Consider the following 144,179-nt stretch of genomic DNA (forward strand, 5'->3'; position numbering starts at 1 on the left):
CACCGGGACCAACCTGATATGACGCAGCATCACATGACCCCACGTTATATCGCGGGAACCGGACTAGGACGTAAATATACATCCTGCATCATTAAGGAGTTAAGGGGTTAAAATATCTGTTCACAAAACTACAATGAATTAATCAGAGCCAGCAATTTAATCATCATCATTGGTTATGTTAATGAAAAGGATTATAGAAAAATATCAAACATGGCCACCTCTCCAAATGTAGAGAGACTATGGCAATGGGAATTTGAATTTGCCATAGTGGACCTGTGGTCCATTCCCAGATAATGACATTGCATTAACATTATGGCTTTGGATGTCGTGATCACCTACCTTTTTAACCCCTTAAGGACCCAGCCAATTTTCACTGTATGACCCGGCCATTTTTGAACAGCTGACCACTTTCACTTTAAGCATTAATAACTCATGGATGTATTTACTTTCATTCTGATTCCATGAAAATTTTTTCGTGACATATTCTACTTTATGTTAGTGCTAAAATTTTGTCTATACGTGCATCGTTTCTTGGTGAAAAATTCCAAAATTTGATGAAAAAATTGAAAATTTTGCATTTTTTTACTTTGAAGCTCTCTGCTTATAAGGAAAATGAACATTCCAAATAAATTATATATTAATTCACATATACAATATGTCTACTTTATGTTTCCATCATAAAGTTGACATGTTTTTACTTTTGGAAGACATCAGAAGCCTTCAAAGTATAGCAATAATTTTCCAAATCTTCACAAAATTTTCAAAATCAAAATTTTTCAGGGACCAGTTCTGTTTTGAAGTGTATTTGAAGGGCATTCTTATTAGAAATACCCCATAAATGACCCCATTATAAAAACTGCACCCCTCAAAGTATTCAAAATGACATTCAAAAGGTTTGTTAACCCTTTAAGTGTAGCAGCAAATTGATGGAGAAAATTCAAAATCAAATCTTCATTTTTTACACTGGCATGTTCTTGTAGACCCAGTTTTTGAATTTTTACAAGGGGTAAAAGGAAAGAAATCTTCATAAAATGTGTAACCCAATTTCTCTCGAGTAAGGAAATACCTCATATGTGTATATCAAGTGTTCGGCTGGTGCACTAGAGGGCTCAGAAGGGAAGTAGCGACAGTGGGATTTTGGAGAGTGAGTTTTTCTGAAATGGTTTTTGTGGGGCATGTCACGTTTAGGAAGCCCCTATGGTGCCAGAAGAGCAAAAAAAACACATGGCATATTTTTTTGGGAAACTACACCCTTCAAGGCACGTAACAAGGGGTCCATTGAGCCTTAACACTCCACAGGTGTTTCACGACTTTTCGTTAAAGTTGGATTTGTAAAAAAAAATTTTCACTAAAATGCTTTCCCCCTAGTTTCCCCCCAAATTTTAAATATTTACAAGGGATAATAGGACAAAATGCCCACCAAAATTTGTAACCCCATCTCTTCTGAGTTCGGAAATAACCCATGTGTGGACATCAAGTGCTCTGCTGGTGCACTACTATGCTCAGAAGAGAAGGAGTCACATTTGGCTTTTGAAAAGCGAATTTTGCTGAAATGATTTTTGGAGGGCATGTCATATTTAGGAAGCCCCTATGCTGCCAGAACAGCAAAAAAAACCTACATGGCATACTATTTTGGAAACTGCACCCCTCAAGGAATGCAACAAGGGGTACAGTGAGCCTTAACACCTCACAGGTGTTTGATGACTTTTTGTTAAAGTCGAATGTGTAAATGAAAAAAAAAAATCACTAAAATGCGGGTTTTAACCCAAATTTTACATTTTTACAAGGGGTAATAGGAGAAAATGACCCCCAAAATTTGTAACCCCATTTCTTCTGAGTATGGAAATACCCAATGTGTGGATGTCAAGTGCTTTGCTGGCGCACTACAATGCTCAGAAGAGGAGGAGCTCCATTGAGCTTTTGGACACAGAATTTGGTTGGAATAGAAGTCATGTGCGCTTACAAAGCCCCCCGTGGTGCCAGAACAGTGGAACCCCCCACATGTGACCTCATTTTGGAAACTACACCCCTCACAAAATGTAATAAGGGGTGGAGTGAGCATTTACAGCCCATTGGCATTTACATTTTTCATTTTCACGGACCACTGTTCCAAAAATCTGTCAGACACCTGTGGAGCATAAATGCTCACTGTACCCCTTATAACATTATGTGAGGGGTGTGGTTTCCAAAATGGGGTCACATGTGGGGGGTGCATTGTTCTGGCATTATGGGGGCCTTGAGGGGGGCAGTGTAAGGGGGTGTATATGTAGTGTTTTACCCTTTATTATGTGTTAGTGTAGTGTAATGTAGTGTTTTTAGTAGAACAATGTCCAGCACAAAGCACGATGCAAGATGGAATTTATTGTAGATACACACAGTAAACAGCAACACGGATCATGGAGTAGAGTGACGCGTTTCAGCAACCTTAGTCGCCTTAGTCATACAAAGGTATACTCGGATCAATCTGGCTCTTATAGTGGGTAGCACCGCCCCCCCCCCCCACCAGGTGAAAACACCTGAGTGGGACGGGGCGGCGCACAGCCACACAAAAAGGCCAGACCGACGTCTGCGTTCACACTAGACAAAAAAGAACACTAAACAATATATATGTAGCTCACAAATAAAATTAACTGTGAAATATCATAGATAGAGAAGAATATACATAATCAAAATTTCTAGGGATAAAGACTGACCGACATGTATAAAAAACATAGTAATAAATCAGTAACCTAAAAATACATGGTAGTATATATTGTCAGTCACACCCTATGTGTGCTCAAGTTTATCAATGTTGGACACAGTATAGAACCAATACCATCATCATTTTTAAGATGTCAGGCCAAGTCACTTCAAGTATGGCAAATAATGTTAATATGTTAAAGGAAAGGAAGGACTTGGTACAAATAAACTAGTAAGAATACTTAAAAATTATGTTATAGAGATTAAGAACTAATCCCCTGGATATACCCCACATCCGAAAACAATAACTGAATAAATGCAAAAAATAATCATAAGCTAATATAAATTATAATATAAATGCTAACCATCTGTATAAGCGGATGTGGGACAATCCATGGGAAGATATCTAGGTTCTATAGAAAAACGTAATGGAGGAAAAGGTGAGGGCCACGCATCCAAAATCTATAAAACCACATATAGTTGGATATGATACGTTTATAATATAAAAAATAAAGAACATATATTGTGGTAGATATAGACCTAAGGAAAATATCAACTGATGGGACAGGAGGACTATAAACTATAGAGAACTGAATTGTAAGATTTAATATATGGAAGGGAGTATATGAGATAGCTGTATTATATATTAAGCTATGACGTCCCTATACATATGGGTTCAATGAGGGGATAGGAACAAGGGCAAGACATCAAATAAAAAGTTCAAAAAATGAGACGAACTGTCGGAACGTATACTTCGTTATATACAAATCTAATAATACAGCATGGTGTCTTGCCTCTTGTTCAAACCCCTAGGAGACCTAGTATCAAGTTTTAAAATCCAAAACACCTCACGGTCAAGTAACTTTTTTCTATGGTCTCCGCCGCGCAAAGGCATGGTAACTTTTTCTATGCCCTGAACATATAAGCTGCGAGTTGACCCAGAATGTTTCTCTGCACAATGTCGACTCACCATAGAAACGTGCCGGGAGTTAAAATGGGGGATGTCCGACAGGTGCCTCCGAATTCTCACCTTCAGGGCACCCGTCGTGCACCCCACATATTGGATGTTGCACTCCCGGCACGTGATAAGATAAACGACATGGTGTGTATTACAGTTGACAAATTGTGTCATGTTGAATTGCTCACCATTGGATGCTGACACAAAGCTCGTGCTGTAGTGTTTTTAGGGTACGTTCGCACTGGCAGAGGATTACAGTGAGCTTCCCACTAGAAATTTCCACAGCGGTGAAAAATTTGCCGTAGCTCATACTTGACACAGAAAACTTACTGTAAATACGCCCGTGTGAATGTACCCTGTACATTCACATGGGGGGGCAAACCTCCAGCTGTTTCAAAACTACAACTCCCAGCATGTACTGACAGACCATGCATGCTGGGAGTTGTAGTTTTGCAACAGCTGGAGGCACACTGGTTATGTTACCTAACTCAGTATTTTCCAACCAGGGTGCCTCCAGCTGTTGCAAAACTACAACTCCCAGCATGTACTGATGCTGGGACATGTAGTTATGCAATAGCTGTAGCTACACAACTACAACTCCCAGCATGCTGAGACAGCTGTTTGGGCATGCTGAGATTTGCAGTTTTGCAACATCTGGAGGGCTACAGTTAGAGACCACTGCACTGTGATCTCCAAACTGTAGACCTCCAGATGTTGCAAAACTTCAAATCCCAGCATGCACAGACAGCGAACTGCTGTGTGGGTATGCTAGGAGTTGTAGTTTTGCAAGATCTAGAGTGCTACAGTATAGAGATCACTGTGCAGTGGTCTCTAAACCGTAGACCTCCAACTGTTGCAAAATACCCCATATGTGGCTCTAAACTGTTTCCTTGAAATACGACAGGGCTCCGAAGTGAGAGAGCGCCATGCGCATTTGAGGACTAAATTAGGGATTGCATAGGGGTGGACATAGGGGTATTCTATGCCAGTGATTCCCAAACAGGGTGTCTCCAGCTGTTGCTAAACTCCCAGCATGCCTGGACAGTCAGTGGCTGTCCGGAAATGCTGGGAGTTGTTGTTTTGCAACTGCTGGAGGCTCCATTTTGGAAACACTGCTTTTCAATGCGTTTTTCATTTTTATTGGGGGGGGGACAGTGTAAGGGGGTGTATATGTAGTGTTCTACCCTTTATTGTGTGTTAGTGTAGTGTTTTTAGGGTATGTTCGCACTGGCAGAGGATTACAGTGAGCTTCCCACTAGAAATTTGCACTGCGGCGAAAAATTTGCCGTAGCTCATACTTGACACAGGAAACTTACTGTAAACCCGCCCGTGTGAATGTACCCTGTACATTCACATGGGGGAGGGCAAACCTTGTCATGTTCTCCTTGTCTTTTTGGCTATCGGAATAAACATCCAGTTCCTTCATATTCGCGCTGGACATTTTGCTTTTACAAACCTCCAGCTGTTTCAAAACTACAACTCCCAGCATGTACTGACAGACCATGCATGCTGGGAGTTGTAGTTTTGCAACAGCTGGAGGCACACTGGTTGGAAAACCCTTCAGTTAGGTTCTGTTACCTAACTCAGTATTTTCCAACCAGTGTGCCTCCAGCTGTTGCAAAACTACAACTCCCAGCATGTAATGATGCTGGGACATGTAGTTATGCAACAGCTGGAGCTACACAACTACAACTCCCAGCATGCCGAGACAGCAGTTTGGGCATGCTGAGATTTGCAGTTTTGCAACATCTGGAGGGCTACAGTTAGAGACCACTGCACTGTGATCTCCAAACTGTGGACCTCCAGATGTTGCAAAACTTCAAATCCTAGCATTACATAGTTACATAGTTACATAGTTACATAGTTAGTATGGTTGAAAAAAGACATACGTCCATCAAGTCCAACCAGGGGATTGAAGGGAAGGATGTAAGGGGATAAGGGAAAGGGATGTAGTTTTATAATTCTGCATAAGCTTTAATGTTATTTTGTTCCAGGAATGTATCTAACCCTGTTTTAAAGCTGTTAATTGTTCCTACTGTGACCAGTTCCTGAGGTAGACCGTTCCATAAATTCACAGTCCTCACGGTAAAGAAGGCGTGCCGCCCCTTTAGACTAAACCTTTTCTTCTCCAGACGGAGGGAGTGCCCCCTCGTCCTTTGGGGGGGGGTTTAACCTGGAACAGTTTTTCTCCATATTTTTTGTATGGGCCATTAATATACTTATATACGTTTATCATATCCCCCCTTAAACGTCTCTTCTCAAGACTAAACAATTGTAACTCCTTTAATCGCTCCTCATAGCTAAGATGTTCCATGCCCCATATTAGTTTAGTCGCGCGTCTCTGCACCCTTTCCAACTCTGCAGTGTCCCTTTTATGAACAGGCGACCAAAACTGAACAGCATATTCCAGGTGAGGCCGTACCAATGCTTTATAAAGGGGGAGTATTATGTCCCTGTCCCTTGAGTCCATGCCTCTTTTGATACATGACAATATCCTGCTGGCTTTGGAAGCAGCAGCCTGACATTGCATGCTATTTTGTAGTCTGTGATCTACAAGTACACCCAGATCCTTCTCTACCAGTGACTCTGCCAGTTTAATCCCCCCTAAGACATACGACGCATGCAGGTTATTAGTACCCAGATGCATAACTTTACATTTATCCACATTGAACCTCAATTGCCAAGTGGATGCCCAGACACTTAGTCTATCCAAGTCATCTTGTAACTTATGCACATCCTCTATAGACTGTACCGTGCTACAAAGCTTGGTGTCATCTGCAAAGATAGAAACAGAGCTGTTAATACCATCCTCTATATCATTGATAAATAAATTAAACAGCAGCGGGCCCAGTACTGAACCTTGGGGTACACCACTAATAACCGGGGACCAATCAGAGTACGAATCATTTACCACCACTCTCTGGGTACGATCCATGAGCCAGTGTTCAATCCAGTTACAAACTAAAGTTTCCAAGCCCAAGGACCTTGTCACGATGCCGGCTGGCAGGTAGTGGATCCTCTGTGCCAGAGAGGGATTGGCGTGGACCGTGCTAGTGGACCGGTTCTAAGCCACTACTGGTTTTCACCAGAGCCCGCCGCAAAGCGGGATGGTCTTGCTGCGGCGGTAGTGACCAGGTCGTATCCACTAGCAACGGCTCACCTCTCTGGCTGCTGAAGATAGGCGCGGTACAAGGGAGTAGGCAAAAGCAAGGTCGGACGTAGCAGAAGGTCGGGGCAGGCAGCAAGGATCGTAGTCAGGGGCAACGGCAGAAGGTCTGGAAACACAGGCAAGGAACACACAGGGAACGCTTTCACTGGCACTAAGGCAACAAGATCCGGCAAGGGAGTGCAGGGGAAGTGCACAGGTGAACACACTAATTGGGACCACTGCGCCAATCAGCGGCGCAGTGGCCCTTTAAATCGCAGAGACCCGGCGCGCGCGCGCCCTAGGGAGCGGGGCCGCGCGCGCCGGGACAGAACAGACGGAGAGCGAGTCAGGTAGGGGAGCCGGGGTGCGCATCGCGAGCGGGCGCTACCCGCATCGCGAATCGCATCCCGGCTGGCAGCGGAATCGCAGCGCCCCGGGTCAGAGGACGTGACCGGAGCGCTGCCGCGGGGAGAGTGAAGCGAGCGCTCCGGGGAGGAGCGGGGACCCGGAGCGCTCGGCGTAACAGTACCCCCCCCCTTGGGTCTCCCCCTCTTCTTAGAGCCTGAGAACCTGAGGAGCAGACTTTTGTCTAGGATGTTGTCCTCAGGTTCCCAGGATCTCTCTTCAGGACCACAACCCTCCCAGTCCACTAAAAAAAAATTTTTCCCTCTGACCTTTTTGGCAGCTAAAATTTCTTTGACCGAGAAGATGTCCGAGGAGCCGGAAACAGGAGTGGGAGGAACAGATTTGGGAGAAAAACGGTTGAGGATGAGTGGTTTGAGAAGAGAGACGTGAAAGGCATTAGGGATACGAAGAGAGGGAGGAAGAAGAAGTTTATAAGAGACAGGATTAATTTGACACAAAATTTTGAAAGGACCAAGATAGCGTGGTCCCAACTTGTAGCTAGGGACACGGAAGCGGACATATTTAGCGGAGAGCCATACCTTGTCTCCAGGGGAAAAAACGGGGGGAGCTCTTCTTTTCTTATCCGCGAACCTCTTCATGCGTGATGAAGCCTGTAAGAGAGAATTTTGGGTCTCTCTCCATATGATGGAAAGGTCACGAGAAATTTCATCCACAGCGGGCAGACCAGAGGGCAAGGGAGTAGGGAGGGGGGGAAGAGGGTGACGGCCGTACACCACGAAAAATGGGGATTTGGAGGAAGACTCAGAGACCCTGAAGTTATACGAGAATTCGGCCCATGGGAGGAGATCTGCCCAGTCATCCTGGCGGGAGGAAACAAAATGTCGCAAATAATCACCCAAGATCTGGTTAATCCTTTCTACTTGTCCATTGGACTGGGGATGATATGCAGAAGAAAAATTTAATTTAATCTTGAGTTGTTTACAGAGAGCCCTCCAGAATTTAGACACGAATTGGACGCCTCTATCCGAGACAATCTGCGTAGGCAACCCGTGAAGACGAAAAATGTGTACAAAAAATTGTTTAGCCAACTGAGGCGCAGAAGGAAGACCAGGAAGAGGGATGAAATGTGCCATTTTGGAGAATCGATCAACGACCACCCAAATAACAGTGTTGCCACGGGAAGGGGGTAAATCAGTAATAAAATCCATACCAATCAGAGACCAAGGCTGTTCGGGGACAGGCAGAGGATGAAGAAAACCAGCGGGCTTCTGGCGAGGAGTCTTATCCCGGGCACAGATAGTGCAGGCTCGCACAAAGTCCACAACATCCGTCTCCAGAGTCGGCCACCAATAGAAGCGGGAGATGAGTTGCACAGATTTCTTGATACCCGCATGACCTGCGAGATGGGAGGAGTGACCCCATTTGAGGATTCCGAGGCGTTGGCGAGGAGAAACAAAGGTCTTTCCTGGAGGAGTCTGCCTGATGGAGGCAGGAGAAGTGGAGATCAGGCAGTCAGGTGGAATGATGTGTTGCGGAGAGAGTTCAACTTCTGAGGCATCCGAGGAACGAGAGAGAGCATCGGCCCTAATGTTCTTATCGGCAGGACGAAAGTGAATCTCAAAATTAAATCGGGCAAAGAACAGAGACCACCGGGCCTGGCGAGGATTCAGCCGTTGGGCAGACTGGAGGTAGGAGAGGTTCTTGTGGTCGGTGTAGATAATAACAGGAGAACTTGATCCCTCCAGCAGATGCCTCCATTCCTCAAGTGCTAATTTAATGGCTAGAAGCTCTCGATCCCCGATGGAGTAGTTCCTCTCCGCTGGAGAGAAGGTCCTAGAGAAAAAACCACAAGTGACAGCATGCCCGGAAGAATTTTTTTGTAGAAGAACAGCTCCAGCTCCCACTGAGGAGGCATCAACCTCCAATAGGAAGGGTTTGGAAGGGTCAGGTCTGGAGAGGACGGGAGCCGAAGAAAAGGCAGACTTGAGTCGTTTAAAGGCGTCTTCTGCTTGAGGAGGCCAGGACTTGGGATCAGCATTTTTTTTGGTTAAAGCCACGATAGGAGCCACAATGGTAGAAAAATGTGGAATAAATTGCCTGTAATAATTGGCGAACCCCAAAAAGCGTTGGATAGCACGGAGTCCGGAGGGGCGTGGCCAATCTAAGACGGCAGAGAGTTTGTCTGGATCCATCTGTAGTCCCTGGCCAGAGACCAAATATCCTAGAAAAGGAAGAGATTGGCATTCAAACAGACATTTCTCAATTTTGGCATAGAGTTGGTTGTCACGAAGTCTCTGAAGAACCATACGGACATGCTGGCGGTGTTCTTCTAGATTGGCAGAAAAAATTAGGATATCGTCCAGATATACAACAACACAGGAGTATAACAGATCCCGAAAAATTTCATTGACAAAGTCTTGGAAGACGGCAGGGGCGTTGCACAGTCCAAAGGGCATGACCAGATACTCAAAGTGTCCATCTCTGGTGTTAAATGCCGTTTTCCACTCGTCCCCCTCTCTGATGCGGATGAGGTTATAGGCGCCTCTTAAGTCCAATTTAGTGAAGATGTGGGCACCTTGGAGGCGATCAAAGAGTTCAGAGATGAGGGGTAAGGGGTAGCGGTTCTTAACCGTGATTTTATTAAGACCGCGGTAGTCAATGCAAGGACGTAGGGAGCCATCTTTTTTTGACACAAAGAAAAATCCGGCTCCGGCAGGAGAGGAGGATTTACGGATAAAGCCCTTTTTTAGATTCTCCTGGACGTATTCGGACATGGCAAGAGTCTCTGGGGCAGAGAGAGGATAAATTCTGCCCCGGGGTGGAGTAGTGCCCGGGAGGAGGTCGATAGGGCAATCTCTCAGGAAGTGTTCGGTACTAGCACAGTACAGGCAGAGGTTCTCCATACGGCGTCGTGTCCTCTCTTGAGGTGTCAGGCGAGACCGGTCGACCTGCATAGCCTCCACGGCGGGAGGCACAGGAACAGATTGCAGGGGACCAGAGGAGAGAGGAGCCGAGGAGAAGAAACGCCTCGTGCGAACAGAGTCCATATCTTGGCGGAGTTCCTGACGCCTTTCGGAAAAACGCATGTCAATGCGAGTGGCTAGGTGAATAAGTTCATGTAGATTAGCAGGAATTTCTCGTGCGGCCAGAACATCTTTAATGTTGCTGGATAGGCCTTTTTTTAAGGTCGCGCAGAGGGCCTCATTATTCCAGGACAATTCTGAAGCAAGAGTACGGAATTGGACGGCATACTCGCCAACGGAAGAATTACCCTGGACCAGGTTCAACAGGGCAGTCTCAGCAGAAGAGGCTCGGGCAGGTTCCTCAAAGACACTTCGGATTTCCGAGAAGAAGGAGTGTACAGAGGCAGTGACGGGGTCATTGCGGTCCCAGAGCGGTGTGGCCCATGACAGGGCTTTTCCGGACAGAAGGCTGACTACGAAAGCCACCTTAGACCTTTCAGTGGGAAACAGGTCCGACATCATCTCCAGATGCAGGGAACATTGGGAAAGAAAGCCACGGCAAAACTTAGAGTCCCCATCAAATTTATCCGGCAAGGATAAGCGTATCCCAGGAGCGGCCACTCGCTGCGGAGGAGGTGCAGGAGCTGGCGGAGGAGATGACTGCTGAAGCTGTGGTAGTAACTGTTGTAGCATAACGGTCAGTTGAGACAGCTGTTGGCCTTGTTGCGCTATCTGTTGTGACTGCTGGGCGACCACCGTGGTGAGGTCAGCGACAACTGGCAGAGGAACTTCAGCGGGATCCATGGCCGGATCTACTGTCACGATGCCGGCTGGCAGGTAGTGGATCCTCTGTGCCAGAGAGGGATTGGCGTGGACCGTGCTAGTGGACCGGTTCTAAGCCACTACTGGTTTTCACCAGAGCCCGCCGCAAAGCAGGATGGTCTTGCTGCGGCGGTAGTGACCAGGTCGTATCCACTAGCAACGGCTCACCTCTCTGGCTGCTGAAGATAGGCGCGGTACAAGGGAGTAGGCAAAAGCAAGGTCGGACGTAGCAGAAGGTCGGGGCAGGCAGCAAGGATCGTAGTCAGGGGCAACGGCAGAAGGTCTGGAAACACAGGCAAGGAACACACAAGGAACGCTTTCACTGGCACTAAGGCAACAAGATCCGGCAAGGGAGTGCAGGGGAAGTGCACAGGTGAACACACTAATTGGGACCACTGCGCCAATCAGCGGCGCAGTGGCCCTTTAAATCGCAGAGACCCGGCGCGCGCGCGCCCTAGGGAGCGGGGCCGCGCGCGCCGGGACAGAACAGACGGAGAGCGAGTCAGGTAGGGGAGCCGGGGTGCGCATCGCGAGCGGGCGCTACCCGCATCGCGAATCGCATCCCGGCTGGCAGCGGAATCGCAGCGCCCCGGGTCAGAGGACGTGACCGGAGCGCTGCCGCGGGGAGAGTGAAGCGAGCGCTCCGGGGAGGAGCGGGGACCCGGAGCGCTCGGCGTAACAGACCTTAACTTACCTGTCAGATGTCTGTGAGGGACAGTATCAAACGCTTTGGCAAAATCCAGAAACACTATATCCACAGCCATTCCTCTGTCAAGGCTTCTACTCACCTCTTCATAAAAGCAAATTAGATTGGTTTGACAACTTCTATCCTTAGTAAACCCATGCTGGCTATCACTTATAATACTATTATCCCCTATGTATTCCTGTATGTAATCCCTTATAAGTCCTTCAAACAATTTACCCACAATGCACGTTAGACTTACCGGTCTATAATTGCCTGGCGAAGACCTAGAGCCCTTCTTGAAGATTGGTACCACATTAGCCTTGCGCCAGTCCCTTGGCACAATACCAGACACCAGAGAATCTCTAAATATCATGAACAAGGGTACAGATATTACTGAACTTACCTCTCTAAGAACTCTTGGGTGTAGTCCATCCGGCCCTGGAGATTTGCTTACATTTACTTTACTTAACTTACCTTGTACCATCTCTACATTAAGCCAGTTCAATACATTATATGATGTGTTACCAGCACTGACCTGGCCAATGTCAGCTCCTTCTTCCATAGTATATACAGAACTAAAGAACCCATTCAGTAGCTCCGCCTTCTCTTGATCGCCCGTGACAACCTCCCCATTATCATTATTAAGGGGTCCTACATGCTCTGTCCTTGGTTTTTTTGTATTTATATATCTAAAAAAATATTTAGAATTAGTTTTGCTTTCTTCGGCCACCTGTCTCTCATTTTGAATTTTTGCTGTTTTTATTAAATTTTTACAGATTTTATTAAGCTCCTTGTACTGTTTAAATGTTATAGCTGACCCATCAGATTTGTATTTTTTGAAGGCTATTTTTTTGTTGTTTATTGCTCTTTTAACCTCATTTGTCAGCCATGTAGGATTTAGTTTTAATCGTTTATATTTGTTCCCCTTTGGTCTATATTTAGCTGTATAGTTATTTAGAGTTGATTTAAAGATGTCCCATTTACCTTCTGTATCAGTATTTGAGAACACCTCCCCCCAGTCTATGTCCTGTAGTGCAGCCCTCAACCCAGGGAAGTTTGCCTTTTTAAAGTTATATGTTTTTGCTTTCCCCGTCTGTCTTTGTTTTCTACATTTTAAGTCAAAAGTAACTATATTGTGGTCGCTATTACCAAGGTTTTCCCTCACAGTTACATTACCAACCAGCTCTGCGTTGTTGGAAATGATCAGATCCAACAAGGCATCACTTCTTGTTGGGTCCTCCACAAACTGGCCCATAAAATTATCCTGCAATAAATTTAGGAATTTTCTCCCCTTTGTAGTTTTAACCAACCCCCGGCCCCAATCTATATCTGGATAGTTAAAATCTCCCATTATTACCACTGTACCTGCCCGGGCGGCCCTCTCTATTTGTTTATACAGCCGACCTTCTATCTCTTCAGTGATATTAGGGGGTCTGTAGATTACACCAAATATTATTTTTTCAGTATTTCCCTCCTTTTGTAATTCTACCCACAGTGATTCCACCTCCTCAGAATCATCACACACTATGGCATCGTTCACATTGACTTTCATACCACTTCTTACATACAGACAGACTCCACCACCTTTTCTGTTCATTCTATCCTTGCGAAACAATGTAAACCCCTGCAGATTAACGGCCCAGTCATGCGAGGAGTCCAGCCATGTCTCAGTGACCCCAACTATATCAATATGTTCCTCCAGTATCAAGGCCTCAAGCTCCCCCATTTTATTTGCTAGGCTTCTGGCATTTGTGAACATACACTTTACATTTCCATTAAGTTTTACACATATAGTCTCACTAATGGGATTTTCAGAGTTATTGGGGTTAATGTCATTTTTTGAGTTATAAGGGCTAATTGTACTATTTAAGTTATTGGGGCTAATGGGATTTTTTGTGTTATTGGGTCTAACGTTATTATTTAAGTTATTGGGGCTAATGGGATTTTTTGCGTTATTGCATCTAACGTTGTTATTTAAGTTATTGGGGCTAACGGTATTTTTTGAGTTAATGGGGCTTATTGTAGTTATTGAGTTATTGGGGCTAATGGAATTTTTTGAATTATTGGGATTACAATTTTTCGGGCTACATTTATTTTTACAGCTGGTTTGTAACGCATGAATCTCCTTATCCACTGCTCTTAACCTCCCCCCACAGGACTCCTCTCCACCCGCCATTATGTCCTGACCCCTCTCTAACCTATCCATCCCACTGTCTGCTTTCTTTGCTTTATTATCCTCCCCCCACTCACCTAGTTTAAATACTCAGCCACCCCTTCCAGGATTCTCTCTCCCAGCACAGCAGACCCCCTTCCATTCAGGTGCAAATTATCCGTAGAATAGAGTTTGTACCCCAATGAAAAGTCAGCCCAGTGCTCTAAAAACCCAAACCCTTCCCCCTCACACCACGACTTAAGCCATGCATTTAACTCCCTAAGCTCCCGCTGTCTTTCCTGCGATGCGCATGGCACAGGAAGTATTCCAGAGAACACAACCTTAGAGGTCCTTAACAGACAGCAAACTGCTGTGTGGGCATGCTAGGAGTTGAAGCTTTGCAAGATCTAGAGTGCTACTGTATAAAGATAACTGTGCAGTGGTCTCTAAACTGTAGACCTCCAGTTGTTGCAAAACTGCAAATCCCAGCATGCCTAAACAGCTGTCTGGGCATGCTGGGAGTTGTAGTTTTGCAACATCTGGAGGGCTACAGTGTAGAGACCACTGTATAATGGTCTCAAACTGTAGCCCTCCAGATGTTGTTAGGCAACTTACCGGCTTCTGTCGGATTCAGGGAGCTGTCTTCTTCTGCCGCACGACATGCGGCCCACGCCGATCACCGCAGCCGATCGCGTCCCGCAGCCTCCACCGACGGGTAAGTGGATCTTCCGATCCCCTTCGGTTCCCCATTCTGCCCCATCTATTGTGGGTGGACAGGACGGGGAAAATGAAAGTTAACCCCCCCCCCCGTATGAATTCACTTGTGATTTGCGCCGATCGCAGGCATCCCCCCTGGGCATTTGCGCGGGGTGCCTGCTGATCGATATCAGCAGTCAACCCGGTCCGGTCCCCGACCGAAATTCCCACGGGCGTACAGGTTCGCCCTGGGTCCTTAAGACCCAGGTACAGAAGGCGTATGCATACGCCCTAGGTCCTGTACGGGTTAAAGTTTCTTAATACACCTTTCTGTTCCCAAGATATTTGGGTTTATAGTTTGTCTGACTGTTCAGTGAATCAGTCAGATGGTCAGAACTTCACTTTAATAATGGGTGTGAATATCAGGGGATGGGTGGGATAATACAGTCTGGGGATGTGTATTAGGCATACATGCCCCTCAATGAACAACATTCACACAGGTAAGTAGACATTAATAGGAAAATTGTAGCCAGATGTCACTGTGCACAGGGTGCTTTTTTGCCCCATCATCCTCCTGTACTGTACTCTCCACAGGCCTGGTGCAAGGATTTTAGCCACCCTAGGCGAAAGCTAATTTTGCCACTTCTTGATCACGGCTATTTGCTCTGCCCTTAACACGCCCCACCTTACTACTGGGGTGACACACTGTAACAAACCTCCTCATGTAATCACCTTACTGCTGGGGTGGCGAGGTTTAGCTAGATGGGCAGGTGCTCCCATCAAGAGTGCACTCTAGGCGGCTGCCTATTTTGCCTATAGGCAGAGCTGGCCCTGACTCTCCAATTCCATATTCTCTGTGACTTCCTGTGTTTTTCAATTTTTGTTGTTCGTTTTTAATAAAAAAGTAATCTGCGTTTTTCCGACCTCATTGAGCATGTTTAACCCCTTCCCGCTATAGGACGTATGCATACGTCCAAGCATCCGACACATTCGCGCAATTGGATGTATGCATACCTCCTAGCGATCTCCGGCACTGCCGCGGGCAAAAAATAAGCCCTTAGTCAATGGCTTTGGATGAAAAATAAAAAAAAGTTACGGCTGTTGGAAAATGAATGGCAGAAAAATAATTTTGCTCAGAAAAGGAAAAAGAACATAGAAAGCTATATAAAATGGGTATCGCCATAATTGTACTGACCCACAGAATAAATATAACATCACTTTTACCGCATAGTGTTCACCATAAAAAAAAACACCAGAAATGTTCCAGTTTTTTACAATATTTAGAAATTTTTCACAAAAAATGCTGCATGTGTCAACAAAAATGCACCACTTATATAAAGTACAATATTTCACAAAAAAAACTCAGAATCGCTCTGCTCAGAAAAGGTGTTCTAAAGTTATTACCATTTAAAGAGATGCATGTCAAATAAAAAAAAAAAGAGCCTGTTCATTGAGGTAAAAAATGGGTCCGTCCTTAAAGGGGTACTCCGCCCCTAGACATCTTCTCCCCTATCCAAAGGATAGGGGATAAGATGTCAGATTGCCGCGGTCTCGCTGCAGGGGAGCCCTGGGATCCCTGCTGCGGAACCGCGCTCTCATTACAGCACAGAGCGAGTTCGCTCTGCACGTAATGACGGGCATTACAGGGGCCGGAGCATCGTTACGTCACGGCCCCGCCCCTCGTGACATCACGGCCCGCCCCTTTCAATACAAGTCTATGGGAGGGGGCGCGGCAGTCGTCACGTCCCCTCCCATAGACTTGCATTGAGGGGACGGGCCGTGATGTCACAAGGGGCGGAGCCATGATGTCACGCTTCTCCGTCCCCCGTATCGCCCATCATTACGCACAGAGCGAACTCGCTCTGTGCTGTAATGAGAGCTTGTTGCGGCAGCGGGGATCCCAGGGCTCCCCAGCAGTGGGACCACGGCAATCTGACATCTTATCCCCTATCCCCTACCCCTTTAAGGGGTTAAACCTTCCAGAGTCTGACATATCCAGGATGCGGACGGACCAGGACTGTTTTGTCATGTCCCTCTAACATGCATATGTTCTTCAGCCCAGTGTAATCGTTGTCAGTTTTTCCGTATTTGTAGCCAACTCACTTTGTGTTTGTTCGAGCTCCACAGCTGTGTTCAAGGACTTGAGCTTTTCATTAATCTTAGCTACTTCCTTTTTGATAGGATCAATAGCCAGCTGTAAGTGCTGAACTGTGAGTAGCATCAGATCCAAAGAATGTCTGTTGTTCATGGCATTTCACGTCGATGATAAACCACATCATCAGGTAATAAACTAGGAGTCAATTTACAGCAAATGCCCCTAAGGATTTGTTGCATTTACAGGTATTTTGTTAATGTAGAAGCATGTCAAAATGTATACATTTCTTTTCTAGATTAACCCCTTAAGGACCACGGACGTATGAGTACGTCCCTGTGCCCTGGGTCTTAAGGACCAGGGACGCACTCATACGTCCCAGCGATTTTCGCATCCCGCCGCGCACCGGGCGGGATGCAAAACCGGACGCCTGCTGAAATAATTCAGCAGGCATCCCAGGCAAACGCCGAGGGGGGTCCCGGGACCCCTACATGTCAACGATCGCCGCAAATCGCAAGTGAATTCACACTTGCGATTCCGGGTCGTTACAGGTCTATGGTGACCCGGTGACCCGGAATATAAGTGGAATCACGGGTGACTAAGACACCTACAATCCCCCTGAAGAGATAGGAGTGAGGTGGCAGGGGTGCCACCCCTCCTATCCCTGCTATTGGTGGTCTAGACGCGACCACCAATAGCAGATCGGGGGCGGGGGGGGGGGGTTAACTTTCGTTTTCCCCATTCTGCCCACTCAAAATAGGCAGGGCAGAACGGGGAAATGACAGAGGAACAGTGCCGGAGTCCACTTACCGATCTGCAGAGGCTGCGGGCGACGATCGGCGTCGGAGATTGGCGGGCGGCGATGTCGTGCAGCAAGCTCCCTGGATCCGACGGAAGCCGGTAAGTTGCCTAGCAACATCTGGAGGGCTGCAGTCCGAGACCACTATATAGTGGTCTCTATATTGTAGCACTCCAGATGTTGCAAAACTACAACTCCCAGCATGTCCAGACAGCTGTTTGGGCATGCTGGGAGTTGTAGTTTTGCAACAGCTGGAGGGCTACAGTTTGAGACCACTATATGGTAGTCTCTGAACTATAGCCCTCCAGATCTTGCAAAACTACAACTCCTAGCATGCCCACACAACTGTTTGCTGTCTGGGCATGCTGATATTTGTAGTTTTGCAGCATCTGGAGGGCCACAGTTTGCAGTAATCTCTATACTGTAGCTCTCCAGATGTTGCAAAACTGCAAATCCCAGCATGCTGGGAGTTGTAGTTGCGATCCCTCCAGCTGTTGCATAACTACATCTCCCAGCGTGCCCTTCGGTGATCATGGGAGTTGTAGTTTTGCAACAACTGGAGGCACACTGGTTGGAAAATATTGAGTTAGATAACAGAACCTAACTGAAGGTTTTCAAACCAGTGTGCCTCCAGCTGTTGCAAAAGTACAACTCCCAGCATGCACGGTCTGTCAGTACATGCTAGGAGTTGTAGTTTTGAAACAGCTGGAGGTTTGCCCCCCCATGTGAACGTACAGGGTACATTCACACGGGCAGGCTTACAGTAAGTTTTCTGCTTCAAGTATGAGCTGAAGCAAATTTTTTGCCGCAGCGCAAACGCCTAGCAGGGAACTCACTGTAAACCTCCGCCAGTGTGAATGTATCCTAAAAACGCTACACTACACTACACTAACACATAATAAAGGGTAAAACACAATATACACACCCCTTACTCTGCCCCCCCCCCCCAATAAAAATCAAAAACGTATTGTACGGCAGTGTTTCCAAAACAGAGCCTCCAGCTGTTGCAAAACAACAACTCCCAGCATTTCTGGACAGCCACTGACTGTCCAGGCATGCTGGGAGTTTAGCAACAGCTGGAGGCACCCTGTTTGGGAATCACTGGCGTAGAATACCCCTATGTCCACCCCTATGCAATCCCTAATTTAGTCCTCAAATGCGCATGGCGCTCTCTCACTTCGGAGCCTTGTCGTATTTCAAGGAAACAGTTTAGGGCCACATATAGGGTATCTCCGTACTCGGGAGAAATTACACTGCAAATTTTAGGGGGCTTTTTCTCCTTTTACCCCTTATGAAAAGGAAAAGTTGGGGTCTACACCAGCCTGTTAGTGTAAAAAAGAAAAATGTTTACACTAACATGCTGGTGTTGCCCTTTACTTTTTATTTGCACAAGAGGTAAAAGGAAAAAAAGACCCCCATATGTGGGCTTAAAATGCTCTGCGGATGCACAACAAGGCTCAGAAGTGAGAGCGCACCATGTACATTTGAAGCCTAAATTGGTGATTTGCACAGGGGTGGCTAATTTTACAGCGGTTCATACATAAACGCAAAGAAATAAATACCGACATGTAAACCCATTTTGGAAACTACACCTCTCACGGAATGTAACAAGGGGTATAGTGAGCATTAACACCTCACCGGTGTTTGACACATTTTCGTTAAAGTTGGATGGAAAAATGAAAAAAATTATTTTTTTTCACTAAAATGCTGATGTTACCCTAAATTTTTCATTTTCACAAGGGAAAATAGGAAAAAAGCCCCACAAAATTTGTAACCCCATTTCATCTGAGTAAGAAAATACCCCAAATGTGGATGTAAAGTGCTCGGCGGGCGAACTACAATGCTCAGAACAGAAGGAGCGCCATTGGGATTTTGAAGAGAAAATGTGTCAGGAATTGAAGGCCACGTGTGTTTACAAAGCCCCCATAGTGCCAGAACAATGGACCCCCCAACATGTGACCCCAATTTGGAAACTACACCCCTCACGTAATGTAATAAGGGGTGCAGTGAGCATTTACGCCCCACAGGTGCCTGACAGATTTTTGGAACAGTGGTCCGTGAAAATGAAAAATTTAATTTTTCATTTGCTCAGCCCACTGTTCCAAAGATCTGCCAAATGCCAGTGGTGTGTAAATGCTCACTGCACCCCTTATTAAATTCTGTGAGGGGTGTAGTTTCCAAAATGGGGTCACATGTGGGGGGGTCCACTGTTCTGGCACCACGGGGGGCTTTGTAAACGCACCTGGGCCCTGACTACCATTCCAAACAAATTCACTCTTCAAAAGCTCAATGGCGCTCCTCCTCTTCTGAGTATTGTAGTTCGACCGCATGGCACTGGACGTTCACACATGGGGTATTTTCATACTCAGAAGAAATGGGGTTACACATTTTGGGGGTATCTTCTGCTATAAACCCTTGCAAAAACGTGAAATTTGGGGGGAAACACATATTTTAGTGAATTTATTTTTTTTTTTACAAATGCAAAAGTTGTGAAACCCCTGCGGGGTATTAAGGCTCACTTTATTCCTTGTTTCGTTCCTCAAGGGGTCTAGTTTCCAAATTGGTATGCCATGTGTTTTTTTTTTGCTGTTCTGGCACCATAGAGGCTTCCTAAATGCGACATGACCCCCCCCCCCCGACCAAAATTTGCTCTCAAAAAGCCAAATATGTCTCCTTCTCTTCTGAGCATTGTAGTTCACCCGTAGTGCACTTCAGGTCAACTTATGGGGTACCTCCATACTCAGAAGAGGTGTGGTTACAAATTTTTTTTTTTTTTTGGGGGGGGGGGGGGTATTTTCTGCTATTAACCCTTGCAAAAATATGAAATTTGAGGGGGAAACACACATTTTAGTGAAAACATCTTTACATATGCAAAAGTCGTGAAAAACCTGTGGGGTATTAACTTGTTACGTTCCTCAATGGGTCTAGTTTCCAAAATGGTATGCCATGTGTTTTTTTTGCTGTTATTGCACCATAGGGGCTTCCTAAATGCAACATGCCCCCCAAAAACGATTTCAGAATAACGTACTCTCCAAAATCCCTTTGTTGCTCCTTCGCTTCTGAGCCCTCTACTGCGCCCGCCAAACACTTTAAATAGACATATGAGATATGTGCTTACTTGAGAGAAATTGGGCTACAAAAACAAGTATAATTTTTCTCCTTTTACCCCTTGTAAAAATTCTAAAATTGAGTCTACAAGAACATGCAAGTGTAAAAAATGAAGATTGTGAATTTTCTCCTTCACTTTGCTGCTATTCCTGTGAAACACCTAAAGGGTTAAAACGCTGACTGAATGTCATTTTGAATACTTTGGGGGTGCAGTTTTTATAATGGGGTCTTTTATGGGGTATTTCTAATATGAAAACCCTTCAAATCCACTTTAAACCTGAACTGGTCCCTAAAAAATAGTGAGTTTGAAAATTTTGTGAAAAACTGGAAAATTGCTGCTGAACTTTGAAGCCCTCTGATGTCTTCCAAAAGTAAAAACTTGTCAATTTTATGATGCAAACATAAAGTAGACATATTGTATATGTGAATAAAAAAATGTATTTGGAATATCCATTTTCCTTACAAGCAGAGAGCTTCAAAGTTAGAAAAATGCAAAATTTAAAATTTTTTCATCAAATTTTGGGATTTTTCACCAAGAAAGGATGCAAGTTACCACAAACATTTTCCACCATGTTAAATAAGAATATGTCACAAAAAAACAATCTCGGAACCAGAATGATAACTAAAAGCATTCCAGAGTTATTAATGTTTAAAGTGACAGTGGTCAGATGTTCAAAAACCGCTCTAGTCCTAAGGTGTAAAATGGCCTTGTCCTTAAGGGGTTAAGCTTCCAAACTGGGGGCGTGGCTTGATGCGCTGGACTTAGTACGCGTTTGCTGAGAGCTCCTGCCTGGGCTGGTGAATAATGGACACCGCCGCCAGATTATGGGAGGTAGATCTCGCAGCAAAAAGTCCCAACCACCTCCTCAGTTACCAGGAGACCCCCCTACTCCTTATTTTGGCTTTCTTCCAGCTACAACTGCCACAAACGGGACCCTCTCAGCCTGTACAGCGGCATGCTGCTGCCGCCATGTCTGCTCACGGAAGCGTTGCACGCCAGCCACAGCGCAGCTTCCTCACTACAAACAGGGGACTCCCTGCTTCATTTATCGGACACACAGCACCAGGAGGCTCCACAATCACCCGTAGACCCCATTGTGCCGCTATGGGGGCATGTTGTGTGCTATGGGGCATGTTGATGAAGCATGGGGCTTGGTTGCATCCACCATGCTTGCATCATTGTTCCAATCTCTGCACACACTTGAGACCCAACACAAACAGTTCCAACAAGATAGGACCTATCGACATATTATCAGAGTGCGCCATGAATTGTTAGATCAACTAAATGCCAAACACTGACACTATAGACAGATAACAGGAAAGGTATTTTATGAATGCAATAACAAATCGGGTCATCTTCTGGCCTCTGCGTTTAGAGATAAACGTAGCTCTACATTCATCCCAGCGATCCGTGCCCAACCAGGCAATGTATCGCATCTAACCTCTAACCTCTGACATCCTATCTGCGTTCCACCAATACTACTCTGAACTTTATAATTTACTCAAACCCACTCTCCTCTCTTCCTCTGGTCCTATGCCTCCCTCTCTGACACAGTATATAGCCTCCACAGCACTCCCCCGTCTTTTCAATTAAATTGTACAATCCTTGGAGACACTGTTTTCCCCAGAGGAATTGGGGGTGGCATTAGTAGCATTACCCACTGGTAAGAGTCCGGGCCTGGTCAGGTTCACAGCTAAATTTTATAAATCACTTGAACCTGACTTAATCACGCCTCTGCTCACGTCATTTAACGCTGTCTCCACTGACTCTCCTCATCCTCAGTCATTTTTACACGCCTACGTCACGGTAATACCTAAGACGGCAAAGACCCTCTCCTTTGCTCCAGCTATCGCCCGATCTTATTGATTAACACTGAGACCAAGTCGTATGCAAAACTGTTAGCTAACAGACTGGCAAATAATATAAACTCCCTAATCCACCCGGACCAAGTGGGCTTCATCCGTGGCCAGGAAGCCAGGGATAATACCCTTCAAGATTTCTCCTCTATTTGCCCGCTGTCATAAGATCCCTCTAATATTGCTATCCCTGAACGTGGAGAAGGCCTTTGATCGGGTGAATTGAGACTTCTTAGCAGCTACTCTCCCTCAAATTGGCTTGGGTGCCCTGATGAGGGCGCGTATAATGGCCCTCTTTTCCTGTCATAGGCACAACTTCGCATTAACCCCTTAAGGACCAGGACTATTTTGGCCTTAACCCCTTCATGACTCAGGTTTTTTCCATTTTTGCACTTTCGTTTTTTCCTCCTTACCTTTAAAAAATCATAACTCTTTCAATTTTGCACCTAACGATCCATATGATGGCTTATTTTTTGCGCCACCAATTCTACTTTGTAATGACATCAGTCATTTTACCCAAAATCTACAGAGAAATGGAAAAAAAATCATTGTGCAACAAAATTGAACTTTTGGGGGCTTCCGTTTCTACGCAGTACATTTTTAGGTAAAAATAACACTTTTTCTTTATTCTGCAGCTCCATACGGTTAAAATGATCCCCTACTTATTTAGGTTTGTTTTTATTGTACTTCTGGAAAAAATCATAACTACATGCAGGAAAATGTATATTTTTAAAATGGTCATCTTCTGACCCCTATAACTTTTTTATTTTTCTGTGTATGGGACGGTATGAGGGCAAATTTTTTGCGTCGTGATCTGAAGTTTTGTAATGATTGGACTTTTTGATCGCTTTTTATTTATTTTTTCATGATATAAAAAGTGACCAAAAATACCCTTTTTTGGAATTTGGAATTTTTTTGCGCATACGCCATTGACCGTATGGTTTAATTAATGATATATTTTTATAATTTGGACATTTCTGCACGCGAAGATACCACATATGTGTATTTTTATTTTTATTTACACAGTTTTTTTTAAATAGGTAAAGGGGGGTGATTCAAACTTTTATTAGGGAAGGGGTTAAATGATCTTTATTCACTTTTTTTTCACTTTTTTTTTGCAATGTTATAGCTTCCATAGGGAACTATAACACTGTACACACTGATCTTTTACATTGATCACTGGTTTCTCATAGGAAACCAGTGATCAATGATTCTGCCGCTTGACTGCTCATGCCTGGATCTCAGGCACTGAGCAGTCATTCGGCGATCGGACAGCATGGAGGCAGGTAGGAATCCTCCGGCTGTCAAGTAAAGCTGTTCGGGATGCCGCGATTTTGCCGCAGCGATCCCGGGCAGCTCCCTGAGCTAACCGGCATTAGTTTACTTTCACTTTAGACGCGGCATTCAACTTTGAACGCTGCATCTAAAGGGTTAATAGCGCGCGGCACCACGATCACTGCCGTGCGCTATTAGCCACGGGTCCTGGCCGTTGCTAGGTGCTGGGCCCGTCACGCTATGACGAGGGGCCACGCCGTGGCCCCACGTTATAGAATGGGAGCCGACCCATGGCATACATGTATGCCATGGGTCGGGAAGGGGTGAAAGGGGTACTCCGCCCCTAGACATCTTATCCCCTATCCAAAGGATAGGGGATAAGATGTCAGATCGCCGCGGTCCCACTGCTGGGGAGCCCTGGGATCCCCACTGCGGCACAGCACTCTCATTACAGCACAGAGCGAGTTCGCTCTGCACGTAATGATGGGCAGTACAGGGGCCGGAGCATCGTTACGTCATGGCTCCGCCCCTCGTGATGTCACGGCACGCCCCTTTCAATACAAGTCTATGGGAGGGGGCGCGGCAGTTGTCACGCCCCCTCTCATAGACTTGCATTAAGGGGACGGGCCATGATGTCATGAGGGGCGGAGGCATGACGTCACGCTGCTCAGTCCCCCGTATCGCCCGTCATTACGCACAGAGCGAACTCGCTCTGTGCTGTAATGAGAGCGGGGTGCCGCAGCGGGGATCCCAGGGCTCCCCAGCAGCGGGACCACGGCGATCTGACATCTTATCCCCTATCCTTTGAATAGGGAATAAGATGTCTAGGGGCGGATTACCCCTTTAAGGACCAGGCCAATTTTATTTTTGCATTTTCGTTTTTTCCTCCTCGCCTTCTAAAAATCATAACTCTTTTATATTTCCATCCACAGACCCATATGAGGGCTTGTTTTTTGTGTCACCAACTGAACCTTGTAATTACATCACTTATTTTACCATAAAATGTACGGTGCAACCAAATAAATATTACTTATGTGGGGAATTGAAAAAAAAAAAAAGAACAATTTAGCAAATTTTTGAAGGTTTTGTTTTCACACTGTACACTTTCTGGTAAAAATGACATGTTTTCTTTATTCCAGGGGTCAATACTATTAAAATTATAGCAATGTTATATGCTTTTTTTTTATAATTGTACCACTTGAAAAAAAATCTCAAATCATTTTAACAAAATTAGTATGTTTGAAATTGCCCTGTTTTGACCACCTAGAACTTTCAAATTTTTCCATATATGGGGCAGTATGAGGGCTCATTTTTTGTGTCATGATCTTTAGTTTTTATCAGTACCTCGTTTACTTGTGTTTTACTTTGTTAATACATTTTTTTGGGAATAAAATGTGACAAAAAAGCAGCAATTTTGGATAATTTTCTATATTTTTACGTTTACGCCGCTCACCGCATGGGATAATTAACAATATATTTTAATAGTTCAGACTTTTACGCACGCAGCAATACCAAATATGTGTATGGATGATTTTTTTTACACTTTTTTGGATAAAATGGGAAAAATAGACTTTTACTTTTTTATTGGGGAGGGGATTTTTCAAATGTTTCTCTTTTTTTATTGAAAATTTTTAAACTTTTTTTTTTTTTACACTTTTTATGTCCCCATAGAGGACTATTTATAAAAATCCTTTGATTGCTAATACTGTTCAGTGCTATGCATAGGACATAACACTGATCAGTATTATCGGCAATCTTCTGCTCTGGTCTGCTCGATCTCAGACCAGAGCAGAAGACCCCGGGAGACAGCCGTAGCCAGGTAAGGGGACCTCCAGGCACCATTCTGGATGATCGGATCCACGCAGCATTGCTGTGGGCGATCTGATCATCCATTCAAAGTACCTCACTGCAGCAAATGCCGTGATCTGTATTGATCACAGCATCTGAGGGGATAATGACGGACATCTGCGCAATCGCCACTAGATGTCCACTAGAGATGAACGAATCGAAGTTGACGAACCCAAATTTGTTACGAATTTCATTAAATATTCGATACGCAATGAATGCGAATATCGCCGCAATTCTCTCGCATAAATCACTTCATTAAACTGCCTTTTTACAGTGTTCCAGGCTAAAGGAGACCTAAAATGGCGGATCCACATGTCACTACATGGGGCAGGGGATTATGGGAGGGCGGGACACTATGGCAGGAACGGAGGTAAGCGGGATGAACCTGAATCACATGCGAGATGCAGCCTATCAGCATTCATTGACCCTTGTGATGTCACAGCCTAATATTGCATCTTGCCTCTCTTCATTTCATCCATGAATTCAGAGAGAGAAGACAGGCTGCGCGTCTGTGTGTGAATTGCTTATACCACAGCGTACCACTGGCAACTGCTAGTCACATCAGCATTGTTGACAGACAGAAGTGCATTGCTTTGGTGTTCTCACTGACAAAGGATCTTACACCATAAACCTCCTATTCACGTTATTGGGCATTTCATCAGAGAGGGGCACATAGCTTTTCGTTGCCTCATACATATCAACAAGCTGCCTGAACTTTATGAACCACCTTATCACCTTATTTTTCAGCGCAATTCTGTGCTTTATTTACACAAGAAATCTTGTGCTGCCTATAATTGTGTGCCCACCATTCTTAACACTCTGTGACAGAGTGCAATTTAGGGTTTACTCCCTGTTTCTTTTGTGGGCTGCACTGTTGTGTCCTGCTACTGTGCAAAACTAGCAAAACAGCAGACTGTATTGCATTTGTCTGCCCTCATACGTGCATACCACATACCTGCATCAAAGCAGTCTTCTATTTTGTATCTGTAACAAGTCTAAATACAGGGAAAGTCCTGGCAAAAGTAATCACTGGCTGGTGTTTTACAAAAATACAGATTTTTGGGGCGTATTGTTGCGCATTTTTTGCCCTCATAAGTGCATACCACATACGTACATCTAATAAGTGTACCATTTTGTACCTGTTAATCTGTCAAGAGCCTACATACTGTGAAAGTCCAAGGAACAGTACTCACCGGCTGTTGTTTTACAAAAATACTGAGTTTTTCTGCGTATTGTTACGCATTTTTCTGCCCTCATCAGTGCATATCGCATGCGTACATCCAAGTAGTGTACCATTTTGTACCTGTTAATCTGTCAAGGGCCTACATACTGTGAAAGTCCAAACAATAGTATCATCTGGCTGGAGTTTTACAAAAATTCCAGAGTTTTTAGGCTCATTGTAGCGCATTTTTCTGCCCTCATCAGTGCATACCGCATATGTACATCCAAGTAGTGTACCATTTTGTACCTGTTAATCTGTCAAGGACCTACATACTAGGAAAGTCCAAGCAACAGTACTCACCGGCTGTTGTTTTACAAAAATACAGAGTTTTTCTGCATTTTGTTGCACATTTTTCTGCCCTCTTCACTGCATACTGCATACGTACATCCAAGTAGTGTACCATTTTGTACCTGTTAATACGTCAAGGGGCCTACATACTGTGAAAGTTCAAACAATAGTACTCACCTGCTGGTGTTTTACAAAAATTCTGAGTTTTCTGCGTATTGTTGCACATTTTTCTGCCCTCATCAGTGCATACCGCATACGTACATCCAAGTAGTGTACCATTTTGTACCTGTTAATCTGTCAAGGGCCTACATACTGTGAAAGTCTAAACAACAGTACTCACCGGCTGAAGTTTTACAAAAATTTCAGAGTTTTTAGGCTCATTGTAGCGCATTTTTCTGCCCTCATCAGTGCATACCGCATATGTACATCCAAGTAGTGTACCATTTTGTACCTGTTAATCTGTCAAGGGCCTACATACTGTGAAAGGACAGCCAAAAGTAATCACCTGCTGCTGTTCTAGACAAATACTGTTTAACCCTTTAATGACCAAGCCCATTTTCACCTCAAGGACCAGGCCAATTTTATTTTTGCATTTTCGTTTTTTCCTCCTCACCTTCTAAAATCCATAACTTCTTTATATTTCCATGTACAAACCCATGTAAGGGCTTGTTTTTTGTGTGACCAATTGTACTTTGTAATGAAACCTCTAATTTTACCAAAAAATATACGGCAAACACCCAAAAAAATTTTTTAGGGAGGAAATTTTCATCGAAACCAAAATTTTGCACATTTTGGAGGGTTTTGTTTTCACACTGTACACTTTACGGTAAAAATGATAGGTGTTCTTTATTCTGTGGGTCAATACGATTAAAATAATATCCATGGCTAGATACTTTTATATTTTTGTACCGCTTAAAAAACAATCTAAAACTTTTTGCCCTAATTTGACCCCCTATAACTTTTTCATTTTTCCGTATATAGGGCGGTATGAGGGCTCATTTTTTGCGCCGTCATCTGTACTTTTTTTAGATACCACATTTGCATTTATAAAACTTTAAGATCATTTTTTTAATTTATTTTTTAAAATGTGACAAAAAAGCAGCATTTGTGGACTTTTTACATTTTTTACGTTTACGCCATTCACTGTATGGGTTCATTAACATAATATTTTGATAGTTCGGACATTTATGCATGCGGCGATACCAAATATGTTTATTTTAAAAAAATTACGCTTTTTTGGGGTAAAATGGGAAAACGAACAATTTTCATTTTTATTGGGGGAGGAGATTTTTCCCTTTTTTTACTTTTTATTTTTACATTTTTCAACTTTTTTTTTACACTTTTTATGTCCCCATAGGGGACTATCTATAGCAATTGTTTGATTGCTAATACTGTGCAGTGCTATGCATAGGACACAGCACTGATCAGTATTATCGGTGATCTTCTGCTCTGGTCTGCTCGATCGCAGACCAGAGCAGAAGACCCCGGGAGACAATCAAAGGGTAAGGGGACCTCCGGCTGTCATGCTGGATGATCGGATCCCCGCGGCAGCGCTGCGGGCGATCCAATCAAAGTGGCGCAATGCCACAGATGCCATGATCTGTATTGATCATGGCATCGGAGGGGTTAATGGCGGACATCCGCGCAATCGCGGATGTCGGCCATTACCGGTGGCTCCCCGGCTGCTGCAAGCAGTCGGAACCTGCCGTGTATGATGCGAGCACCCTTCCGATGCTCGCGGTCATACACAGGACGTAGATGTACGTCCTGGTGCGGGAAGTCCTGCCAAACCAGGACGTAAATTTACATCCGTGGTCGTTAAGGGGTTAAAGAGTAGTGAAGCGTATCGTAATACCCTTATATACGCACTAAGTATGTCAGGCAGAGAAGTGCCAGGACATGCACAGAGGAGTGGCAGAGGCCTAAATACTTCAGGAAGAGGTCGCAGCAGACTAGGGGCGAGTGGCAGCAGGAGTTACAGCGAGAGGCCTGAGCTCCCGTTATCAGCCAGCGGTCGTGTCTCGACCAGCAACCCATCTGCTGTCTTTGATTGGTTAACACGCTCATCCACTTCATCACAAGTGACATCTGACAGCCCCAGTCAACAGTCGGTGGGTTCCTCAGACACAACCCTCAGTTGGCATGGCCCGGGAGCAGTCCCTATCCTCCCATTGCCTTTGTCCTATGCTGTTCCCTCTCGTACAGAAGTATCTTATGCTGTGGGTTCAGCTCCACTATTCACTGAGGATGATCTAATAGAGGACAGTCAGCAGCTACTGCCCAGCCAAGAAGGGGAGGAGACATGCGCCTCTTGCTCCGCTAGGCGGCCAAATAGTGATACGAAGAGTGACGTGGGAGGCGGTGTTGCCAGGGTTCAGGGTCCTGAAGCAGACACTGTTGGGGAACATGAGGAAGACATCAGCAACATGCAGACACCTGTTGATGATGATGAAGCCGATCGCAATTGGTAGTCGGGTGTAGAAGGGGCTTCATCATCATTAGGAGAAGAGAGTTGCAGGTGGCCCTTGAGGCAGCAGCTAAGACAGCAAGGCGGTAGCATGGTTGGCAGTCAGAATGGTGGCAGAAGTGGAAATTCTGGAGCCAAACGTGCCCGGGGGAGACCACCTGCTTCGCGGCAGGATACTTTTCCGGAAGGGGTTCCTGGAGACGGCACCAGTAGCAGTCAATTAGTGTGGACTGTAGATGGGAAAATAAGCTACTCGGCGGTGTGGCAGCTTTTCATCAGGCATCCGGAGGAGGTTCACGTTGCCATATGCAAGACATGTCGGCAGAAGGTGAAGCGTTGCCATGGAGCTGTGTGTCAAACGCTCCTTCTGTTGCTCCATATGCTCCTGCTTCTCCCGCTTTTAGTCAGCCATTCCGCCAACAATCCATCGGCGAAGCCATGTCCAAGAAACAACAGTATCCATGTCCACTCATCCAACGGTGCAGAAGTTGAATGTGCTCCTGTCTAAGTTGCTGGTGGTGCAGTCCCTCCCTTTTCAAGTGGTGGACTCTGCACCTTTCAGAGAATTGATGGCTCGTGCCAAACTGAGGTGGAGAGTCCCAAGCCGTCATTTCTTTGTGAAGAAGGCAGTACCAGCCCTGCATAAGTTTGTACAAGAGAAGGTGGGCCAGTCCTTGAGCCTGTCGGTGTGTTCAAAAGTGCACGGCAGCACCAATGTGTGGAGCTGTAACTACGGGCAGGGAAAATACATGTCTTTTACGGCCCACTGGGTAAATGTGGTTCCTGCACAGCCACAACAGCAAATTGGACAAGTCACACCACTTCCTTCTCCACGCTCTCACTCTCATGCAGTTGGTCCTGTGGCAGTGTGCGACTCTTGGGGAACGGAGTCACACAGGGGAGGAACTGCTAAAGTTTATTCGTAAAGAAATCAGAGTATAGCTTACTCCACGAAATCTGGAAATGGGAACCATGGTGACCGACAAGGGGAAGAACATTGTGTCTGCGCTGCGACCCATTTGCAAGACAACCTGACAATGGCAAGGAAACTGTGCATGGACTTCAGCCACTCATACACTGCAAAGCACACCCTCATTGAGCTGCAGCGTCAGAATGGTATCCCACAACATAGTCTTATTTGTGACGTTGCCATTCATTGGAATTCCACCTTCCATAGACTATACGAACAAAGAAAAGCCATCACCAATTTCTTGATGATCCAAGCAGATAGGAGTACTTCCCTGTGTAACTTCAATGTGAACCACTGAGCCAGTGATTTCCTACAACAAATGATTGAAATGATGGCTGGTCACGGCAATGGAGACGTTGCGCCTATATCTCACGGCTACATGAGCCCTGTGGGGGCTGAACTGGAGGAGGAGGATGAGGGGCAGAGTGGAGCACAGTTTAGGTTGGATGAGATGGGCGGTGTTTCTAGTCATCCGACAGGAGAGGAGGAGCAGGAGCAGCCAGAGGAGCTAGAGGGTTATGAGGAAGCCGAGACAGAGGACCCAGACACACCGTGGCAGTATGCAGTGGAGATGGAGGCAGGTAGTCCCTCTGAGTCACTGGCGCAAATGGTACAATGCATGCGCAGTTGCTTGCGTCGTGACCCCCGAATTGTCAAAATTCGTCAGCGGGATGACTTCTGGCTCTCCACCTTTTTGGACCCTCGCTACCGTCCCAGAATGGGGACCTTTTTTACACCCACTGAGAGGGCGGACAAACTGACCTACTACATAGAGATCCTACGTATTCAGTTGGCCGATGCCTATCGGCGACATGGTCCATCCACTCGCAGGTCTGACTCGGGGGGCCCTCTGCGCTCACCTTCCACTGCCATGGCTGCTGGGGACGGGTGGAGGGAGCAGTAGCAGCTCCATTATCAACAGCCTAAGTCTACAGTCGCTGATGAGTAGCTTTCTTCACCCGCATAGTGAAGCAACTCATCAGCAGCAGTTAGACATGAAGCAGGACCTGAACCAGCAGGGGGTGGCATACCTTAACATGGCCATGCCAACAAACCTTAAAGATCCGCTGGAGTTCTGGGCAGCCAAAATTTATGGCCGCAAGTAGCAGAGTTTGCCCTGGAAAAGCTGTCCTGCCCGATCAGTAGTGTGCCATCAGAGCGGGTGTTTAGTGCGGCCGGGGCCATAGTCACCCCAAGGCGAACTCGTCTGTCCACAAAAAATGTGCAGAGACTAACCTTTGTGAAGATTAATCAGGGATGGATCAGCCAGGATTTCCAGCCAGGCAGCCACCAATGACAGATGCCTCAGAGTAGATTGACCATGCTGCTACACCAACACTTCACAATTATGGTTATGAAACCCTCTTGGGTACTGCGAATGCCTGCTCCTGACTCATCATGTGTCTTTCAGGAACTACTTGCCTCACTGATGCTTCTGGCCTTGTGCCTTTAATTTTTGGAAGTTTAGCAGTAGCTAAATACATGGTTAATGTGAATTTCAACATTAATCTTTCAATGTAAGGGCTTATGAAACCCTCTTGGGTACTGTGAATGCCTACTCCAGACTCATCCTGTGTCTTTCAGGAAATACTTGCCTCACTGATTCTTCTGGCCTTGTGCCTTTAATTTTTGGAAGTTTAGCAGTAGCTAAATACATGCTTAATGTGAATTTCAACATTGATCTTTAAATGTAAGGGGTTATGAAACCCTCTTGGGTAATGCGAATGCCTGCTCCTGACTCATCCTGTGTCTGTCAGGAACTACTTGCCTTACTGATGCTTCGGGCCTTGGGCCTTTAGTTTTTGGATGTTTAGCAGTAGATAAATACATGCTTAAAGGGGTAGTCAATGTGTTTTTCCATTTTTGACTTACCCTATTTGTTTTGTTTCATTTCTATTCTTGTTGTTTAGGTGACTCTATTTCCATTTTTTGTTGTCTTTTTATCCCCCACTTTGTTTTCCTATCTTCGCTTCTATTTCCTGTTTCTTGCTGTGCTGAAAACTACAAATCCCAGCATGTCACATGCCTTGCCGGTTTGGAACGGCTCCTTTTTTTTTCTTTGTTTGTTCCGCCCTTTACCCATCCTACTATTTTCCCAGGTCAGCCCCCTTATACACAGCACACTAATATAATCAGCCCTGGTTGGGATACACTGTCATACACACAAAAGGGACTACAACTCCCAGCATGTGTCATTCAGGAGTCTTCAGTCTGTGGTATAACACCAGCATGCTGCATCTGTAGTTTCCTGGGGGTTGTAGTTCACCACACCTCTGTAGGACATACACCAGTGTTTCCCAACCAGGGTGCCTCCAGGTATTGCAAAACTACAACTCCCCTTTGGGCATGCTAGGAATTGTAGTTTTGCAACAGCTGGAGGCACACTGGTTGGGAAACACAGGTGTAACATGATGTGTATGCTGAATAGGCTAGAACAGTGTTTCCCAACCAGTGTGCCTCCAGCTGTTGCAAATCTACAACTCCAAGCATGCCCAAAGTCTGTCAGGGCACGCTGGGAGTTGTAGTTTTGCAACAGCTGGATGCACACTGGTTTGTAAACACTCGCATACACACATAACAGGGACTACAACTCCCAGCATGTGTCCTTCAGGAGTCCCCCCTCCCCCTTCACATATAGAGATCATTTCCAGTATGAGATTTTTTCCCCTGCAGTCCATACATCCCCAGACCATGCACCTTGTCATCCTCGCCTTCAGATAACACTTATCTTCTCTGTGTTCCTTCTCCTGTGCAGACCTGCATCCTTAGAATACAGAGCAGGGGGAGGAGAGGTGAGGAGCTGTGTACTCAGCTGGATGAGATGAGGGGGCATGGCTTATTTCTCTCATGCAGACAGAGAAAAAAAAAAGCTATGACATCTTGTCCACAACAGACTCAGAACATGGCCAACTGTGGACAACAGTAAAAGAAAACCCTCTGAACTACAGAACTTCCTGCCCAACAAACAGGTAAGCAAAACACACACTTGCTGCCAAAACATATAACACATGTATATTGCAAAAAAACTAAACTTACAAAGAAGATGCCATATAATCAAAAAAAATTAACCACCAGAGTACCCCTTTAATGCAAATTTCAACATTGATCTTGCAATGTTAAGGGGTTATGAAACCCTCGGGTGTACTGCTGATGCCTGCTCCTGTGTCTTTCAGGAATTACTTGGCTTACTTATGCTTCTGGGCTTGGGCCTTACATTTTTGCATGGTACCACTACCTAACATGCATCTTCAATAGAGATTTCAACGTTCACCTTTTAATTTTAGGGGTTGTGAACCCCTCTTGTGTACTCATGCTGCTTCCTGCTCCACTCTGTCAGTCAGTTGGTCCTGTGACATTGTGCGACTCCGCCTCCACATCCTCCACTGTGTCCTAAGCCTCCACTGCTTGGACAAGTCTCAGTGGCCCTTCAGCATACCATGCGTGCAGGGCATGGTGGTGTCACGCTCTTCTTCACATGGTTTGCCTTTTCAAAAAGTCTTGGAAACGATGACCGGTAGGCACATTGCGCCTACATCTCACGGCCACATGAGCCCTGTGGGGGCTTGTTATATTAGGTCCTTTGTACCCACACATAGGGGTCCCTGACACTAAAACTTGGGAGTTAACACTTCAATTTCAAGTTCATTGATTTAAATTTCAAATTAAAAAAAACAGACATTTCAATGGTCACCTCATGCATCAGCCAACTCCAGGCTGTGTCATTCAGGCAATATATGGTTTACTGATGCCGCTGTCGGGCCTGGGTCTGGGAATTAAAATTTTATGAAAGGTAGCACCAGCTATCCAAAATCTTCTTCAAAAATTTCAAAAATTGTTGTGTTTTTTCTTAGGGATTGTGAAGCTCTGGTGTGTACTCATGCATCAGCAAACTCCAGGCTGTGTCATTCAGGCAATATATGGTTTACTGATGCCGCAGCTGGCCCTGGGTCTGGGAATTAAAGTTTTATGATAGGTAGCACCAGCTATCCAAAATCTTCTTCAAAAATTTCAAAAATTGTTGTGTTTTTTCTTAGGGATTGTGAAGCCCTGGTGTGTACTCATGCATCAGCCAACTCCAGGCTGTGTCATTCAGGCAATGTATGGTTTACTGATGCCGCTGCTGGCCCTGGGTCTGGGAATTTAAATTTTATCATAGGTAGCACCCGCTATCCAAAGTCTTCTTAAAAGACTTTGTCGCAGCGTGGACACAATGTTTTTCCTGTTGTCGGTCACCATGGTTCCCTTTTCCAGATTTTGTGGAGTAAGCCATACTCCGATTTCTTGACAAACAAATTTTATCAGTTCCACCCCTGTGTGACTCTGTTCGCCAAGGCAAACCATGTGAAGAACAGCTTGACACGATGAAGGGCCATTGAGATTTGTACGTGCGGTGGAGGCCGAGGACAAGGTGGAGGATGAGGAGGTGGAGTCGCACGCTGTCACAGGACCAACTGCCTGAGAGTGAAAGCGTGGAGGAGGAAGGAGTGTGACCTGTCCAAGTTGCTGTTGTGGCTGTGCAGGAACCACATTTCCCCAGTGTGCCGTAAAAGACATGTATTGTCCCTGCCCGTAGTTACAGCTCCACACGTCGGCGCTGCCGTGCACTTTTGAACACACCGACAGGCTCAAGGACTTGCCCACCTTCTCTTGTACAAACTTATGCAGGGCTGGTACTGCCTTCTTCGTAAAGAAATGATGTCTTGGGATTCTCCACCTCGGCTCAGCACAAGCCATCAATTCTCTGAAAGGTGCAGAGTCCACCACTTGAAAAGGGAGGGACTACAGTACCTGCTGCCACTCGCCTCTAGTCTGCTGCGACCTCTTCCTGAAGTATTTAGGCCTCTGCCACTCCTCTGTGCACGTCCTGGCACTTCTCTGCCTGACATACTTTGTGCGTTTATGAGAGCATTACAATACGCTTCACTACTCTTTGAACAGTATTTGTCTAGAACAGCAGCAGGTGATTATGTTAGGCTGTCCTTTCACAGTATGTAGGCCCTTGACAGATTAACAGGTACAAAATGGTACACTACTTAGATGTACGTATGCAGTATGCATGGATGAGGGCGGAAAAATGCACAACAATATACAGAAAAACTCTGTATTTTTGTAAAACACCAGCCGGTGAGTACTATTGTTTGGACTTTCACAGTATGTAGACCCTTGAAAGATTAATAGGTACAAAATGGTATACTAATTAGATGTACGTATGCAGTATGCACTGATTAGGGCAGAAAAATGCACAACAATACGCAGAAAAACTCTGAAGTTTTGTAAAACACCAGTCGGTGAGTACTATTGTTTGGACTTTCACAGTATGTAGACTCTTGACAGATTACTAGGTACAAAATGGTACTCTACTTGGATGCACGTATGCGGTATGCACTGATGAGGGCAGAAAAATGCGCTACAATGAGCCTAAAAATTCAGTAATTTTTGGAAAACACCAGCCGGTGAGTACTATTGTTTGGACTTTCACAGTATGCAGGCCCTTGACAGATTAACAGGTACAAAATGGTACACTACTTGGATGTACGTATGCAGTATGCACTGATGAGGGCAGAAAATTGCGCAACATTACGCAGAAAAACTCTGTATTTTTGTAAAACACCAGCCGGTGAGTACTTTTGTGTGGACTTTCGCAGTATGTAGGCCCTTGACAGATTAACAGGAACAAAATGATACACTAATTAGATGTACATATGCGGTATGCACTGATGAGGGTAGAAAAATGCACTACAATGAGCCTAAAAACTCTGTAATTTTTGTAAAACACCAGCTGGTGAGAACTATTGTTTGGACTTTCACAGTATGTAGGCCCTTGACAGATTACCAAGTACAAAATAGTACACTTATTAGATGCACGTATGTGGTATGCACGTATGAGGGCAAAAAAAATTTGCAACAATACACAGAAAAACTCTGTATTTTTGTAAAACACAAGCCGGTGTGTATTGTTGCTTGGACTTTCACAGTATGTAGGCCCTTGACAGATTAACACGTACAAAATGTTACACTTATTAGATGTATGTATGTGGTATGCACGTATGAGGGCAAAAAAAATCGCAACAATACGCAACAAAACTCTATTTTTGTAAAACAACAGCTGGTGAGTACTGTTGCTTGGACTTTCGCAGTATGTAGGCCCTTGACAGGTGAAAAGTTACAAAATGGTACACTAATTAGATATACGTATACGGTATGCACTGATGAGGGCAGAAAAATGTGCAACAATAAGCAAAAAAACTCAGTATTTTTGTAAAACACCAGCCGGTGATTACTTTTGCCAGGACTTTCACTGTATCTAGACTTGTTAGAGATACAAAATAGTAGACTGCTTTGATGTAGGTATGTGGTATGCACGTATGAGGGCAGACAAATGCACTACAGTCCGCTGAAAAAAATAAGTTTTGAACAGTAGCAGGACACAACAGTGCAGCACCACAAAAAAAATAAAATAAAAAAACAGGGATTAAACCCTAAATTGCACTCTGTCTCAGAGTGTTAAGAATGATGTGCACTGGTTTTTATACAGTCTACATACAATTATAAGCAGCAGATGATTTCTGGAGGAAAAAAAGCACAGAATTGCGCTGAAAAATAAGGTGATAAGGTGGTTCATAAAGTTCAGGCAGCTTGTTGATATGTATGAGGCAACGAGAAGCTATCTGCCCCTCTCTGATGAAATGCTCAATAACTTGAATAGGAGGTTTATGTCATAAGATTCTTCTCAGTGAGAACAACCAAAGCGCTGCACTTCTGTCTGTCCACAATGCTGATGTGACTAACAGTTGCCAGTGGTACGTTGTGGTACAAGCAATTCACACACGCAGTCCGTCCTCTCTCTGAGTGCATGGATGAAATGAGCAGCAGCAAGATGGCTGCCGATTATATAGGGCTGTGACATCACAGGGGTCAATGAATGCTGATAGGCTGCATCTCGCACGTGATTCAGGGTCATCCCGCCTACCTCCCTTCCCGCCGTACTTTCCCGCCCTCCCATAATCCCCTGCCCCATGTACTCACATGTGGATCCCCCATTTTAGGTCTCCTTTAGATGGGGATGCTGTAACATGGAATTTAATGAATCGCGGCGATATTCGCATTCATTGCGAATCGAATATTTCATGAAATTCGTAACAAATTCGGGTTCGTCAGCTTCGATTCGCTCATCTCTACTGGAGTGATACGCCAATTGGAAAAGGATTTAGGAAAACTAGAAGAATGGTAAAAACTCTGGCAACTGAAATTTCATGTGAATAAGTGCAAGATAAATCACCTGGGGCATAAAAACCCTTGGGCAGAATTTAAAATATGTGGTACAGTCCTGACCTCAGTATCTGAGGAAAGGGATTTAGGAATAATTATTTCAGAAGATTTAAAGGTAGGAAGACAATGTAATAGAGCAGCAGAAATGCTAGCAGAATGCTTGGATGTATAGGGAGAGGTATAAGCAGTATAAAAAGAGAAGTGTTCATGCCGCGGTACAGAACACTGGTGAGGCCTCATTTGGAGTATTGTGCGCAATGCTAGAAGCCATATCTCCAAAAGGTAAAGATACTTTAGAGAGAGTTCAGAGAAGAGCTACTAAACTAGCATATGGATTGCAGTATAAAACTTACCAGGAAAGGTTAAAGGACCTTAACATGTATAGCTTGGAAGAAAAAAGAGACAGAGGGGATATGATAGAGGCTTTTTAATACATAAAGGGAACCAACACGGTAAAGGAGGAGAGCATATTTAAAAGAAGAAAAACTACCACAAGAGGACATAGTTTTAAATTAGAGGGGCAAAGGTTTGAAAGTAATATTAGGAAGTATTACTTTACTGAGAGAGTAGTGGATGCATGGAATAGCCTACCTGCAGAAGTGGTCGCTGCAAATACAGTGAAGGAGTTTAAACAAGCATGGTATAAGCATAAGGCAATCCTTCATATAAGATAGGGCCAGGGACTATTGATAGGATACGGATTATTGGGCAGACTAGAGGGGCCAAATAGTTGTTATCTGCCGACACATTCTATGTTTCTGTGTTAACTTGGACAGGTTACGCCGCTTCCGCCTCCACGCTCTCAGGCCATTGGTCCTGCGACAGTGTGCGTCTCCACCTCTTCATCCTTCACTGTGTCCTCAGCCTCCACTGCATGAACAAGTCTCAGTGCCCCTCCAGCATACCATGTGTGCAGGGCACAGCGGTGTCACGCTGTTCTTCACATGGTTTGCTTTGGCCAACGGAGTCACACAGGGGAGGAACTGCTAAAAGATATTCATCAAGAAATTGAATCATGGCTTACTCCACGAAAACTGGAAATGGTAATCAAGGTGACCAACAATGGGAAGAACATCTTGTCTGCGTTGCGACAAGGAAGCCTGAGACATGTGCCCTGCATGGCACACGTGTTCAATCTGGTTGTCAAGCGGTTCCTGAAGTGTTTCCCCCATCTGCAAGACATCCTACCAATGGGAAGGAAACTTTGCATGCACTTCAGCCACTCATACACTGCAAAGCACACCCTCCTTGAGCTGCAGTGTCAGAACGGCATCCCCCAACATAGTCTGATTTACGATGTTTCCCCACGTTGGAATTCCACCCTCCATAGGTTGGACCAAGTATAAGAACAGAGAAAAGCCATCACCGATTTCTTGATGATCCAAGTGGATAGGGGGACTTTCCTGTGTTACTTCAATGTCAACCAGTGGCCGCTCATACGTGACACCTGCCGTTTGCTCAGGCCCTTTGAGGAAGCCACATTACTAGTCAGTCGCCAGTATTATGGGGGGAACAACATATTTCCACCACTTCATCAACAACAAGACGTGTTGGAAACAATGGCTGGTCAGGGCACTGAAGACATGGCGCCTACATCTCACGGCCACATGAGCCCTGTGGGGGCTGAACTGGAGGAGGAGGAGGGGAAGGGGCACAGTGGAGCACAGTTTAGGTTTCGCGAGATGGGTGGTTTTTCTTGTCATCTGACAGGAGAGGAGGAGCAGCTAGAGGAGCTTGAGGAAGATGAGACAGAGGAACAAGACACACCATGGCAGTATGCAGTGGAGATGGAGGCAGGGAGTCCCTCTGAGTCACTTGCACAAATGGCACAATGCATGCTCACTTGCTTGCGTAGTGACCCCCGAATTGTCACCATTCAGCAGCGGGATGACTTCTGACTCTCCATCTTATTGGACCCTTGCTACTGGCACAAAAAGGGGGCTTTTTTTACACCCACTGAGAGGGAGGACAAACTGACCTACTACAGAGACACCCTACGTTGTCAGTTGGCCAATGCCTATCTGCGCCATCGTTCATCCTCTCGCAGGTCTGATTAACAGGGCTCTCTGCGCTCACCTTCCACTGTGATGGCTGCTGGGGAGGGGTGAGATGGCAGGAGCAGTACCAGCTCCATCAGCAGCAGCTATAGTCTACACTCACTGATGAGTAGCTTTCTTTACCCGCATAATGAAGCAACTAATCAGCAACATGTAGACCTGGAGCAGGACCTGAACCAGCAGTTGGTGGCACACCTTGACATGACCATGCCAACACACCTTGAAGATCCACTGGACTTCTGGGCAGCCAAACTTGATTTGTGGCCGCAGCAAGCAGAATTTGCCCTGGAAAAACTGTCCTGCCCGGCCAGTAGTGTGCCAACAGAGCGGGTGTTTAGTGCGGCGGGGGACATAGTAAGCCCAAGGAGAACTTGTCTGTCCACGAAAAATTTGAAGAGACTGACCTTTGTAAAGATGAATCAGGAATCGATCAGCAAGGATTACCAACCACCAATGCCTGATGCAGCAGAGTAGATTGACCATGGTGCCACACCAACACATCACAAATATGGATAGTGCTAAACATATTTAAGGTGCTGCTCCCAGTTACAGACATTCCTCTGCATCAGACCACAAGTAAGTATTGAGGATATGCATTATGTAAAACATAACTTTTAATAATATTCTTAGGATAAAATATATGTACCCAAAATGTTTTTTTAAATCAAACAAAAGGAAAGGTGTGCAAAAACACCATGTGCCACTTACACCACCAAGTAAGTATTGATGTGATGCAAAGACTTTTAAAAGGTGGAAGGGAACAACCTATGGTCCATTGTAGCGGGTGGGGGTAAAAACTTCCCCTGTAAGGCCCTACTCTAGCATTATTCATTCCCCTCTTGGTAAGTGCTACTCTCCCTTAAAAGGGCAGCCCTACAAAGGAACCTCTCCCTATTTTCCCCTACAAACTGCCAATTCCCAGGGTTTTTAGGTGGAAATAGAGAGTTTCCTGTGTGGGGCTGCCCTTTTAGGGTGAGTAACACTTGCCAAGAAGGGAATTAATAGGGCGAGAGTAGGGTCTTACAGGGGAAGTTTTTACCCCACCTGCTACAATGGACAATATGTTGTTCCCTTCCACCTTTTTGAGGAAAGTGTTACTTGTCTTAAAAAGGGCAGCCCCACACAGGAACCAATTCCTATTTCCTCCTAAAAACTCTGGGAAATGGCAGTGATTGTAGGTGGAAATAGGGAGAGGTTCCTGTGTGGGCTGCCCTTTTTAGGGCGAGTAACACTTGCCAAGAAGGAAATTATCAATGCGACAGTCGACCATACGTTTTTCCTTCCACCTTTTAGAGGTCTTTGCATCACATCAATACTTGGTGGTGTAGGTGGTACATGGTGTTTTTGCACACGTTTCTTTTTGTTTGATTTAAAAAAAAAATTGGGTCCATATATTTTATCCTAAGTATATTATTAAAAGTGAAGTTTTACATAATGCATATCCTCAATACTTACTTGTGCACAATAACACTTTTACAAAAGAGTGTTTTCTTCTGCCTACCTGCCTTCGCTACTATTCTGATCCTTCCACCCGCCTGATGCCACACATCTGATGCCAAGTTTTCCTTTTTTCACCCACCTTTGTCATCGGGTACTGATATTGCCACTCACCGCACCACTCTGTCACCGGGTCACTTTCAGGTCTCCTGATGCTGCTGGTGCCACCTTCATTCTGCCACCATATGTTCTCCTCGTGCCGATGCCACCTCCAGGATGTCTCTTTCTTCCACCATATGTTCTCCTCATGCTGATGCCAGCTCCTGGCTGTCTCATTCTGCCACCATATGTTCTCCTCATGCTGATGCCAGCTCCAAGCTGTCTCTTACTGCCACCATATGTTCTCCTCATGCTGATGCCAGCTCAAAGCTGTCTCATTCTGCCACCATATGTCTCCTCATGCTGCTGCCACCTCCAGGCTGTGTCATTAAGCCACTATATGGTCTACTCTTGCTTCTGCCACCTCCAGGCTGTGTCATTCAGCCATTATATGGTCTCCTCATGCTGCCACCACCTCCAAGCTGTGTCATTCAGGCACTATATGGTCTCCTCATGCTGCAACCACCTCCACACTGTGTCATTCAGCCACTTTATGTCTCCTCATGCTTCCGCCACCTCCAGGCTGTGTCATTCAGCCACAATATGATCTCCTCACGCTGCCGCCACCTACACGCTGTCATTCAGCCACTATATGGTCTCCTCATAGTGATGCCACTTCCAGGCTCTGTCATTGTGCCACTCTGCGACAGTGTTTCTAATAGTGATGCCTCTGATCTGCATATCATACCGAATAACAGTATTTTTTCACTGACCCAGCACACACTTCATGCATGTTACAACAAGGCAAAGTGGTCTACACCCCTCTTGGGGCTCTCTGTAGGCCAGAAATAGACGTTTTTAATAGCGATTCACCGCAAATAAATTCGGACCGCAACAAAGTTTTTTTGAAAATTCGACAAATCGGCTGAATCAAATTTTCAAAAATGTGTTCATCTCTTATTCTAAGAGGTGAACAATGTGCTCCACTTAAAACTATTAGGCTACAAAAATAAGGGTGTAGCTTTGGCTGGCCTTTCACAGTAACTGGGCCCAAATTAGTTTTACAGGAAAAAAAAATGTACATCACCTATGTACTCACAGGTTACACTTATGAGAGGTGCACATTATGCTTCGGTAAAAATTGTATTAGGCTACATAACAAGGGTTTAGCTTTGTTACATAACAAGGCTAAGCTTTACAGTTGTTGTACACCTAACTGCAGCAGTACAGGATCGCTGTGTAGTAGAGCCAGTGCAGTAGTATTAGGCACTAATAGCAAGTGACAATGGATTTTAGTACTCAGCCTAACTGGCCCCTATAAGCTTTAGAGTTGCCGTACACCACTGCAGCAGTAGAGTCGCTGTGTATTACACCCAAAAGTGTGCTTTCTTCCCTGTCAGTGATTTTCTTTCGTGACTTTGGCTTGTGCTGAATCGCGGCTGTCAAGCTGTTTTTCTGTGCAACGCACACTCTGCTCTATCTCTCCCTGCAGTGAAACTCTATCTCTGAAATAAAATGCTGGAATGCCTGGCCACAAGATGGCTGCTGATTATATAGGGCTGTGACATCTCAGGGGTGGCTGGCTGCTTATAGGCTGCATGTGATTCAGGGTCATCCTGCCTCCCTGCCTTCCCACCTTCCCAGAGTTCTTTGCCCCATGTTCTCACATGTGGATCCATCATTTTAGATGCCCTGGAGCCTGAACTGCACTAAATGGAGTTTAATGAAGCGATTCATGCAAACGAATCGCGGCAATATTCGGTTTCGTTCCAATGCAAATATTTCCTGAAATTTGAAACTAATTTGGATTTGTCAGATTCAATTCGCTCATCCCTAATGATAATCCATAGATTTCAATGCGCCCAACTGTCTAATTTTTAGACTCATAAAGACAAATTGAATCTCTGTCGTCCACTGACTCATTTTGAACATCTCTGCACCTCCACCTCGTATTCTGGTAGGACTATCAGTACATTATATGCACTCTTCTTAGAGGCGGCTACTCCTGGTGCCCTTCCCTCCCGTTCAGTGTGCGAGCGGGAATGGCAATGTGCCTTCTCTGACTAGGACTGGAAGATAATGCTCTCATGGTGCCATCTGACCACTGCTTCCTACAAAGCTGAGGAGACCAATTACAAGATTCTGATGCATTGGTACAGAGTTCCATATTCGGGGAGTAAGAGCAGCTCTGGACACAGGGGCACACCACTGGATGGCTACTAGTTTTTCATCATGGTTGGATGCTTCTTCCGGCCAAATGTGTACCATGGATCTTCTGACTGGTGAGTGCGATTTTTTGCTGCTTCTCCTTCTCAAGCATTCTATTTTGTTTATTGTTCACCCTGTGCATGGTCAGACCACTCGCCCTCTGAGGGGGATGTGCCATTTCTTCTTGTTTTTCTTTCTACTATGTATGATGACTTGGAGTTATTATTATTGGAAAAATAAACATATGTTTTGGAAAAAGCTTCTAACCTTTTTTTATGATCTACTTTACACTTTAGAGACACTATTGAAAAGCCTGCAATTGCGGCTTGTGAGAGAATCTTAATGTAGTCTCTTTCTGAAAACGAAAAGAGGTTGGCTTTACTTTGCTGTCTTCAGAAAGACAGACAAAAATCCACACGGATTGCCAGTCACCTGATGGCCCGCAATCCTTGTGGAAAGGTTGCTTGAACCAGAGTTTAAAATATTGGAAAGATGACACTAGTCACTTTTTGTTAGCATTGGAAGGTGTCAATTGCACCAAAGTACAACATCTCTGCACACTAGATGTGTATAGTTTGTACATATATATTCCAAAAAAAAGGAGTTCACTATGTGCATAAAATACTGTGTAGGAACAGAAAGTATCCTATGGCATTTTTATGAAATTCCTTGAGTTCGTACTTGCAAAAAAATAATTCTAACTGTTTTGATTAAGATTTTCTTCTCCAAATCCATGGTACAGCGATTCCAGTCGCTCCTAATTTAGCTAATGCCTTTATGCCTTTTTTTTAACAGGAAGTTATTTTTTCATCCACAAAAGTGACTTAGGTATTTGGAGAACTTGTCATGCTAGGAAAGGATTCTGAGCAAAAAATGCATGATTGTGTGGTAAATAGAGTACATCCATTTATTAAATTTACTTTTATTCATGATTCACAGACAGTACTCTTTTTAGATGTGGAAGTTACAAGAAGAGATATAGGATTTGAAATCCCCCTTCACCTGAAGGACACAGAAAGGAATATGTTGCATAGGAAGCTTCCATTCTCACTTTGCTTTCTGGGGCTTCCGTAAAAATCCAATACATCAGAGCAAGGACAATTAACAGTACAGACAGTATGTACAAGAAAAATAGAAAAAAATAATTGTAATTTTTTTTCTTATCATGTATACCAGTGTACTGAGGTTGAAAAAAACTTTACTATGATAAAACACATTGGGGGGAATATTCAAAGACTTGTGTTATTCAAATACTTGTGTTATTTAGGCTCTTTATTTTGTACCTCAGAGTGTTAACTGTGCCTCATTTTCAGAAATGTGTTTAGTCTTTTGAAAATTTGGGGCAAATAGCACATCATTTAATAACAGATGTTCTTGGTATTAACTGTGATACTTTGTGCACCAGAAACTTGTGGTAAGCCTTTAAAAATAGGGTGCTAGCTACGCCCCTTTAAAAAAAGAAAAAACAGGGTGCTAAATTGGGTAAAAATATCTGAATATGTGGCGCTTATAGTGTGTTTCCAATATATACAATTGTATCCTAGTTATATTAATTTGTTATATGTATGAACAATGCCCATACGACAGAGCTCCAGCCTCTCTGTTCAACAGTTAATAATTAGACACATGTGTATAGGGCACAATTCCAGCTGACACGCTGGCAACTAAGACTTAGGTGAGTGTACACATTAATGTTAGTGACTCACTGTTTTCGTAGAAAATTTCTTTCAAATTTATTCAAGTATATTTGGATAATTCGTTGTCTCGCAAGACATCAGGTTAGCAGCAATGCAACAAAGCAGCATAGGTGAAAGCAAGCTCCGTGCTCCCTTCAGTCATGGCCCAATGGCCCAACGTTTCAGGGGCAAGCCCCCTTAGTCATGCGCTTATAGTGTGCCACATTTTAAGCAAATGTGGTCCAGGTAAAGCAAAAAAATGTGGCGCTTAATTCTTTGAATATCCCCCCATTGTGAACAAATATCGGGGCTTACTGGGATCAAACCCTAAATATGGATTTCTATTCTGGGGACCCCTAATGATTGTTCACAATAAAGGCAAAATGCTCGGTGATAGGCCCATAAAAGGGAACATTGCTTCAAAAAAGAAGGACTATCAGTTATTTCTACTAAAAGAAAGGCACGTTCTCTTATCTAGCATGTATGCACTTTAGAGGGATTGTTAAAGGTGAGTTTATTCATTATCTGAAAAAGGGTCACAACATTCCAGTGAAAGTTTTTTTCACCTGTTTATTTACTGACGTGTTCCTGCAGCAGTGCATACATCCTTCAGACAAGTAGAATGATTAAACTTGCCTTATCAAACACAAGTCACTTATTAGGAGAGTAATAATAAACGAAAAAATGTGTGAAGTTGTAAAGTCCGGGGAAACCACTGTATGTAGCTAGACATTTTCTGGAGAAAGGGCATTCAGTGCATGAATTAAGGTGGCAGGCAATTAAGCACATACCGGCCAGTCAAAATGAGACAAGGAATTAGAGAATTTTTTGCAACGTGAGACATTTTGGATTTCTGAGCTCGAAACTTTGCAACTGTCAAATTTAAAAGGATCAAGTTTAAAAGAAAAAGGCTTATTTGTTAGTATGTTACATTTAATTGCTATTTAATAAAAACATCTTTGTTTTTTATTTTCAGTAGTGAAATTCTGAATACTGACTAACAGATGAGGTGTGTAATGGTAAATCTCTCTGTTAGGCCCCAGTACGCATGAGTAAGGGAATGGACTCTCGAAACATTGCATCAGATCGTGACAAGACTCTTTTTGTTTAGACTTCGACATTGAAACAATGGCTTTATATAAGCTGTAAAATTGCTATTTTATGCTGGGAATGTAAATTAAATGTTAAATAAACATGTTAAAAATCTTTTCTACCTATCTAGCTATGTCTGAAATATGCTGGTGTCCCAGTAAATTGAATTGGACATGCAATTTTTATTTCCCATGGACTGCCCTTAAATTCTGAAGTGCCTAAATATGGACCATAATATTTTGTGGTTGTCACTTATGTAGAAAACTTTTCATTATGCATGCTTTATTTCATTATAAATTACTAACAGAGGCATACCTAGCACCCTTTGTGCCCCCGGTGAAGTGCTGTCTTTGTGACCCCCCTCCTCCAAATAAATACTATTGTAAACCAGACTGGTATTGTTGGGTTGTGTGCCAAAATATGGTGCAGTGAAAAAGAATTTGGCGCCACAAATTGTATCTGCGCCAGATTTTTTGCGCCAAAGTAAACCTAAAAAACAGACAAACCCGAAAAGGGTTGTTGCTGGTCGGAAAAGGGGCATGGTCTGTCGGAAAAGGGGGGTGATTTCACAACCTGACCTATTTACTGCTTGAAATTTTCACCAAGAAAAGGCTGGTAAGAAAACTTTCCCAACTTGTAAAACTGTGAATCCCAATAGTAAACAGAGAGGAAACCTGCAAGTCGGAAACATAATTTCACACTAGTAAAAACCCAGCAATCTTAGTAAACAAGAGCCAATATGTCAGCTCTATGTAAAGTATACACTATAACCCTGTACACCACTCAACAGGTGAATTGGTCAAATAAATGTGCGGTGCTAATCCCTTAAGGACCAGGGGTTTCTCCGTTTTTGCACTTTCGTTTTTTCCTCCTTACCTTTAAAAAATCATAACTCTTTCAATTGTGCACCTAAAAATCCATATTATGGCTTATTTTTTGTGCCACCAATTCTACTTTGTAATAACGTCAGACAAAATGTTTAAAAAAAATTAAATTTTTTATCTTTTGGGGTCTTCTGTTTCTACACCGTACATTTTTTGGTAAAAATTACACCTTCTCTTTATTTTGTAGGTCCATAGGATTAGAATGATACCCTACTTTTATAGGTTTGATTTTGTTGTACTTCTGAAAAAAATCATAACTACATGCAGGAAAATTTATATGTTTAAAATTGTCATCTTCTGACCCCTATAACTTTTTTATTTTTCAGCATATGGGGTGGTATGAGGGCTCATTTATTGCGCCGTGATCTGAAGTTTTTAGCGGTACCATTTTTCTATTGATCAGACTTTTTGATCGCTTTTTATTCATTTTTTCATGATGTAAAAAGTGACCCGCTATAAAAAGTGACCCAACCCGCTATGGCCCTGCGTTATAGAACTGGAGCGGACTCAGGACGTACCGGTACGTCCTGGGTCCTTAAGAGGTTAAATTCTGCTTAAAAATCCAACCTCAAATAGAGATTTGCAAAGAAAAAACAGGCAGCGACTCACCACATCCTTCCAAGGCTTTATTTCAAACAAGTTAGCAGCAATAACAATTTTCTTTTAGTAAAGTGCTCTTGTGCAAATGTCCGGGATAACATAGTTCAGTACTTTCTTTCACTGCAATCAGATTACAGCTGTTTCAGGCAATCTCCGCCCTTCTACAGACCACCCTTTTACAGAGTTCTGTAGAAAGTCAGTGATCCCTGAAACAGCTGTAATCTGATTGCAGTGAAAGAAAGCACTGAGCTGTGTTTCCCCGAGTGTTGGCACGAGAGCACTTTACTGAAAAAAATTTAATTGCAGCTAACTTGTATGTACAGTATATGCTATAGCCCTCTATACACTTTACACTATGGGCCTGTATACACTATGTACAGTATATACAATGAGCCTGTATACACAATGCACCAGGATTTACAGTAGAGTGTATACAGAGCTATAGTACATATTTTAAACCCTGCTGTTGCTTTCCTCTACTCTGCACACAGCTGCCACCATAACTCGAGGGCAGAGTCTGAGCTCCAAGGAGAGGTGCACTGTGCCAGGGTTCACCATGACACAGGGTGGGGCTGCACAGGGTGCAGGACCAGGCTGGGGCTCTATCCGCACTGGGCAATGCTTTCCTCTTATTACCAGAACACAGCAACATGCACATACGAGGCACACCAAGAAGGAGTGGGGAGAAGCCAGACTAGTGCCCCTGGCCATTATGGGGCTAGATCTGTTTTGTAGCCTTAAGCCCCCTCTCCCCCTTCCACTGGTTTGCCAAAGTGTACATATGCTGCTGGTATATAAATAATGATCTATTAATTTCAATATCTGAGAATTTTATTTCTATTATATTCATCAAATATAATAGAAATAAAATTCTCAGATATCGAAATGAATAGATGAATAAAAAATTGATCATTATTTATATAAAAAACAACCAGCAGCATATATACAACTTTTGCAAACCTTGCTATATGCTGAATAGATATGTGCAGCATCAATCTTCATGACAGCCTTTACCAAACACACTATTAATGTTCAGTAAAATGGGTTAAAATAGATAGTGCCAGCTTCAGTTATCAGTTGCTTTGAACGAAATAAAATTTGAAATGCGGGTAGCCAATTGTTTAGTGAAAGAAACATTCAATCTTCAAGATTCTCCAATAGCCGCATTTATGGCTATTGTAAATATACCTAAGACAAGAGCAACATCTAAATGAGTAAAGGATGAATATGGTCTTCAGTGCAAGCATAACTTGGCAGTGGACTGGGTACATCATAATATTTATTTAATGCCTTGTTCCTTATATGCCACTTTATCTCCATTAATACCCTAGTGGGCTATTACTTTTAGTTGTTGCTTAATATGACATCTATGATTTCCTTACAGTGGATCCAACTGCTACTCCTTTATGTTAAGATCCTTTCTAAGCTTTGCTTGCCAAACAGACAAGAAATTGTTATTGCTACTTTTTCCTGCTAAAGTAAATTATTATTATTATTATAATGATTGGACCATGGTTTTTCTGCAAAAATATTACAAATATACTATAAAGTTTATAACCTTTCGGTTTATTTTGTACACCTAGTACTTGGCTCTATCACATTATTTCTTAACTCTGTTAGGTTGCTGTTAAAAAGAAGAAGAAAGCAAAGGGATCAATACCTTACTCAGATGTCAAGTAATAACAAAAAAAATAACGGGGATTACAACGTTGGTATATAACACTACCACACTACCATACCAGCTTTTTTTGCCCAATTTCTTTCCTATGATCTTTAACCCCTTAAGGACTCAGCCCATTTTGGCCTTAAGGACTCAGACAATTTAATTTTTACGTTTTCATTTTTTCCTCCTCGCCTTCTAAAAATCATAACTCTTTTATATTTTCATCCACAGACTAGTATGAGGGCTTATTTTTTGCGTGACCAGTTGTCCTTTGTAATGACATCACTCATTATATCATAAAATGTATGGCGCAACCAAAAAACACTATTTTTGTGGGGAAATTAAAACGAAAAACGCAATTTTGCTAATTTTGGAAGGTTTTGTTTTCACGCCGTACAATTTCTGGTAAAAATGACGTGAGTTCTTTATTCTGAGGTTCAATACGATTAAAATGATACCCATTATTACATACTTTTATATTATTGTTGCGCTTAAAAAAAATCACAAACTTTTTAACCAAATTAGTACGTTTATAATCCCTTTATTTTGATGACCTATAACTTTTTTATTTTTCAGTATAAGCGGCGGTATGGGGGCTCATTTTATGCGCCATGATCTGTACTTTTTTTTGATACCACATTTGTATATAAAAAACTTTTAATACATTTTTTATAATTTTTTTTTAATAAAATGTATTAAAAAAGTAGGAATTTTGGACTTTTTAAAATTTTTTTCGTTCACGCCGTTCACCGTACGGGATCATTAACATTTTATTTTAATAGTTCGGACATTTACGCACGCGGCGATACCAAATATGTCTATAAAAAATGTTTTTTACGCTTTTTGGGGGTAAAATAGGAAAAAACGGACGTTTTACTTTTTTATTGGGGGAGGGGATTTTTCACTTTTTTTTTACTTTTACTTTTACATTTTTTTACATTTTTTTTTACACTTGAATAGTCCCCATAGGGGACTATTCATAGCAATACCATGATTGCTAATACTGATCTGTTCTATGTATAGGACATAGAACAGATCAGTATTATCGGTCATCTCCTGCTCTGGTCTGCTCGATCACAGACCAGAGCAGGAGACGCCGGGAGCCGCACGGAGGAAGGTGAGGGGACCTCCGTGCGGCGTTATGAATGATCGGATCCCCGCAGCAGCGCTGCGGGCGATCCGATCGTTCATTTTAATCGCGAACTCCCGCAGATGCCGGGATCTGTATTGATCCCGGCACCTGAGGGGTTAATGGCGGACGCCCGCGAGATCGCGGGCGTCGGCCATTGCCGGCGGGTCCCTGGCTGCGATTAGCAGCCGGGATCAGCCGCGCATGACACGGGCATCGCTCCGATGCCCGCGGTTATGCTTAGGACGTAAATGTACGTCCTGGTGCGTTAAGTACCACCTCACCAGGACGTACATTTACGTCCTGCGTCCTTAAGGGGTTAAAGTGTACCTGTACTTTTGGGAGATTTTAAAAACATGAATGGATTTATTACATTAACCCTTTAAAGTGATGACAAGGTGATTTTAGTTCTGTGACTGCTTAGAGCACCTGCGAGCCCCCTCCATGGCCATGACCATTTCTCATTTGCTCTATTTAAGAGGGTGAAACCAGAGCCGCATTGCTTGCTAGGAGTACTGACACTGGCACTTTCTTTCCCTTACTTGTCTGGCCAGTCTTTTGTTTTTTAATGATCTTGTTGAGGGATTGTAAAGTGTCAATGCAAATGATAATAAGCTCTGTAAAATGGCCAACACAATAGAGGACAGTGCACTGTTACAAATGGATCGGGATAGGTTGGAGGTTTGGGCTGGGAAGTGGCTGATGAGGTTCAACACTAATAAATGTAAGGTTATGCACATGGGGAGAAAAAATCCAGGCTGGGGATATGTATTAAATAACAAAACACTGAGGACGACTGACATGGAATAGACCTTAGGATTTTTAGTCAACATTAAACTTAACTGTGGCAACCAGTACCAGAGTAATACATGGAATAGTAGAATAACAGTACTCTGAAATATTATCATGATTGGGGGTTAATTCGTTTGGAAGAAAGACAGCTAAGTGACGACCATATAACTACATATAAATATATCAAGAAGCAGTGCAGAGATCTCTCACATGATCTATTTTTACCCAGGTCCTTATCTATACAAGGCACATCCTCTAAGTCTAGAAAAGAAAATTTCTACACTAGCACAGACAAGAATCTTAATTGTACGAACAGTGAAACTATGGAACTCTCTGCCAAAGGAAATGGTCATGGTGATCTCAATAAAAGAGTTGAAAAGTTAAATTAACTTTGCAAGATGGTTTGTAGCTTACAGCCAAAAGTCCCCCTCCCCCAAAAAAGTGTTTTGGCACATGTGTGACATTTCATACGCCAAATGCAAGATGCCTACTAACACTGTTATCATTAGTAAATGCAATGCAACACTACAATGTTTATTTTACCAGTTATGTTCTTGAGAAATGTTCACTCTAACTTGAGAAACACTACTGGATAGACATACCTGTAACCAGGGTGCTGTTTGGAAAACGCTGGTTTAAGGTTTTAAAAAGTTGAAGCCTATATAGCATTACCCGCCCAGCTGGCCTTAGGTGCTGGTTCAGGACAATTTGCAAGTCTTCTCTAGATTTTATATCAGCACTTTAGGGATGAGCGAATCGAATCTGACAAATCTGAATTTGTTACGAATTTCAGAAAAAATTAGATTAGCAACGAATGCGAATATTGGCGTGATTCAATTGCACAAATCGCTTCATTAAACTCCAATTAGTGTGGTCCAGGCTCCAGGGCATCTAAAATGGTGGATCCACATTTGAGGACATGGGGCAAGGAATCCCTGAAAGGCGGGAACAAGGGTAGGCGGGATGACCCTGAATCACATGCAGGATGCAGCCTATAAGCAGCCAGTCACCCCTGTGATGTCACAGCCCAATTTAATCGGTAGCCATATTGCGGCAAGTCACTTCATCCTGTCACTGCAGAGAGATAGATAGGGACAAACAGTGCTGCGTGTTGCACAAAAAAGCTTTTTTACCAGCAGCAATTCACTTCCTAGTCAAGTCAGCGTTTTGTTGCACAGAGAAAGGGACAGAGAGCAGTGTGTTGCACAGTGTGTTTCACAGAACAGCATTGATTCAAGCCCGAGCCCAAGCACAAATCCTGTCTAGAATCACTGATAGGGAAGGGAGTGAGATTGAGAAAGTGCAAATTTGGGTGTAGTACTCAGCGACGGTGTGCTGCAGCACTGGTGTGTACTGCTGGTGTCGTGCACAAATGCTTTTTTTAAGTGTACTGTAGTGTTTTCAAGGGCCTAGATCAGTGTTTCCCAACCACGGTGCCTCCAGATGTTGCAAAACTACAACTCCCAGCATGCCTGACAGCCTTTGGCTGCCAAGGCATTCTGGGAGTTGTAGTTTTGCAATACCTGGAGGCACCCTGGTTGGGAAAAACTGGCCTAGTACAATACTGGAGCGCATTGTACTCCCCTCATAAGTGCATACCACATACGTACATCTAAGTGGTCTATTTTGTTCCTGTTAATGTCTCAAGGGCCTAGATACTGTAAAAGGCCAGGCAAATGTACTCACTGGCTGGTGTTGTACACAAATACTTTTTTAAGTGTACTGTAGCACATTTTTCTCCCCTCATAAGTGCATACCACATATGTACATCTAAGTAGTGTACTATTTTGTACCTGTTAAAGTTTCAAGGGCCTATATACTGTAAAATATAGGTAGAAGTAGATCCTGGCACACAAAAATCTTGATGCAAATCTTGATAATTTTAATTTAAGCATTAATTCATGCTGAAAAGAACGCAGCACGCGTTCCGGCTGTAAAGCCTTTTTCAACTGCATGTTGAAAAAGGCTTTACAGCCGGAACGCATGCTGCGTTCTTTTTAGCATGAATTAATGCTTAAATAAAAATTATCAAGATTTGCATCAAGATTGTTGTGTGCCAGGATCTACTTCTACCTATATTGATCTACTTCGATCCACGAGCACCTCTAGTACCACTGCCGTCCTCCTCTTTACTCTTATATACTGTAAAAGGCCAGGCAAAAGTGCACACCAGCTGGTGTTGTAGACAAATACTTATTTAAGCGTACTGGAGCGCATTGTACTCCCCTCATAAGTGCATACCACATATGTACATCTCAGTGGTGTACTATTTTGTTCCTGTGTGAAAGGCCAGGCAAAAGTACACACAGGCTGGTGTTATACACAAATACTTTTTTAAGCGTTCTGGTGCGCATTGCACTCCCCTCACAAGTGCATACAACATACGTACATCTCAGTGGTGTACTATTTTGTTCCTATTGAAGTCTCAAGGGCCTAGATCTGTATTTCCCAACCAGGGTGCATCCAGATGTTGCAAAACTACAACTCCCAGCAAGCCTGGACAGCGAAAGGCTGTCCAGGCATGCTGGGAGTTGTGGTTTTTCAACATCTGGAGGCACCCTGGTTGGAAAACACCTAGATACTGTGAAAGACCAGGCAAAAGTACACACTGGCTGGTGTACACAAATACCTTTTTAAGCATACTGGTGCACATTGTCCTCATTGTTCCCCTCACTCAGGTCTATGGAACGGACTTTTGCAAAAATTTCTACAACTTAAACTGCCCCCCTCTTAAATCCACCCTTAATGACCTTGTCATATATAATCTACCTCTTTTTTTATAGCAATTTTATCACAGATTTTAGTGTTTTTTGAAGTTTTTGTTTTTTGCACTTGTATGTTCTGTGGGGCAGTAGCTCACATGAGGCAAGTGAGGCGATCGCCTCAGGTACACTGTTGCAAGCGGGCACAGGAGGGTCCAGCACACATTACACTGAAGCATTGATTCCCAACCAGTGTGCCAAGACACTCTGGTGGGAAATATGGCGCAAAATTTTTTAGATTTTTCTGCCCAGGTCTGCGCACCTGTGAGTCACAGGCATAGCAGAACAGGTGGGTGGGAAGTCTGTGTGCAGTGCCGGGACGGGTGATGCTGCAGCTCCAATCCTCGTGTATCCTCCCTCTCCTGTGGAGCAGCTCTGGACTCTGGATTCTCCCTGGTCCCTCAGCAGAATGATGTAGATGGAGGGAAGGAGCAGGGGCAGCGCTGACAGAGGCTTACTAAACTTCGGATAGTGCACCCCACTTTTCTGTCACCCCTCTAAACCCCTCTGTCACCCCTGTACACCCCGTGGTTACCCCGTACACCCCTCTCTCACCCCTGTACACCCCTCTGTCATCCATGTACACCCCTCTGTCACTGTGCTGGGTAAGGCTGGTTATAAAAGCCTTGTAGTTTGAAGCCATTGTTTAAAGATGTTTCATAATTTATGAAAAGTGACTTGTAAATTTAATCAATAATCATAATTTATTGTGTGTTGTGGGAAGGCTGGTGGCATTGGTTTTGGAGGAGACTGGAGTCATTTGTAAGGAAAAGGGGAGGATAATGCTGGAAAAAGTGGAGAGCCTAATACTAATATGTTTGTGTTGCAGGTTGCACGATGTCCTGTGTTAGATGAAGCAAAAAGAGCTAGCTACAGCACTGTCTGTAATCTAACAATGTTTAGAACTTATCTGATCGCCTTTTAGTTTGCAGACTTTGTTTAAAGACTATTTATAATTTATGAAAAGTGACTTTAAAATTTAGAAAAAAAAAATTAATAGAATTTAAATAAATAATTTTGATCCATAAAAGCCAGGTAAGAAGTCCAGAATGGAAGGTAACATGAAGGACATTTCCAAAAGAATCTACATGTCATACTGAATAACAGTATTATTTCACTAACCCAGCACCCACCCTATGCGTGTTACAGCAAGGCAAAATGTTCTACCCCCCTATTAAGGCTCTCTGTAGGCCAGAATTAGGCATTTTTAATAGCGATCCACCGCAAATAAATTCAGAATAAAACATTTTTGGGCAAATTTGGCGAATCGGCCGAATCAAATTTTTACATTTGCTCATCTCTAAAGCACATGTTGCATCTGTTAGGCATCACTATGTTCTTAAAGGGTTTATCCAAACAAGGGGACTTTACTAATTACCTGTCAGTAATGGGCATGCTTACCAAGGATCCCTGCTTGTGTTGATGGTAAATGGCCATGTCCTGTGTCCCTCATTACACTGTTGGCTTGTTTGTGTGCTCTCCCTTCAACTACAATTCCCAGCTTCCATTGTTTTTAGGTGGGAGGTGACTTAACTTTCACCCACACATCAACTACCCGACCCACTGAAGCACAGCTAGGCTTCCCTTTCATGTGTGCCACACATTGAAGCTGATAGGCTTTCTTTTAACACCAGACTAGTGATGCAGTGTTTCAGCAGCACTGCAACCTGAGAAAACCTGAGCCAATATTAATTTTTATGGTGTTAAAAATGAACATCCATGGCAAAGATCACAAAAGGATTGTATGACCAACCATCAAACATGAGTACAAACACTATATTATGAACTACACTAACTTTACAGCCCATGTAGCATAGTTACATAGTTACATAGTTAGTACGGTCGAAAAAAGACATATGTCCATCAAGTTCAACCAGGGAATTAAGGGGTAGGGGTGTCAAATAAAAAAAAAAATATCCCAGAATACCCCTTTAAGTCAATTCATTCTGACTGGGAGCAGAGTCCCTCTTGGAAACATTTAAATGAAAAGTGGTAAACATACTTAACTGGAGTATAGTCTTTCATTATACAGACAACATTTTACACACAGTAAAGACGTGTGTGTAGTGTATATTTATACAACGTGATGCGGAGTCAAAAGTGACTGAATTAAATCTATTATGCTTTTCCTTTGATTCAACCTCAGATTAAATCTGTGAAGTTAAAACAAAATTGGGTCTTAATAAACATTCTCCAACATGAACTGTCAATGTGACTTAGTAAAATCTCCTTTTGTTGGCTTTTAGTGCATTATAACAAGGTTACTGTAATTCTACTCAGCATGCCCTCATCATTTGCTGCCAGAAGCGTCTGGCATTACTCTAAAGGCTGGTCCACTCCCTTCAAAGGCTCCTAGGGGCAATAAGTCAATTTACATTCTACTTGTTTTGCTTGTTTTAAACTGCTTTCAAAATTGATGTGTCTAGAGACTGACAGCTTAATGGCAAAAAATAAATAAATAAATAAATAAAAATAAAGATTCAACAACAATGTTTCTATGCTTTTGTTCATGCATGTAAAAAATAGAACAGCTCTCCTGCCACACCATGAGTAGTTATCCAGGGCACCGAAATAAGAGCCCTTTCAACAATGAAGTTGGTTGGTTGGAAAGAAATCATCACATTTACTATTTTCATTTACTTTTTCATTTATTTCAATGCATTCATTTTTAGGCTAAGTATGTACTATGGAATTTTTGAGCAGAAAGTGGAAATTCCGTTACAGCGGAATCCCATTGCTCTCAATGGGATTCCACTCTACAGTGCACAGTGCACACTGCTCATTGTAAAACAATCTTTGTTTTTGCTCCTCATCTTCTACAAATCATAATGCATTCAATTTTGCACCTACAGACCCATATAAGGGATTATTTTTTGCATCACCAATTGTACTTTGCAATGACTTTACTTATATTATTGCTATACAAAAGAAAAAGAAAAGCTAGCAACCATATGGTGCTGCACACCAAAAAATTCTATATTCTATAAAAAAAAGTCACATGTACCATACATAAAGAATCTCTTTATTGCAGCTTACAAAGAAGGAAAAGGTATACACACATTCAAAATCAATGAGAATCCCATAAATTCTGGACAGAGGAATATAATCCTACTTTGTCCACCCTGTGCTGGGTAAATGACCCACTAAAAGGGAGGAGGAAATCCCGGCCACAAGAATACCAGATAGCAAATAAATGATGACACAAACCTCAATGTCGCACATGTGATGTAATGGAAAAAAAATAATATATATATAAATATATATATATATATATATATATATATCCAAACTCACAATAAGATATATTTATATTCTAAAGATAACATACCATAACATCACAATAAGAAAAGCTTACACTATCCAATCTAAACCGACTGGCATTCACATACTGACATATAGATACCATGTGCACAATAGCGAATCACAGTGAGCACCCGTCCATGTAAAGTGCATATGGCATGAAGAGTGTGGATATCCCTGGCTAGTCAATGTGCAGTGGTTGGGGTGTCCTCATCCAAACACGGGAGCAGCAGACCCCACGCGTTCCGCCTCCAGCTGACACCCTTGGAAAACAATTTTTTTCTAATCAACTGGTACCAAAAAGTTATACAGATATGTAAATTACTTTTATATAAAAATCTTAATCCTTCCAGTACTTATCAGCTGCGTATACTACAGAGGAAGTTGTATTGTTATTTTCTGTCTGACCACAGTGTTCTCTGGTACTCATGCTCACTGTACACAAGTCGTATTTTTCTTCTGTATTAAAATACAAAATTCTTTAAATAAACAGTTATACAAAAAAAAAAGTAAAAAAAAAACACACATTAACCCCTTCCTTAAACATAAACATATGTGGTATCGTTGTGTGTGTAAATGTCCGAACTATAAAAATATAATGTTAATTAAACCGCACGGTCAATGGCGTAAAAAAATACAAAAGTCCAAAATTGCGTACTCTAAAAAAGTATAAAAACCGATCCAGAAGTTCCATCAAAACAAAAATTGTACCAATGGAAACTTCAGATCATACTTCAGAAATACTACCCCGTATATGGAAAAATAAAAAAGTTATAGGGGTCAGAAGAGGAAAGTTTGAACTACAAATTTTCGTACATAAAGTTATAATTTTTTAACAGTAAAACAAAATCAAATCTAATGAAAGTTGGGTGTCATTTTAATCATATGGACCTACAGAAAAAACATAAGGTGTAATTTTTACTGAAAAGTGGGCTGCCCCCAAAAGTTACAAAATGCTTTTTTTTAATTTATTTTTTTTTTTTCAATTTAGCTCCACAAACTTTTTTTATGGTTTTGCTGTAGATTTTGTGGTAAAATTATTGATGTCATTACAAAGTAAAATTGGTGGCGCAAAAAACAAGCCCTCATTTGAGTCTGTAGGTGGAAAATTTTAAGCGTTATCATTTTTAGAAGGTGAGGAGGAAAAAACAAAAGGGCAAAAAGGAAAAAAACTGGTCCTTAAGGGATTAAATGGCTAGTTTTGAGAATGGGTAAAACAATATACTATGTGTACATATCAGAAATAGATATATAATATCTTATGTGCAATCTGTACAGCTGCACAGGTCTAATACATATGGGGTCCAAATTAGAAGTTGCTATCAAATGTCCATTAGAATGCAAGTAGAAGACAAAGCTAGTAAATTCAACTACACCTACAATTCTTAATTTTGAAATCAACAAAATAGGGCACCCAAAATTTGCATACATTTCTCTCAAAAAACATGGCTTGCGTCCCATCATTGATGTGATTTAGACTCTTTTTAGATACTTTTGTGTCTTGCTAGACAGAGGTGTAAAGCTTACCGGAAAGTTGGTGTGGCCTTAAAAGTGATGATATTTTCCAAAGTAGCTGCAATCCTAAATGTAATCCAGCTAATAAATGGTGTAAACTTAGACAAGACCCTAGATGTCCAACCTGTGACTATCCAACTGTTGAAGAACTTCAAATCCCAGCATGCCTAGTCAGCAATTGTAAAAGCAAATGCACAAGATTTTCAAACAGGCTAAGACACATTAATAAATCTGACACATTTTTAGACTCTCTTGTAAAGTTTACACTGTCTATGACATAGGCAGTTTTTTTTTTATTAAGGCCCCAATAATAGAATTTAAGGCAATAATACCTTTATTACAAAATGATACTATCTAGAAGGGGTTAAAGACAATACAAACATAGCAGGCAGACAGAGAGCTCACAATCATAGAACCAGAAAGTGCAGTATAACTATACAAAAAATAAAGTATACATAGTCATCCAATAGCATACAATAAAATATGTATGTTACTGGGTATGGTACTGAGATATACAGTATACAGATGTTTAAAAGCTACTTTTGGCATGTTGATCAGACATGTCAAAAGTTGTTAACCGTGAGTTATTAGCCAGCCAAGCAGTCGGCCTTGCATTCCACAACCCGGCTGGCCGAGGAATCCGAACAGTTCTCTGCATAAACTTCAGTGTAGTGAAATAGATGGATCATCAAAGTACTATAGATGGTGGGTTGATCAAATGGTAAAAATTGATCACTGTCACTTTAAGCATTAATAACTCTGGGATGTCTTTACTTTCCATTCTGATTCCGAGACAGTTTTTTCGTGACATATTCTACTTTTTGTTAGTGATAACATTTTCTCGATACTTGCATCATTTCTTGGTGAAAAATTCAAAAATTTGATGAAAAATTTGAACATTTTGAAACTCTCTGCTTACAGTATTAGGAAAATGGACATCCCAAATAAATTATATATTGATTCACATTTACAATATGTCTACGTTATGTTTGCATCATAAAGTTGACATGTTTATACTTTTGGAAGACATCAGAGGGCTTCAAAGTTTAGCAGCAATTTTCCAATTTTTCACAACTTTTTCAAAATCTGAATTTTTCAGGGACCAGTTAAGTTTTGAAGTGGATTTGAGGGGCCTTCATATTAGAAATACCCCATAAATGACCCCATAATAAAATCTGCATCCCTCAAAGTATTCAAAATTACATTCAGTAAGTGTGACAACCCTTTAGGTGTTCCACAGGAATAGCAGCAAAGTGAAGGAGAAAATTCAAAATATTTATTTTTGACACTCGCATGTTCTTGTAGACCCAGTTTTTGAAATTTTACAAGAAGCAAGAGGAGAGAAATCACCCTAAAATTTGTAACCCAATTTCTCTTAAGTCAGGAAATATCTCATATGTGTATGTCAAGTGCTCTGTGGGTGCCCTAAAGGGCTCAGAAGGGAAGGTGCGACAATGAGAGAGTGAATTTTTCTGAAATGGTATTTGGGGGGGAATGTCAAATTTAGAAGCCCCTATGGTGCCAGAACAGCAAACAAAAAATCACATGGCATACTATTTTGGAAACTACACCCCTCAAGGAACGTAACAAGGGGTACAGTGAGTTTTAACACCCACAGGTGTTTGACGACTTTTCGTTAAAGTCGGATGTAAAATGCTGGTTTTTCCCCAAATTTTACATTTTTACAAGAGAAAATAGGAGAAAATGCCCCCCATTTCTTCTGAGTATGGAAATACCCCATCTGTGGACATCAAGTGCTCTGCTGGTATACTACACTGCTCAGAAGAGAAGGAGCGCCATTGAGCTTTTGGAGAGAGAATTTGGTTGGAATAGAAGTCAGGGGCCTTGTGCGTTTACAAAGCCCCCCCCCCCCCAAATTCAAATAGAGAAAACAGACATGGTTGCACATCCACAACATGTACAATGATCTAATGCTTCTCAACAACATTTATAAAACTAACAGGTCGTTAGTGTACTTTATGATCATGAAGTGCAAGCCCACTAGCCACATCACAGCCACCTGTAAGTAGTGGGTCCCTAATGTCCCTAGAATAAAATGGCATAGCACTGGGCATCGACCACTACCGCCGCAACACCAGTGCCCACAGGGGGAATGACCCACTGGCAGAGCAGCCCCAATGCCACTCATATCAGTCCCAGGGCCGCGCCTCCCCATAGATACGGTGCCGCGGCAGCAACGGACGCCACACAGCACCACACCAGTGTGAACAAGGTGTAAAAGCTCACTTACCATGTGCTCCCAGTCAGACTGGAAGGCTGCCAGAAAGGATGGGGCTCTGTGCAGCTTCCTGCTAATTTATATAGGGCTGGGTTGAGGGGCAGAATGCAAACCAAGTAAAACAACAAAAGAGAGGGGATAAAAAACACAATGTGAATTCAAATAGTGAAAAAAGACATGGTTGCACATCCACAATATGCACAATGATCTAATGCTTCTCAGCAACATTTATAAAACTAACAGGTCTTAAGTGTACTTCATGATCATGAATAGTGTTGCTCGCGAATATTCGCGATGCGAATTTAACTACGAATATTCGTTTTTTTTTTTTTTACCCACAGTGATCATCCCTCTCTGGTTCCAGCTTGTGTGGTGTAAAGAAGGCTCTAAGACTACTGTGTGAGACTGGCGTGCGAATTTTCGCATATGCGGAAATTTGCATATGCAAATTTTCGCATTTGCGAATTTTCGCTTATGCTAATTATGGTTTATATAAATTTTCGCATATGCTAATTTTCGTATACGTGAATTTTCGCACATGCGAAAATAAAACGCGAATATTACGAATATGCAAATTTTACGGATATATGACGAATATTCGTCCATATATTTGCAAAATATCGCAAATTCGAATATGGCCTATGCCGCTCAACACTAATCATGAAGTGCAAGCCCACTAGCCACGTCACTGCTACCTGTAAGTTGTGGGTACCTAACGTCCCTAGCATAAAATGGCATAGCACTGGGTCGCCGTCATTTACTTGGTCTGCACTCTGCCCCTCCCCCTCTGTCCAGCCCTATATAAATTAGCAGGAAGCTGCACAGGGCCCCTTTCCTTTCTGGCAGCCTCCCAGTCTGACTGGGAGCACACGGTAAGTGAGCTTTTATACCTTGTTCACTGGTGTGGTGCTGTGCGGCATTCATTGCTGCCGCGGCACTGTGTCTATGGGGAGACCCGGCCCTGGGACTGGTTTGAGTGGCATTGATTCTGCTCTGCCAGTGGGTCGTTCCCCCTGTGGGCACTGTTTTGTGGCGGTGGTGATAGCCACCCGGTGCTACGCCATTTTATGCTATGGATGTTAGGGACCCACTACTTACAGGTGGCCATGATGTGGCTAGTGGCTTGCACTTCATGATCATAAAGTACACTAACGACCTATTAGTTTAACCACTTAGGGACCCATGGTGTGCAGGTACGCCCTTGCTGCCTGGTACTTAATGACCCAGAGCGTGCCTGTACCCGATCGGTATGACTGCTGATATCCATCAGCAGGCACCCTGTGCAAACCCCCCCCCCCCCCCATGTTGGCAATCGCCGCTAATCGCCGATCAATTCAGATCGTCATTCAGCCCCATTCACCCCATTCACCCTTACACAGCAGAAGTGAGGTGGCCACCTCATGATCACGTGATTGATCGGTTGGAACGACCGACCAATCACTACCCTGCTGGGTGGTGATCGGGGCGCCGATCGGGGAGGTGGGGGTCTCCTACCTCTCCCTGGTCCAGTGGGGGTCCCCTCAGAAGCAGCGGCGGTGGTCCTGGCGGCAGGAGAGGTGGCAGAAGCGGCAGTGGTCCCGGCGGCCGGATACAGCAGGAGGTGAGGCCTGTTCACATCCTGCTGTTGCTTCGCAACAACTCTCAGCATGCACAGCCAAAGGGCATGCTGGGAGTTGTAGTTTTGCAACAGCTGGCGTTCCAACTACAAGTTCCAGCATGCCCTTTGGTAGTCTGTGCATGCTGGGGGTTGTAGTTATGCAACAGCTGTAGGCAAATTTTTTTTTCTATGAAAAAGTGTGCATCCAGCTGTTGCATAACTACAACTCCCAGCATGCAAAGACTACCAAAGGGCTTGCTGGGAGTGGTAGCAGTGTGCCTCCAGCTGTTGCAAAACTACAACTCTCAGCATGCCCTTCAACTGTCAATGCATGCTGAGTGTTGCAGATTTGCAACAACTGGAGATACATTGGTTGTGAAACAGAGTTTGCGTCCTAACTCAGTGTTTCACAGCCAGTGTGCCTCTAGATGTAGCAAAACTACAACTGCCAGCAAGCACTGAGAGACTGTAAATGCTGGGAGTTTTAGTTTTGCCACAGCTGGAGGCACACTGGTTGCAAAACACTTAGTTAAGTAACAATCTCTGTATTGCACAACCAATGTGACTCCAGCTGTTGCATAACTACAACTCCCAGCATGTATGTTCTGTCAGTGCATGTTGGGAGTTGTAGTTTTACAACAGCTGGATGTTTGCACATCCCACCATGTGAAAGTACAGGGTACATTCACATGGGCGGGGGTTTAAAGTTAGTTTTCTCCAGCAAGTTTGAGGTGCGGCAAATTTTCCACCGCAGCTCAAACTCCCAGCGAGAAAGTCACTGTAAACCCCCGCCGGTGTGAATGTACCCTAAAAACACAAATACACTACACAAAATAAAAAGTAAAAGACTGTATATAAACCCTTACACAGCCCCCCCCCCCCCCAAAAAAAAAAAAAAAATGTCTTGTACGGTTTCCAAAACGGAGTCTCCAGCGGTTGAAAAACAACAACTCCCAGTATTGCCGGACAGCGACTGACTGTCAAGGCATGCTGGGAGTTTTGCAAAAGCTGGAAGCACCCTGTTTGGGAAACACTGCTGTAGGGTATTTTGGAGGCGGATGCCAATCCCCAAAATAGGCCTCAAATACGCATGGCACTCTCTCACTTCGGGATCCTGTCGTATTTCAAGGCAACAGTTTAGTGCCACATATGGGGTATTTCCGTACTCGGGAGAATTTGTGTAACAAATTTTGGGGGGATTTTTCTTCTTTAACCACTTATGAAAAGGTAAAGGTGGGGTCTACACTAGCATGCTAGTGTAAAAAAAAATGTGGGTGTAAAGGGATCTGCGGGCGCACAAGGCCCAGAAGTGAGAGCGCACCATGTACATTTGAGGTCTAAATTGGTGATTTGCACAGGGTTGGCTTATTTTACAGCGGTTCTGATATAGACGCAAAACAATAAATACCCATATGTGACCTCACTTTGGAAACTACACTCCTCACGAAATGTAACAAGAGGTTTAGTGAGCCTTAACACCCCACAGGTGTTTGATAAATTTTCGTTAAATTTGAATGTGAAAATTAGAAAAAAAAATGTCACTAAAATGCTGGTGCTACCCTATATTTTTCATTTTCACAAGGGAGAATAGGGAAAAAGACCCAAAATTTGTAGCCCCATTTCTTCTGAAAGAGCATACCCCATATGTGGATGTAAAGTGCTCTGTGGGCGAACTACAATGCTCAGAAGAGAAGGAGGTCCCCCTTAGCCCAGCCCTATATAAATTAGCAGGAAGCTGCACAGGGCCCCTTCCTTTTTGGCAGCCTCCCTGTCTGACTGGACGCACATGGTAAGTGAGCTTTTACACCTTGTTTACACTGGTGTGGTGCTGTGCGGCATCCATTGCTGCTGCGGCACCGTGTCTATAGGGAGGCGTTGCCCTGGGACTGAGTGGCATTGGGGCTGCTCTGCCAATGGGTCATTCCCCCTGTGGGCACTGGTGTTACGGTGGTGGTCGCCTCCCTGTGTTATGCTAGGGACGTTAGGATCATAAAGTACACTAACGGCCTGTTGGTTTAATAAATGTTGCTGAGAAGCATTAAATCATTGTGCATGTTGTGGATGTGCGGCCATGTCTGTTTTCTCTATTTGAATTCACAAATGGAAAATTACATTCCACGGACCACTGTTCCCAAAATCTGTCATACACCTGTGGGGCGTAAATTATCACTGTACCCCTTATTACATTACGTGAGGGGTGTGTTCTTACTCAGAAGAAATGGGGTTACAATATTTGGGGGGCTTTTTTTTCCTATTTTCCCTTGTGAAAATGAAAAATTTAGGGTAACACCAGCACTTTAGTTATAAAATTTTATTTTTCCATTTTCCCATCCAACTTTAACGAAAATTTGTCAAACACCTGTAGGGTGTTAGGGCTCACTATACCCCTTGTTACGTTCTGTGAGGGGTGTAGTTTCCACATGTGGGTATTTATTTTTTTGCGTTTATGTCGGAACAGCTGTAAAATCAGCCACCCATGGGCAAATCACTAATTTAGGCCTCAAATGTAGATAGTGCGCTCTCACTCCTGAGCCTTGTGCGCCCGCAGAGCATTTTATGCTCACATATGGGGTATTTCTGTACTATAATTGCGTTACAAATTATGGGGGTCTTTTTTTCCTTTTACCTCTTGTGAAAATAAAAAGTATAGGGCAACAACAGCATGTTAGTGTAAATTTTAAATTTTTTTACACTAACACGCTGGTGTAGACTCCATTTTTTCCTTTTCATAAGGGGTAAAAGGAGAAAAAGCCACCCAAAATTTGTAACACAATTGCTCCCCAGTACAGAAATATCCATACGTGGCCCAAACTGTTTCCTTGAAGTACAACAGGGCTCCGGAGTGAGAGAGCCCCATGCACATTTGAGGACTAAATTAGGGATTGCATAGGGGTGGAAATAGGGGTGGACATGCTGCACCAGTGATTCCCAAACAGGGTGCCTTCAGCTGTTGCTAAATTCCCAGCATGCCTGGACAGTCAGTGGTTGTCAGGAAATGCTGGGAGTTGTTATTTTGCAACAGCTGCAGGCTCCGTTTTGAAAACACTTCCGTACGATACATTTTTTCATTTTTATTGGGGGGGGGGGACAGTGTAAAGGGGTGTATGTAGTGTTTTACCCTTTATTATGTGTTAGTGCAGTGTAGTGTAGTGTTTTTAGGGTGCATTCGCACAGGTGAGGGTTTACGGGGAGTTTTCCGCTAGGAGTTTTCCCTCTAGGAAAATTTGCCGCAGCTCAAACTTGAAGCAGGAAACTCACTGTAAACCCGCCCTTGTGAATGCACCCTGTACATTCACATGGGGGGGCAAACCTCCAGCTGTTGCAAAACTACAACTCCCAGCATGCACTAACAGACCGTGCATGCTGGGAATTGTACTTTTGCAACAGGTTCCGTTTTCTAACTCAGTATTTTCCAACCAGTGTGCCTCCAGCTGTTATAAAACTACAACTCTCAGCATATACTGATCGCCGAAGGGCATTCTGGAAGATGTAGTTATACAACAGCTCGAGGTACGCAACTACAACTCCCAGCATGGTGAGACAGCCATTTGCTGTTCGTGCATGCTGGGAGTTGTAGTTTTGCAAGATTTAGAGGGCCACGGTTTAGAAACCCCAGCACAGTGATCTACAAACTGTGGCCCTCCAGATGTTGCAAAACTACAAATCCCAGCATGCCCAGACAGCAAACTGCTGTGTGGGCAAGCTGGGAGTTGTAGTTTTGCAAGATGTAGAGGACCACAGTTTAGAGATCACTGCACAGTGATCTCCAAACTGTAGCCCTCCAGCTGTTGAAAAACTACAAATCCCAACATGTCCAAACAGCAAACAGCTGCAAAGTGGTCTCTGAACTGTAGCGCTCCAGATGTTGCTAGGCAACTCACCGGCTTACGTAGCCTGCACCAGGGAACCAACCGCACGTCATTGCCACCCGCTGCCGCAGCCGCCTATCGCCACCACCAATTGTAAGTGACCTCGGGCGCCGGTCACAGGACAGTTTCCCCATTCTGCCCAGACTATTGTGGGTGGGCAGAACGGGGGAACCGGACTTTAACGCCCCGCCCCCGATCTGCCATTGGTTGGTCACTTCTGACAGACCAATAGCAGGGATAGGAGGGGTGGCACCCCTGCCACCTCACTCCTATCTCTTCAGGGGGATTGTGGGTGTCTTGGACAACCCCAATCCCCCTTATTTTCTGGGTCACGAAGACCCATATGAACCGGAATTGCCACAGATCGCTGGTATAATTTTAAAATGGGGGGGTCTCAGGACCCCCCCAGGGGTTTGCATGGGGACCTATTGATAGGGGCACCAGACGGGGACCGAAATTCCCACATGCGTACAGGTACGCCCTGGGTCCTTAAGTTGCAGGGCATCAGGGCGTACCTGTACACCCTGGGTCCCTAAGTGGTTTAAGGGGTACTCCAGTTGGAAAACTTTTTTTTTGTTTTAAATCAACTGGTGCCAGAAAGTTAAACAGATTTGTAAACTACTTCTATTAAAAAATCTTAATCCTTCCAGTACTTATTAGCTGCTGAATACTACAGAGGAATTTATTTTATTTTTAGAACACAGTGCTCTCTGCTGACATCATGAGCGCAGTGCACTCTGCTGACATCTCTGTCCATTTTAGGAACTGTCCAGAGCTGGAGAGGTTTGCTATGGGGATTTTTTCCTACTCTGGACAGTTCATAAAATCGACAGAGATGTCAGCAGAGAGCACTGTGCTGTATTCAGCAGCTAATAAGTACTTGAAGGATTAAGATTTCTCAATAGAAATAATTTACAAATATGTTTAACTTTCTGGCACCAGTTGATTTAAAAAAATTAAAAGTTTTCCACCGGAGTACCCTTTTAAATATCAGTTTATAAAAGTAGCAAAACTGGCAAATAGTCGAGGGGGGGGGGGGGTAATTATTTTCCAAGGCATTGTATCATGCAGTCTGCAGTAAAGTCTTGCGAGGGATCGTTTTCTTAATCCTGGTACAGTTTGATTTCTGACCATTACACTCCTGCCTGCTTCCGCAACATGTGTCCAATCCCGCCCACTCCAATGAACATTTTCTCACAGCTTTTAGAGATTGTACCCTTTGTGCCATTTCATTACCCCCACAAGCTATTTTAATACCACCTTGAGTCATTTCATGACCTCCTTGTATCATTTCATCCTCCCTTGTACCATTTCATCACCCCTTGTGCATTTTGATCACCCCTTGTGCCATTTCATCATCCCCATGTGGCATTTCAGAGATTTTTCAGGACTGCCCGCAACAATCTTATTACCGCCCGTGGCCGCAAGCTTTTTTATTGGGTCCTGTGGGACTTGTGAGATCCCAATCCCAATGCAAGGCTCCCTCTAAGGCTATATTCACACAGTGGAATGTTTGCATGGAAAATTTCCATCGACGGCAGAGCACCAGCTGAACATGCCGATGCTAGGGCCGCTCAGAAGTGTGCTGTCTCATAGACAGCAATGCATTTCTTTGTGGAATATGCAGAAAGTATAAACATGTCTATTCTTTCTGCAGACACCAGAATCAGAATTTTCATGGCAGAAACACCTAATGCAGAAATTCTGCCTTGTGAACAGTGCAGCAGAATCCCATTGAGAATTCCACAGAAAATTCCACCATGTGAACGTGGCCTAACAACTTACATATGAACTAAATTTAGCTTAGTTAGCTTATGTTTTATAGATGTTTCAATAGATTTATGAAATCGCATAAGATTTCCAGATAGATTACATTTAAAAATGTTGGGTTAAAATGGTATTTCTTAGCATATGAGGAATACTTTACAATTACCATGCCTCTTCCTTGCACAGCCTTCTGCACTTATTATGAGCAGGTTAATGAATCATGCCACTACATCTACCTGCCCTGACAGCTGTCAAAGCTATCGGCTCTGAACATCAGCTTCTGTGCCAAAATCTGTGATGGCCTATTTATTAAACGGGCCCCAATTTATTGTAATTATTTCTTCCTTCCTTTCTTTATTTATTTTTTTGTCTGTCAGATTAGATTTGCTCCTAGTAGGTTTTGTTGTCAGTAAACAAATGTTTAGTCTGCACAGCTTTTCTGTTTCTTTGGATAGGATCACAATGACTTGCTGAGTCAGCTGTGCATGTAAATAGTGTCAGAGGCATGAATGCTGACAATCCTAATTGCCTTTACTATATGCCTTACTGTCCTCCGGGCTGAATGAAAGGCAGACATCCACTGCAGCTTCTCTTAGAATTAACAGGATCATTATCGGAAAAGTGAATTGTCAGAAGAATACGCAATAAAGATAAAACAGAAACATCTACAAACACATAAAGTGGCTGGGGAGTCACTTGCACAGGGTCACTGTAACTGCAGGATTGCTAGATGCTCTGACACTGAAAAATGTAAAAAAAATCTGCAGCACACAAGTCCAAATAATGCAAAAACAGGTACTTTATTGCATATCCAGTGTTACACACTTTTTGTAACACTGGATATGCAATAAAGCAACTTTTTTGCATTATTTGGACCTGTGTGATGTGGAATTTCCACAGTTTTGTATCGAGGAAGAGCCTGTCACCAGGGCTCACATATCTGCAAACGCCATCACTTTTCTCTTAGATTTGGAGTAGCTGTGCTGTTCTATCTATCTATAACACTGTTGGTTGGCAACCAACAGTGTTCCATGTGTCCTGGTCCTTACTAGTATTAGGCGACATCCTCTGTGCCAAGTATTTGCAGTGCTTCCTTGTCTTTCTGCTCCGGTTTGTCTCCTGCTGCAGTTACTGCTCTGTCCAGTAGAGTCTACGCGTAAGCACTGGCGTAATCTTATTGAAACAAGTTGCTTTCACTAATGGATACTCTTCCAATCTCAGCCAGGAACTCTCTAGATAAGTCTGGCACACTTGCTTTCCCAGCCTTAGCAAGGTTTTGTTTCCTGAATTGTTAAGGTCCCTTGTTTCCTGAACCCTGTCTTCTGTCAGAGGCATGAACTGCACAATTGTAACACTGAATATACACTGAATTGTAACACTGAATATACAGTAAAGCACATTTTCTTTTTTGCACTATTTGGACTTGTGTGCGGCAGATTCTCCTCTAATCTCAGCCAGGAACTCCCTGCCACTGCAGCTCTGCTGCTTCTAACACTATATTTAGTGTCAGTTTGCCCCTTCTACCTTCCTGACAAAATAATATATATGCTTGAAATTGACTGCATGTGGCAACTGAAATGTTGCATCTTTGGATTTGTTGATCAATGAGGATGGATTCCCATGTGCAGAATCTGCTGCATATTTGATGCTGCAGTGTTTAGGTTGTAGATTTAATTCTAAACTAAATGATTGAACACAGCTTCAAATCTGCAGCAGATCCTGTACATGTAAAATCACTGAAATTGTTAAATAAAGCCAGTAACTGGAAACTGAATATAGCTTAAGTCCAGGGTCGTGGAATAAAAAGCACAATTTTAGTACATTCACAGAAACAAAACCTACCCTTAAAGGGGTATTCCACCCCTAGACATCTTATCCCCTATCCAAAGGATAGGGGATAAGATGTCAGATTGCGGGGGTCCCGCCGTTGGGAACCCCCGGGATCTTGGCTGCAGCACCCACTTGTTGCGGCTTCCGGAAACGCTGGAGGCTTCGGCTCCCGACCACGGTGACATGAGATTGTGACATCACGACTCTGCCCCCGTGTGACGTCACGCCCTGCCCCTCAATGCAAGTCTATTGGAGGGGCATGACAGCCGTCACGCCCCCTCCCATAGACTTGCTTTCAGGGGGGGGGGCGTGAAATCACACAGGGGCGGAGTTGTGACGTCACGATCTCACGTCACCGTGGTCCTGAGGCATTAGGATGAGAGCCTCCATCGCTGCCGGAAGCCACAACAGGTGGGTGCTGCAGCCGAGGTCCCGGGGGTCCCCAGTGGTGGCACCCCCGTGATTTTACATCTTATTCCCTATCCTTTCGATAGGGGATAAGATGTCTAGGGGAGGAATACCCCTTTAAGGAAAGATAAAAAGTCAACTTTATTATATACTTATAATGAAAAGGTACCAAAAAACATAATGTTGATGGTCACCTAGACAGTACAAAAAATTCATATATACCGTATTTATCGGGGTATACCACGCACCGGCCTATAACACGCACCCTCATTTTACCAAGGATATTTGGGTAAAAAAAGTTTTTTACCCAAATATCCATGAAAAAATGAGGGTGCGTGTGTGCGCGTGTATACCCCGATATACCCCCAGGAAAGGCAGGGGGAGAGAGGCCGTCGCTGCCCGCTTCTCTCCCCCTGCCTTTCCTGGGGGTCTAGAGCGCTGCTGTCGGCCCTTTTCACCCCCTGGTTATCGGCGCCGCTGCCCGTTCTGTCCCCCTGACTATCGGTGCCGGCGCCGATAGCCAGGGGGAGAGAAGGGGCAGCGGCACCCATTGCCGGCGCCGCTGCCCCGTTGCCTCCCCCCATCCCCGGTGGCATAATTACCTGAGTCCGGTCCGCGCTGCTCCGCTGCTCCAGGCCTCCGTCGTGCGTCCCCGGCGTCATTGCTATGCGCTGAACGGCGCGGCGCATGACGTCAGAGCACCGCGCCGTGCATAGCGCCGGCACCGATAGTCAGGGGGACAGAACGGGCAGCGGCGCCGATAACCAGGGGGTGAAAAGGGCCGACAGCAGGACTCTAGACCCCCAGGAAAGGCAGGGGGAGAGAAGCGGGCAGCGACGGCCTCTCTCCCCCTGCCTTTCCTGGGGGTGTATCGGCGTATAACACGCACACAGACTTTAGGCTAAAAATTTTAGCCTAAAAAGTGCGTGTTATACGCCGATAAATACGGTAAATACACAAACTATACACAGTAATAGTGTAAAAATGTGTGGTGTGAGGGTATGGTGAGGTACAGATCCTGTACATGTAAACAAACTCAAAAGCTACACTTTGATCCTTGTAGTTTTGTAGTGGAATTTTACTGTCTATTGGAAAAGTCTACAATGGAGGCTGAAACTATTGTTGCACCTGACTTCCCCATTGAAAGAGGTACTCTGGTGGAAAACAAATGTTTTTAAATAAACTGGTGCAAGAAAGTTAAACAGATTTGATAATTACTTATATATAAACACATGAATCCTTACAGTACTTATCAGCTGCTGTATGCTACAGAAGAAGTTGTTTGGTTCTTTCCAGTCTGACCACAGTGCTCTGTGCTGACACCTCTGTCCATGTCAGGAACTGTACAGAGTAGAAGCAAATCCCCATAGCAAATCTCTCCTGCTCTGGACAGTTCTTGACATGGACAGAGGTGTCATCAGAGAGCACTGTGGTCAGACGGACAAGAACAACACAACTTTCTCTGTAGTATACAGCAATTTAACATTCCTTTAAAGGGGTACTCCGGTGGAAAACATTTTTTTTCCATATCAACTGGTTCCAAAAAGTTACAACGATTTGTAAATTACTTCTAAAAAATCTTAATCCTTCCTGTACTTATCAGCTGCTGTATGCTACAGAGGAAGTTGTATAATTCTTTACAGTCTGACCACAGTGCTCTCTGCTGATACCTCTGTCCGTGTCAGAATCTCTCCAGAGCAGGAGCAAATGCCCGTAGCAAACCTCTCCTGCTCTAGAAAGTTCCTGACATGGACAGAGGTGTCAGCAGAAAGCACTGTGGTTAGACAGAAAAGAAATTCAAAAAGAAAAGAACTTCCTCAGGAGCATACAGCAGCTGATAAGTACTGGAAGAATTAAGATTTTTTAGTAGAAGTAATTTACAAGTCTGTAAAACTTTCTGGAGACAGTTGATTTGAAAAAAAATATTTCCACCAGAGTACCCGTTTAACCCCTTAAGGACTCAGCCCATTTGGACAATTTTATTTTTAAGTTTTTGTTTTTTCCTCCTCGCCTTCTAAAAATCATAACTCTTTTATATTTTCATCCACAGACTAGTATGAGGGCTTGCGACCAGTTTTCCTTTGTAATGACAACCAAAAAAATACTATTTGTGTGGGGAAATTGATAAGAAAACTGCAATTATAGCAAATTTTGGAAGGTTTCTTTTCATGCTGTACACTTTACGGTAAAATAGACCTGTTTTCTATATTCTGTGGGTTAATATGATTAAGATGATACCCATGATTACATACTTATTTATATTTTTATACCGCTTTTTACCAAACTTTTTAACCAAATTAGTACATTTAAAATCCCTCTATTTTGCTGATCTATAACTTTTTCATTTTTCCGTATAAGCGGCGGTATGAGGGCTCATTTTTTGCACTGTGATTTGTAATTTTTTTATACCACATTTGCATATATTAAACTTTTAATAATTTTTTTTTTTATGCTCACACTGTTCACCATATGGGATAATTAACATTACATTTTAATAGTTTGGATATCTATGCATGTGGCAATTTCAAATATGTTTATAAAAAAAATGCTTTTACACTTTTTTGGGGTAAAATGGGGAGGGGATTTTTAACATTTAAAATTTTTTTGCTTTTATTTTTTACTTTCTTTACTTTTATTTTTGCACTTTAATAGTCCCCATAAGGGACTATTTATAGCAATCATTCGATTGCACTGATCAGTGTTCTCGGTCATCTTCTACTTTGGTCTGCTCGATCTCAGAACAGAGCAGAAGACCCATGGAAGACAGCGGAGGCAGGTGAGGGGACCTCCGTCTGCCATTCTGGATGATGGGATCTGTATTGATCACAGAATCTGAGGGGTTAATGGTGGACATCAGCGCGATCGTGGATGTCGGCCATTGGCGGCGATCAGCAGCTGGGACCTGCCGCGGATGACCCGAGCATTGTTCCGGTTACGTATAGGACGTAATTGTACGTCCTGGTGCGTTAAGTACCACCTCACCAGGACGTACATTTATGTCCTGCATCGTTAGTGGGTTAAGCGACCACTACAGGAGCATACTAGTGGCTAAACCCTCCTCACTTTACTCAGAATACATACATATGTACATGTATATGTGGTAATCGAGAGAAAAACTGACAGCAATCTGAAATGTGTGAGCAACCTTTGTTATTATTGTCTTTGTGTTCAGGTCATGAATCATATCTGTAATCTGATCTTGAGTCTTGTTCTGATCCTTTGGTGAAAGAACACTTATCCCCTTATAGTGTCTGACAGCGGGGGACACTCACGATCTCCTTCACGGCACCCCAGCTCTTCCCAGGAACGGAGCGTGTCGACCCCTGCAAGAAGCGATGGCCAACATGCCCACTCTATGTATTTCTATGGGAGAGTTGGAGATACAGCATTCATGTGTCTCCGGCTCTCCCATAGAGATCATGGTGGAGGTGAGGGCAGCAATGTTATTTGTAAACCTGCAGGAAAGCAAACGTTTTGTTGGCACTGCATGACATTAACAGAAGTGGCATTAATACTGACAAGTGATATTTATGTAGCAAAACAGATAGTGCTGCAGAAAAATCCATTATGAAAATAACTGTAAATTAAATATGTATGGCATAAAATCTATATCTTTGGCAGCCACATGTATAGATTGACATCAATGTAGCTACAAGAGACTGTGTAGTGCATTGTAAAATGAGCTGCATAATCACCAGCAGTTCCATATTAAAGTTACAGCGATGCAATACAGAATACAGTATGTAATAAAATTCCTGGGCTGTGTTTATTTACTGTAGATATGAACATGAAGCTTTGATTTGCAATCTTAATGTGTCTAGTCAAATGTAAACTCAGATAGGTACACTATTTTTTTTTTATAAGAATGTATATTTAATTTAGCATCTCTTTCTAGTCTTCTATGTCAAAATATAATCCCAGTGAGGGGTGAGCAGTAACATTTGACATTATTGGTTTTACTGCATTAAACAATATATCATTAGCATTTGAATGTACATGTGAAGTGAGACAAAACCAACAAATGGCAAGCATCAAACAAACCATTAGCAATGGTATGGTGAGGCGGCTGATTGGAAAGTAATGCCATTGATTAACTGTTGCAAGGTGATTTACATGCTTGGTAGACTCTGAATGTACTTTTCATCAATAATTCTCTAAATTATAGGCATGATTAAACGCCGATGACAAGGGGGGTTTCCATATTGGTTCACCCTCTACAATTACCTCCTATGTATTACTTTATTATTAAATTCATGCAATATATTTTCATTATTTACTACCAGAAATTACATCGTTTTTGCATCTTGTAGACATAATAATCATTTGCAAACACCTACAGATGCTATAAGTCAGATGATTAACAATTATAGACAGCTGTGCCACGTGGGCAATTAGAAAGCAATGCCAACTTGTTACTGTAGTTATGCATATTAATGTTGTAATTATAGTTTTCACAATATGTCAAGGCATAGAAGGAGAAGTCACAAAGCAGGACAAGATGAGTGAATAGCATGTGCTATTTTATACACATGCTTATATCTTCATACATTGTGAATTACAGCCACCACCATCACAGGTAATAATAAAAAACCTTAGTCTAATGGACCAAAAATACTATACTCAAGGCTTAAGGAAGTTTGGTAGATTTTCAGCTGGGGATGCTTAGGACATGTGTTGTATCCATGTTTGAAGATCATCTGATGGACAAATATAGGAGATGTATTAAATAAATAAGTACATAAAAAAAAGACTACACATTTTGAAGGCTTTGCACCCTTTTATGTAATTACTAGCAGAGTACCCGGCATTGCCTGGTTTTTCCTTCCTAATCCTTGTTGTGGAGGAAAATCAACAGAGGAAGCTTTTGACTTCATATGACGACCTCATATATTGTTGCCATATCCCAACCCCATATCTCGTCCTCATACCCCGACCTCCTATCCTGATCTCCTATCCCGTCCTCCTATCTCGACCTCCTATCCTGTCCTCATATCCCACCCTTCTATCTCGACCTCCAATCTTGACCTCCTATCTCGACCCTCTATCATGATCTCCTATCCCGACCTCCTATCCCGACCTCCTAATCCGTCCTCGTATCCCAACCTCCTATCCTGTCCTCTTATATCAACCTCCTATCTCGACCTACTATCTCGACCTCCTATCCCGACCATCCTGACTATCCTTTCCTCCTATCTCGACCTCCTATCTCGACCTCCTATCCCGTCCTCATATCCCGTCCTCCTATCCCGACCTCCTATTTGGACCTCCCATCTCGACCATCCTGACCATCCCGTCCTCCTATCTCAAGCTCCTAACTTGACCTCCTATCCCAACCTCCTATCCCGACCTCCCATCCCGTCCTCATATCCCGACCTGTAATATGTGTACCAGGTATTGAAATATCTCCATCCGTACGGAAGTTATGCAGTAACACATATTTCCCATAGGCAAATGGGGGTGGGTTAGGGTTAAAATTACCTATCCTACGTTTGTTGTTGACATATAAATAACATGTGTGCCAAGTTTCATGTTAATATCTTTAGCATGTCGTTTGGACATGATTGTGGAACATACATACACACATACATACACACATACACACACACATTGAGTTATATATATATATATATATATATATATTCAATACATCTCCTATATATGAAATCTTGTTCATGAGACAATCTATGCTTTCGTCTGGATACTTCAAGGAGTGGAAAATTCAAATCTTCTTCTCCAAGCTGACTTTGGATCTTCTGCACTGTCCCAATCTTGAGCCAATAGTTGATGCAGGCTGCCCCCAAACACTTCTGTTAATGTTACTGAATTGACAGGCTCTTAATAGTGTTGTGCCCACAACATGACACCACCAGGTTAGCACACTATCTGTTAGTTTAACACACCAGCCTTCCTGTGGATAAGAGCACTTAGTGCGCCTTTTGTGTTTCTTTTTCCTATTCTTCTACCCTGTTACATTGTTATCTGCCATTGAATTAAGGTTTTTTGTCAAAGCCACATGTGCAGACTCTGTACAACAACACACAAAGGGGGACAAAGGCTAGGGCTTTACATGCCGGCCTTATGCAAAAATCAACTGCTATCTTTGCACAAAAATTGGGAATTTTTTTACACCCAATTGTAGCAAAAAGATTGATAAATTAACAACAAAGTCTCTATATCTTTGGAATACAGAGCTGTAACCACTCTATGCACCCCCACATACATGTTATCAAAAAGTCTTCTGACCCTACTGATTTTAGTGGGACCAGCCCAACACATTAAAATGTATGGGGACCTCCCATTTCTTTCCTGATAAATGAAGTTGGGGGGGGGGGGGGGGGAGAAGGATCAGGATTGTTGGATTTTAACTTCCTGACTCTTATTTAGCATTTGCCAGAGGTATCCCTGGCTACGCATTCCCCATTCATAACATGTACATTTGGTGGAGTGACTATGTATATGAAGGGATTAGGGAAGATAGCCATTTTACTAACAGCTACTGAAAGTCTGTGGAAACCTTTAGAGTCTATATTTATGTTGTATGAGTATTTGGCCTTTGCACAAGCTCTGAGGTGTATGTAGTTGCCATATAGCCTCCCACAGAAGTCTATCTGCCCATACTGTAAATCTGTTTTCATCCAATTTTACAGTATATTTTATATTATCTGGCAAATGAATCTGAATGCCTAGTGCCTGCACAATGCATAAAGTTTTTATCCTTTAGAAATGGAATCTGAATGAAGAGTTTTGTTCAATGTTCCATTGGATGCCATATTACAGACTACAAATTCTCCCCAATATGCATTACATTTACAACATGTATTCAATACTGAAATGTACTTGGAAAAAAAGCAGTTTATCGCTTTAATTATTTAATGTTAATGAACTCCTTAAATTATGAAATTGTAGAAAGCAAAACGATTCGAAGATTTTTTTTTTCAATCTGCCATATGTTTTTAATTATTTTTGATGCATGTGTTCTATTTTACTTCTATGGTTTCTTCTCTCATAGTTGGATTTAATTAGCTTTATTATTCCTTTGAAGTCTTTACTTAATTAAAAGACTTGATTATTCTTTTATTGATGTATACTGCTGGACTGTTCGATTTCTTGTCACTGGCAGTGCTCACTTTTTTTCCCTTTCTGAAAGGGACTTCCAGTTGTCAATCATATGTTCACTGACCATATGCAATGGAAAGATTTGTCTTTTGCAGAATTTACAGCCGAGCTGTCAACTAACATGTTTATCTTTAAATAACTTTCTACTTTTGTTAGAAGAGCTGTGTACTGTAAATTATGCCCTTCAATTCATTTTAATGGGAATCTCAGGTCAATGGCACATTGTGAATAAAAAAAAAAAAAAAATCTTACACACTTATTCCTGGAATACCAATTTAGCAGGTTAAATACTTTTTATGGGATATAAGTGATATAATGTTACTTAAAGAAAAATATTTTACTACTACTGGAGGTTCCAGGGATGATATATCGCATTATTACTTGCTCTATTGGAACAAAAAATACATAATTGCAGAGTCCCGCTTACTATATGCCTTACTCCATTTATATGCCTAGACACATTACTTTAGGCCACAATGCCAAAAAGAGGTCCCTCACCTACCATGTGTCATACAGAACACTGCTTTTTTTGGCTCTTTGGGTCTTCCGAGGGCTCCTGTATACTCTACACTGACCAGTGCACCATGTGCACCAACCAATAATAAGAATACACCCCCTTTGCACCATATTTCCCAACCCTGCAAGCTATTTCAGGCTCTCCGCACAACAAGATGCATTCTTTTTTATGTTTGATAGCACAGCATGAGGAAGTGCCATATAAACTGAACTAAACTGCAGATTTATGTTTGCATATACTGTGGCTGGATAGATTATGAGACAAATTTATATGGTTGCCACCTTTATGGAGTAAACTCATATGTTTACCACTATAATAGGTAAATGATGGTAACTTACTGGTAAGTGTATTAGTTTTCTGAAAAGATTGATCCAGGGGGGGGGGGGCACGGGGCAATTGCCCTCCCCGAGATTGCTGCCCCCTGCCCCCTAGAATGGTGGAGCCGAAGCTGTAAGCTCCCGCTCCACCATTCACTAACCTTGGCTGTCATACGCTGTGAGTACACAGGGTGTGAGCTGCGGGGACGCGATCCACTGCAGGCCGGCGCGATGACATCACATCATCACGCCGGCGCCCGGAAATCCCATCCCCGCGGCCAGCATACTGTAAGTACAAAGAGTATGCTCAGGGCCCAGGGGATTTGGGGGACGGAATATGTGCCACTGTTAAGGGCACTATATTGTACGGGGGGGGGGGAGAGAGAAGGGAATTTTTAATGTGAGGCGCTGCAGGGCAAAGCACTGGGGGCACTAAATGTGAAGAGCACATGACAGGGGGGCCCCCTGTGCTGTGCCCCTCACATATAATGCCCCCTGTGCTGTGCCCCTCACATATAATGCCCCCTGTGCCCCTCACATATAATACCCCCTGTGCTGTGCCCCTCACATATAATGCCCCCTGTGCTGTGCCCACACATATAAATTATATGTGTGGGGGGCACAGCACAGGGGGTATTATATGTGTGGGGCACAGCACAGGGGGTATTATATGTGTGGGGCACAGGGGGCATTATATGATATAATGCCCCCTGTGCTGTGCCCCACACATAATTCCCCCTGTGCTGTGCCCCACACATATAATGCCCCCTGTGCTGTGCCCCACACATAATGTCCCCTGTGCTATTCCCCTCACATATAATGCCCGTGCTGTGCCCCACAAATATAATGCCCCTTGTTCTGTGGCCATCACATATAATGCCCCCTGTGCTGTGCCCCACACATATAATGCCCCCTGTGCTGTGCCCTTCACAATTAATGCCCCATCCTGTGCCCCTCATGTATAAGGCCCCCATCCTGTGCCCCTCATGTATAAGGCCCCCATCCTGTGCCCCTCATATATAATGCGCCATCATGCGCCCCTCACATATAATGCCCCCTGTCATGTGCCCCTCGCATATAATGCTCCTGTCATGTGCCCCAAACATATAATGCCCCCTGTGCTGTGCCCCTCACATATAATGCCCCCTGACTGGACAGGACAGGGGGCATTATATGTGAGGGGCGCATGATGGGGGCATTATATGTGAGGGGCAAAGAACGGGGGCATTATATGTGAAGGGCACAGCACGGGGCATTATATGGGAGGGGCGCATGATGGGGGCATTATATGTGAGAGGCAAAGAACGGGGGCATTATATGTGAGGGGCAAAGAACGGGGGCATTATGTGTGAAGGGCACAGCACAGGTGGCATTATATGTGTGGGGCATATGACAGGAGCAATATATGTGAGGGGCACAGCATGGGGGGCATTATATGTGAGGGGCACAGCACGGGGGGCATTATATGTGAGGGGCACAGCACATGGGGCATTATATGTGAGGGGAACAGAACAGGGGACATTATATGTGAGGGTCACAGCATGGGGGGAATTATATGTGAAGGGCACAGCACAGGGGGCAATATATGTTAGGGGCACAGGGCATTATTAGATGGTGCAGTGTATGATAGTATTATATTCAGAGGGTACGGTGTGTGGCGGTATTATATTCAGAGGGTACGGTGTGTTGTTTATTCAGGGGGTACAGTGTGTCAGAATTATATTCAGAAGGTATGTGCCAGTATTATATTCGAAGAATACAGTGTCTGGCAGTATTATAATAATTATTGTTTTCATATAGAGGATGAGATTCCGCTGACATAGTGAGGAGACGTCTGGGCATCAAGTTCTGCAGAGAGAAGATTTATGCTGGAACAAGTCCCGGTGGTATGTACCATCTGAATTAGATAAGGAAAGACTATAGAGAAGACGTCACCTGTAGTCACTGATATCATTCTGCATCCTCCTGTGTGTGTCCCATCAGAGCTGGAGTCACTGAAGAAGTTCTGCAGTAATGATGGGTGAAACAACAACTCCCAGCATCCCCTCACCACTGCTTAGGTCATACTGGGAGCTGTAGTTTTAAATGGTAAAAACTTCTTTAGCACTTTCCCATTCTGTGGCAATTGGTATATTTGATTATTATTCTGACATGTGAGCATGGCCTAAGAGTCTTAAACAAGGTTAGGACTGTATGATACATTTAATAATATTGTAAGTTCCGTAAGCAACACCTTGTTTTCTGTCCGCCAACACAAAATACTCTAATAGTGCCCCTCCCGAGACTCGACTCTGGATCCACCCCCTGGAACTGTCTTGCGGTCAATCTTCACTTTGAATGTTACATTTCCTAAAAAGTTCCTTGGTTAAACAACTGGGACTTTTTAAAACCCTAACAACAAGCACTAAACCGGTTCAAATAATTCATATGTTAAATTTACACCAGATTTGGATGTAAAATGGACTCTTACCACTTGAAAATATGTAAAACATGAAATGTATATCACTACTCCTACTTTAAAAAAAAACTGATGTGCATCTCAGTCATTCTCATGTAAAACGATTTGAAAATTTGGTGAAAAATTTTTGTGCCAAAATTTGAAAATGTTTTTGTGAAAGATTGGCAACTCCCCTCCTGTTCATCCATATTCTCACTGAATGGCTAAATGTAAACATCTTTTCTCATCTGTGCTATGTTTACTAAATAAAATGTTTATAGAAAATACTCTGAAAAACACCATAAATATTTGTCTTTTATACAAGTGTCTAAAGAGGTCAGAGAAATGTATGCATGTACATGAAGGAAGCCTCACTTTGTTTTAGCACAGCAATACTGCATTACAATTGTCTGCATTTGCATGGCATCGTTTTAAAATTGGCTTTATTTCAAATAACTCTGCTTCTCGGGGATTCCATACATTCTGTTCTTGCCAAGATAACTGAGCATTATAGCATGCTTCAATCCTATTACTGCTCAGCACAGTCTGTTTCAGCTCTTAACATCGACAGATGTCAAAAGGGTATTTTATGACACACCATTTCAGTCATCTTTGGTAAAACACATTTGGCGGTCAATATGCAGCTATGACAAGTCAAAATTCAACAATAAACTGGTAGCTATTTGTGTGCGCAGCAAAGTGCTTTTTGTAAAAAATGAGGCAAAAAAAAAACTCACTTGGCTAATGGAAAAAGCTTTTTAATAGAGATTGAGTAAAGTTTAGAAAGGACAATTCATGCTCAAATGAGAAATCCTGACAAACTAAAAGAACTCTAATAGCAGACACTTTTTAAATCAGAAGGGAAATCAGATCAGTTGCTATTTCATTTTTGTTTATTTTTTACATTTTTCTACTTAAAGAAAATTAAGATGGTAATTTTTAAATGAAAGAACACTTATGTCAAATGTAAAAAAAAGAATAAATTGGGTACATTTAGGGTTTGCATTTATTTTTTGCTTAAAGTGTCCCTGCCAGTGAATTTTTTTTTTACATGTCAGGGGGCAGGTTACATAGCCTTTCTATAAAATCTATATCCAGCAGCGAGGAGAGAGACAGGGAGAGAAGCGCTCAGCTGGCTTCATCTCCCATTCATTCATCAAAACTTTTGACATGTCTCCAATTTTTTTTAAGAGACATTTTAAACACCCTTATTCATACTTTGTACAAATTCTTTGGGTAGTCAAAAGGAGGATAGACTTTAAAGGGGTACTCCGGCGCTTAGACATCTTATTACCTATCCAAAGGATAGGGGATAAGACGCCTGATCGCGGAGGTCCCACCGCTGGGGACCCCCGTGATCTTGCACGCCACACCCCGTTTATAATCAGTCCCCAGAGCGTGTTCGCTCCGGCTCTGATTATCGGCAACGACAGCTGTCATGCCCCCTCCCATAGGCTTGCATTGCGTTACGTCACACGGGGCGGAGCCTTGACATCACAACGCTCCGGCCCCGTGATCGACAATAATCAGACCCGGAGCAAACACTCTCCGGGGACTGATTATAAACGGGGTGCGGTGTTCAAGATCACGGGGGTCCCCAGCGGCAGGACCCCCGCGATCAGGCATCTTATCCCCTATCCTTTGGATAGGGGATGAGATGTCTAAGCGCTGGAGTACCCCTTTAATATTATTGTTCTAAAAGCAAAAATAATTAAAAATGTTATTAAATATTTGAAATTATTATAACACATACTACTACTCATTTATATGGAGTATTTGGGCATATTTGAGGATTTATTGATAGATACCATGAATAATAGAAACATGACATAGGAACGGAATTATTAATGAAAAAATAAGAATAGATAAATAAAAGGGCTCACCACCATAGGTGTCATCTCACTTCTGCCACGGGTATTGATCCTCCTTTTTCTCGCATACATTAGCTCACCTCTCTTTCCCAAGTATCATCTCTCTTACCTCCACTCTCCCACTCACCTTCCTTTCACAGCATCAAATATCCCCATATAGTATGTCTCCTCCTTCCGGTATTATGAGATTCTCAGATGTATAAATATAAGTGTTATCTCTTTCCACAGTATAATCTTTCTCTATAAGTATTATCTCTGCCCCATCCAGTATTAACTACCCCCAAAATGATCTCATCCCCAAGTACCTCTATACCCACTCCACTATCATCTAACCAAAGAATGGTCACTGAATTAATCAATAGAAGGCACAATATCTTGCAGTAGTAGCTGTTATCAGCTCTTAGCCTCTCAGAGCTACTCTGCTTTGTATTTGAGAAAAGAGACCTATTTAGATATTACATGGCACTGGATATGTAAGAACACCTGGTAGCTCCTGATGCAAGTATTACAGCACTATATTTCAAGTGTAGATATGATATGGTGAGGAAAATTAAGACAAAATGTTTCTTTAGGGTCGAGATGATGTAGAGCGACACCTTGGCCACACACCCTTAGGGTTTCTTCTTTTGACAGATCAGTACATACTAGAAGACATTAGACTGCGGCAACCAATAGCAAATATACATGCTCCAAAAAGAGGTACAAATAAATATATAAATCTGCATTTTGCAGAGCAGAAGATGCAAGACGTTTCTACAGCTTAGGTTTTTCTTAGCGTATTGTTAAGACTAGTGGCAGACGTTAACACTGATAAAGAGCTGAAATAGTTGAATTTCCAGCAATAGCATCACAGAGACCTTGACATGTTGTAACTAATAGTAGGGATGCTCAATACACAGTCTTGAATTCAGTTTGAGGCGTGCTGGTGACTCATATTTTTTTTTGGTATAAAATCAATCCTGTACAAAGAGAAATTGATTTCTCAAGTAGGTGGATGTTACTAAACATTTAAATTCTGAGACGTGACTAATGACCTTTAGCAACAAGACTTACCACGCTCTGTTTCTACTATATTGTTTTTTGTGGAATGCTGTGATGCATATTGTACCTTTCTTAATGGAGCAATTTGAGTATTTTGCCATTTTTAGTGCATTATTTATTTTACACTTCTTATTTATTTCTCATTTTTAAACACTTCTCAGTTGTTGTAGATATTGGTGGTAAGGAGGAATTAAAAGCACATACATTTTTGACAGGAGAGATGAAACCATTCTGACACAACATTTTAGAAGTTTCATAAGCAGAGAGGATATTTGAGGCTCCAAGGCACCAATGCAAAAGCTGTCTACCTTCTACCAATAACAGGGTTTTCCTGGCAAAAATAATTTATGACCTTTCCTAGGATTAATGGTTCATTCCAGATTGGTGGGATGCTAATACCCCACCAATCATCTGTGAACAAGAGCTGGGGCAGGTGTAAGAGACCTGGAGGCAAATTACTCTGTATGTATGTAGTGGCTGTAACAGGTTACTGCAGCTCAGCTGTCATTTACTTCAGTAAGAGAATACTTTACAAAGGACAGGTGAAACAAGAGACTCAGTCCCACATTAGGGGTTTGTATACTACGTTTGTGTTATTTTAGGGTTAATATGGAGTGGTTGCTGTGGTTAATGTTTACTGGTACTATTAACTTTGCTTAAATGTTTTTTATTAGCCTTTGAACAAGAGGAGGCAAGAGGAGGCAGGAGGAGCAGGAGATGAGGGGCGGGCAGGGATTCGCATGCAGGCATGTCCCGCAATGCAAATCCCATGTGGTAGCTGCCTTGGGGGTGTAGTGTAGTTGGGGTGTTGCTTCGATATATGAGGGGTTAATTTAACTCTTGTCACTCGTGACGCCAGGGTGAGGGTTAATACGCTGAGGGAAATCTTCGGCCTATCGCCACCCTTCCCAGAAACGATAGGTGCGTGCTTAAATGAATGAAGGTCCACAATAGGGATAAACTTGAACTTGTATAAACTTTACTGAGCTACTAGCGGTGCATCCAATTAACAGCAACAGTCTTAGCAATACAGTCTCTATACAGCACGGCAGTAATTGACAGATGCTGCGGACCATTGACTTATCCAAAGGACTAGTAGAATTAGTATTGATGATTGATGCAAAGATCCGTCCGGATTTAGGGGTCTGTTGAGGTCCGGTGATCTTGCAGACTTAACAAGGATTGAGATAACTCACAGTTTTGTAAGATGGCCGTTGCCGCAAGGCTTGGGCCTGGTCACTGCTGACGACAGCTGCGCAGATCCTCCTCTATCAGCAGCCCACGAGGAAAGAGAGCGATTAATGGCCACCGCTCCCTTATATGGGCAGGGCCTTTCTGGATTGGTCCGTGTCAGCTGTCACTCATCGCTACAATGCATGGTGGGCGATCACCTGACTTCCTCCAAAGGTCCTTGAACCATAATCCATAGAGTTTTGGAACACATCACGTGACCCGCAGGTCCTGCAACCCTAAAACAAGGTAAGTACACTTTATTTACATATGTACACATTGAATCAGAATTATTTTAACTATTAAAGGGGTGACAAGGGGCTAACTATTGATGAGGACCCCACCGATATCTAGGGACTCTTACTTTGGGGACCTCACCACAAGGTAATGGATGCAATCCGGTACCGGGACACCACACCCAGCCCCACCGGGAGCAGAAGGAGACAGGGCCATGTGCTCACGGCCAGCATGCATGACCAGAGCGTATATCATAACAGTATCCCCACCCCCCTTTTGTTTTCCCCTCCTTTTACGGTTCAGAAAACTCCTGAGAAGGTCACATTCCAGAATATTCTCCTCTGGCTCCCATGATCTCTCCTCAGGACTGTAACCCTCCCAGTCAACCAGAAAAAAATTGTTTACCTTTCATGGTTTTTGTGGCAAGAATCTCTTTAACCTTATAGAAATCAGAAGATCCGGAGACATCCGGCGTGGGGGACAAGATTATTTAAAAAAAAAAAAAACGTTTAGGACAAGAGGCTTGAGGAGAGAGATGTGGAATGAATTGGGAATATGTAACATAACAGGCAGATGGAGTTTGTTGGAGACAGGAAAAAATTTTTGCAGAACCTAAAAGGGTAGCGAGGACCAAGCTTGTAGCAGAGGATCTTGAAGCGAATGTATTTGGAGGAAAACCACACCATGTCACCAGGAGAGAAGGATGGAGGAGGTCTTCTTCTCTTATCAGCCTGCGCTTTCATGCGTGAAGAAGCCTGAGATAACGACTGTCAGGTTTGTTACCAGATGGTGGAGAAGTCATGGACCAGCTCATCAACAGCAGGCACAGCGGAGGAAACTGGGAGAGGAAGAGGAGAACGGAGATGGAGTTCGTAGACAACAAAGAAGGGAGACGACCTTGTGGACTCGTAATCCTTATGATTATCAGAGAATTCAGCCTAGGGGAGAAGGTCGACCCAATCATCATGGAGAGCTGAAACAAAATGACAAAGATAAGTCTCAAGAATATCATTAAGGGGTAGCTCCCACCATCCATTTTTTTTCTGTCCCTGCCTATTGCCCATCCATCCCTAACCCCCTCCCTGCCTTTACATTTTTTTTTACTATATTAAAAATGCTTTTTTGTCTGCCTGTTAGTGTGCTCACTACCAGACAGACTTCCCCAGCAGGCACAATGTCACTGATGCCTGCTGGGGCCGACAATTCTGCCCTTAGTTCACTATACAGGGTGTCTCCAGCTGTTTCACCACTACAACTCCCAGCTTGCCCTGACATCTACTGGCTGTCAGGGCATGCTGGGAGTTGTAGTGGTGAAATAACTGGAGGCACCCTGTGGTGAATACAATAACTTTGTTAGTGCCGAGGCGCTACTCCAAACCCCGCTACCCCCCTGTTAAAATCAATAGTTGCCGCAGCGATAACCCACTACCCCCCCTCCCCCCCTGTTGAAATCAAAAGTTACCCCGCTCCCCCCTCCCCCCCCCCAGTGCAGAGCAGCAGCATCGGCGGCGTGTAGATGCCGGGAGGCATGGCCGGTGTGTGAAGCCATGGAGCCCCTACGCTTTCAGCGCTCGCTCCCCCCTGTCTGATTGACATGCAAGGAACGAGCGCAGGCTAAATGAATTAGGACCGATGCCCAGCCAAATTCATACGTGACGTCTCCCCAGCCTGCAGCCGGCCACTAGGAGGGAGACCCCTAGTGGCCGGTTTTCAACATTAAAATAAACTATTTTAATTACATTTTTTTAAAATAAATTTATATTAGAGATGTGTTGAAGTAAGTAAGTACTACAACATATCAAAAAAAAAAGTTTGGTGACAGTGCCCATTTAACCCTCTCCACCTGACAGTTGGACTGAGGGTGGTGGGCCAAGGAGAAGTCCATATTGATGTCCAGATGGGTACAAAGGGCTTGCCAGAACTTAGAGAAAAACTGCACTCCCTGATCCAAAACAATATGCTGAGGAAGACCATGAAGACGAAAGATATGCAGCAAGAAGTACTTCGCCAGCTGTGGGGCAGAAGGAAGACAAGGTAGGGGAATGAAATCAGCCATCTTGGAAAACCGATCTACAACGACCCAAATAACAGTGTTATTATGAGATGGTGCAAGATCGATGATAAAATCCATAGCGATATGGGACCAGGGAGCCTCCGGAATGGGCATAGGCTGCAAGAGTCTACCAGGTCTCTGCCGAGGAGTTTTGTCACAGGCAAAAGTATCACAGGAACGGACAAAATCAGAAACATCACTTTCAAGATGGGGCCACCAGTAGTGCCGAGAGATAAGAAGTAGAAGTAGGATGACCTGCAGTCAAGGAAGAATGACCCCATTTCAGTACCTTGCATCTCAATCTGGCAGGCACAAATGATTTTCCAGGAGAAGCTTGATGAATTTCAGCAGGAGCAGCAGAAATCAATCGATTAGGAAGAATAATATACCTAGATGTTGAGTCCAAACAAATGATGTCAGAGGACCTGGAGAGGGCATCTGCCCTGATGTTTTTTTCCGCTGGATGGAAGTGAATGAAGAAGTTGAACCTAGAAAAGAACAGTGACCACCTTGCCTGGCAAGGGTTCAAGCGCTGAGCAGACTGAAGGTAAAGACGATTCTTATGGTCGGAGTAGATGCTGACTGGATGAGAAGATCCTTCCAATAAATGATGCCATTCCTCCAAAGCGAGGAGTTCACAATCTCCAATGAGTAATTCCTCTCAGCAGGAAAGAAGGCCATGGAAAAGAACCCACAAGTTACAGTCTTGCCCTTGGCGTTTTTCTGAGTAAGAACGGCACCAGCTCCAACAGATGAGACATCAACCTCCAAAGCAAAGGGCCTATCCGGATCAGGTCTTGTAAGCACAGGAGCAGAGACTTTAAATGGGAGAAGGCCAATTCGGCCTCATGAGACCGAGATTTAGGATTAGAAGTCTTTTTTGTGAGTGCCACAATTGGAGCAACCAAGGAAGAAAAATGTGGGATAAATTGCAGATAATAGTTAGCGAATTCCAGAAAGTGTTGAATAGCACGTAAGCCAGAAGGACGAGGCCAATCCAATACCGCAGACAATTTATCTGGATACATCTGCAGGCCTTGATGAGAGACAATGTAGCCAAGAAACGGAAGACTAGATTTCTCAAATAGGCATTTCTCCAGTTTGGCGTAGAGATGATTTTTCCGTAGATGCTGAAGAACCTCTAAGTTGGTAGAGAAGATCAGAATATCATTTAGGTATACACAGGTGTAGAGAAGATCACGGATGATATCATTGACAAACTTTTGAAAAATGGCTGGAGCATTGCAGAAACCAAAAGGCAATTACGAGATACTCAAAATGCCCATCACGAGTATTGAAGGCTGTTTTCCATTCAACTCCCTTGAGTTTATATGCTCCTCGTAAGTCCAACTTATAGAAGACCTTGGCATTACGGAGACAGTCAAAAAGTTCAGAAATAAAAGGTAGTGGGTAACGATTCTTGACCGTGATTTTGTTAAGTCCTTTGTTGTCAATGCATGGACGGAGTTAGCCTTCCTTCTTCCCTACAAAGAAGAAACCTGCTTTGGCAGGAGAAGAGGACTTACGGATAAATGCCTTTTGGAGATTCTCCTGGATATACTCAGCCATGGCTTTAGTCTCAGGAACCGATAAAAAGTAAATCCTTCCACGAGGAGGAGTGGTGCCAGGCAGAAGATCTATAAGGCAGTCGTTAGGATGATGTGGAGGCAGAAATTCAGCCTGTTTCTTGCAGAATACGTCAGAAAAATCTTGGTAAGGTGACGGCAGGCCAAGTAAAGGAGGAAGACGAGAAACAACTTTTGACTGAACTGGTTGGAGACAACGATTTTGACAGAACTGTCCCCAGCTAATAATTTCTCCAGTTCTCCATTCCAGATGCGGAGAATGACGTCATAGCCAGGGAAGGCCAAGAAAAAGTACAGTGTGGCAGTACATAGAATTCAATCTTTTCTTTATGCAACACTCCCACTTGCATTATGAGACATTCAGTACGGAAGTGCACCAAACAGTCCAAATTTTGTCCATTAACTGAGGAGATGAACAAAGGCTTGGCAAGCCAAGTAACAGAAAGATGATATTTGTGGACCAAAGAAGCATCAATAAAGTGACCTGCGGATCAGGAGTCCAAAAATGCAGTAGCGCTGAAGGAAGACTTGGCAGAAGTGAAGACTTGTACAGAAATGGTTAAGTGAGGAGAGGTAGTATTCACACCTAGGGACGCCTCTCCCACGTACCCTAGGAGCGAGCATTTCCCGGACGCTGTGGACAAAGTGTAAAGTCCTTGAGGAAGTGCTCCGGGCTAGCACAATACAGGCACAGATTCTCACTGCGATGTTCAGATCAATCTAATGGCGTCAAGCAAGATCGATCCACTTGCATAGCCTCTTCAGCAGGAGGCACAGGAGAAGGACGTTGGAACACAGGAGCCAAGCGAGGAAATCACTGGATACGAGGAGGTTCCCTCTCTAAGCATAGTTCTTCCTGCCTTTCGGCAAAATCCACATCAACACGTGTAGCAAGATGGATTAATTCACACAAGGAAGACGGAGGATCTCGGGCAGCGAGGGGGTCTTTAATTCTGCTAGACAATCTTTTTTTAAAAGTGGCACACAAGGCCTCATCGTTCCATGCCAACTCAGAAGCCAGAGTGCGGAATTGAACCGCGTAGTCACCAACAGAGGAGTTCCTCTTGCTGAGATTCAGTAGAGCCGTCTCGGCAGAAGAAGTAGTCCACGCCAAGGCTTTTTCAGATAGCAGACTGAACACAAAGGCCACCTTAGCTCGTTCTGTAGGAAATTGGTCCGACACAGATGCATGGAGCACTGTGTAACGAAGCCTCTACACAGCTTTGGATCACCGTCATACTTGGAGGGTATAGGTAAACATAGCTTGGAATCAGAAGACGCAGCTGGAACAGGAGGAGACGCTGAGGCAGGTTGCTGCTGTTGTTGTTGCGGCATAGCTAGAAGTTGTTGCATCATTGCAGACAATTGAGTGAGCTGCTGCGCCTGTTGGGCCAACTCCTGCGACTGTCACACCACAACAGAGGGAAGATCCACAAATTCAGGCGGGATCCATGGCAGGATCTTACTGGAATACTCACGTTTCAGTAGACTGGAACATTGGTGGTAGTGGATCCGCTGGACCTGTGTGGCTAATGAAACAGACTGTACCAGGGAGCGGAGTATAAGGTGCCACTGGTTTTTACCAGAGCCCGCCGTAAAGCGGGAAGGACTTGCTGCTGCAGGCGGCACCCAGGTAGCTACCCCTGGCATGGCTCGACCACACAGGCGGCTGAGGAAATTCGAGGCACAGGTAGGATACGGTAACTTGTGATCAGGATAGCAGAAGGTCAGGGCAGGTGGCACAGTAGCGTAGTCAGGAACGTAACAGGTGGTCAGTAGGCAGGTGGCAAAAGAGCAAGGTCAGGTTAAAGAGCAAAGGGTACGACACACGGAAAGGCAATACTCAGAAACACTTTCTCTCAGGCACTAGGGCTACAAAGATCTGGCAGGCAAGTGTGGGAGGTGGAGGAATTTATTAACTGAGCCACAGGTGTTACTTAATTAATGGGCACACTGGCCCTTTAAATCTCTTTGGTGCATGTGCGCCCTAGGGAACAGGGACACGCACGCCAGAGCAGAGAGGCAGAGGAGGAAGGAGAAGCAGGAGGTGAGTGATGGGCTGAGATTCGCATGCGGGCACGTCCCGCGATGCGAATCCCAGCCCCGCCAACAGCAGAAGGAGACAGGGCCATACAGTCAGCGTATTAGGCCGGAGCACAGATTATAACAGGTATGGGCACATTTATCCCCTTGCTATATATTATTTCTTTTTTTGCAATCTACTGACTAAAAGTTTGTGTTGTATATGTTTGTGTACATTCATATCCTGTGAGTCTTTTTATTTTATTGCCAATGAATTTTTTATTGTTTGCGGGCTTCATTTTTTTGTATTTGTCTTTAATACACTAAAAAAATATTGATGTGTTGCCTATTTTAAAAACAAAAGGAAAAATAGCCAGCACAACAACCTAATACACAGGTGCCCGCTGCTGTGGCAAATACAAAATGTACAAACAAGAAAGTTGCAACAGCACTCTAGGTCAAAAAATGGAGGCTCTCAGCGCACTTTTTGATCAAAATGTGTCCCCCCATCCACCACGCGGAGGTGGCCTCATATCGGATGGGACCCTAACATGATAACTCACCTCTGCTGTGCATATAGCCTCTGACTGTGTGACATGTTGGATCAGCCATTGACTAAACCACCTCCAGTCTGAGAGGGGTGGGGTGCACGGCTAAAGAGGGTGCCACACCCCCCAATTTACAAAGTAAAAACAAAAGGAAAAATAGCCAGCACAACAACCTAATACACAGGTGCCCGCTGCTGTGGCAAATACAAAATGTACAAACAAGAAAGTTGCAACAGCACTCTAGGTCAAAAAATGGAGGCTCTCAGCGCACTTTTTGATCAAAATGTGTCCCCCCATCCACCACGCGGAGGTGGCCTCATATCGGATGGGACCCTAACATGATAACTCACCTCTGCTGTGCATATAGCCTCTGACTGTGTGACATGTTGGATCAGCCATTGACTAAACCACCTCCAGTCTGAGAGGGGTGGGGTGCACGGCTAAAGAGGGTGCCACACCCCCCAATTTACAAAGTAAAAACAAAAGGAAAAATAGCCAGCACAATAACCTAATACACAGGTGCCCGCAGCGGGCACCTGTGTATTAGGTTGTTGTGCTGGCTATTTTTCCTTTTGTTTTTACTTTGTAAATTGGGGGGTGTGGCACCCTCTTTAGCCGTGCACCCCACCCCTCTCAGACTGGAGGTGGTTTAGTCAATGGCTGATCCAACATGTCACACAGTCAGAGGCTATATGCACAGCAGAGGTGAGTTATCATGTTAGGGTCCCATCCGATATGAGGCCACCTCCGCGTGGTGGATGGGGGGACACATTTTGATCAAAAAGTGCGCTGAGAGCCTCCATTTTTTGACCTAGAGTGCTGTTGCAACTTTCTTGGTTGCCTATTTTAAGTTCAATGGCCAGTATATTTTGGCTTGGAATATGTGATCCTGTCATAGCAATCTTTCTGTCTATGAGGTAAAAGCGTGACACATGTCTTAAATTCAATTGAGTGTCTTGTTTCATTCATCCTCACTTTTACCTTTATGATATTATGGGGTTTGTCTTACCTTATCCTGAGTAATGGAGAATTTAACTAAACAAAATAAATAAATAAATGCATACATACAAGCAGTACATGGATAAAATTTGTAATATAAGTATTAAAGGGGTACTCTGGTGCTTACACATCTTATCCCCTATCCAAAGGATAGGGGATAAGATGTCTGATCGCAGGAGTCCCGCCGCTGGGGACCCCCGTGATCTTGCACGCGACCCTTGTGATGTTGCACGTGGCACGACCACAGAGGCGACTGCGTGTGATGTCACGCCTCCGCCCCCGTGTGACGTCACGCTCCGCCCCTCAATGCAAGCCTACGTGAGGGGGCGTTATAGCTGTCACGCCCCCTCTCGTAGGCTTGCATTGAAGGGCGGAGCATGACGTCACATGGGGGCGGAGGCGTGACGTCACATGCCGCCGGCCGTGTGGTCGCTGGTAATCAGACTGATTACAAGCGGGGTGCCGCGTGCAAGATCACGGGGGTCCCCAGCGGCGGGACTCCCGCGATCAGGCATCTTGCATCTTATCCCCTATCCTTTGGATAGGGGATACGATGTGTAAGCACCGGAGTACCCCTTTAAGCAAGGATCCTTTGTAATTTCCAATGTAATGGTCTGCTCCAGTTTTCCACATACATTCTCACATAATTTTTCTAATGAATCTTCTTGACAAATGAAACTATATTCATGGATCTGGTCAACAGTATTGATTTATTTTATAGACCTTTACACAACATTAACAATACACTAAGTCAACCAGAATATCTTAGTAGACTGTTGTTCACCATGGCACTTGGTCTTCTAAACGTAGAGTTGTTGCATCTTTATTTCTCATATTCTCTTACCTCTTAGTTTATATACACATCTCAACACTGACATGTACTTTGCCATTTTGATATTTGGACATGTCAGCTTTAATTTGCTCAGGAAATAGAGCAAAAATGGATCAAGATTAGGTGGTATTTGGTATTTGACTGGATGTGTAACATGGCCTTTCACTAAGGTGCCAAAAAGGTATATTTATTAAATAACAATGAGTGTGCTGATCTCATACAGTACATGACATTTCCTTTACCAATCATTTACAGTCGTCTGGACTGCTGCCAATATATAGTTATTTTTAATTCTGATGTTGAGATAGAACTAAAGTAAAATAGCTATCGTGAGATTCTCTTTAATACACTTATCATGGTGCTTATTGTAGTATTTTAAGGATGTAAACAATATTTTAACAAAAAAGTTGGGCATAATTTTTGAGCCATTCCCTTTTAACCCCCTCCAAGGTAGCTTGATATGTGTGCCTCTCTTATGGGAAGTTATATGCTCCTTAAAGGTTTAATTAAACCAATGGCTTAATTGTAACCCCACAAACAGAAACATGAGCCAGCTCCACACGTTTCTCAGAAACAAATGTGAATTAGGCCAGATCACACAGGTGATAGCTGAAAGATTAATCCCGAGGAACCCCCAATTTACAAAGTGGTACCATTTACAGAAGGTGCATAAGTTGCAGAGCTGAAACACAGGACGCCCCATAGTGTTGGGGATCTGCTCAGTGATCGAACACCTTTCTCAGTATATAGAGTGGCTTTTGAAGCCTCTAATGCCATCAACAGTATCATATGTAAAGGACACAGGCAACTTGTTGGCGCATTTAGATGGTTTCCACTGGCAGAACACTTACCAATTCACTTCCGTGGATGTAGAGAGCCTGTACACCCGCATTCCTCACAATGCAGATGTACAGGCTATCTGTGAAATTCTGACTGAGACCAACAAGATGTACAGACTCATCGACTTTGTGACTAAGTCCCTTCTCTTCATCCTCACCCACAAGGATTTTAGGGATGGTGACACCTGGTATAGGCAGAAGACCAGGACTGACATGGGCATTCTGGTCTCCTGTACCTATGCTAATCTTTTCCTTGCCGCTTTTGAGCGTTGTTACATATTCTCCCCAACCAACCCTTTTGTAGGAAATATTAAGTTATTTCTCAGATATGTCGACGACATCCTAATTGTTTGGGATGGCTCAGAAGACAGGTTTCATGCTTTCGTTACCTACATGAATGCTGTAAACCAGGAGAATATGCTGTTTACATCTGTCTTTGGGGGTTCAAAACTCAGTTTTTTAGATGTACAATTGACTGCAAAAGACAACTCAATTCTTTACTCCATTACAATAGTTTGCACCCCATACATGTGAAACGTAGTATCCCCTATTCCCAATTTTTGAAAGGTGAACAGTGATGACACTACTTTTCTTATACAGGCTAAAGATCTAAAGAGATGTCTTCTTGACCGTCAGTACCCAGCCAAGATAATTGATGAAAGCTTCACTAGGACGATGACAGTTCGACGATCTCCTTTAATGTGCCCCAAGAATAGATGCAATCAGAAACCTTAGAGGTTTATCTTTTCTCTAGCAAATTCAAACATGAATAATATCATAGCTAATACCATCCGCAGAAATTTGTACATCTTGAAATTAGATTGCAATCTAAAGAAGGTTGCTACTAATTCTCCTTTGGTCACTTATGGGAAAAATCGCACCTTGGGCGACATATTGAGAAAAACGGGTATTATGAACCAGACTTTGACAACAATGGGCGGATGTGATTGGCTCACTAGCATGCAGTGTTAAGCGGCATAGGCCATTTTCTAATTCGCGACATTTCGCGAATATATGGACGAATATTCGTCATATATTTGCTAAATTCGCATATTCGTAATATTCGCGTTTTATTTTCGCATATGCGAAAATTCGCGTATGCAAAAATTAGCATATAAAAATGATCATAAGCTAAAAATTTGCATATGCGAAAATTAGCATATGCAAATTTTCGAAAATTCGCACGCCAGTCTCACACAGTAGTATTAGAGCCTTCTTTACACCACACAAGCTGGAAGCAGAGAGGGATGATCACTGTGATGTGTACTGTGAAAAAAAAAATTTTTCAACGAATATTCGTAATTGCGAATATATGGTGCTATATTTGCCAATATTCGGGAATTCGCGAATATGCAATATTCGCGAATAAAATTTGCATTGCGAATATTCGCGAGCAACACTACTAGCATGACACCTAATGGAATTTTTTTCTCTGGGACATGTTCCTTTTGTCCCCAATTTTTGTCCACAAAAAAGCTACCACTGGGTGGTTACTGTCATTTTGTGAAGGATCTTAATACTTGTCATACATCCTATGTTGTAAATGTAATTATGTGCCCTTGCGGCTTCTTTTACGTGGGCAAGACAAACTGGCCCCTCCATGTTCGTTTCTGAGAACATGTCCATTCAATTAGTACAGGAGTTGGTGCCCCAAGATTGATTGCAAGAAGTAAAAGAAAGTGATCCTGGTGTTCTAAAGTTTGCCGGCCTTGAGAGGGTCAAGTCACTCCCGCAAGGTGGCGACCGACATGCTGGATTGCTAAGCAGAGAAGCCCACTGGATAATCAAACTCAAAGCTGCTGGAATTTTAGGCCTTAATGACTGCGTCAAGTTGGTACCATAATTCCTACAATTCTCTGCATTGGCACAACGGCATTACCTACCTGTGATTGGCCTTTGACATGTACGGTGTATTTCTATATTTGTTTTTTTATTTATGCCACATGATGTTGCATCACATGTTACTTGTCTTGCTATACTTGTCATGTGTTTTCTTTGTATTGATGTCCCGCGATCACGTCTCCGGACGAGGCACCTTCTTGTAAGCAATCTGATTTTACGCAACTTTTTTTTTAAAGTGATTTTTATCTAAACTTTTTCCTCAAGTACTGCGATACTAAAGAGTACAGAATTTTACATTCATGGTCTATTCAAAAGTACAGTATTCTGCGCAGATTTGATGCGCAGAGTTGGTGCGCAGGATTCTCTCCTGCAGATTTCAATAGAAACTGAATGATTGAACACAGCTTGAAATTCTGCGCATCAATAGACCCTTAACCTTCTATTTACCCTATCGTGTACTTCTTTCTTCATTAATAAATTACGAATGTATCTAATTTTATCCATATATTTAGTTGTAATTTTTGGATTGCTCCTATTATTTTGGCAAAATTCGATATTCTATATTACAAATTCTATACATTTGTAATATGAAAAAAATAATCCAAATCAATATAATGAAAACTGACTTTGGAGACAATAACATGACTTTAATATTAGCACTTCTATACAAAAATGTACAATTCTATACATTTGTAACATGAGAAAAAAAATCTAAATCAATAAAATGAAAACTGACTTTGGAGACAATAACATGATTTTAATATTAGCACTTCTATACAAAAATGTACAATTAAATTAATTTTGTGCCCTGTGTAGCGAAAAAAAAAAAAAAAACAATAACCTATGACTCTGCCATGAAAATGCCAACAATGCAGTGCCGGGGAAAATGAATGAGATTGTCTAAACTGGTACAACCTTCAGGAAAATCCAAAATTGTAATAATCTAAAAGGATAAAGTCCTATTGGCATGATTTAAAAATATTATATTGAAGCCCAGGAGATGACTATAAATAAATCCCTCCTTATCTCAGAAAGCATATTTGCTTTAGCAGTCTAGTGGAGACACAAATGAATACAAGCATGGATATTGTAAATGAAAAATGTTACTATATTTATTATGTTTCCTTTGCCATAGGTGGAAGAAATTTGATACTCACTGAAGAAAATGGTTGGAAATTAGATTTATTTACGGTAAGTTACCATTTCAAGGCTGAAATCTTCCCTCCTAATAAACTCCCAGGGCTTCTGCCTCATCTGGGATCCATACTGTGCTGACAATCATTAGAGTATGTTCACACTAAAGAATTCAAGAGGAATTCACAGGGAATAATTTCGGTCAGGAAATAGTTGCCTTCTGTCATTTTATCCATCAAGCGGAATCCAACCGAAATTTCCACGTGGAAATGAAGAGAATGAAGGAGGAGGCTATTTAATTCTACTTTTCTGAATTCTGTGTGAATTCCGCTTGAAAACTATGTCGGGCTTAAATTTTTTTTACCATTGACTTCTATTGGATTCTGCTGAACATGCTCATTCTTCAAGCGGAAAGATATTCAACATCGAAATTCCGCTAGCGGAATTTCCGCAGTGTAAACAGGACAGCGGAAAAAACATTAAAGTCATTGGGCAGACGAAATGTGCATTAATTTGGAGCTGTGAATTCAAGAGGAATTACTCGAGTAAATTCCTGTTGAATTACTCAGTGGGAACACACCCTTAGTGCTCCTGGCAGAATATCTGCATGGATCAATGCAATTCAAGGACTTCATTTAATTCCACGGTGTTTAGAACGTTTTACAGCAAGAAAGATAGAAGTGTTAAGTCATAACATAAAAATTATGTTTTGGATTTGGATCAGAGCTGCATAATTATTTCAACATTTTGTCCAAAAGGTGGAAGAAAAAAAAATATTCACACATTTTTTTTATTTTGTTACGTGCAAAAGATTCCTTTTCTATCAAACAAAAATATCACTGCAAAAACAGTATGAAGTTTAGCTGGATGTAATGGTAGACTTTGTATACAAAAGTCTTGACACACAATTTCTACACTTTTATTTATTTAGGTATATATATATATATATATATATATATATATATATATATATATATATATTTTACATTAAAGGGCTACTCCAGAGAATTATTTTTTTTAACTCAAGGTGCAAGGACATTACACAGATGTGTAAATTTATTTCTATAAAAAAAAATGCAAGCCTACATACTTTTTAGCTTCTGTATACTGGAGGAATTTGTGTAGTCAGATATGGTGCTTTCTACTGAAAAAGGACGATGTGGTTGTTTAAAGGAGTACTGTAGCCATAGACATTTAACCCGTATCCACAGGATAGTGGATAAGTGTCTGATCCTGGGGGGTCTGACCACTGGTAACCACCCCTCGCAATCTCCCGTACAGCGACATGGCATTATTGAGGCCCTGTGCGCCTAATGCTTGTGTCGTCGAACTCACTGAGGTCGACAAACACCCCCCCTCTAAATAGCTCTATGGGAAAGGTGGGGATGCACGAAAGCTGCATCTCCACCTCTCCAATAGAGATACATGGAGGGGACGTGTCAGCCGCGGCATCATGCTGCAGCCGACATGCTCCCTGCACGGGGGAGAGCCGCAGCAGAGCTGGGGCCCAGTGCAGGAGATCGCAGGGGGTCCAAGCGGTCGAACTCCCCGCTATTAGACACAAATCCCCCTATCCTGCGGATAGAGGAGAAGTGTCTATGGCTGCAGATTTCCTTTAAGGAGCACAATATAAGGGATATTTGAGCAAAAAATTTGCTGTACGGCTGAATTGCGAGAAAGAATCATTTACTGCGCCAATGCTGCAAAAAAAAAAAAAAAATCAATATGCCCATCACAAAACCTTGACATACTTCAGAGCTTCTGACACTGTAATTTGGAGGGACAATACAAAAATAGAGCTTTATAGTCACAACCATAAGTGCCATGTTTGGAGAGGGGTCAGCAAGGCATATAGTAAAAATAATACCATCCCCACTATAAATCATGGTGGTGGTCATTGATGTTTTGAGGAATCCGCTGTCTAAAGGCACAGGGAATCTTGTGGAAATGATGGCAAGAAGAATTCCACCTGTTATCACAAAACACTAGCATACAATTTGAATTCCTTGTCATGAAAGCTGCACATGGGACGTTCTTGGACTTTCCAGCAGGACAATGACCCTAAGCACAAGGTCAGGTTGGTTACAGCAGAAAAAGGTGAAGGCTCTATGCCCCAAACAGTCTCTTGAGCTTCATATAATTCTGAGTAGATCTCACATGTACAGTTCATGTGCATGACCTGGAGGCATTTTGCCAAAACAAATCGACAGCTATACCCCCTGCAAGAATTACGGGCCTCAAAGACAACTATCACAAAAGATTGTACACTGTTATAGATGCTAAAGGGGGCAATACACAGTATTAAGGGCTAAAGGTATGCAGATTTTTGAATAGGGGTAATTTTTTTTTTTTTTTTTAGTCATGTTTTGTTTTATGATTGTGCCATTTTATTTATATAAAAGTTGAGAAACAGTTTAACAGAAAAAGATACCTCTTTGGGGGGGGGGGGACAATGACATTTACTATATGTTAAAAACAAAAAACATCTAAAATTATTTTGACCAAGATGAAACAGCAAAAGTGAAATTGTAATAAGGGAGCCCTAGATATTAATAACTTTATTATAACCATAAATTTAGCTGCAGTAATTGTATGAGTAATTTACTTAATTAAGAGAAGCTAATAGTTAATAGGTCTGGTGCATACCGATGCTACTTGTCCTTCATTTACTGTGCTCCAATGTTACATATATCACAAGAGCATTTCTAGAAGATGAGTTCATGACCTGCATCTACTACAATTATTTATTGTAACATCTGAAACAGGATATTGCTTATTACTCCGGTCTCTGCTTGTGCCCTTGGACATGGTGTTTTGTAAACTCTAATGACTTTTATTTTGATGTGAATTTTCAGATATGCTAGCAAGAGAGATCTATAGAGTAAAAATTGAACTCATTTGGAATTGCCACATGTCCAAACTATTAAAATAATCGTGTTATTAATCCCCCACTGTGAAAAAAAAAATACCAAATGCCAAAATGTACGTTTTTTTTTCTTTTTCATCATATCCCAGAAAAAAAAGGAAATAAAACAATTTAGAAATGTCCATTTACACACAATGCTACCAATAAAAATTACAAAGTATGGTGCAAAAAAATAAAAAAAGTAGCACTCTCACAGCTCTGTAGATGAGAAAAAATATTGGGGTTAGAATATGATGATCCAAAGAATTTAAGAAAAAAATAATAATTTGTGAGGTAACTATGTAACACAATGGAAATAACATTAGCTGCTTAAAGGGGTACTCCGCTGCTCAGTGTTTGGAACAAACTGTTCCGAATGCTGGAGCCAGCGTCGGGAGCTTGCGATGTCCTAGCCCTGCCTCCTCATGATGTCACGCCACACCCCCTCAATTCAAGTCTATGGGAGGGGGCATGGCGGCTGCAATTCTGACCACTGTCACTTTAAACATTAATAACTCTGGAATGCTTTTAGTTATCATTCTGATTCTGAGATAGTTTTTTCGTGACATATTCTACTTTAACTTAGTGGTAAAATTTGATGGTAACTTGCATCCTTTCTTGGTGAAAAATCCCAAAATTTGATGAAAAAAATGTAAATTTTGCATTTTTCGAACTTTGAAGCTCTCTGCTTGTAAGGAAAATGGATATTCAAAATAAAAAAAATTGGGTTCACATATACAATATGTCTACTTTATGTTTGCATCATAAAATGTATGAGTTTTTACTTTTGGAAGACACCAGAGGGCTTCAAAGTTCAGCAGCAATTTTGAAATTTTTCACAAAATTTTCAAACTCGCTATTTTTCATGGACCAGTTCAGGTTTTAAGTGGATTTGAAGGGTCTTCATGTTAGAAATACCCCATAAATGACCCCGTTATAAAAACGACACCCCCCAAAGTATTCAAAATGACATTCAATAAGTGTATTAACCCTTTAGGTGTTTCAAAGGAATAGCAGCAAAGTGAAGGAGAAAATTCACAATCTTCATTTTTTACACTTGCATGTTCTTGTAGACCCAATTTTTGAAATTTTTTTACACTTGCATGTTCTTGTAGACCCAATTTTTGAAATTTTGAAATTTGAAATTTGAAACCCAATTTCTCTCGAGTAAGGACATACCTCATATGTCTATGTAAAGTGTTCGGCGTAGAGGGCTCAGAAGGGAAGGAGCGACAAATGGTTTTTGGGGGGCATGTCACCTTTAGGAAGCCCCTATGGTGCCAGGACAGCAAAAAAAAAAAAAAAAAAAAACATGGCATACCATTTTGGAAACTAGACCCCTCGGGGAACGTAACAAGGGGTAAAGTGAACCTTAATACCCCACAGGTGATTCACGACTTTTGCATATGTAAAAAAAAAATGTTTTACCTAAAATGCTTGGTTTTCCAAAAATTTTACATTTTTAAAAAGGATAATAGCAGAAAATACCCCCCAAAATTTGAAGCCCAATTTCTCCCAATTTAGAAAACACCCCATGTGAGGGTGAAAAGTGCTCTGCTGGCACACTACAGGTCTCAGAAGAGGAGTCACATTTGGCCTTTTGAAAGCAAATTTTGCTCTGGGGGCATGCCGCATTTAGGAAGCCCCTATGGTGCCAGAAAAGCAAAAAAAACCCACATGGCATACCATTTTGGAAACTAGACCCCTCGGGGAACGTAACAAGGGGTAATGTGAACCTTAATACCCTACAGGTGTTTCACGACTTTTGCATATGTAAAAAAAAAACATTTTTTTTTTACCTAAAATGCTTGGTTTCCCAAAATTTTTACATTTTTTAAAAGGGAAATAGCAGAAAATATCCCCCCAAAATTTGAAGCCCAATTTCTCCCGATTCAGAAAACACCCCATATGGGGGTGAGAAGTGCTCTGCTGGCGCACTACAGGTCTCAGAAGAGGAGGAGTCACATTTGACTTTTTGAAAGCAAATTTTGCTCTGGGGGCATGCCGCATTTAGGAAGCCCCTATGGTGCCAGGACAGCAAAAAAAAAAAACACATGGCATACTATTTTGGAAACTAGACCCCTCGGGGAGCGTAACAAGGGGTAATGTGAACCTAAATACCCCACAGGTGATTCACAACTTTTGCATATGTAAAAAAAAAAAATGTTTTACCTAAAATGCTTGGTTTCCCAAAAATTTTACATTTTTAAAAAGGGTAATAGCAGAAAATACCCCCAAAAATTTGTAACATAATTTCTCCCGAGTACGGCGATTCCACCTTATGTGACCCTAAACTGTTGCCTTGAAATACGACAGGGCTCCAAAGTGAGAGTGCCATGCGCATTTGAGGCCTAAATTAGGGACTTGCATAGGGGTGGACATATGGGTATTCTACGCCAGTGATTCCCAAACAGGGTGCCTCCAGCTGTTGTAAAACTCCCAGCATGCCTGGACAGTCAACGGCTATCTGGCAATACTGGGAGTAGTTGTTTTGCAACAGCTGGGGTCTCCGTTTTGGAAGCAGTGGCGTACCAGACGTTTTTCATTTTTATTGGGGAGGGGGGCTGTGTAGGGGTATGTGTATATGTTGTGTTTTTTACTTTTTATTTTGTGTTAGTGTAGTGTTTTTAGGGTACAGTCGCACGGGCGGGGGGTTCACAGTAGTTTCTCGCTGGCAGTTTGAGCTGCGGCAGAAAATTTGCCGCAGCTCAAACCTGCAGCCGGATACTTACTGTAAACCTCTGCCCATGTCAGTGTACCCTGTACATTCACATTGGGGAGGGGGGAACATCCAGCTGTTGCAAAACTGCAACTCCCAGCATGTAGGGTCTATAAGTGCATGCTGGGAGTTGTAGTTTTGCAACAGCTGGAGGCTCCATTTTGGAAACAGTGGCGTACCAGACGTTTTTCATTTTTATTGGGGAGGGGGGCTGTGTAGGGGAATGTGTATATATAGTGTTTTTTACTTTTTATTTTATTTTGTGGTAGTGTAGTGCTTTTTAGGGTACAGTCGCACGGGCGGGGGGTTCACAGTAGTTTCTCGCTGGCAGTTTGAGCTGTGGCAGAAAATTTGCCGCAGCTCAAACTTGCAGCAGGATACTTACTGTAATCCTCCGCCCATGTGAGTGTACCCTGTACGTTCACATTGGGGGGGGAGAAACATCCAGCTGTTGCAAAACTACAACTCCCAGCATGTACGGTCTATCAGTGCATGCTGGGAGTTGTAGTTTTGCAACAGCTGGAGGCACACTGGTTGTGTAACACCGAGTTTGATAACAAACTCAGTGTTTTGCAACCAGTGTGCCTTCAGCTGTTGCAAAAGCTACAACCCCCAGCATGTACGGACAGCGGAAGGGCATGCTGGGTGTTGTAGTTATGCAACAGCGGGAGGCATACTACTTTGGCTGGGGATGCTGGGGATTGTAGCTATGCAACAGCTGGAGACACACTGGTTTGCTACTTAACTCAGTGTGCCTTCAGCTGTTGCAAAACTACAACTCTCAGCAGTCACCGACAGCCAACGGGCATGCTGGGAGTTGTAGTTATGCAACCACCAGATGCACCACTACAACTCCCAGCATGCACTTTAGCTGTTTGTGCAAGCTGGGAGTTGTAGTTATACAACAGCTGAAGGTACACTTTTCCATAGGAAAAATGTGCCTCCAGCTGTTGCAAAACCATAAGTCCCAGCATGCCCATAAGGGAATGCTGGGAGTTGTGGTGGTCTGCCTCCTCCTGTTGCATAACTACTGCTCCCAGCATGCCCTTTTTGCATGCTGGGAGCTGTTGCTAAGCAACAGCAGGAGGCTGTCACTCACCTCCTGCTGCTGCTGATCCAAGCCGTGCAGGTCAGTCCTGCCGCCGCCATCGCTCCTGGGGCCCCGATCCCAACATTAACGCCGGGGATCGGGGTCCCCAGCACCCGGGGTGCACGTCCCGCTCACGTCCTCCGGAAGAGGGGCGGAGAGGGTTGCGGGAGTGACACCCGCAGCAGGCGCCCTGATTGGTCGGCCGACGAATCAGGGCGATCGTGAGGTGGCACCAGTGCTACCTCACCCCTGCTGGTAATGGCTGTTCGGAGCCGTCTCTGACGGCCCCTATCAGCCAGTAATTCCGGGTCACCGGGTCACTGGAGAGCCGATTGACCCGGAATCGCCGCAGATCGCTGGACTGAATTGTCCAGCGATCTGCGGCCATCGCCGACATGGGGGGGCATAATGACCCCCCTGGGCAATATGCCGCGATGCATGCTGAACGATTTCAGCAGGTATAGGGCACCGGCTCCCCTCCGGCTAGCGGCGGGGGGCCGGGAATGGACAGGACGTACTCCTACGTCCTTGGTCCTTAAGGGGGACTCGGAAACGGGGGCGTAGGAGTATGTCCATTGTCCTTAAGGGGTTAAGAGTACCCTTTTAACAAGTTTTGTGGCAAAGTTCAGCTCCAGATCCTATTCAGTCTATGACAGGATATCACTGATGGTTTGATTGGAATATTAATGGCAGTAACTGTAGTATGAATAAAGATTTGTCTGGAATAGAATTATGTTCTTAGCAAGAAATTACAGTTTAATGTTTCTAAATGTAAATTAATCCACCTACAGAAAAATAATTCATTGACTAAACATTATCTTATTTATATAGCTGTAGCCAGAGGTCTTGAGTAGAGAGACATGACTGTAGTGATTATTTCAGCATATTTAAAAATGATTTTGTAATGTTCCCAGGTTGTGGAAAAAATAAATAATATTTTTGGGTATATTGCTAGAGCCATTTCTATAAGGGGGAGAAGTATGATATGATAGAATGGATTTGAATTTAGTTGACTGAAATAATATACATAATAGGTAATAAGACATCAAGAAAGATTTGAAAAATGTAAAAGTATTGGTTTACAACAATAAGGAAAGGGAAATTATTAAAAGGATTATTCCTGTTGGTGTGTTTATAATTGCTAAACTTCAATAATAAAAAATAAAAATAAACCTTCTATGACTACCCACAAGAGATGTTAAGTTCATGAGGGTATCTAGGAAAAAATAAGCCTTTATATTGCAGCTCCTTTGTATTGCAGTTCCTAAACCCCTATGATTTAGGAACAATGTAATTAGACTAGAAAAACCATAAACAACTTTATAGCAGAGTATTCTTGAGCTAAATTTCAAACAGCTTAAGCTAGGTGAGTGGCTGAAAAAAAATCAAGATGCTGGAATGGAGTCAAAACCCAAACCTACTGTAAATCCCACTATGCTGTGGAACAATGTAAATGTTGTAAATAAACTAATGCCACCAAAAATAAATAAACAGAAGTAACCTTGTAAAGAAGAGCTGTATAAAACCACATGAGAGACTGATAAACTCCTACAGAAAATAATGACATCATATTATTATTTCTATCGGTGGTCATGTAGGGATGGATTAATGTAGGGGCTGATAGAGCTGCACCTCCAGCCCTCTACCTAAAAATTAGCCCAATAGGCTGGAAAAATAGGCTGACAAATAAAAATAGACGCTCACTTGTCCCACATCCAGGGACAGCCCTAACGGGTCACAATCAGGGCTGGCCCTCCCCTTACCAGCCCCACCATGGCCTTTCCCAGCTGCCACCCAGCACAGGTACTTGCTTGCTAATGGGAATCCAGGACATTTGTAGACATGGGTAGGGCACTGGAAATTCAAAGTTGTGGCTGGAAAAAGTTGTCATGCCTGTCTGAGCAAGACAGAGAAGAAAAGGAGAGAGAGAGAGAGATCCTCACATGTCAGACCATTTATACAGTACTGGGTAGCTGTTTCTTGTTTAAATACCAAAGTTCTTCTTACTATGTGCACAGTGAGGCCTTCTGAATTTAATGCTCTCTTCCTTCTTTTTGCTTGTCATTAGCAGCAATCGTTCACTCTTAAGATCAGGTTTGCGTTTGTGATGTAGTCCTTGTTTTCCTTACTTCATATTGCCGTGGTCCTTTCAGCTCACGTAGCACCTTACAAGTTCATTGCATTAATAATACCCTTCTGCCCACAAAACACCATCTATAATAGTGTTGTGTGGAAATCATACTCCAGTACAATGCTAACTTGTACTGTCTTGTGCATTTTCTCCAGTTCTATATTATGACATATGAGAGAGGAGTAGATGATGTCCTGTAATTGGTGAGAAAAGTAATGAAAAGGAAGTTCAGGGGTGAGTACTGTTGGCAAACAGTACTTTCGATTGTCATTAGCAGCAGCAGTCCACTCTTTAGACAAGGATTGTGTTTGTGATGTAGCCTTTTTTTTTGCTATGATCCTGTTACTGTGGTCCTTTCACCTTACATAGCACCTTGCAAATCAATTGCATTAATAACACTCTTCTCCCCCACCACATGCCATCTATATTAGTGTCAGGTGTAAATCATCCTCCAGCACAATGCTAACTTGTTCTGTCTTGTGCATTTTCTCTAGTACTTTGTCACTGCACAGCACAGGAGTAGGTGCTGTCCTATAACTGGTCAAAAAAGCAATGACAAGGAAGTTCAGGTATGAATACTGTTGACAAACAACCCAGCTCTAGCTTTTGCCCTACCTCCAGAAATTGAGAGCATAAGGATGTTCGGTGCACCGTGGAGGGTGCACAGAACTTCAAAGGTGCACTTTATACTAAAAGCTACATAAAAATGTAGGGTGAAGGAACAGAAATTATTATTGTGACTATGCAATTGTCATTGAAAATGTATGTTGTATCCTCTTGTTCCAAACATTTTGCTGATTGAAAGGTAGATGGACACAATGTATCTTACTGAAAATACATTGGGGATTTCCGATAATTGTACAATGGGGCTTTCCAGTAATTGTACTTTTGTCTTCTGTGTATACCATTGAGCCTATTGTTTTCTTAGGGTCATCTTGCATTTTTCTGAATTTCATTACTACTCAGAGTAATCTATGAATGACTATTGACTTGTCCATGCAATAAGTAAAGAAAACATTTCAGAGTACTTTAGGAAAAAGAAATCTACAGAAACACATGTATAAACATAAGACTGTACAGATGAGAAATTGTTATTTGGAAATAGGGCACAGAAGCACAGAACAGCAGTCAGTCTGCAAACCGGATCACATTGTAATGTGAAAATCACTATGTATGTTTCAAACCTGAAAATGTGCACAAAGGTTCTTACATTAAGGTAATCGGATTTCTGGAATGGAATTCCTATCCTTTGTATGCTCTGTATTTTTACAACTATAATTAGCAATTATATGTTTCCCAAACAAGTTATCTTTAAGAAGCAGTCAGCCTGAATTCAATTTCAAAAATTCAATATCTCCCCGAGAAGACAAAGTAAACCTTGTTTTCTGTTTTATTGCTATGTACTGAATATGATTCAACACAGAATTAAATGAAATTCTTTTTAATAAATTTTAACTGGAAATACAGCATGTGAAGTCAAAAGCATACAGAAAGCCAATATTTAGAAACATTGTGGGCTAATATAAAATAATTTAATATTTATTATGCCGTCTCCCAGAGATGGAAATATTGGATTTCACATGCATCCACTGTATGTGAGCCGTTTCATTTACATGGGGCCAGGCATGCCTAGAGAGGTATAAAATAAGCTTAAGAAAAAAGATCAATAGAGGATAATATGTGCAGCATGCAATTTACAAATAAAATAGACACCTTGGGGGCCTATAAGTCATAAATGGTAAAACATATTTTTTATGCTATACTTTACACTGGTCAGCAATAATATTAAAACCATAACCTTTAACTGTGTTAGTCCACTTCATGCTACCAAAACGGCACTGGTTCATTGAGGTGTGGACACCAAAAATCTGTATATGTGTCCTGTAATCAGTGGTGGATCCAGGGGAAAGGGGCAACGGGGCAACCCAGTTTTATATTCAGATAGTGTAGTGTGTGTTAGTATTATATTCAGAGAACGCAGTGTGGCGCAGTATTATATTCAGGGAGCGCAGTGTGTGTGGCAGTATTATATACAGAGGGTACAGTGTGTGACAGTATTATACTAAGAGGGTACGGTGTGTGGCAGTATTATATTAAAGGGGTACTCCACTGAAAAACATTTTTTAATCAACTGGTGCCAGAAAGATAAACAGATTTGTAAGTTAGGGACATTAGGGACCCACTCTAAATAGGTGGCCTTGACGTGGCGAGTGGGCTTGTACTTTTTGATTTCAGATTTGTAAGTTACTTCTATTTAAAATATTAATCCTTCCAGTACTTATCAGCTGTTGTATACTACAGAGGAAGTTCTTTTCTTTTTGAATTTTCTTTCTGTCTGACTACAGTGCTCTCTGCTGACACCTTTGTCCATGTCATGAACTGTCCAGAGCAGGAGAGGTTTGCTATGGGGATTTGCTTCTACTCTGGACAGTTCCTGACATGGACAGAGGTGTCAGCAGAGAGCACTGTGGTCAGACAGAAAGGAAATTCAAAAAGACCAAAAAATTCCTGTGGAGCATATAGCAGCTAATAAGTACTGGAAGGATTAAGATTTTTCACTTTCTGGCACCAGTTGATTTAAAACAAAAATGTTTTCCAGTGGAGTACCTCTTTTTAAGAGGGTACAGTGTGTGGCAGTATTATATTCAGAGAATGCATTGTGTAGTAGTATTATATTCAGAGAATGCAGTGTGTGGTAGTATTATATTCATGTGCACAGTGTGTTGTACTATTATATTTAGAGGGTGCAGAGTGTGGCAGGGTTATTATAATTATGGTTATCATATAGAGGATCGGAATTGACAAAGTGAGGAGCCAATGCCATCTGGGCATCCAATTCTACACAGAGACAACTCTCAGCATAACCATATACCACTGCTTAGGTCATGTACTTGATTATTATACAGGAAATAATTTACTGCAATGTGCTACACCACTGGCATCTGTCACAACAGGCTAAAAAAATACTTTAGTATGTGTGTGTGTGTGTGTGTGGGGGGGGGGGGGGGGGGTATTGAGTGACACCCTTTTCTACTGCACCAGGTGACATTAATCTTAGCATCGCCACTGCTCATACTCAATATCCTCTGGATTCCGTAAGGAACACCTTATTTTCTGCAAAATACTCTGATAGTGCCCCCCCCGAGACTAGACTTTGGATCTGCCACTGCCTGTAATATCTGACATTAAGATTTTAGCAGCAGGTTCTTTAAGTCTTGTAAGTTGTGAGGTTTCCCTTCATGGATTTGACTTGTTTTTCCAACAGATACCACAATGCTTGATCAGATCTGCGATATTTGGAAGCCAAGCCAATACTTGAATTCTTTGCAATATTCTTCAAACCATTCCTGATCTCTTTTTGCCACATGGAAGGGTACAATATGCTTTGTGTAAAAACAAATGCTGTTAGTGACTAGTTAGCAGTCTTCAATAATGTTTATGTAGGTGATAGGAGTCACTTTGCAGTGATCAGTGCGAATGTTGCACAAAAAGTCGCAACTCCTCAAAAACACTGTAAATGTAAGCCAGTCCAGACCTGGCCTACAGCAAATTTTTATATTTCCCACTGGCAGCCGTGATCACTAGTGTTGAGCGGCATAGGCCATATTCGAATTCGCGATATTTCGCATACACATATGCGAAAATTTGCATATGTGAAAATTAGCATATAAAAAATTAGCATAAGAGAAAATTAGCATATGCAAAAATTAGCATGTGTGAAAATTAGCATATGCGATAATTCACATATGCAAAAATTAGCATATGCAAATGTTTGCATTTGCAAAAATTTGTACGCAAGTCTCACACAGTAGTATTAGAGCCTTCTTTAAACCACACAAGCTGGAACCAGAGAGGGATGATCACTGTGATGTGTACTGTGGAAAAAAAAAACGAATATTCGTAATTGCAAATATATAGTGCTATTTTCGCAAATATGCGATATTCGCAAATAAAATTCACATTGCGAATATTCGCGAGCAACACTAGTGATCACGGCTCCAGTGGGAAATATGATATAACAACTGTACACAGGAGCCCAGGCTGGCCTCACTCTGCAGTCGCCCGCTCTCCGTCATATTCTTTCCTCGCTACCCTCACTTACAATGATGTGGACACTGATTTACATCCCCCCCGCTTGTCTCCCACCCGCCCACACTGCACATCTCCCATCTGTCTGCTAACTGTTGAAAGACTACAACTCCCAGCATGCCCTTAAAGTTGGGGCATGCTGGGAGTTGTAGTCTTGCAGCAGGTAGCAAGCGTGCAGCACAGGCTTGGGCGAGAGACAAGCGGGGGAATGTAAATCAGTGTCCACGTCATTGTAAAGGAGGGTAGCGGGGATAGAATATGATGCAGCCTGGGAGGCTGCTGAATGATGCCAGCCTGACTCCTATAAACACACAATGGTGTTGGCAGGTTTCTTTATCCCTATGTAATTTCACATTTCTCGCTGTTCCTGTGATTTGCCAGGACTGAGCAGCCAATCACGGGACCCGGTGGGAAATTTGATATTGCAGTAGGGGATCCTATGTTTAAAGGAGCCCAGGCTGCCATCAATCTGTGGCCACCCACAGCTGGGCCGGGAGATGTGCAGAAGCCATCCCTGCCTTCCCTCAGCACTGCCGTACACGCTAAGAGATGGCAGGGATTGCTCCTGCACATCTCCCGGCCTGGCTGCGGGTGTCCCAGGCGGCTCCAGTGTTATGCCAGCCCGGGCTCCCTATGTTACGGCGCCGGGGAGTTTACTTTAATTTCACATTTCCTGCCGGGTCCCCTGTCACGGGACCCCACGGGAAATATTAAATGACAGTGATTTTCTTATCCCCGCCGACCAGGGAGCGGAGCACATTACCTCCCGCTTCCCTGACTTGCACATCTACAACTCCCAGCATGTCCTTACAGTAAGAGCATGCTGGGAGATGTAGATGTGCGGTGGAGGCGGGAGACAGGCTTGTAACCTGCCCCCTGCCGCACAACTACAACTCTCAGCATGTCCTTACTGTAAGGGCATGCTGGGAGTTGTAGTTGTGCAGTGTGGGGTAGGTGACAAGCTTGTAACTTGCACGCACATCTCCCGCACCACATGACTCCAACTCCCAGAATGTTCTTACTGTAAGGAAATGCTGGGAATTGTAGTCGTGCGGTACGGGAGATGTGAGGGTGGGGGACAACAAATGTATTAACCTATTTTTCTTTTTGTTTCTTTCTAATTTTTTTTTCTTTATTTCAGATCCATGTATCCTGTGGACTACTTCGGATTCGGTGGACTAGCCTAGCTTTTTTCAAAGCTGAAAAGTGGTGTTATGAAGTCATTTATTGTTTTTTGCTTATGTGTGGTAAAAAAAAAATGGTATTCAAAAGTGATTTATTGTTTTTTCCTTATGTGAGCCAAATTTATCAACCCCCTGTGATAGTATGATAAATATGTCACACATAAGCCAAACTAAAGCAAAAAAAAAAATAAATAAAAAAAAAAAAAAATATATATATATATATATATATATATATATATATATATATATATATACAGAACTCGCTTACCTAAGCAACAATGATAAATGTCCCCGACTGTCTCCATCAACTTGTGTTCTACCTATAGTGCATTTCGATGTTGATGTAAACCAAGCGAAATGTGATTCAACAGAACAGACTAACTAATGGTTATTTGCCATTGTACTCATTTTCAGTAGTGGACAGGGGTCCACACAGGCACTCTGACTGGTGTGTAGCTACAGTATGCAGCAAGCTGCAATGCACTATATTCTGACACCTTTTTATTGTAGATAGCAACACCCTTTCAGCAATTTTTGCTACAATATGGTGATGGAAAAGATGACCTATACTTTTGTTTCTAATTCCCATCAATTAGCTTTTTGTTATCATGACCCTGTTACTAGTGTAGAGTTATGTGAATTTCAAGAAATAGCCCGTTCCTGTCTCAGCAATTCCTTGCCTTCTAAAAGCCATATCTTTTTTTTTTTTTTATTAATATTGAGTATGCTCTAAACAAAATGCAATGTTATTTATTCCATGTGTGGCCATTAGAGCTAAACTGTGGGCCTTCCTGTCTGTTCCTTCCAACTCTGCGCCCCGCCTGATCAGTACAACAGGAGGAGTAGCTGTGGCCACATTCAGCCCAGGAGAAGAAAATGTAAAGTCAACATCCTCCTATTCTCTTGCCAGTAACTTGTTTCAGGTGTGAAAACTGCCTATAGCAGCACAATGTCTTTGGGACTTTTTAGCTGGTGCAGTCTATAGATTGAACCTATGGGTATATAGGTTAGCGTGTTGCCTAATACTGACTCTACTTCTGGAGCTTTACCACCACACTCCTTATACTCTGGCAGAATACTTCTTTGCTCCACCTATACAATGGATATTTTGTTATACTTCTCTGCCTGTCTTACAGTGAACTACTTAGGTCTATATAGCAGCGGCCATCATAGCAACTATCCTCTTACTGTGTTTCTTTTTATTGATCTCTTTTAGACTGCTATATGGCCAACTGGACATCCTCCTGTAACACTGTTAATATTGGGTTTGTGTTTAAACACTTTGCTATTTGGGTATTTCTTACCAGACTCACCAAATCTGTTTAGGTCCATTTTTCATTAGGATAGTTTATTAGTACCTTGGTCAGTTACTGTAAGTGCACCAGTGCCATTTAGTGTTCTATCTACTGTATTTATCGGGGTATACCACGCACCGGCCTATAACACGCACCCTCATTTTACCAAGGACATTTGGGTAAAAAAAGTTTTTTACCCAAATATCCATGGTAAATTGAGGGTGCGTGTGTGTGCGCGTGTATACCCCGATACACCCCCAGGAAAGGCAGGGGGAGAGAGGCCGTCGCTGCCCGCTTCTCTCCCCCTGCCTTTTCTGGGGTCTAGAGCCTTTCTGCCGCCGCTTCTCTCCCGCTGGCTGTCTGCGCTGCTGCCCGTTCTCTCCCCCTGACTATCGGTGCCGGCGCCCCATTGCCGGCGCCGATAGCCAGGGGGAGAGAAGCGGCGCCGACAGCCAGGGAGAGAGAAGGGGCAGCGGCACCCAGCGCTGCTTCAGGCCTCCGGCGTGCGTCCCCTGCGTCGTTGCTATGCACTGCAAGGCGCGGCGCACTGACGTCATGCGCCGCGCCGTGCAGCGCATAGTAATGACGCAGGGGACGCACACCGGAGGCCTGAAGCAGCGCGGACCCGACCCCGCAAACAGGTAATTATGCAACCGGGGATGGGGGGAGGCGACGGGGCAGCGGCACCGGCAATGGGTGCCGCTGCCCCTTCTCTCCCCCTGGCTGTCGGCGCCGCTTCTCTCCCCCTGGCTATCGGCGCTGGCATTGGGGCGCCGGCACCGATAGTCAGGGGGAGAGAACGGGCAGCGGCACCGATAGCCAGGGGGAGAGAAGGGCCGGCAGCTGGGCTCTAGACCCCAGGGCAGGCAGGGGCAGAGAAGCCGGCAGCGCTGGCTGTCTCTGCACCTGCAAAGCCGCTGCAGTTCATTGATTTAAAGCGCCCACTTTAAATCATTGAACTGCAGCGGCTTATCGGCGTATAACACGCACATAGACCTTAGGCTAAAAATTTTAGCCTAAAAAGTGCGTGTTATACGCCGATAAATACGGTACTTATTGTTAACTGTCACTGAACCTTCTTTCATATATCAGAAATCTTTCGCTGGAGAGACTGCTATATTTCTAGCCCTCTGCTTGCTTTCATTCAGTGCAGCTGGGTATGAATGCTTATATGGTGATGAATTTTGCATTGTAAAGACGTTATACTGGACAGAGACCTCACCTCGGCTCACTTAAACCCAAAGCATATACTAGCTATTTCTATCTTTTCTACAAAATTTGTTCTGGTACTACTGGGTGTGAATATTGACAACATTTCTAGTGCTGTGGAGTGAGTGGAGCTCTGTTTCTACCATGCTAAAGTGCCCACCTCTCTGCCTTCTACTTGCTATATTTGTTGTGTTAATTTCTCTAAGACTTTATCTACAACTTTCTTTATTCTCCACTTAAGGGTTTTTTAATCCTTCTGTGCTGCAGATATTTACCTTGTAACATGGAAAGTACTTCAAAAAAGATTCTTAAATCCCAACCAGATAAAATGTTTCATGCAACATTCCATCAATAGTCTAACCAGTTTTTCAAAAAAGTTGCCAAATTCAATGTTCATCCCAATCAAACTCACACGTATTTGGCAAATACAGTTAGGGTATCCTCTATTAGTTCACAAAAGAATGAATATGGCACACACCAAGTAACATAAATCTTTTCTTTTATTGTTTAAACAGCATAGGTCTAAGATGGCAGATGGGCCATTTCTCACCATGCAGGGTGCTCACTCGACCCTTTGAGAGGTCATGAGTAAGCACCCTGTGTGGTGTGAAATGGCTCATCGGCCATCTGCATCTTAGACCTATGCTATTTGGAGAATAAAATAAAAGATTCATGCTACTTGATGAATTTCATCTTCGTTCTTTTTGCGAAATATTCTACTGCTGTATCTCTGGATACAACAGCACCAATAAGTAGCCCCATTTACTGTTACAAGGCTTTTGATGCACGGTGTTCAACAAGGGCAGTGCTGACTGAAGTGTTTCTTTGGAATATTCTCTAGTAGTGAACATACAGCTTCAGTTAATTGCATAGGTCAAGGATGAAGGTAGCTACTGCAGAACAAATTATGGAAGTAAGACTTTTACTTGAACAAAACCCATGAACAAGAGCTTCTATTTTCTTGACTTCAACCACTGTATCTCCAAAGACTAGCTCCAAAGCACAGCCTGTGAGTTCAGAGTTAGTGAGTGAGGACATCTGCTTGGTTAACTTAGGGAATCTGTGTGGGGAACCGGTGGGGTTGTGTGGCCACAGAGTTTAAAAGAAACAATGAGTAGACTGGATTACATTTTTTAAACAGAATTCTTATTGTACGTTTGATTTATAACTGATGTAAATTTGACAATTGGCATATACTGAAAGGTTCATTCATCCTTAAATGGCCACAACTGTAGTTAAGCAGCTTAGAGTAAAAAAGAAAAGTAGGTTAGAGTAAAAAAGAAAAATATAGTTTTCATTTACGAACTGGTGGTCAACCCACAGTAGTCTAATAACCATGTGTAGCACCTTTTCTTATCTTTTAAAGCTTTCTATATTAAGGAAAAATGAGAGAGGGGGAGAAAACATCTCAGGGCTGCCGTGTGGGTAATAAAGTGGAGCCATAACCAATTCTTACATGGGATGTGTTAATTTCTGTTTTATGATTGAGGCTGTTGTAGGCCATTTATTAGATGCCCACTAACTCTTCACTGACAGTGCATATTTGTGATGACCTATTCTAAACTGGTAATACTGTATATTTGTTGAGAGCACAAGCAGATTGGCTGTAGTATCAATGATAGCAATAAGTGATATAATCAGATCTACAAAAAGTAGGATATAGCAATCAATAATTTCAAGTAAAAAAAAAAGAAAAGAGAAACAGGGTAGATGACATTGAAGAGAGAGCAAACCTCAGAGTGTAAACCAGTCAGTGAGAAGTGCTAACATTAATAATGCATAGATGAGCGTCAATCATAGAACACACAGAGAATCGTTTACAATATAATCAGGGAAATGCATGTACTTTTTGGTTAACTATTAAATTATCAATTAAAGGAAAAAAAATAGTTAGTTTCCTGGGGTGTATTACATTTTTTTCTGTAAATTTTTACTATGTTTTTTTAGTAAATAATCCCAATCATGATACTGAATTACAAAGATGAGAAAGTGTCTACTAGATACATAAATACATTACATATTATAGACAGATATTTCAATCTAAATATAACAATCTGGGGGCTGAAGTAATTGGATCTGAGAAGCACTTGTATTGCCCATAGTAATTTTCAGATTCACATCAATATCTAGCTGTATTTTTAGTATATACAGTAGCTATTTTCTGGGCTATTTTGTGTCTGGTTTAAAAACGGCATGTTCCCTAAAAGATAGTTTCTCAAATGAATTGTATTACATAGAATATGCATACAGAAGAAGAGCTATGGAGCTAAATCCATTTTCTAAACCTAAGACCAATTATAATTATGGTGCAGCTGTAAATATGACTTAGAGGACATTAAAGGATATTTGCCTTCAAAATAGAAAAATAATTCCCAAAAATAATTCCTGTAGTTTTTCTGTTTAAATAAATGCAACAAAAAAATAGCTCAATATAATTTTTATCACGCCACGCCCATGCAAGGCGTAATAAAAAGTATATCCAGCTATTGAATATATAATTTATTTTATTGTTTTCAGACAGTTTACAAATATAGTACACATTTGAGTACATGGGATCACAATGAAGCAATGGCATCAGTTATGTTAACCTCAATAAAATATGACTTGTTCAGTAACTCTACTTGTGATGTATCATGGAAGACATAGGTTATCAACAGATATACAGTATGTTATATACAATAGAAATGGGTAGTGAGTAAAATCAAATATTTACAACAATGGAAAAGGACTGATTGCCTGTATAAAAAAAAAAATGATTTGGTTCGAATAAATTCTCGGCAAATTTTTATTAGTAATGTATTTTAATAATGTGTTTAATAAAGTGTGCGTGTATGTTTCACATTTTTCTCTATTTTTAATATTTTACATTTTTTAGGTAGTACTACCACTCCCAGCATGGAATAGACTGTTCCATGATGGGAGTAGTAATACCTGTGCTAAGATACAGATCGCCCCGGGTGTCACTCCTGACACCCGCTGCAATAGTCCTGTATAATGTATAGATGTAGGCGGCTTTCTCAAATCTAGATGGGACGATTGCATCAGGTGTCAGGAGTTATTCCTGCTGTGATCAGTCCTTAACTGCAGGTACTACTGCTTCCATCATGGAGCACACTGTGCCTCCATGCTGGGAGCTGTAGTACCTGCATTAATAGACAGATTGCAGCGAGTGTCACTCCTGACACCTGCTGTGATCCTCCTGTATATTGTATAGATTCAGACGGTCGCTCTTAACTTATATATACACCTATTCATATTTCCCACAGAAAATTGTGATTGGCTGGAACCATCTGGCCAATCACAGCTCTCTTTGGGAAATATGAATAGGTGTGTTTATATGGCAGTGCAGGGGCCATAGAAGAGCAGCCACATCTATACAGGAGGATAGCAACGGGTGTCAGAAGGGACACGACAGATCTGTCAATAAGTACAGGTAGTACTACTCCCATAATGGAACAGTGTGTGCCATGCTGGGAGTAGTACTACTACCTAAAAATGTTTTTAAAAAAGTGAATAACACACATACACTACATTTTTATTAGGCCCCTTTCACACTATAAAGTTGCTCCATTAAAAGACCTGTTATAAACTTCTGTTAGGAAAAACCTTAAAAAAGGATATTAAACGGCCCAAAATACCATTAAAGTCTATGGGATTTGATTATCCATTATGACCCAGTATAGCCTATCATGAATAATGGACATTATTTTTGACGGAAATAAAAAACAGCACATGCATAAAATTTTATTCCGTAAATTAACAGCTGTTATTTTTAACATTGAAGTCTATGGCAAACGGATGAGCCTTTATGTCATCCGTTTGCACCTGGTTTATAATATCCGTTTGCACCCTGTCGATCAGAGGGTGAGTGTCGGTGAGGAAGATGTCACATTCCCAAGCGCCAAGGAATAAATTAGCACATGAGGGCGCACAGGCCATCCCCATTGCTGTGCCTTGTGCTTGGAGATAGAAATTGTGCTTGAACATAAAAAAAATTGTGTGTTAGCGCGAACCGGAAAAGTTCAACTATGAATTCACCAATGTCTACATCGATGTCCGACATTCTCAGGAACAGCTTCACTGCATTGATATCGTCACTGTGGCAATTCGAGGTATATAAGGACTCCACATCACACGTAACTATCGTCATGTCCTCTTCCAGATGTAAGTCTTGCATCCTCCGGAGTACATCCGTGGTATCTTTAAGATACGAGGGCAATGTTTCTACAATTCCTCGTAAGACAGAGCCAATAAATTTACAGATAGGCTTACAGAGGTTGTTCCTACCTGATATGATGGGTCGGCCTGGGGGACAGGTAGGGTGCTTATGCACTTTAGGTAGAAGGTAGAGTGTTGCCACCGTAGGATTATCCACTGTGTGGTATTCCATTTGCTTTTGTGAGATTATGCCTTTGGAGGGTGCTTGGAGTTAAATCCTTTTAAGATCAACCTGATATTTAGAGGAGGGATTAAATGTACGTTTTAGATAATATGTGGTGTCCCATAATTGTCGCATTACTTCTTTTTCATAAAGATGCATTGGCCAAATCACCACATTCCCACCCTTGTTGGATGGTTTTATAACCACATTCGATATTTGTTGCAGCTCACTGATGACCTTCCGCTGACTAGCGGAACATTTCTGTTGTAAGTGGCCTTTGAGAACAGAGAAAGTGGAGGGCACTTATGTGGTTTAGGAGTGAGCATCCTAGGGAACCATTCCAGGAGTGGGTCAGCCTGTTCACCTGCTAGATTTTCCAACGATTGCAGTGCTAAATATTCATCTCTTGACAAACAGAATGATGCTGATGATTGATTGTGGAACATCTTTTTGAAAACCAATTTTTGTGCAAATAAATGAAGGTCCTTAATGGTGTTGAAATGATTAATTCTGGATGAGGGGGAAAAAGTTAAACCAAAATTAAGAACCTCAAGTTGAGCAGATGTTAAGGTTTTATTGGAAAGATTTATTACCCTGAAATTAGGGCGTTGGACATCCGTAGTATTGGCTCTAACATACCGCTGTCTGCCAGATGGGCCTCCTACATGATCCTTTTTCCTTTTATATGTTTGATTTTGAAAACTTCTCACTTCTCACAGTGAGGGAATACTTAGTCCAGAAATCAATAATTCACGGAAAAGGACCTAAAAACATACTTTATTACGTGCCCCTAAAAAGAAATCACTCAGATTTAAAAAAAAGTGCTCCAATAGCCACACAAACAAAAAATACAGCAAACAACACTCTAGAGCAGCCAGCTCCCAGATACAGTACGACTGATAAAGCATATAACACAGTGCATGCTGAATGATGAACAGACCAAAATAGTCAAATAGATAATAAAATAATAATTACATACAAGAGTACCACGATAGAGTATTCTATTGCACCCTATCCCCCATGGCTCAGGTAGTGGCTCTGGGCAGGACAACAGGGTGGGAGGGGGGCAAGGACCTGATAATCCCTTTTCCTAGGTCTAAACTAGTACCTAGGCCTAGGCGGAATTGTCGTCCTAATAAGGACGGTCCCGCTCTGGAACCTCCCCTACACTACTACTCTTCCCCTAAGTAACAACTACCTCACTTGCTAATAATAAATTACTAGCTCTCTACCATGAGTGCAGGAGCTCTGGTGGATCGAGCCTGATCGGTTATATCTCTCTCCAGATGATCCGTAACCGGGAGAAACGCTTTGAGAGCGATTGAATATCCAGATGCATCCTTTGCTCACTTGAGTATCCACCTTATTTATCCTACTATTCGCTACTGCTAATGATTTCATAATTAACTTAGAATGAGATGTTATGTGTATCCTTAAGTTGACTAATATTTTGCGGCACGGCTGTCCCCTGTATGTACCATTATTGTGCCCTGATTGGGGGGACTCTGGAGATGACAGCATGGTTTCGCAGCATCAGCATATCTTAGAATCATAATCATTTTTGCTGTTTGGTTCCTGATGAATATTGACAAATATATCATCTAGGTTATATTGAACTGGTTTATTGGAAAGGCATTATAAGCTAGTACTATCTCTGTAGTAGCAGTATATGACAGGGTTATTGATATTATCCATAGACTCTGTGATTGAATAGTGGAATATATGGTATACACTGCATACATGTCTATCTTCCTCTACTGAATGATATCTGCCTACTATTCTCTTACTTAACCTAGGACATCCCTCTGTATATATATATTGCATCACTGGCAATAGGGATATGTCTGGGTAAAGAGCAATTAATTAATTATTAGCAAGTGAGGTAGTTGTTACTTAGGGGAAAAGTAGTAGTGTAGGGGAGGTTCCAGAGCGGGACCGTCCTTATTAGAACGACAATTCTGCCTAGGCCTAGGTACTAGTGTAGACCTAGGAATAGGGATTATCAGGTCCTTAACCCCCTCCCACCCTGTTGTCCCGCCCACTACCTGAGCCATGGGGGATAGGGTGCAATAGAATACTCTATCGTGGTACTCTTGTAATTCCCCGGCTGCAGGAGTCTTCCATGTCTGGGAAGGCTACATTAGTGTTTGTACTACAACACCCCATCATGAAACAGACTCTGTTCCATGATGGGGGTTGATCGCTCTTGGTCTCACTTCTGAGACCGATGTGATTACAACTTATTAAACAGGGGCGGGTGGCATGCTCCACTCACCTGCGATGTACGATGTATTTTACTTTCATTTTTAATTTCCCCGCCGGGAGACCTGAATGGCCGGTACGGATTAGATATTCAGGGCTCCTGGAGGGGTTTTTAAACTTCAGTGTGCCTTACTGTATAATCACATTCCTCCTTAAGTATATAAATTTTCCCCCATGTGTATATGTATGATTCCCCCCCTGCCTGCTGCCCAGTCATCTTCTAGTGCTGTACCAGCGCACAGCAGGGACATGCCATTCCATTCCCTGCTGCTCATCTCCATATCTGATGGAGCAGCAGAGAATGGAGGGACCTGTCTCCCTTGTGCGCTGCTATAGCGCTCCATTCCCCACTGCTGATACCTGACCTGTACCCCCTATGTGCTGCCTCATTCATATATTCCCCACCACCGTCTGAAATGTCCCCGCTGCTGCCCTGCTCCAAGCGCAATCACAGTGCACAGCACATGTCAGTCTATTCCCCACTGCTCATCTCCATCAAGTCAGGTATTAATAACTCTTCCTCCATGTCTATTGTGATGGTAAGCTAGAGCATGGAGCAGCATGGCTATGTATTCCAAAATAAATTTCTTACAATGTTAGGGTATTAGTTATTTAGGGTATTATGGAATCTGCCTATTCTACTCAACTCTTTTGAAGATTTTATTTATTTTTTTCTTCTAATTATGCATATGTGTTTATAAAGTTTCATGGATATGAACCTTAGGTTAAAATGTGTATTACTCATATCTGGATAAAAGTGCAAATGTACAGTAAAACTAATATGAAAAACATCAAGGATGTACAGTGGAAATACAGCTTTATACAGCTCCTGCCTATATGGCATTTTAATACACGGCTTGTACAAATGTTTGGATTCTTACTGCCCACCTTATGCATCCAATTTCAACTGAATTTGTCAGAAAAAAAAGTCACAGTAGTAAACTCCATTAGAAGCATTGCATCTAGGAAAGAATATTTTTACATGCATGTCACCTGACTGTAGAAGGCATGTGGCTCTACCCTTAAAGGGGTACTCCGCCCCTAGACATCTTATCCCCTATAGGGGATAAGATGTCTGATCGTGGGTGTCGCTGCTGGGGACCCTCACGATCTCCCTGCTGCACCCGACATTAATTTAACGCGTCGGGTGCAGTGCCAGAGGCTCGTGACGTCATGGCCGTGCCCTGCTCTTGATGTCTCGGCCACATCTCCTTAATGTAAGTCTATGGGAGGGGGCGTGACGACCATCATGCCCCTTTCCATAGACTTGCATTGAGGGGGCATGGCCGTGTGTCACGAGCCTTCGCCCCGTATCGCCAGTCATCCAGCAGTCATGCCGCAGCCGAGATCATGGGGGTTCCCAGCGGCGGGACCCTTGCAATCAGACATCTTATCCTCTATCCTTTGGATACCCCTTTAAGGAGCCATTCAGCAACAGGGGACTGCTGAAAAGGCTCTGTGGATAGAGCTCTACCGTGTACATGAGGCCCAATTCACTTCACATTTTGGGGCTTTGATGGTGATATACTTTGGATGTATACTGTGGCATACCCACTGTATAACGGATTAAAGAAATGCTTAGTGGAGTGTTTCTCCCCTCTCATTCTAGTGATTGGTGTACTTGATGGAATAAAGAAGCCATTATGCATTCTTTAAACTTGTTTAAGAATTTCATAATAGATGTCAAATTAAATAAGGGAATACAAAGGTCCCTTGGAAACACAACTGCTTATTATGGTTTATACTAAGAGTAAAGCAGAACAATTTATTTATCTGAAGTTCTCTAAAATTCAAATACATTTAAATTCTGTTCTGCAGGTTTTCAGTATTACTAAAATGTTAAAGAAATGTCACTGCTAGAATTGTGCTCCTATCAAGCTTGCAGGAATGTGTATGAATGTGTGTGTGTGTGTGTGTTAGGGAGGGGGTTATGTAAAATGTCTTTACAAAGATGCCTTTACATAGAAACAAAATAACAAGCATTGTGATACAATGTCATATTGGTCTTGAGATAACAATACCCAATAGTTGTCTTAAGTTGTAACAACATTTTTGCATTGATTTTCCTTATTTTTATTTTCTTGTTAATGTTTTTTTTCTTTATTTTATTTTATTTTGTCAAGTCTATTTATTTGCTTTTCACAGCAATCCTACAAAAGCCTACATGATGACAAAATGATATACTTTTATAAATAATAGACCATAAAAAACGAACACACATTATTGTGTCAAAAATAGCAAAAAGGAGATGTTGAGATTACAGGGATGCTGCAATGATTTAGATCTTCTGTATCCAAAATGTGTGTAATATTTAGTTTTATTGCTCACTGGACTAGTACAGGCATTTATGGTGTACAGACAATATGCAGCCACTAGCTCCATTGCATGTCTATGACTCACCAGACTCACACAGTAGCTTCACAGGCTCTTCTGTGCCCGAGGCACCAATCACTAATTTGGCTTTTTCCCTCTCATAGACCACCAATATGCTCCTCAGTGGCTGTCTATGCTCACTGTCTCACTGTCACACACTCTTCCCTGAGGCACCAAAATATACTGGTATATACGACACTAAAACCCCAACTAGAGGTGCACCACCTAGTCAGACATCAGACAAAACACCATATATTGGTCCTTCCACCTCTTCCTCCTGTTGTATGTGTAGTGAAGAAGCACCATTTCTATTCTGATCTCTTGCCTCTTTCAGTTCATCATATTTTCATGCAATATATCCATTAATGGTCTATTCACACATCCAGTATTCTGCGCAGATTTGATGCGCAGGATTTTCTGCTGCATATTTCAATGTACACAGAATAACTAAACACAGCTTGAAATCCTTGAATACTGTACATGTGATTAGACCCTAAAAGTGTGCCTCTCAACCAGGATTGCCATCAAAAATGTAAGTGATCTTATATAGACATGTCTTTTCTCCAGAATTGTGACAATCCACTGTGTACAGCGCAGCAAAATCCCATTGATAACATTGTCGCTCTGCTGCTGCAGAATCTCCATGTGGAATTCCAATGTGTGTGAACATAGCCTTTTAGTTCTGGGAACAGATTCTTCCAACTCAGCTGTTGATCTTTGCAGCTCCTCCAGAGTTACCATGGGCCCCTTGTTTGATTCTCTGATTCATTTTCTCCTTGCTCTGCTTGTCAGTTTGAGTGGATGACCTTGTCGTGGTAGGCTTGCAGGTGTGCCACAGCCTTTCCATTTTATGATGATTGATTTTATGGTGCTCTTTTTTTTAGAATCTTATCCTGCTTTGTACTTATCCACATCTTTTATCCCTGACCTGTTTGGTGAGTTCCTTGGTCTTCATGCTGCTATTTGTTAAGTAATGCTTTCTAACGAACGCTGATGCTTTGCAGATAAGGTGTAAGTACTGAGATTAAATTGCAGACAGGATGACCCTACTTACTAATTATATGACTTGTGTCTTGTCAAGGCCATTGGTCAGCCCAGATGACTAGCAAATGTGTCTGGTCAAGGCAATTGGTCACCCCAGATCTTTGTTAAGAGTTTTACCGTAAAGGGGATGAATACATATGTACTTTACACTGTTGACATTTTTATTTTTATAATCAGAATTTTTAAATCCATGTAATATCTTCCCCCAAACTTCCATGGACTATTATGGAATTTTTTTTTTTTTTTTGGTTCATTACATAAAATTGTAATTAAATTAATTTTATTCTGTGATTATACCATGACAAAATGCAGAAAAGTCCAAGAGGGTGAAAGACACTGTAGGTAGCGTACAGTGGGATACACTAACAGAAAAAAAGGTACAATAAACATTATACATTTTTAACTGTATGCCTTTGTATGGTATAGTGCAGTCATTGTAGCAAGTTAAAAAGCAAAAAGAATATTATTCAACTGTTAAATATTTTATATAATAAATATGAATAGATTTAAAAGGGAAAATTATCCTTTGTATAGGGGATAAGGTCCCAAATTTATCAAACTATGTGAGAGAAAAAATAGAGTGATATTCCCCCCCGCAACCAATCATAGCTCAGTTAACAAGCTCTGGTAAAGTGAAAGATGAGCTGTGATTGGTTGATGTGGGAAAATCCCTCCATTTTTCTCTATCACAGTTTGATAAATCTGGGCCAAGATATTTAACATCCACAGTACAATTAAGTCACAGTACAATTATGTCGCAATGTATGAAAGAAAGATTGTATTGTAGTTTAGTAGGACATAAAAGTTCAGTCTCAGATACAGAGTACCTTCAAAGTTCAGGGTTACAGGATTTAAAATGTCCTAAGTCCAGGGCTGAATAAAATATTCTGGTACAAATTCTCAGATCTAGAGTCCAGGAGGAGGGGAAAACAACACAGTTCTTGTATATATTCAGATTTAAAACAGTGAAAGAGGTACTCCCATGCTCCAGCGTTCTGAACATTCTGAGCATTTTGTTCAGAACGCTAGGAGCAGGCGGCCATGATCATGACATCACAGCCATGCCCCCATCCAATCATGTCCATTGGAAGGGGTGTGTTGGCTGCTACATCCCCTCCTATAGACATGAATGGAGAGGGTGTGGCTTGATGTTACAATCATGGCCGACCGCTCCAAGAGTTCTGAACAAAGTGTTCAGAACAAACTGTTTAAGATTTTAATCCCAGGTCCAGTGGTGATAAGAGAAACTGGATTCCTGACAAGACAATATAATCTGGCCCAGAAATCACAAAGCTTTGACAATGAAGTATTTTAAATAATGTGTGCAGGAAGTACATGGCTGGGCAGAGCTAGAACAAATAAGATTATTCCTGGGGGTAGAGCCTAGGCGCAGATTGGAACGGATGCTTGAGCTACTTACTCTCCTGTGTAGCATGTTCCCAGCACCCTTATAAACTCTTAAATCACACTTATTTGGGGCAAAATTGATAGATACAATCCCTGTGATGAAGAAGATTCCCCCAGAAGGATCAAAAATCAGCTGGACGTTGCCAAATACTTCAAAAAGAGGAACTCTCTTTCCCCGGCCATGCTCTCCAAGATGGTGGAGGCAGCGAAACTGATAATACAGGTCCTGCAGTGGTGACCCAGCATTTCCTAAAATCATTTATGAAGAAAGCCTTAAATCAGGTAGTAAGATCGGTCCTGTCAGAGCTAGCAGACAGAAAGACAGAGGTACATGCAATTGGACTCCGCACGGAGGCCCTGGAAACTGCGCTCACTGACCTGTCCTTGCAGTCGGAAGCTCACACTACCCGAACAGAGCAACTAGAGGCTCATGTTAACTCTGCACTCACCTTGATCAAGGATCAAGAAAATTGCAGCAGGCGAAAGAATGTTAAGTTTAAAGGGCTCCTGGAGTCTCGGGCCACAGATGCCCTTCCCTCAGTAGCGATGGAAATATGCACAGGCCTACTAGGCTGTGACAGAGATCAACAAGTAGTCACTGAGCATATTCACAGAGCTCTCCGACCCAAACTCAAACCATCTGAAGGACATAATCTGCGGTTTACTATGCTATATCGACACCATTGCCATTCTACAAGCCACCAGGGGAAAACGTCCCATGCACTATGGTGATGCAGAGATTTCCTTATACCAGGACATTTCACCAACAACCTTGGCGAAGAGACGCCTACTGCGGCCCCTGCTGGAACAGCTAAGGGATAGGGGCCTACAAGATGCCTGGCTTTTTCCTTTCTGACTCTCGATCATAAAAATTGGCAGACATATCCTGATACGCACACCGAGTGATCTGACTGCTGCAAGTAGGGCCCTTGACATACCTCTGGTTGAAGTCCCATCCTGGATGCCAGTCTCCAATCTTCACCCTCTTCCACCAATCCCTAAAATGCCTCACTGGAAACAGGTAACCCGAGGGAAATCACCCAAGGCCAAGAAAACCCAGATGAGAGAGGCCCCTCTGCCATGCCAAGGCATATTCTTGGTCTCCGACTTCGTCGTAAAGAGGGAACTGACTTCCCTGTGCTGCCGCACACTGATGATGGTTATCATTCATCTACTGTTGGAGATGCAGGATCTCTGTTGATCTAAGTGTTCTGGTTGCCTAGCTCCGATGTTCTACTGTTTATTCCCATTGAACTGCAAGATGGGATTGTACTGCACATGTCCCGTGTCCCCCCACCACTTTCTTACCCTCATTCCCCCTCTTTTACCCTCGAAGATGCTCAGTACCTCTAATAAGGACTATATGAGGACCTTCTAGACACAAACAGTGGTACTCTCGCCACCCATTCCCACTTCCCCTCTCCTCTCTCACAGCAGTCATTGAAATGCACAACCTGATGAGAGTTGCTATAGCCGAAGATGGATGCTGTCCTGTTTTCACCAAGGCTATTACTCGACATATTGGTACCCCCCACTTCCCCCCCATCTCCCTTGGGACATCTCATACACTCCGTCTGCATAGAGGATGCTTTATGCCTTCCCCCCTATGGACTCTCTTGTTGTTTGGCTTTAGCTAGTATATATTTTATGTCTCACTGATTTCTAGCTGCTTGTATTTTATCCCATTGTGCTCATATCCCCCTCCCCATCCTCTGTTCCCTTTACCCATCACTCCCCTGCCTCTCCCTTCCTCCACTTCACTCTCTCCATTCCCCTCCCTCCCCCCCTTTCCCCTTCTTGCTTTTATAACCTCCTCCTCTCCCCCCCCCCCTCTACTCCCCCCGGTATGTGATCCCTCCAAATATGTTCATTACCAGTTTATGCCGTGCCTAGATTATAGTGGTACCATTGGAATACTGGTAATATATTGTATTTTCTTAACTGAATATTCTCCATCTCCTACCTCCAATTCCTCTCCATTCCTTCTTTTCCACACACCATCTAGTTGCTTTGCCCTAAATGACAATGGGCACTGTGTTTGTGTTCCTAACAGGCTAGGATTTTTTTCATGCTTGTTTGAACCCTCCCCCTACTTTGCTGTATACTGGATTATACTCCTTCATTTCTTAGAATAGTTGCTCTCTAATTCTTTACTGCCTATCTACCTCCCTTTGCTTGCTCTACCATACCTTCCTTGCTCACCATTTTATGTCCCCCCCCCCTACATATCATGGCTTTTCCTCCACCTGCCTTCCTCTTTCTTATTCTCCCTTCCGTGATCAAACCCATCCTACCCTTCCCTCCTGATTCTCTGCTCCTTTGCCATCTCAAGTCTACCTCCTCTCATCCTCTATCTCTATTTGCCTGCAATTGGTGTAAACCCCTATGACACTTACCAACTTCATCTCGTTCAATGTTAGGGGACTAAATACCTCTAACACTAACACTATCATGTTTTGAGTATTATCCACAAGCTTAAACCATCTGCACACTTTTTTCAAGAAACACATTTTAAATTTCATAAGATCCCCTACCTACCACAGAAACATTATACACAATGGTTCCATTCCTGCCATCCCACCTCGGCATCCAAGGGTGTCTCGATTGCCATAAAAAACAATTGTCCAATAAGAGTCTTGCAATCCTACTCTGATTCTATAGGCAGTGCTTTATTTCTATGTGTCCAAATTTACTCACTTAAAGCTACTTTGGCCAATCTATATGCTACGAATCACCAGGTGAAATGGTTGTTTAAGACATTAGATGATCTTAAGTTATTTGCTGATGGACCTATTGTTTTGGGAGGAGATTTCAATGTCCCTTTGAATCTTCAATTGGATACCTCTCCACCTTCCATCAAAGAGCTCCCGCTAAACTGTACTCAAAACTTTCTGATTTGTCTCTCACAGATGCCTGGAGACAGATGAATCCGTCCGCCTGGGAATACACACATTTCTCCTCGGTACACAACTCATATCACAGGTTGAATTATATCTTCCTACACACATCCCTCCTTCCGTCCCTATCTGCCACAGGCATAGACTCCATCACTCTTTCAGATCACGCCCCAGTTTTTCTCTCCCTGTCACTCTCCTCTTCTCCCTCTAATTCTTGGTGCTGGCACCTCAATGAAAGCATACTAGACAACCCTCTTGTCTTCAAAGACGTACAATCTCAATTGACTTGCTACTTTAAGCTAAATACCTCCTCTGGCCCAGCCCCACCTATGATCTGGGAAGCACACAAGGCCTTTATTTGAGGTGTCTTCATTTCCTGGGGATCTTAGCTCAAAAAGGAACGTCAACGTGAAATTGATGGAGTGCTTGCTGAAATAGCAAAACTTAAACATGCGCACAAAGTGGAGCCCAAGCATAACAGACTGAACTCACAAGACTTAGAGGACGTCTATGCACACTTCTAAATGATAGGTCAGCCAAATCTTACTTACATCATAGACACCGCTTATATGCCCATGGTGACAAGGGGGGTAAGATGATGTCAGCTTTGATTAAGAAATCCAGGGCGAAAAAACTAATTCATACGATTAAAGACTCTACACTCTTCACACTGAGACCCCAGACATAGTTAAGATCTTTCAAGAGTTCTATTCACAACTCTATAACTTGACGGATAATGTGCTACCTGACCTGCCCAGTCGACAGCTCCCTTCCTTAGATTCCTTCTTTAACAACTTAGAACTTCCATGCTTAGATGAGAATATGCAAAATGAGCTATTGGCCCTAGTCACCTTGCAAGAGGTTCAAATAGTAGTCTTATCTTTCCCTCCCGGGAAGAGTCCGGGACCAGATGGACTCCCTCTGGCTTATTATCGCACATTTCAAGACACTTTACACCCACATTTAGTCGCTCTCTGCACTTCTCTCTTCCAGGGGATTTCCGTACCTAGGCAGTCCCAAGAGGCTCATATCACACTGATAGCAAAAGAGGGGAAAGATCCTTGGGAATGTGGCAGCTATAGGCCCATCTCTCTTTTGAACCTGGATCTAAAGATTTGAGCCAAACTACCTTTGATTCGCATAAAGAAACATCTCCCTCACTTAATAGGCACTGAACAGTCTGGCTTTGTCCCTGGAAGAGAGGGTCGCATGAACACGATGCGTCTCCTCATGGCCATACATCATGCACACTCTAAAAAATTGCCCTTGGTCCTTCTTGGCATAGACACCGAGAAGGCCTTTGACAGAGTTAGTTGGTCGTTCATGGAAGAAACTCTGCGCAGGTTCTCGTTCCCCCCTCAATTCATTACCGCTCTTATGACTCTCTACGCACAACCATAAGCTTCCCTTCTAATTAATGATTGCTTGTCCCCTCCATTCCATATCACCAATGGCTCCAGGCAGGGGTGTCCCCTTTCCACAACCTTATTGTTCTCACTATTGAAACATTTATCCAAAAGGTGAGGCAAACCCCAGAAATTTGAGGTTATGCTATCCCGAGAGGAGAGTTTAAAGGGGAACTCTGGTGGAAACAAGTGGAAAACAAATGTTTTCAAATCAACTGGTGCCAGAAAGTTAAACAGATTTGTAAATTACGTCTATTTAAAAATCAAAAGCCTTCCAGTACTTATCAGCTGCTGTATTATACTGAGAAATTTGTGAAGTACTTTCCAGTCTGACAACTTTGCTCTCTGCTGATACTTATGTCCGTGTCACGAACTGTCCAGATTAGAAGGAAATCCCCATAGAAAACCTCTCCTACTCAGGACAGTTCTTGACATGGACAGAGGAAAGCACTGTTGTCAGACTGAAAAGAACTTCACAAATTTCTCTCTAGTATATCTGTAATTTACACAGCTGATAAGTATTGGAAGGGTTGATATTTTTAAATAGAAGTCATTTACAAATCTGATGCCAGTTGATTTAGAAACCTGTTTTTTCCACTGGAGTTCTCCTTTAAGGTCCTAGCTTTTGTGGAAAACCTACATTTCCTTCTAATGGAACGTAAGAAAAAATCTATTGAAATGTTATATACTCCCCAGAGTCACCTATAAATTACAAATGCTTCCCATTGCTCTCCCTTACCACTTCTTTGCTTCTCTACATTCTATCTTTTCTAGCTTTATCTGGAAACACAGGCGCCCATGCCTAGCGTACACTCTTCTTTTCCATCCCATGGAGAGAGGGGTTATCAGAATAACGGAAGTGGAGGACACTTACAGAGCAATACATCTGCGTAGGTGGATGCATATGGCATACCCCTTGACTACTTCCACCATGTCCTTTGAGATGGTCTCAGCGTCACATACTGGTGACCTACTGAGAGAGCTCTTGTTTGCCCAAAAGAGACGTCATTCCCTGGTTTGACCAGACCTCCTCTACAATGGGATATTCTCGGTCTTTCGCTCTTAATCTTCTACTCTTTCCCCCTTTGTTTCTCCACATCTGCCTTCTAGTCTATTGCCTGTGGTCATGGGGAGAGATACTCCTACTTATCGCCCCATGTGGCACTCATACCTCTTTCACAACTCTTCCCGGATGGGCGGATTCCATCAGAGCAAGACATCTTTTTCGCAATATGAATCTCACGTTTCTGCATATTGATCACGTTAAAGATTGTTGTTCCAAATTCTTAAGAGATCACTACCCAATGAGAGATCTGACAGATTTTGAGACCTCCCTCCTTTCTCTCTCCCCAAAGATGTGGACACTCTCATATCTGCTGAACCAATGTTCCCCTCAAAGAAATTCCTCTCCACCTTTTTTTTTTTATTAATTTTTTTACCTCCTGGGAATGTGAATTAGGTTGCACATTTATGCCAGGAAAATCTTCGTCTATTTTAAAAAAATGTCATGGATTCTCAAGGTGTGTGAGGCTGCGGGAATCCCAGTATAAGCTGATCTCCAGATGGTACAAAATCCCTGAATTTCTATTCACTCATAAACTAGCTGACTCTAATTTATGCTGGCGATGCCACTCTCAGGTTGGTTCCCACATTCATATCTGGGGGACATGCCCAAAAATCACTCCCTTTTGTAAGGAAGTTGAAAAGGCTATCACATCTATTAGGAACTCACTAGCCATCCACATGCTGGCAGCGGCCAAATACATGATTCCCCTAAAATGGTTACAGAACTCTCCAACATTGGTAACAGAGTGGCTTACTAAAGTGCATCATATCTGTAGATCTGAAGAGTTGACCAGTAAGGTTAACAGATCTTATGCTGCTTTTCTTAAAATATGGTTTCCTTTGAAATCCTCACCCATGGCCATACACACCCCACCGGTTACTTCTTCTTTACATTCGCCCCCAAGCTCCTCCTCCTCATCTTGTTGAAAGACGAGACAGGAATCTCCTCTAGAATAATTTGACAGAACCCCAGGTGCTGGATCTTTTCTTTCATGATACATTCCATTGAATCTGTACTGAGATTACCTGTATTGAGATTGCTTGTGCATTTCAACTGTGGAAAATGATTTTCCCTCAAAATATACCCTATGTAAACCGTTAAAGTTTTTACATAGGAATTATGTGGGCTCAATCTCTGAATTGTTGCAAAACCCTCTATGATTTCAAAGATGAAGGTCCTGCGGCCTGTGGCCCCTTAATAGCATTCCCTATCAGTCAATGTGCAGGAAACCACAACACAGCTGCATTAAAGTGAACAGGGCTGCAGGAAAAAACTTTGAAGGTGCCTGAGTACTAACCCACCACAGGTCAGAAAGTAATATCATAATGATATGTGAAAACTTTCTGTGATTGCAAAAAGACTTTAAAGGGGTACTCCACTGGAAAACATTTTTAAATCACCTGATGACAGAAAGTTAAACAGATTTGCAAATTATTTCTATTTAAAAATCTTAATCCTTCCAGTACTTATCAGCTGCTGTATACTACACTTTCTAACCACAGTGCTCTCTGTTGACACCTTTGTCCATGTCAGGAACTGTCTATAGCAGGATAGATTGCTATGGGAATTTCTCCTACTCTGGACCATTCCTAAAATGGGCAGAGGTGTCAGCAGAGAGCACTGTGATCAGATAGAAAGGAAATTTAAAAAGAAAAAAACCTCATGTGGAGCATACAGCAGCTGATAAGTAGTGGAAGGATTAATATTTTTAAATAGCAGTAATTTACAAATCTGTTTAACTTTCTGGCACCAGTTGATTAAAAAAAATGTTTCCCCTTTAATGTACCCCTTTAATACCTAGACTTGTCAACAATGGATTTCTCACAAAACATCACATACAATGGGATGACACTATCTGTTTGTCTGTCTGCCCAATTATTTATGTATATTTCTGTTTCTTTCTCTGTATTTCTATAAAAATAGCATAAAACCGCAGCAGTAAAATGTGTCATTTTCCCAGTGTATTCATTTTACAGTTAGTATAACTTCTTTTTGGCCATAGGAGAGAAGTCAAAAGCTGTTAAGAGCTCAGGAAAAGAATGACAGGTCTAAATGAAAAGTTATAGCACCATGAAAGGTCAAATGACTGTGCTACAGAAATCTCCAGTAGAAAACAAATAAGTGGTTTACTGTTATGCACTGAAAATATATTCAAGCACCGATACCACTGCTGGGCATATTCACCTTATATTGTATGAATGTTCCAAGCTATTCATTTCATTATACTAAACAAGGATTTGCTTTATCCTCTACATAACCAACTTCAGTACATAAAATATTATTCAAACACAAAACTCAACAGAAATTTGTAGCAAAACACTGTCTAACAAAGTTAAAGGGGTTATCCAGTAATGTAATACTTATCCCCTATCTGCAGGATAGGGAATAAGTGTCCGATCACAGGGGTGTCCGCCCTCTGAGACCACCCGTGAACTACTTTTCACTGGCTCTCCTTGTGCACAAAGCAGTCTCGACACACCACCTGCATACATGCAAGGGGGTTCCAACAGTCAGACCCCCTGCAATCAGACACATATCCCCTATGCTGTGGATAGGGGATAAGATTTAATATAGTGATTTACCCCTTCAAGACTCTGTTTACATTAGCATCATGGCTTATGATCTTAATGTTGCCATAGAAGTCACAATAGATACATTTTCAATCAATCCTAACAAATATTTACATATCTAGTGGATTTGTAAGGGGTCACCAGATTTCTATTTTCATTGTATGCCAAAAATTATGCCACCTAACTTAAGAAAGAGAAATAAGAATAATAACTACAAAGCGAGAATTCAATGGTTAACACCTCTTAGGGCAATGTAAGATACAAAAAAAAAAAAAAAGCCAAGGCATAGTTGCTGTTGTATTTAGTCATTTCAGTGACAGGAGAAAGGATATAGATAATGAGAAAGCTCAAAGGCTGTAAGGATATTGTGGAAATACTGTCAATATTATGGTACATTGGTATATTATTTATGGTATATTACTACAAGGTGAAAGCAAGGTGGAACTCTTGAATGAATGCAGTTTTGTATTGAAAAATCGCTGGGAGTTTCAATGTTTTTTGGTTTTGTGTAAAAAAATAAAAAAATAGAACAGCTGTCAAGTTGGGCAGATACATGCAGTCCTGAGCTCACCCACAGCCACTTTCCCTGTCTACTTGAGTATCCTCCGTAAAAGACGAATCCTCAACTAGACTACAGTCAGTTATGAGTAAGTGCAGGTGCATAGATAAGTCCAATACAATAAACAACACTGTACACTAGTAAGGGAAGCAGCTCAGGACATGGGGCTACCAGGCACAGAGCTAAATACAAAACACAGGAAAAAAACAAACAAGAAGTAAAAGCGCAATCAGACCAACCAAAGCCAAACCAAAAAAGCTCAAAGTGCCAATATGAAAGACAGAAAACTAAGTCAAATCACTTAACCAAGGGTTAAAATACACAAGATAGAACAAGCAAGGCAAAATACAAAAGCTAATGCAGATAGATTTAAACACAGTCAAGGATTGAACAGACTAGCATGGTATTTATATCCACCTGAGAAAGGTGTGGATGCTGAGACCAGATGAGATTGGTAAGTAGTCCAAGTAGAGGTGGCCTGGATATCGCCACCTCTACACAGAAGTATCAGGAAGGAAAATGTAACCCTTCTGCTGTTACCAGATCCATTCACTACTACTGCATTGATGAGAACAACATAAAAGCAATGTTTTAAGAAATTTGTCATGAATTTACCTGCCTCGGTTCCAGAGTCGCCTCAGACCTGCGAGTGTGCACCCCACGTCAACCCTGGCAACTTACCTGGCTCAGCGCAGGGCCACATAACATAGTATCATGCAAAAATCTTTGCTTATCAGGAGGCGTAATTGCCTTGTCTATCAGCTTGGTGTCCAAGCCTTCTTGCGGTGGGCGACTTTACAGTCAGATGGCTGTGATTATAGTAAATCTTGTCACCAGTGGTTCTCTACCCTGTAGTTTTCTTCTGTAATCTAACCTGATCTGACCTATGTTAGTTGTGACCTGACCTTGCCTGTGCCTGCTGATTTTGTACAGCACTGCTTTTTACCCTTGCCTGTCAGGATGCTGTTTCTGATTAAAATGTTATACTACACTTCCCTTTAGGTTTTGACTCTCTCTCTGATTAACCTCTTGCTTGCTGATTTGGTACTTATTCTGCCTATGTTTTGCTGATCTGGCCTGCCTAACTTCCCTGATGGACCAGTGTAGGGACCATTGCTCAGTTGGGGTGCCCCGTTTAGGGTGGGTCATTTAAATAGGAAGGACAGTGGTTTGGGGTGAGTTCAGATGACAAAATGATAACAAAATTTTGATCAAAAACAACAAAATGTTATTTAATGGGTGTATATTGAAAGACTCAAGCTAGATTAAATGCAGATAACATATCTATCAACTTTAGTATTGCCTATTGATAAGTGTTTCAGGACCTAGAAATGATGAACTCAAAATCTAAACTTCTTAACTCAATTTATAAGTAAACATTCTAACATGTATGTATAACTGTCATAAAAAGTTAGGTAAAAAAAACTTTTTTTGTGCTTTAACATTATATTATATTTAAACTTGTGTGTAGATAGAAGGCAAGTTTTTAATGTATTTCATCTGGTAGTTTACCCTAGTTGTAACCACAAAACATTTTGTAATGTTCTAAGACAACTGGGATAAGCAAAACATTCTTCCGTCTATTAAAAGATAAGGCTGGAAAGCTTTAACATTACTAAAGGTTGTGGGGAAAAAAATGTACGTTTTAATACAGAAAGTCAACTGAAGGTGGAAAAGTCCTCGAAATTAAGTCAACTTGCCACAAATGGCTTTAATAAAACTCCTTACACATTATGATAATGCCAAGTCCTAGGACAAGCTCATTAGAAGAAGGACTAATGTTGTGAAATTCATCACATTACTTTGACCTTGGTGGAGATAAACTTTTCTAAATTATTCCCTTTGTTTACATGTACAAATGAGAAGTTGGTAGAAATTAGTATTGTGATGACATTTGCATATCAAGAAGGTAAATAGCATCTGTCGGAGAGAAAGCTCGCAGCACAGCAGATCTTAAGACCAATTCAGCTAATGTGGCAGATTTACTTCTTGATAAATGACCATTGTGGTAAAAAATACAACAAATCAAGACGAGAAGCTGCTCACCAGCTATCAAGAATCTTCTGTTTGCATAAATGGAACATATAATTTTCATAAAAATGATAAATCACAGCAACTATGGTTTATGCTAAGTTGTAAACAAAATTTACTCAGCGTTCTCAACTTTTTCTTATGCTTTTCACTTGAGAATTTCTTCCAATATGTTTTATGTTTTCTACTGAAACTTACAATATGGGAGAGAGATATTGTATTGCTCTAAGTCACTGTTTATTTTATTCATTTACTTGCTGCTGATTTGCTGTTGTCATTGATCAGGCTTTTTTCAAGAAAAAAAAATTGTCTACATTTTTTACAGAAATAATGTCATAACAATATAATTCATTCTGCTTCATGAGAAATGTATTGTCCCAAAACTACTACTGTGATCAAAATGGGCACTTATGAATATTTTTATGGACTTTAAAAGCAGGACACAACAGGACACTAAAAAGTCAATATAAAACAAAACAAATCTGACAAAATATCATGTACAGTACTCTGCAAAAGTTTTAGGTGGGTATGGAAAAAAACACTACGAAGTAAAGTTATTTGTTTATTTGTATGTAATGTAAAGTGAATGAACAATATTTGATGCCACCCCCCTTTGCCTTTTATACAGCATCAACTCTTCTAGGTACACTTGTACACAGTTTATAAAGATCTGAGCAGGGAGGTTGTATCAGCTTGTAGATGTAGGCTTGCGAAAATCTTTCTGTCTCTTCATGTAATCACAGAAAGACTGAATGATGTTGAAATTAGAACTCTGTGGAGGAGGTCATCAATTGGTATTTTATATAAAAGTGGCCCTGATTTACGAAGAGTGGACTATTATGTTCTTTGCATTTTTTTTCCATAATATTTACTAATTTTTCCTACGTTCTGGCGCAGAACACATGTGGCACAAAAAACCCTACAAAATCTACTCAGAAAAAAAGGCCTTAGTAAATGAGGCCCACTATGTGCTATTTTGCTCCACAAATCTGTAAATTAAGGGGGGAATTTACTGAAGGAAAACACACCTCTTAATAAATTTGGCTCTTCAGTGGCTGTCCCATACCATTTTGAGGTCTATGCCAACTCAAATCTGGGATAGATTTTTGCTCCAATTTATGCAATTTTTCTACTGTACATTGTAATAAATCCATTGGGCAATGAGTCCACCCTCCTTTTGCAATAAAAGGACAAAAATAAAAAATGAATTGCACAAACTAGGGACTTGGATGGATATTTTACTGCCAAACTAATGTGGGGGAATTATACTGCTAACCTAATGTGGGGAACTATACTGCCAACCTAATGTGGGGGAACTATACTGCCAACCTAATGTGGGGGAAACTATACTCCCAGCCTAATGTGGGGGAACTATACTGCCACCCTAATGTGGGGGAACTATACTGCCTACCTAATGTGGGGGAACTATGCTGACAACCTAATGTGGGGGAACTATGTTGCCAACCGAATGTGGGGGAAACTATACTCCCAGCCTAATGTGGGGGGACTATACTGCCAACCTAATGTGGGGGAGCTATACTGCCAACCTAATGTCGGGGAACTACACTGTCAACCTAATGTGGGGGGAACTATACTGCCAACCTAATGTGGGGGGGGGGAACTATACTGCTAACCTAAAGTGGGGGAACTATACTGCTAACCTAATGTGGGGGGGGGACCTATACTGCCAACCTAAGGTGGGGGGACCTATACTGCCAACCTAATGTGGAGGGACCTATATTGCCATCCTAATGTGGGGGGACCTATACTGCCAACCTAATGTGGGGGAACTACAACCTAATGTGGGGGGAACTATAGTGCCAACCTAATGTGGGGGAACTACAACCTGATGTGGGGGAACTACAACCTAATGTGAGGGAACTATACTCCCAACCTAATGTGGGGGGGGGGACCTATACTGCCAACCTAAGGTGGCGGGACCTATACTGCCAACCTAATGTCCCCCACATTAGGTTGGCAGTATAGGTCCCCCCACATATTTTGCCAACCTAATGTGGGGGGACTTATACTGCCAACCTAATGTAGGGGAACGACACAAAAATATAAAATTGTACTATTCTGATCCCTATAACTCTTATTTTTCTGTATATGGGGATGTATGAGAGTAATTTTTTGCACTCTGATTTGTAGTTTTTATAGGTACCATTTTTGTTTTGATGGGACTTTTCAATTGCTTTTTAGATGTTTTTTCATGGTATTTGAAGTGACCAAAAATGTGCAAATCTGGTTAGTGCATTATTACGACTTTTGAGTCCCCACTTGCTAAGCCTAAAACTGGCTATGTTTGCTGCTAATGGTTAAGATAAGTACAATATTTTTACTCTATGGGGGACATGTATCATTATCTGTGTATGGTAGAAGCAGTTTACCCCTTTTGCCAAATTCGAAATTATGCGCAGATGTGCTAAATTTATCAATAAAGTGCAATGAGTTTCATAAATTGCGGGCAAATATAGTAATCTCCTCATACATCCACTCTTTGAAAAATGAAATCGATGATTTAGAGCATCTTGCAACGTGCAGTCCATGATGGCTTTTATTTGCGATAAAAATATGGTCATTGCGCAAGATTTCTGCGGGTAAATGAAATGTACACAGTTAATAAATTTGTGCATACTAAATATGTCACTCCAAGGTACACCGAAACATAGACATCTGGAGGAAATGCTCCACCAGAAGGTACGCAAAAAAAGACACAAAAAACCTGCTTGAGCAAAATTTTTTAACAAAACGGGTAAAATCTTTGATACATGTCCCCCTATGTATATATATATATATATATATATATATATATATATATATATATATAATATTTTTCATTATATAAATTCCCTTATTGTTTTAATTCATTTTCTCAGTATATATATTTAATTCCTTGTTAATTTCTATACATTTTCATCCTTTTCATCCCTATATGCTATATATTTCTATTTTAACTTCTTTCTTTTCATATATTTTTACGGTTACTAAGTTTTTACAATTCATTTTCCAAATATACAATTAACTCAGGCACAGCTCTGTGGTGTCCCTGCTTCCTGCTCTTGGGCTGGTGATCAGCTACATGCGCTCAAATCACCTCAGACACAGGCATCCATTTTCCTGTCACATCGCTGGTTCTCCTGTCAGCTGGTTTTCCTCACAGCTCTGTGGTGTGCCTGCTTCCAGCACTTGGGCTGGTGATTACCTCCATGCTCAAATCACCTCAGACACAGGCAGCTCCACACTCAAATCACCTCAGACACAGGCAGCTCCAAGCTCAAAATCACCTCAGACACAGGCATCCATTTTCCTGGCACATAACTGATTCTTCTGTCAGCTGGTTACCTCACAGCTTCCGCAGCCAGAGCTTTCAGTCAGGGTTCAGCTCCATTAAAAGGCTGCTGCCATCTAATGTTCATTTCAGATAACTACATTTAATATATTATAGTAATTAATTTTGTTCAGATTCCTTTTCTTCCATTCATACTACTAATGTCATAAATGTAATAATAAATATATTAATAGCTGAAGTCAATAAATAAATAATTAAGTTACTAATAAATAAATGATAAATAAGACTAATAAATTTGATTTACAATTATTTCATATTTATTCCTAAACTATTAATTATATACACATATTTTACAATTACTATACAATTCTTTTTATCTTAAATTTATTATATTATTTCCTATATTTTGTTCTCATGTAGATATATATATATATATATATATATATATATATATATATATTTATTTTTCTATTCATACATGGAAAACGAGGTAACAACAAAAATGTCTGACACTCATAATTTTGATATTATAGATGAAAATCTATTACAGCCTATGGTGGACCAGACCGGTCAATAAATCTGTACAGACAGCAATTTGTTCTACTTTGTCTTCCATACACAATGTAATTGCTAAATCTGTGGCTTCAGCAATGAACCGTAACACATTTCATGGTTCCCCTCAAATGGGTCCAGCCACACCTCTGAGTTATTTTGGTCCACAGAGGACTCCACCCATCACATTAACCTCTTAAGGACCCATGACTTTCCGGTACGTCATGAATCCACTCCCGATCTATAACGCGGGGCCACAATGTGCTATTAACCCTAAAATGAAAGTAAAACCATGCCGGTTAGCTCAGGGAGCTGTTCAGGATCGCTGCGGCGAAATCGTGCCATCCCAAACAGCTTACATGACAGCCGGAGGATCCCTACCTGCCTCCATGCTGTCCGATCGCCAAATGACTGCTCAGTGCCTGAGATCCAGGCATGAGCAGTCAAGCGGCAGAATCATCGATCAGTGGTTTCTTATGAGAAACCATTGATCAATGTAAAAGATCAGTGTGTGCAGTGTTATAGCCCCCTATGGGAGCTATAACAATGCAAAAAAAAGTGAAAAAAAAATGAATAAAGATCATTTAACACCTCCCCTAATTAAAGTTTGAATCACCCCCCTTTTCCCATTAAAAAAATAAAAAACAGTGTAAATAAAAATAAAAATGTATATATGTGGTATCGGAAATGTCCCAATTATAAAAATATATAGTTCATTAAACCGCACGGTCAATGGCGTACGCGCAAAAAAATAAGTCCTATCATCAATAAGTCCTATCAATGCAAAAATGATCCCACTAAAAACTCCAGATCACGGCGCAAAAAAAAGAGCCCTCACACCGCCCCATACGCAGAAAAATAAAAAAGTTATAAAGGTCAGAAGATGACAATTTTAAATGTATAAATTTTCCTGCATGTAGTTATTATTTTTTCCAGAAGTACGACAAAATCCAACCTACATAAGTAGGGTATCATTTATATTATATGGACCTACAGAATAAAGAGAAGGTGTCATTTTTACCAGAAAAAGGACTGTGTAGAAACGGAAGTCCCCAAAAGTTACAAAATGGCGTTTTTTTTTTTCAATTTTGTCTCACAATGATTTTTTTTTCTGTTTCGCCATAGATTTTTGGGTAAAATGACTGATGTCATTACAAAGTAGAATTGATGGCGCAAAAAATAAGCCATCATATTGATTTTTAGGTGCACAATTGAAAGAGTTATGATTTTTTAAAGGTAAGGAGGAAAAAACGAAAATGCAAAAACGAAAAATCCCCGCGTCCTTAAGGGGTTAAACAGGGTACAGTTACCCAAAAACAGTGTCACCTCATTACCGATCCCTCTGCTGCCAAACAAAAGAGAATCACAGAGAAAAAAGAGAAAATAGAGACACAAAAGTGCCCCTGGTGAAGTATGTCAGGTACAGGTATGGTATTGCAGTATAGAAACACTCACCCTGTGATGTTGCGCTGAGAGCACAAGATCTATTAGCGTATATAGAGTACAATGGGGTCCTGCAGCTTGGTTCCTCCCAATCCCAGGAGCCTTCTGGTACGGTAATGGAGTAGCAGGGAAAAAATTAAAGAACAAAGAAAATGGAACTATTCAAAGCACCAGACCCCGTCAGGCAGTCAGTCCAAAAGTGTGAATGTCTGATGCCTGTGTCTTAATATCTCTGTATCAACATCAAGTCCTGACAAAGGGCTCATTCCGGGCCAGAAACTCATTGATATGTGCTCTGAATAAATGCCATTTTATGTATCTGGTTCACACTTTGTTGGACTGACTACTTGACGGGGTCTGGCGCTTTGAATAGTTCAATTTTCTTCGTTTTTTCCCCCATGCTAAACAAAAGAGAATGGCATCACAAGCAGGGGATCAGGTTTCTATAAAGGCTTTATATAAAGCTCAATTCAACTCTAAGTTACTTTATAAACCCTCTGCCTCAGAGGAAGTATACCATCAGCGGGCAGCTAAGGCCTCTTCCCAGAGAAAGCCTACCTCCTTCTCTACTAGGCCCTCATAGACCCTCAGTGCCAGAGGAAGTATGCCATAAGCGGGCAGCTAAGGCCTCTTCCCAGAGAAAGCCTACCTCCTGTTACGCCGAGCGCTCCGGGTCCCCGCTCCTCCCCGGAGCGCTCGCTTCACTCTCCCCGCGGCAGCGCTCCGGTCACGTCCTCTGACCCGGGGCGCTGCGATTCCGCTGCCAGCCGGGATGCGATTCGCGATGCGGGTAGCGCCCGCTCGCGATGCGCACCCCGGCTCCCCTACCTGACTCGCTCTCCGTCTGTTCTGTCCCGGCGCGCGCGGCCCCGCTCCCTAGGGCGCGCGCGCGCCGGGTCTCTGCGATTTAAAGGGCCACTGCGCCGCTGATTGGCGCAGTGGTTCCAATTAGTGTTTACACCTGTGCACTTCCCTATATCACCTCACTTCCCCTTCACTCCCTCGCCGGATCTTGTTGCCTTAGTGCCAGTGAAAGCGTTCCTTGTGTGTTCCTTGCCTGTGTTTCCAGACCTTCTGCCGTTGCCCCTGACTACGATCCTTGCTGCCTGCCCCGACCTTCTGCTACGTCCGACCTTGCTTTTGCCTACTCCCTTGTACCGCGCCTATCTTCAGCAGCCAGAGAGGTGAGCCGTTGCTAGTGGATACGACCTGGTCACTACCGCCGCAGCAAGACCATCCCGCTTTGCGGCGGGCTCTGGTGAAAACCAGTAGTGGCTTAGAACCGGTCCACTAGCACGGTCCACGCCAATCCCTCTCTGGCACAGAGGATCCACTACCTGCCAGCCGGCATCGTGACAGTAGATCCGGCCATGGATCCCGCTGAAGTTCCTCTGCCAGTTGTCGCTGACCTCACCACGGTGGTCGCCCAGCAGTCACAACAGATAGCGCAACAAGGCCAACAGCTGTCTCAACTGACCGTTATGCTACAACAGTTACTACCACAGCTTCAGCAGTCATCTCCTCCGCCAGCTCCTGCACCTCCTCCGCAGCGAGTGGCCGCTCCTGGGATACGCTTATCCTTGCCGGATAAATTTGATGGGGACTCTAAGTTTTGCCGTGGCTTTCTTTCCCAATGTTCCCTGCATCTGGAGATGATGTCGGACCTGTTTCCCACTGAAAGGTCTAAGGTGGCTTTCGTAGTCAGCCTTCTGTCCGGAAAAGCCCTGTCATGGGCCACACCGCTCTGGGACCGCAATGACCCCGTCACTGCCTCTGTACACTCCTTCTTCTCGGAAATCCGAAGTGTCTTTGAGGAACCTGCCCGAGCCTCTTCTGCTGAGACTGCCCTGTTGAACCTGGTCCAGGGTAATTCTTCCGTTGGCGAGTATGCCGTACAATTCCGTACTCTTGCTTCAGAATTGTCCTGGAATAATGAGGCCCTCTGCGCGACCTTCAAAAAAGGCCTATCCAGCAACATTAAAGATGTTCTGGCCGCACGAGAAATTCCTGCTAATCTACATGAACTTATTCACCTAGCCACTCGCATTGACATGCGTTTTTCCGAAAGGCGTCAGGAACTCCGCCAAGATATGGACTCTGTTCGCACGAGGCGTTTCTTCTCCTCGGCTCCTCTCTCCTCTGGTCCCCTGCAATCTGTTCCTGTGCCTCCCGCCGTGGAGGCTATGCAGGTCGACCGGTCTCGCCTGACACCTCAAGAGAGGACACGACGCCGTATGGAGAACCTCTGCCTGTACTGTGCTAGTACCGAACACTTCCTGAGAGATTGTCCTATCCGTCCTCCCCGCCTGGAAAGACGTACGCTGACTCCGCACAAAGGTGAGACAGTCCTTGATGTCTACTCAGCTTCTCCACGTCTTACTGTGCCTGTGCGGATGTCTGCCTCTGCCTTCTCCTTCTCTACAGTGGCCTTCTTGGACTCTGGATCTGCAGGAAATTTTATTTTGGCCTCTCTCGTCAACAGGTTCAACATCCCGGTGACCAGTCTCGCCAGACCCCTCTACATCAATTGTGTAAATAATGAAAGATTGGACTGTACCATACGTTTCCGCACGGAGCCCCTTCTTATGAGCATCGGATCTCATCATGAGAGGATTGAACTTTTGGTCCTCCCCAATTGCACCTCGGAAATTCTCCTTGGACTTCCCTGGCTTCAACTTCATTCCCCTACCCTGGATTGGTCCACTGGGGAGATCAAGAGTTGGGGGTCCTCTTGTTCCAAGAACTGTCTAAAACCGGTTCCCAGTAACCCTTGCCGTAACTCTGTGGTTCCTCCAGTAACCGGTCTCCCTAAGGCCTATATGGACTTCGCGGATGTTTTCTGCAAAAAACAAGCTGAGACTCTACCTCCTCACAGGCCTTATGATTGCCCTATCGACCTCCTCCCGGGCACTACTCCACCCCGGGGCAGAATTTATCCTCTCTCTGCCCCAGAGACTCTTGCCATGTCCGAATACGTCCAGGAGAATCTAAAAAAGGGCTTTATCCGTAAATCCTCCTCTCCTGCCGGAGCCGGATTTTTCTTTGTGTCCAAAAAGGATGGCTCC

The sequence above is a fragment of the Hyla sarda genome, chromosome 3 (genome assembly GCF_029499605.1).
Source record: "Hyla sarda isolate aHylSar1 chromosome 3, aHylSar1.hap1, whole genome shotgun sequence".
Lineage (NCBI taxonomy): Eukaryota > Metazoa > Chordata > Amphibia > Anura > Hylidae > Hyla > Hyla sarda.